This window comes from Nomascus leucogenys, unplaced genomic scaffold (genome assembly GCF_006542625.1).
Source record: "Nomascus leucogenys isolate Asia unplaced genomic scaffold, Asia_NLE_v1 Super-Scaffold_349, whole genome shotgun sequence".
NCBI classification, from domain to species: Eukaryota; Metazoa; Chordata; class Mammalia; order Primates; family Hylobatidae; genus Nomascus; species Nomascus leucogenys.
In genome coordinates, this window is record NW_022095771.1 from 549,662 (window position 1) to 668,972 (window position 119,311).

Here is a 119,311-nt window from a genome sequence, read left to right on the forward strand (position 1 = left end):
GAGAAGAACAGGAAATAAACCTCTTTGGCTGGAGTAGGGTCCAGGTGAGCAGATTTCCTTATCCGGAAATCACAGGCGGGGCGGCCATTGGCTCAGAGGATCATGTGGGCGCCTAACTTTCAGTTCACAGTAAGTAGGAGGGCTTTTGGAAACAGGAAAATGAGTCAGGGGACGGAACAAATTTCAGTATATTTTGTGGGCAATTCAAAACTCAAAAATTTGATTAAGTGTCATAATTTATCTACATATAATTCATTACTCTTAGGCCTTCAATTCTATGCCATAATATTTACATTATGTTAAGTGAACAAACTGGTTATATAATGACAGGTGCAATAAGAGTTCAGGCAAAAGTTCAGGAAAAATATTCTGAGGATAAAGGAGTAAAGAATATTTCTTCTTTAGATCCAAGAATAAATACATGTTGTCTTAAAACTATCAAAGAAAAAACTAATAAAAAACACAGCATGCAGTATTAGGCTTTAATTTAAAAAGAGCTTATTGATATAAATGTTCTTACATATTTTCCAATGAGAGTACAAATAATAACTGCTTAAATAATACAGATAAATAAATACATATTATATATTATAAAATATGCAAATGATAATAGCATTTAACCTTATAGAAACTTTATAATATAGCAAATTTTCTCATTTTTTTCCTGAGGCTATAATATACATTTCCATTAAAAGTGAAAATTCTTTCAAAAAAGGGTCACATCACTGAATTTCATGGTTTGATACAACAAAATTTTTATAGCATTCATTTGGATTTTCTTCCTAGTTAATATAATAATCCTTCCAAATGTATACAAATTATAATTAAACCAAGCATACAAATTTAATCAATAATAGCACCTGGAAATGAACTCAAAATCCACTAATAAAAGTTATTAATTATTTAAGTTTTTTATTGTGGATAACTTTAAATTCATTATATACTGAGTCAGAAAAACACTGGACTAAGGTTTATCTTTGCACTATTTATGTTAAAAGATTTGGCAAGTAAATTAATAATGTAAACAAGATATGAGGAAAAAAGTGTTCTACTTAGGGAAACAATCTCATTTCAATGAAATTAGAAGCAACAATTTGCATACCAATTATAATGAAAAATGAGTCTTATTTGTGCAATAAATACGATTTGGCAAGATTTCTACTTGGCAGTGTTTGTACATTAACTTTAATTGCTGGATGCCCTGGGAATGAATGAAACTCTTTCTTTAAAAATAATCGACATTTCAGATTATGATGATGCTTCCTCTAGTTGGGCTGAATTAATAGAATTTCATCTTGTCTTTATTAGTGATTCCTAAGTACTTTAATTTTCTTTACAGGGGAAAATCTCTGTCAACAACAGATTCTAAAATGGGTGCTTTTCATTGTGAAGCAGTAAGTTCACAGTCAATGTAAAAGTGAAATCAAATGCTAAGTGACTTTACAGGAAGATAATAGGCTGTGGGACATAACCTTTAGACACTAGAGTTCTATTATCTCATATTTTATTAGTAAATAAGATTTAGTTTACATTATTACTGAATTCAATAATATTGTTTGAAAGTTTACTTTTTAACCAATTATTTTGCTGTAGTGAGATGCCATTCTCCTGAATCTGAATAATATACCCATGTCACACCTGTCCAAAAAGTCACATAACAAATTCAGTGAATTCAGGAAAGCATTCCTACAGTTTATTGCCTTCCATAAATAAATGCAATAACTCATAATCCCCTTAGAGATACGCCCCCAAATGAAGAGGTTTGTATCATTCTGAAATGGTCCAGTGGGACAGTAATTGTATTCAAGAAGATGTACTCTTCCCCTTTCAACAATGCATAACATTGTTGCTTCTGGGTCAAGAATAAAAACTTGTGATTGAAAGAAAAAATAACTTGGGAAATAGTCCTGTCAGTCATGGCATTTCTGAATAATAATAATGGTGATAATGATAAATATATTTTAGAGCACTTTACTTTCTAAAAGTTCAAAGCATCTATGAAGGTCAAGAACAGAGAGTTACACCCTTATTCATTTTATCTAATACAAGACTACAGTGGTATAAAGTGGCAAATGTATTTATATAAAAGGGCAATTTTCTCAATGATTGACAATGGCTCCGTAAGTGTCTGTCATCACCAGAATAGCTACTTAGCTGAAGACTACAATTACTAAAGGCCATCTGGAATCCATTTGCATGCATGCATTTTGTGTGTGTGTCTATGCATGTACACAACAGTTTCTAAATAAATGGGACAAGAGTAATACATTTTAATCAACCATGGCAGTTTATTGCAAATATTTTAAAGAAATACATTTTTCTCTGGGATAAGTCACAATATGTTTGATTCACCATATGTTGGATTCCAGGTGAAGCAAAAGGCTGTCTTAAATATAAAAATGCTTATTTGGGGATAGGTAAGATATTGCCGAATATTTACAGTATAATGCTATTTAATTTCAGTTAAACATATACTTATTCTATATATTTTTCATGAAATTGAGCTCTTTATTAGTCATTTAAGAAATGAAATACCTTTTTTAGTATTGAAAGATAAATATATTCCAATGACTCTTAACTTCTAATATTGAATGAGGATATGAATGCTAGTTACAAAATATTGTATTTGTTTTATTTGCTGTAAAGTGTTCAATTACAAATGTAAACCATTTTGTCTTCATTTTAGCTTTGTCACCCACTTTTGTGATAATTAATTTGTGAATGGTGACCTCACTAATCTATGTCTCTTTATCTTAATTGATTTTTTATTTCAAGTATAGATCCCCCAAAGTAAGCATATGGCTAATTTATTAAAAAATTTAAAAAGGTAACTAATATGTATTATGTATTTTAAGATACACAGTATTACTTGAACTGATATAGAAATAGTTATGGTAAATATTCAAATGCTCTTATATATTAAGAAAATTTATGCACGTTTTCCTGTGTCTTAGGCCAAGTTCTCTAGAAAACAGAAACTGAGAAAGCCTTAAGTGGCAATATTTAATTGTGTGTAATCTTTGGGCTGTGAGAGCGAGGGGACAGTGATATGTGGCAGGGAAGAATGAGAAGCAAACATATGGTGATATGTTACTGAGCTGGCTGCCACTTTTTGAAGAGCAATGACTGTCACTGAGCCATGTGAGACAGTCCTGGGAAGTCTCTACTGAAACTCTACACTTTGGTGTAGTTTACTAGAGGAGAGCTTGGAGAAGAAATGTTTATGCTGACACCCTGTTGCTACCTGACCACCACTGATCAAAATTTGCGCTATGCAGAGATAACTTCACACTTTTGACAAGTGCTGTTATTTATTTTTTTTTTTGCAACTGCTGGGGTTCCTTTGCCCTCTACGTTGAAAAAGTGATATTATATGAGTCCAGAATTAATTTACAAAGCCAAGATTCTAGGCATTGGCCTTAGGAAGCATTAAAAATGCATAAATAACTTCCATATAGAATTGGTTCCTATGGGCATTGGGATTGAGCCAGTGAACAAGCGCCCAGAAAACAGGTAAGTTTTAGCAAATATTATGGAACACAGATGTGCCTCATATAGTCTGTTTTATTTGTAGTTTTCAAATGTGATTGTGCCCCACTAGTATATCTGAATTCTATACCAGCAAATGGGACACCACTTATGTAAAACATTTCTTTACTAATTGTAAAAGTACAAGCTAAATCAGGCAGAATCTAAGTGGACACCAATCTCAATCTTCTAGGATCTTTAAGAAAGAACATTAATTTTAAAAATAAAATGAAATAAAAGTTATAGCCTCCAGTGTGCAACTCCATTCATCACATCACCACCCATTCTAGACTTTCTTCACCCTCGGCCAACACTTCGACTGGCAGGGGCAGATAGACATGTGTTAGGTGAAGCTTTTAGTTCAACATCATCATTAGTATCCCCTAGAACAAAATGTTTTCCCTCTGGGAACTAGGATACCATCCCTGGCAAAACTTAAAGCTACAGGAAAGATAAACAATAATTGCACAAGTGATTCAGTGGGTACTGTTGCGGGAAGTCAGGGACCCCGAACAGCGGGACCGGCTGGAGCCATGGCAGAGGAACATAAATTGTGAAGGTTTCAATATATCAGTTGCCAAAACTAATACTTTTATAATTTCTTATGCCTGTCTTTACTTCAGTCTCTGAACATAAATTGTGAAGATTTCACGGACATTTATCAGTTCCCAAATAATACTCATAATTTCTTACGCCTGTCTTTAATTTCTTAATCCTGTTATCTTCATAAGCTGAGGATGTACGTCAGCTCAGGACCCTGTGATGATTGCATTAAATGTACAAATCAATTGTAAAACATGTGTGTTTGAACAATATGAAATCTGCTTGTAAAACATGTGTTTGAACAACATGAAATTGGTGCACCTTGAATAAGAACAGAATAACAGTGATTTTAGGGAACAAGGGAAGAAAACTATAAGGTCTGACTGCCTGTGGGGTCAGGCAGAATAGAGCCATATTTTTCTTCTTGCAGACAGCCTGTAAAAAGACAAGCAAGTAGGAGAGATATCGCTGAATTCTTTTCGTAGCAAGGAATATTAAATATTAAGACCCTAGAAAAGGAATTGAATTCGTGGGGGGAGGCCTATAAACGGCCGCTCTGTGAGTGTCTGTCTTATGTGGTTGAGATAAGGACTGAAATACACCCTGGTCTCCTGCAGTACCCTCAGGCTTATTAGGGTGGGAAAAAAAACCCCCCTGGTGAATTTGAGGTCAGACCGATTCTCTGTTCTTGAACCCTGTTTTCTGTTGTTTAAGATGTTTATCAAGACAATACGTGCACAGCCAAACGTAGACCCCATCAGTAATTCTAATTTTGCCCTTTGCCTTGTGATCTTTGCTTTGCCCTTTGCCTTGTGATCTTTATTGGTCTCAGAAGTATGTGATCTTGTTCTCCTTTTTTGTCCCTTGAAGCATGTGATCTTTGTGACCTACTCCCTGTTCTTACACCCCTGCCCCTTTTGAAATCCTTAATAAAACTTGCTGGTTTTGTGGCTCAGGGGGCAATCATGGACCTGCCGATATGTGATGTCACCCCCGGTGGCCCAGCTGTAAAATTCCTCTCTTTGTACTCTTTATTTCTCAGATCAGCTGACACTTAGGGAAAACAGAAAGAACCTACATTGAAATAGCGGGGACAGGTTCCCCCAATAGGGTACAATGGCCAGATATGTTTTACTGTTTTAATCCCTCATCTCCTTGGCTCATTTAATCTACTCATTGGAACATGCCACCATATATTGGCAAATGGTTCAATGTATATTCTCTTTCCTAGTATAACTCCACAAGGTGTTTCCCCAAAAACTTACGTATGCCTTCAACACTTCTATCAGTCTGTTTGTTTCTCAGTGATAAAGCATAATATAAAGCCAGTGAGGTCCATGATCCTAAGCTTATTGTTCCCATTCTTTGCATAATATGTGCCTCTTGATCTGAATCAACATTGCTTTTGATACCATGTTCATGAGTCAGGCATTCTATAAGCCTTCAGACTGCATGTAGAGACAGCACGATTAAGAAAATCATCCATCTCTCCAGAATGTGTATTAAATCTGGTAAAATGAATAGCAACACCTCTGAAAGTGCAAGAAATATAATGTAATTGACCAGCTCCTAGGTGACAGTCAGAGTTTCTGTGCAATATTAAGGGCTCAGTATCTTTCTTTTCTGCTAGCAGGTTGGGCATTCATGAGTGTCAAAAGCTACATGCCTTGTTGAGAAGAATTCCATTTTGTCAGAACAATGCATAGTCCCCATATTTGTCACTATGTCCATCCTTCCCATGGGCCCACTTTAAATAACTTAGGTGGCACAGGAAAGAAGCTATGTAATTTCCACAGCATATACTCTTCTCCACCTACTGGTTAAAACAAACAAACAAACTAATTAAAAAACTCATCTGTGCCATTGCTATCCTTTGACCTTTAAATGAAACACAAAGATTCACATATTTTTACTCACAAACAGAAATTCATGTATGTATGTATATATATATTTGTGTCAGAACTACCTCGCACCTATCTTCTAAGTTGTTCATGCCAGGCCACTGACCAGGTGTTTACAGTTACCTTGCACTCTAGATAGGACATACATGTATATATGTCACAGAACAATTTTCTTCCATAGGAAGTAGATAGCCAAGTTTACTGATTGCAACTTTATGTACCAGAAGAGTTTTTCTCTACCTTTATCTTTTGGAAATATGCTGATGTACCAGTAATATAGTAACAGTTCATTTCCAGTTAATGGTATCATAAAGCATTAACTCTTCATTAAACTAGTTTTGAACATAATTCCTTTAACATCTCCTTTATTTGGTCATGTTATTGTATTAGTCACAGTTTCCTAGAAAAACGGAACCAATAATCTATCTATATATCTATCCATCTATCTACCTATCTATCTACCTACCAATCAATATATTTATCTATCTACTTAGCTCCACCTTCTGCAGGCTGGAGAAACAGAAAAGCCATTGGTATATTTCATTCTGAGTCAGAAAATCTGAGAACAAGGAGTGCTGATGTCCAAGGGCAGAAGAAGATAGAAGTCTCAGCTCATACAAAGAGAGTGAATTTGCACTTCCTTCTCTTTTGCTCTATTGCAGCCCTCAGTGGATTGGATGATGCCCACCCATATTGTTGAGAGCAGACCTTCTTTGCTTGGTCTACTGATTCAGATGATAATTTCTTCTGGAAACACCTTATAGACACATCCAGAAATAGTGTTTACCAGCCATCTGGGCATCCCTTAGCCCAGTCAAGTTGACACATAAACTAACCATCACAAGCATCATGAAGTCTTTGTTGTGTATTCAGGAAGAATGTAAACAAAGGTAAGTCACATTGAGTTTTACCCACCTGTTCAGGTAGTTTGCGCATTCCTTCTCTATCTACTAAACGCTGTTCCCAAATGTGCCATTAATAGAGAAGAACAGAATGATGTCTTCCAAAAAGGGATTATGACCAAGTTATTCCCAGATAATGTTTTAATTAGAGCTAGGCACTGCCTATAGAGCTGACTACAGTCCCAGCAAGTTGGGAGGCTGAGATGGGAGGATAACTTGAGGCCAGGAGTTTGAGATCAGTCCAGGCAACATACTGAGGCCTCATCTCTAAAAAGGTTTAAAAATTAACCCAGTTTGTGGTGGTACATGCCTGAAGTTCCAGTTACTCAAGGGGCTGAGGTGAGAGGAGCGTTTGAGCTCAGGAGTGGGAAATGCAGTGAGCTGTGATTGTGCCGTGGCACTTCAGCCTGGGCAAAAAGGCAAGATTCTGTCTCTTAAAATATGTGTGTGTGTATACACACATGTACATATGTGTTTGTGTGTATATATATTTTAATTAATAGCAAGAGAATAATTACAGCTAATATAGTAGCAATGTAGACAATATGGAAAAAATTTACCTTTGTCCTTACCATACAAACACTTTAATGTAAGTTGCAAAAAAAGAATGGGCACAAACTAAATCCTAGGCACAGTGTTACCATACCAGTAAATATAAAATATCCAGCAGAATAGTTGAAATAAAGAATATATTCTTGTTATGTTTACAGTACTCCACTGATTTCTACCATTACCTAGTTGTTCTATCAAGAGGCCTGACAGATAAATTGAATGGCGAATACCACCTTGTATCTTTCAATATTTGATGGTGACTCTAACTTTTGAATTTATTCAGAAGCACAGTATCTCTTCTTATTTTCTATCGTAAAGATAATGTGTCAGGGTGGTAGGCAGTTCCTGGCCCTTCATTTGGCCTTTTCTATTGTTATAATTATCTTAATCCTTGAGTCAAAAGTGTATGTAATGATATGTTAGCTGTTAAGTTGACAGATACATTGATAAACAGACAAATATGTGTGTATCAATAAATTAAACACAATATGGATTGTGAAAAAACTGAGCCATCAGTTGATTCCAAACTCAATTTATCACCTTACCTCCTTATGCCACAGCTGGCACAAAAAAAAAGAATTTTTGGTACCCTGGCATCAAAGTTTACTTTCCTAAACTTATCATTTTATTGTTGCAAGATCTAAATAACATTGAAGCAGGTGAATCCTGTCCACAGTCTTCATAATTGTCACTGCTACTCACATTAAGTGTTATGGCTGCTTGCCCTCTCAGTACCTTAAAGTCTATGTGTTTCTATCTTAATTAATCACAAAAAAATCTTTTAAAAATGCTATGTCACTTCCTGCCAAGAATAATTACTTTCTCAGTTACCAAGAGGAATGATACTCATATTGCTTTCAAACAAGTTTGTAATTAAAATCCAAAATAATATCTTGAGCATCTATCAGTTAAAATTATGCTGTATAGTGATACTCTTTGATCAAGTAAGTTCAAAAACAGAGAAACAAAAATATAAAGGAAAGCTTTGCTATTTATATATTGATTCTTAGCAGGCCCAGGCAAGAAGAGTGATACTAAAATAAAATGTGGTAAAGAGTTGAACGAAAATATTAGTTCATCTGTTACCAAGTTCTATTTCTTTTACAAAGACTGCCAATATCCTTGGAAAAATCCATCAGATGAAGACATTAAAAAGGAGTTTACTTTATAACCGCCTCCCCTCTGCACTCTTTCACTGCTCAGAATTTGTCTGACCAATAAGTAACCCCACTGCACTTCTGTGTAACTGAATTTGGTCTACAGGCAGCTTCTGGGCAAATGAACAGGCATACTCAGTGTCAGTCAAAATCAGGGTGGCTCAGCTGGAATGGGGGATGACACTCCAGGAACAAGTTGTGCCTCAAAGAATCTGAAGCATTAATGCACAAAAGGGGTGCATTAATAATTCAGCAACACTCAACATGGAGCAGTCTTAAAAGTATAAAGCGGTATTTATAACCTAAATTCAGGTTGAAGAGAAATAGCTACACATGTTATTACCACTAGTAGGCACTGTAACAGTTATCAATGTATTGCCCCTCATTTCCAGTCTATCCTTATTTGCCCTTCTTTGTGATACTGGGGCTGCACTCTGAATGCCTCCTTTGCTAGATAGGGCAAAAGAGGCCATGTCAACAAAGGATACTGGAGTGATGATGCAAGGCTGTCACAAGAGGAAGGAGCTCCCCTTTTCTTGGGGTTCTGTTTCTCCTTCAGCATGGCTGCCCATTGGTGATGTGCTGGAGGGCATGCCACTGACCTCAGTAGTCCTAGCAGACCACTTCTACCTTATTCATATGTACCAGTGATTTTTTTTTGTTTACTCAGGGGCCATTCCTTTGACCAGATTTAGCCCACCTTCACTATCCAGTAAGTTTTTCAGCACTTAATGAATCATTCCCATGGACTAACTCCAGCCCCCTTCCAGTGAATTTCTCAGCTGCCTCATCATCAATATATTTTGGTAAGTTTACATGTCTATTAAGGAATTGGGGCTTGTGGTATTATGCCATCTTATTGTGCTTAGTATAATTTTATATTTTGTATTTGTAAAATATAATCACCTGAGTCTAATAAGTGGTATAATTTATTTTTTTTAGCTGTTTCCTCTCATTTTACTCCAGACCTTTTGCCTAAGCAAAGCATAAAACATTTATTCCCAAAAGTGATACTGAGAAGATATGAAAGCCATGGCACTGAAAATTTAAACTTAAGAAAAGACTGGAAAAGTGTGGGTGAGTGTAAGGGATAGAAAAAAAATTAAAATGGACTTAACCAATGTTTATCAACTATGCTTAGCAAAATCTTTCAATGTGATGAATGTGGCAAAGCTTCTAACCAGAGCTTAATCCTTACTCAACATAAGAGAATTCATGCAGGAGAGAAACCATACAAATTTAATGAATGTGGCAAAACCGTTAACCGGTTCTCAAAACTTATTCAAAAATAAGAGAATTCATATTGTAGAGAAACCCTACAAATGTGAAGAATATGGCAAAGCCTTTAACCAGTGCTCACACCTTATTGGACATAAGAGAATTCATACTGCAGAGAAACCCTACAAATGTGAAGAATGTGACAAAACCTTCAACCTGGGCTCACATCTCACTTTATACAAGATAACTCATACTGAAGGAATCCCTACACGTGAAGAATGTGGCAAAACTTTTAACTGGGTCTCATACTTTTCTCAACATAAGATAATTCATACTGGAGAGAAACCCTACAATTGTGAAAAATGTGGAAAAGCTTTTATGCATGGGTGAATCCTTACTAAAAATAAGAGAATTCATTCTGGAGAGAAATGCTACAAATGTGAAGAATGTGGAAAAACCTTTCACCAGAGCTCACATCTAATTAGACACAAGATAATTCATACTGGAAGGAAACCCTACACATGTGAAGAATGTGACAAATCTTTTAACTGGTTCTCATACTTTTCTCAACATAAGAGAATTCATACTGGAGAGAAACCCTACAAATGTGAAGAGTGGAAAAAAAGCTTTTATGCATGGCTCAATCCTTACTAAACATAAGAGAATTCATGCTAGAGATAAATGCTACAAATGTGAAGAATGTGGAAAAACCTTTAACCAGAGCTTACATCTTATTCGACACAAGAGAATTCATACTGGGGAGCAACCCTATAAGTGTGAAAAATGTGGCAAAGCCTTTAAGTGTTTCTCAAACCTTACTAAACATAAGAGAATTCACACTGGAGAGAAACCCTGGAAATGTTAAGAATGTAGTACGTCTTTGATCAATGCTCAATCCTTACTGAATATAAGATAATTCACATGATAGAGAGCCCTACCATTGTAGGGAATGTAGCAAAGGTTTTAATTTGTGCTAAACTTTTACTGTAAGTGAATTCACTCTGGAGAGAAATCCTACCAAGGTAAAGAATGTGGCAAAACCATTAATGAATGTTGACATCACAGTCTACATCAGTGATTTCATACTAAATAAAATTGGTAAAAATGTAATGACTGTTGAAGGGTCTTTCACAAAATGTAACCCTTAAAGTGCACAAGATTATTTTACTAAAGAAAAACATTACACATATAAAGAAAGGCTCAATACCTTACTTATATCACAGATTTTATTGTACACTGGAAAATTTATACTGCAGGGCAACTCTCCAGGAGTTCCTCAAACTTCATATTGGGGAGAAACCTTATGGATGTAATTAATGCAGAAAAACTTTTGTTCCATACTTATACCTTAGAAAGCACTGGAGAGTTTCTACCAGAATATATTACACAGACTTAGATAATGTGAAAAAGTAAAGTAGAAATCAAGCCGAAGTAAACGTCATAGATTGACAGTAGAAAGGACTAAGGCAGTAACAGTTTGAGACATTACTCTAAATCTATGTTGATTATAGAGAATAATTTGAAATAGGTTGCCTACTTGTATGTAAGTTTAAGTGGAGAAGGAGATAGATTTTCTCTTCTTTGGATGGTTACAATTACATTCAAATGATACTTTTTGGAATTCAAATAATTTTAGTTATTTTGAAAAGCAAATATTTAGGTAAGTTAAACACAAATTTCCTGAAGTTATATCTTCATTTCTAGTGCTTATGTGAAAGCATGTGGTTAATGGTTTCTGCATCAGAGCTCTGAGACATCTTTCTCTATTAGGTAGGCACCATTAATACACTTTTCCATGGAACACTAAGGACATTTAAATGTAAGACACATGTAGAAAATCTAAGTGGAGAGGCCCTTTGCAACAATGTTGTAAGTAATTCATAAGGTAGGTGTTTAGGGTAATATTATTCCACATTGTAGTAGAAGAGAAGCATTTTGAATCTTGGAAGTAAATTGTTTTAACAGTTACATGTTAAAATAATGAAATGCAGTGGAGTTTAAAGTACTTTTTGAGATAATGTTTGAACTTAATTTATTTTAATGGAATAAAATTGTTTTTAATGTGTTAAGACTGTTTTCCATTGAATGAAATGCATCCTGCCACCAATGTTAACCTTCATGAACCTTGGGATGAGAAAATTATATCCCACCTTATCCCATGTTGTAGGTAACTGATGGTCACAATATACTATTGGATAGCATAGTGGAGTATAATTCAGTACAATGACATCTTTTGTAATCCCTTTTCCCAGTGGGATCTTGTTACCAGAGGTAATATTTTTATTTTTTTCTTCTTTTTGTAACTACAGGATAATAATGATGGTTATAATACAGATTACATAAGAGTATGATAAAGCATATTCACATATTTCTGAATTCTGAATGACTATTTTAAAATTTTTATTCTACATTTTTCTGAATGTGCTCACTCTAGTCTGCAAAACACAGATTTTTAGTTTTGATTTACATGGGTTTACATATACAAACATATCACTTTATAGATAAACTTCAGGTGTAAGAGATTTGTGGTGAGTGTACTTATGTTAGTGTGTGAGTGTGTACCTATTTTGACAAAATAAGACAAACATTAGTTCAACGAAGATAATTTTTTAAAGTGTTGAAAATTTACTAGGCAGATCAAAACCTCAAAGATTCTGAAAACAAATATATTTTCTCTGCTTTGTATTGAATTCATTTATCTAAAATCTATGGCCCCTTGGCTCCGAAACTCCATGGAAATCCTCTGTTTTTTTCTTTTCTGTTTCTTATGCTGGACCTACTCTATAATTTTCTCATCCCAAGGTTCATGAAGTATTCTTTATATGATGTCCTCTGGGATTATAAGAATGACTTTTATGAAATTTAATCGTGCTCAGAAAATAACTTTTAGATGTTGGTGTTTCTACAGTGAGTGTTTTAAGTTACATTCCATCCTTTCTCTTTTAATTGGAGAACTCCATTTAAGCCACTTTTTCTTTCATGATTGTTCTTTTTGTAATGGACATAGTCAAGTTTATTGAGCCAGTTTGTTTATGTAAACAATAGAAGGCTTCATACATTATGAGGTTGTTTTGGCACAAAAATGAACACACACAGGGCAATGCTAGCTGTGTAATAGAAGCTCCATAATTAGCAGTAAACACACAGAGGCCCAGGGACTGTCATCTTTGTTCACTGAATTATGCCAAACATCTAGAAAACTGACTTCACACATTGTGCTGAAAATATATGTACTGAATAAACAAACCTCAACAAGAACCTCCTCAGATATTTGCATTGGGTAGTTGTACAGAGCCAGGCACTCAGCATCTGCTTGCTGGGTCTTATGCCATTTAGTCCCTACAAGAACTCTATGAGGTTCATCTTCCCACTTTTCAGAGGCATAGACAGGCTCAGAGAGCTGCAGTGATATCCTTAGTACCCACCTGGTAGCTTGCAGAATCACCACTGTATCTTGGAGGAGACAGACACCTACTAAATAGCTGGCCCAGGAACTGTGGATTGGTGGTGAAGTCCTGGTAGAAGCCCAGGAAGGTGGTAAAGGAGAAGGTGGCTCTACTTGGAGTACAATGTTGAGTAGTACCAGAGGCTCCTTCAGCTTTTTCCTTGTACCTGTCCAGGAGTATCTGCATAATTCTTATCTCAAGGTTTAGGGTAGACTTATTTTTATATGGAAGGGAACAAGAAAAGACATATGGTCAATGACAGCACAGTGACCCACTTGGCAGATTGGAGGCTGGGCCTTGTACCAGGAAGCTCCTATTCTTCAGAGACTTGTGCATGTGGAAAACACAGGTGTCCATAGTGAAGAAGGTTCTAGGCTTCCAAAATTTTATGTGGGCCAGGCATGGTGGCTCATGCCTATAATCCCAGCAATTTGGGAGGCTGAGGTGGGTGGATCACCTGAGGTCAGGAGATCAAGATCAGTCTGGACAACTTGGTGAAACCCCATCTCTACTAATAATACAAAACATTAGCCAGGCATGGTGGTGGGCTCCTGTAATCCCAGCTACTCAGGAGGCTGAGGCAGGAGAATCGCTTGAACCTAGGAGGCAGAGTTTGCACTGAGCCAAGATCGCACCATTGCACTCCAGCCTGGGCGACAAGAGTGAAACTCCCATCTGAAAAACAAACAACCAACAATGACAACAAAGCTCCAGGAGGCTAGAGGAGGCAGATGGGGGGTTTGAAGTTGCCAAGGAGCCCGGAGCTCAGTGGGCAGAGAGGGGTTAGGCTGGCCTCTACCATGGCCAGTTCACCTGGGAAAAAGGCTCTGCTGGGGGCCGAGAGCAAGGTCCCCGAGTTGGAGGAGGAGGAATTGCACCTAGAGAAAGGCCTGTCTGCTGCTGCCCACTCTGTTAGTTGCCCCTGTGGAGGTTAAATGGAAGAAAGGTTCTGTGGGGAAGTGTCAGGGGATCCTGAAGCCTCAGGCCTGCTTCTGAGGGTGGATTTGGATGGTAGTGGCAGCAGGGGCTCTGGGTCCCATTTTCTGTGGCTGGCAGAGAAAAAAGAAAGAGAAGGTGCATCACCTGCCCCACACTCACCTCAAACTCGGTGGGGCTCTAGGTGGTCTGTGGCAGTAGCTGGACCAGGCCCGGACTTGAGGGGCAGGGCTGAGGGCTGTGGCAGTGGCTGTTTTGGTGTAGACAGCAGGCCTGGCTGATACTGGGACCCATACAGGCCAGGAGTGGAATTTTTGGGGTCGGGGATGGATTGTGGGTGCCAGTGTGAGGAGCAGGCTGGTCCCACCACTTCTTTTCTTTCCCAGGAGGGGAGCAAGCACCACAGCCCCTACCATGACAGGAAGGCCAATGTTCCCCTCAATATCGGGCCATTGAAGGGGATGGGAGGCCCCATGTTGCTAGAACGAGTCACTGGTCCCTTCAGTGCAAGCAACGAGTTCTGGCTCTGAGGAGTCTACATCTTCCCTATCCCCCAGCACATGTTGGGGACAAACACTCTCCTGGGAACTATCCTTTGAGGCAACCTTAGACAAGTTCTGTCTCTCGGTGAGGGTGGCAAAAGCCATGCTCTGAGGGGAAGCCACATGGACACTGGTGACATTATCCCGCACAAGAAGACTGACTGGTGTGCATCAAACAATATCACCTCCCAGGAGGGCACAAGAGATCATAGGTTGTTGTTGTTGTTGTTGTTGACACAGTCTTGCTCTGTCACCCAGGCTGGGGTGTAGTGGAGTGGATCTTGGCTCACTGCAACCTCCACCTCTCAGGTTCAAGAGATTCTCTTGCCTCAGATTCCCGAGTAGCTGGGATTACAGGCACGTGCTATGATGTCAGCTAATTTTTGTATTGTTAGTAGAGATGGGGTTTCACCATATTGATCAAGCTGGTCTCGATCTCCTGACCTCAAGTGATCTACCCACCTCAGCCTCCCAATGTGCTGGTATTACAGACATGAGCCACCGTGCTTGGCCTGAGATCATAGCTTCTCTCCAGGACTTGGAGAGGATGGGGATTGCATGTCTGTACAGAGCCTATAAACAGCTTTGTGTGGTTGGTGCCAAAGCCTGATGGCACCTGGAGTATGACAGTTGATTATTGGGATATTAAGACAGTTGATCATTGATTATTGGGAACTGAATAAGATGACTCTGGCCATGCGTGCTGCTGTCCCACAAATGGCTAAATCCTGGAAAAGCTAAATACTTGCTCAGGTCCATGGCATACTGAATGTGGCGAATGCTTTCTGCAGCATACCCTTCCAAAGTCCCAGGACCTTTTGCCTTCAGCTGAGAGGACCAATAATGTACCTTCTGGTTGCTCTCAGAGAAACTTACACAGCCCGACTATCCAACATGGTTTAGAGTGATGTGAGACATTTTGGAGTGATGTGCCTGGCATTCTCTGGGAACACTATACGGATAATATTCTTCTAATCTCTACAGATTGAAGTCTTTTGCAGAAACCTACCTAGAAACTCCTAAAGCATTTACAATCCAGATGATGGGCCAGTCATGCCCAGAAAGTCCAGGGACCAGGGGACACCATAACATTCCTGGGCATGGTCAGGTTAAGTAAGACCCAAGTTTTGCCAACAACTGTGATTATCAAAATCCAGACATATCCACAGGCCTCTGTATAGTTCGGATCTGTGTCCCCACCTGAATCTCAACTCTAATTGTAATCTGCAGTGTTGGAGGTGAGGCCTGGTGGGAGGTGATTGGCTCATAGGTGTGGTCCCTCATGAATGGTTTAGCGCCATCCCTCCTGGGCTGTTCTTGTGATAGTGAAAGCTCTCACAAGATCTAGCTGTTTAAAAGTGTGTAGGCTGGGCACAGTGGCTCACACCTGTAATCCCAGCGCTTTGGGAGGCCAAGGCAGGTGGATCACAAGGTCAGGAGATCGAGACCATCTTGGCTAACAGGGTGAAACTCCATCTTTACTAAAAGTACAAAAATTAGCTGGCATGGTGGCATGCGCCTCTAGTCCCAGCTACTCGGGAGGCTGAGGCAGGAGAATTGCTTGAACCCAGGAGGCGAAGGTTGCAGTGAGCCGAAATCGCACCATTGCACACCAGCCTGGGTGACAGAGGGAGACTCCATCTCGAAAAAAAAAGAGTGTGTAGCACCTCTCCCCTCTCTCTCGTTCCTGCTCCAGTCATGTAAGATGTGCCTGCCTGCTTCCTCTTCCCCTTCCACCATGTTTTTAAGCTCCCTGAGGCCTCTCCGGAAGCTGAGCAGAAGCCACTTAGCTTCCTGTGCAGCCTGTGGAACTGTGAGCCAATTAAACCCAGTTCCAGGTATTTCTTTATATAGCAGCATGAGCATTGACTAATATACCTTGTTTTATGAAAGGGCTGTATCTGCAAAGGGATCCCCAACACAGAAGGAGTCAAGAAACCAAAGAATGAAACAGACAAATCCAGTTTGTCAGTAAAAGGTAATTTATTGGGGGGAATTTGTGGACAGAAGCATGGTCTTGAGTGGTAGCAAGACAGGTAGTTCCCCAGGCTGTTACCCCCAAGATTTAGGGCTTACTTAGTATAGGAAAAGGGTAAATATGCTCGATAAGGAATGTGCAGGACAATTAAGGTCAGCCTTCCAGAAAGAGAATGAGGTGCACATCGTAGCCTGTAGTTTGTATGATGACATATAGGTTGCTTTGACCTAAGGAGAAGATTTACAGTAGGTATGTGCTCTTACACAAGAAACAGTAGATCAAGTAGAAATCTTACAGGCATTCCCAGAAATGGGGTTAATCCAAAGTCAACATGGTGGATTTGCAACCAAGATGGAGTTGCTTTAGCCACCACAGAGCTCCTTCCCTAGACCCATGGAACCCTTAGGGTTTAGAGGACCAGCATAGAAATTCTCATCCAGGCAGTTTGATCCTTTTGGTTCTCAAAAGGGAATTGAATGTACACATCTGCTTATTTTTCTCAAATAATTTCTTCTTTCACATTATTATTTCTCAAATCTTTCCTTCTTTTCCCTCTCCACAGAAAAAAGCTACAGAAAATTTAAAAATCTTTTCAGAAAAGACAGTACACTCTGTAGGATTTGCACATCAAGCAAAAGTAGAGATGGGAGATGGGAGTCAAGTGTTTTGGTGAGGGTAGAGAAAAAGATTAGGCTGGAAGGGGTACTGGGCCAGTTGCAGGGGTGTGTACACCTGTGTGTGTGTGTGTGTGTGTGTGTATGTGGTGTGTGTGTGTAACTTTCTCACTGAATGTTTACTTGAAAAACTCCAGCACTGTCTAGCCTGGATTAACAGAAAGATGTGTGTTTGCCCATGGCCAGGTGGGGGGTTTGGGGACAGGCGACCCTGGTAATGGGATGCAATGATGACAGCTGGGCTGCTGAGCAGGCGTGATGAGCTGCAGAAGGAGCAGGGCTCTGGTTCCCATGCTGGTTCATCATGCTAGCGTGGAGCTTCCTCCAGGCTGTGGAGTGTGTGTGGTAGGTGGGGCTTCTTTCCTTCCCCAAACTAGGCCAGCAATTCTCCAGGAAGTCAGGCCACTGCTACTGCTTCTGACTGCATTGCACCTCTAAAGGGAGGGTCACCCTGTCTGTACCAAGGATGGGGACAGCAGAGGAATCTCACAGGCCAGGTGGGTCTCAATTGGTAAATGCATGGTGGACATATGTGTGCTTGCTGTGGCTCCCCACTCTGTCCTTTGCAGACACTGCTAATTAGTCAGTCACAGGATTCTCCCCCCAGGGCCCAGTGAGCACTACCAAAAGCTCCAGATGGCTTATAAGCATCTGGAGACTCTTGCATTCCCTGTGGATCCTTCCTGACCAGATCTCAGAACCTTCCCTGGAAATGAGGAAGTGGCATGTCACCACCCAGTACCTGTACTGTCAGAGATGGCATCTTGGGTGACCATTCCCTGAGTGGAGGAAGAGAGGGTTCTGTGCAGGGGACTTCCTTGGTGGATGATGGGGTAAGTGAGGCCTTTGGTCCGGCATAAAGCCCATGTGGAGCAGAGATTCCAGTGGGGCTGTGACAAGCAGGTGCTGCTCAACCAGGCCTCCCAAGACACCTTGTCCCCCTCCCACCATAGCTGAGCCTGGATGAGAATGTGGACACCCATAGATGCCAGAGGGTGGGACCGTGAGCTGTGGTGGTGCTGGGGTATGGGGTGAAGGCAGCTGGGACAGGGCCTCCAGGTGTGGGAGGATCCAGCCTCTCTTGTGAGGCCCTGGGCACATCACTGCCCTCTGTGGGCCTTTGTTTCCTCATTTGGCAGATGAACAAATGATGACTCTGTTGAGCAGGCCTCACAGGGTCATGATGGGGTTCAGGGAGGAAGGAAATTTATGGGTGCTTGTACCTTGCTCTTCCCACGAAGGATGATGGTGACAGCACTGCTGAGAGCCACATGAAACTGAGTCATCAGGAGGCCCTGTGAGGAAGGCGTGGTTCCCATCACACTTTCTTGATGAAAAAACAGTCTCAGGGAGGTCCAGCCGCCTGCCCAAGGCGACACAAGCAGTGAGTGTTGGAGCTGGGAGTGAATCTAGAATCAGGGCAGAGTGGAGTTGGTGGGAGCATTGCAACAGCTCACTCAGGCTGGTTATCCAGGATCTGAGATCAAGGGAGCTTAGGTATAACTGAGGGAAGAAAGAATAGTCTCCCTGACCTTGTTCCTGACCCTGGCAGGTGGAGACCTCCAAATTGGCTGTGCAGGAGATGAATCCCCAGACAGCACAGATGAGGCTGTGGGGCAGCAGGTGAGTGGTTCTGTGGTGGGAGGGGCTCCAGGGAGTCGAAGGCAGGCTTCTTCCCCTCCAGCTGGAGGCCTCCACATCAAGAGAGCAGGGGGTCTTCCTCCCCCAGCCCTGCCATCCTGTGGCCACAGGGCCTGAAATGCCTCCATTAGAGAGACCAGAGAAACCGCCTGGGTGAGCTGGGCTCAGTGTAGATTTGGGGAACAGTGAGACAGGTGACCCCATGTCTTCATGACTTGTTAAAATCTCAGCATAGAAGTAACTGGAGGTGTCTAGTGGCCTTGGGGGCCAGCTGGGGAGATGGGGGAGAGGAGGGGAGGGCTGGGGGAGGCAGCTGAGGGTCCTGGGCTGTTCCAGGTGGGAGACCTTGGGAACTGGTGTCCAGGCAGGAGTGGTTGGTGAGATTTCAGGGGACAGGTCTTGGGTGGGCACCTGACAATGGGAGCTCACCACCACTACCACCCCAATGGCCAGGGTGATGTGCCTTCTCTGGGTCGGTGGGGGGAGGGGGTTCCTCATTAACCTGGTGAAGCTAGGCACTGCCATGAAGGACTGTGTGGGTGGGAGTGAGCCTGGGGCAGGCAGGTCGGGGACCAGGATCCTCAGGCTTGGGAGGAGAGAGCTCTGGACCCAGCCCTTCGATCACAGCAAGCCCCCTCCTATGTGAGCCCCACAGTCCTCCCCATGCCCCCTGAGCTGGGACGTCAGGCCCATCTTACCTGCAAGTGGTGGAAGCTCCAGAGCAGCTTCCAGTCCCTGTTCCCTGAGTGGTGAAGCTGCAGAGCTGCCTGGCTGCAAAGCTGCAGGAGCTGCAGGAGCTGCAGGAGCTGGACTCAGCCTGTCCCTCAGCGGTGGCCATGGAAGGAGAGGGAAATTGGGCCCTTCCCAGGTCAGGCAGCTCCTAAATGTCCGAGCATTTTCTTTCTATACAGGGCCTCCGTTTTGTTTGTCTGTTGTCAGAGAGTGCTGGGGCAACAGGTCCCTGAGCCACAGCTCCCACACCTCCTCATCTAGAGCCCAGAGCCTGATGCAGGTCCCAGTGCTGTTCTATGAACATTTCTCACCCCTGGTGGCCTGGCAGAAGTGCAGCGTGGGAGGGTGTGGGGATGGGGGCAAGTCATGGGCTAGGGGCCTCTCTGAGGGTCTTTGGCTGGCTGTCTTCCATGGAAATGTGATCAACACCCAGAAAGGAAAAAGGGGAGCAGCTGGGGCCCTCACTTTGGGAGAGGGTGGGGATGTGGAAATCAGAGACCATCCCACCCACTTACCCTGGGTAGAACACTCCCTGGCTCCATCCTCTGCATCCTGGATTTATTGGGAGGGTTTGATACACAGAGGAGACCCATCCCAATGGAGGGTGTGGGTAGGGGACAGGAATCATGGACAAATTCCTGGGGGGGCTGTTTATCTGTTTATATCCATCTTTGAGAAAAGGGTGGGGCTGCATGGGATTGGAGAAGAGGGAGTCCATTAAGAGAAAAGCCCTAGAGATCAGCCTCAGTTTACCCCCTCCCCAAGGGCCCTTCAGCATCTTCCACCCAGGCCCTGTCAGCCTCCTGTTCTTCCTTCTGGCTCCAAGAGATCAAAGTCCTCCAAGAAAAGCAGCTGCTTCTGTGACAAGAGGGAATTATCATCTTCAGACTCAGGAGGAATATGGGGTTGGTTTCAAGTCCATGGAGCGGCACAATCGATTGAGAGGTGAGAGCCTAGCAGATTGACAGAGGGTGTGGGGAGACTGTCTTGTGGTCAGTTTCAGACAGCCTGTGGCCATGGCTCCCTGGTCAGCAGCAGGCCCTGTTGAATGGGAGCCCTGGGAGCAGGCACTGGGAGGGAGGCCTGAGGTGTGGCTCTTGGAGCCTCACAGCTGCTGCTGTGTCCTACAGCTACAACCTGTCCTGCCACCGAACCCCATCCCAGTAGGCCAGCCATGCTCTCAAGGCCAAGAAGACCAGGCCATGAAGAATCTCAGGCCCACGGAGTGCCCAGGTGTCAAGGGCAGAGTGCTCAGGACTCGGTGAAGTTTGGGCTAAGCATGGGCTCTGGAAGTCAGACAGCTACACTGGGCTATCAGCTCCACCGTGACCAGCCCTGTGACTGGGGCAGGGGACTCACTGTTGTGGTACTTGAGCATCATTGTCATAAATTTAATGTGTCCATCCAATCCTTTTCTCTTTATCTTTCTTCCTCTATAATCACCATGTACTACTGATCTCTGTTAGTGTTTTTGTTCAAATGAATAAACATATGTTATATAGTGTGTATTATACTTCCTCATGATTTCTTCACTATACTGTATAATTCCACTCATATGAACTTAACTACTAGAGTAGCTAAGTTTACAGAGACACAAAGTAGAAGAGTGGTTCCCGGGGCTAGAGGAAGGTAGGTGAGGTGTTTAGTGAGTACAGAGTTTCAGTTTTGCAAGATGAAAAACACTCCCTATGAACGTGGAGGATGCTCGTAAAACAGCGTGAATGTGCTTAATTCCTCTGACCTGCACACTTAAAAATTGTTAAAATGAAAAAAAATTGTTGGCTGGGCACAGTGTCTCACGCCTGTAATCCCAGCACTTTGGGAGGCAGAAGTGGGTGGATCTCCTGAGGTCAGGAGTTCGAGACCAGCCTAGCCAAAATGGTGAAGCCCCATCTCCACTAAAAATACAAAAAATAGGCCGGGTGCAGTGGCTCACGCCTGTAATCCCCGCACTTTGGGAGGCCAAGGCAGGCGGATCATGAGGTGAAGAGATCGAGACCATCCTATCTAACATGGTGAAACCCCATCTCTACTAAAAATAGCCGGGCATGGTGGCGGGTGCCTGTAGTCCCAGCTACTCGGGAGGCTGAGGCAGGAGAATGGTGTGAACCCAGGAGGCAGAGCTTGCAGTGAGCAGAGATCACACCACTGCACTCCAGCCTGGGCGACAGAGCAAGACTCCATCTCAAAAAAAAAAAAAAAAAAAAAAAAAAAAAAAAGCCAGGTGTGGTGGTGCATGCCTCTAATCCCAGCTATTTGGGAGGCTGAGGCAAGAGAATTGCTTGAACCCAGGAGCTGGAGGTTGCAGTGAACCAAGATTGTACCACTGCACTCTAGCCTGAGCAACAGAGTGAGACTCCATCTCAAAGGAAAAAAAAAGACTATAGCTATTCGCAACAGCATGAATGAATATCACAAATACAATGTTCCTTAAAAGTAAGTAGATGTGAAAGTATACATACTGTATAATGTGATTTATACAAAATCCAATAAGCAGACAAAACTGAGGTCCTGGCTTTCAGTAATACTGGAGTAGCTTGTTGAATTAACACAGATTATAATGATGACATCCGAATAATACATACTGTTATAGAAACACGTCTATATAATACAAATATGACCTATGTGTAAGAACTCAATGAGGATTTCAGCTATGCCCACTGTAGGGGAGATAGGTATTGATGATTGAATCCAGTCCAATTAACATCTTTTATAAAACATAACACCGCTCTTCAAAGTTACACAACAGAATTGAGCGTCTCTGTAATTCCTTCCAGTTTTAGTACACAGCTTTAAAATTCATGAGACGTGGCCGGGCGCGGTGGCTCACGCTTGTAATCCCAGCACTTTGGGAGGCCGAGGCGGGCAGATCACGAGGTCAGGAGATCCAGACCACAGTGAAACCCCGTCTCTACTAAAAATACAAAAAATTAGCCGGGTGTGGTGGTGGGCGCCTGTAGTCCCAGCTACTCGGAGAGGCTGAGGCAGGAGAATGGCGTGAACCCGGGAGGTGGAGCTTGCAGTGAGCCGAGATTGCGCCACTGCACTCCAGCCTGGGCAACAGAGCGAGACTCCGTCTCAAAAAAAAAAAAAAAATTCATGAGACGTATGAGGAAACACGAAAATGGGATCCATACACAATTTAAAAAGGTAGTAGAAGTGATCCTAAGATATTCAAGGTGTTGTAATTCAGGATGTTTAAAGGCAGCTATTATAAATCTGTTCATGGGGGTAAAGGAAAATATTCTACCAATGAATGAAGAGATGTGGAACCTCAGCAAAGAAATGGAAATTATGAAACAATAGGAAGATAAGGAAATTTAAAAAATACTTTTGAGCTTATTCAAAGATTGGAAACAGAAGACAGAGCAATAGAAATTACCCATTCTGAATATAAGAGTGAAAAACCTTAAAGAAACTGAAGAGTCTTAGAGACCTATGGAGTGACTGAGTCCAAGTTGGAGAGGGGACAGAAAAATTAAATGAGGTACAAAGTAAATCACCAACTTAATAGCTGAAAACTTCCAAAAACTGGTCAAAACTCCCCAATTTTTATACCAACATGTCAACACACCCCTCCAAAAAATACAAATAAAACCACACCAAGGCCAAATTGTGATTTAGGAGACTGGCAAGGCAGAGCTTTCTATTGATTTGCTGTAATTTCTAATTTTAACTACTTAGAAGAATGAAAAATAGGTTCTCCTTAGAGTTTCTTTTTTTTTTCTTGGAGAAAGTCTGACTTAGGCACAGATGAATGACAGTTATTAAAGGCAGATGACTTTCCAGCCTTCTTTTAAATTTCCAGTGTCTTATGTTGGAAATTATTTAAATTTGTTTCTTCCAAATCCTGCAGTAATACTAATGCTCCAGAAAGACGTCCCATGGAGATTCTGCTCTTGTGCATCCATCCTGCATGGAGCTGAGGCTGTGCCTCCTCTAGTTTCATTAGCGTGTAGTCGTGGGGTACTTCGAGTTAACCTAGAAAACTAAATGTTAAAATGGATTCAGGCCAGGCGCGGTGGCTCACGTCTGTAATCCCGGCACTTTGAGAGTCCGAGATGGGCAGATCACTTGAGGTCAAGAGTTCAAGACCAGACTGGCCAACATGGCGAAACCCCATCTGTACTAAAAATACAAAAATTAGCCATGCATGGCGGCGGGTGTCTGTAATTTCAGCTACTGGGGAGGCTGAGGCAGAACAATTGCTTGAACCCAGGAGGTGGAGGTTGCAGTGAGCCCAGATCGAGTCACTGCACTCCAGCCTGGGCTACAGAGTGAGACTCCGTCTCAAAAAAAGAAAAAAGAAAAATGGATTCAAAGAATTATCACTGTTAAGTTCCACCAGCAAATTATTAAACCTGGTTCCAAAGGGATATTTAAAAAGGGAAATTAAAAGTGTTTCCAAGAAAGCCCTATTCACAGCAGAAACGCAGACACTGTTCATGACCTCATCACACAAACTTCCCTCACGTGTTGGGAGGGACCAGGGGCCTCTCTGGTCCTGCACCTGTGTCAATTACGGCCAGGAGGTCCACACTAGGACCCCAAGGCCTGGGAACTAGCCTGGGTCGGGGGCAGAGAAGTGGTCGATGTGGCTCCCAAAGTGGCTTGGGGAGCTCCCTTCCCTGTGGCTGTTTCCTGACTGGATGCAGCAAGGTCAGGCCTTTCGCTGTGACGTTTTCTACTCTTTATTAGAGTGGCAGGAGCGTCCCTGTGAGAGGCCTGACCCAGGTGTGGGCCATGCAGCCAGCCCGGGGTCCAAGTTGCACTCCTGGGGTGCAGAGGAGGATTTGTGACAGCCTAGAAGACAGAGGAAATGGTGGCTTTGAAAAGGCAAGTGCCAGGTTATCAGGGACCGCGTATATCCATTTCTGGCAGTGAACTGACGGTTTCAGACACTCACGAGGGAGTTTCCCGGGTGGGATGCCAAGAAGTCAGAGAACTGTCAAAAATACCTGGACATTAGCCCCAGTCCTACTCAGGGACTACACTGCGCATGTCCGAAGGGGCGTGTCAGGGGTGGGGCAAGGCGGAGGGGCGGTGCCGAGGGGGAGAGGCAGCGCAGAGGGAAGGAGCGGGGCGAGGAGAAGGGGCGGGGGCGAGGAGAAGGGGCGGGGGCGAGGGAAGGGAAGGGGCGAGTACCGCTCCAGGAAGAGGAGCGTTACTATGGCAACCATGACAGGTTTGTGAGCAGATCCAGGTCGCCTGCAGCTCCGTGAGAAATCAAACTTCTGGCAATGACGAAGCATGAAGCCGGCATCTCACGGAGCGGTAGTGACATAATTACACGATAAGACCAGCCGCCCTGGTCCCGCTGTCACTTGGCAGATAGGAGAGGTTTGGGAACAGCCAGGCACCCGTTGGCATGGCAGAACTGCTCTGGACTCGGGGAAGTGTGGATTGGAGGGCGGGAGCTAAGCCTGGCATACTAGGACTTGTCATCTTTGATTAGCTTCCAGTTTTTTAATTGCAGGGCGACAGGATTACAATCCCAGCCAGCATGAACACGGGACGGCGCGCAGTCCTGACGGGCGAAGCCGGGCTGCGCCGGCCTGGCTGTGCATGCTGGGAGCTGTAGTCTCTTCACTGCTCCCGCCCGTTGTTTCAAGCGCTTCGGGACTACAATCCCAGCATGCCCCGCCGGAACTTAACACCCGTCTGCTTGTCACCAACGGGCGGGGAACCGTTAAGAGCTACCGTTTCCAGCCTGCCTGGCCAGGAGCGCGCCGCCTGGCATGGGGAGCGGGGCGGCGCGCGCCTGGCCAGGAAGGCTGGAAACGGTAGCTCTTAACGGTTCCCAGCCCGTTGTTGACAAGGCGGCTGGACTAGAATCCCAGCAGGCGACATTTGCCCTTCCTTGGGCCAAATTCTAGTTTTGGCCAGTGCCCCAGGAAGTTCAATCCCCTGTTTTGTTATCTTGGCTATTTCTGGGGCACCCCTGGTTCTCCTGGGTCCCCTTTCTCCTTGGGCTTGGGCTGGGCTGGGCATCTGTAGGTCTGGGATGTTTGCCCTGTGAGGGAGGCTCTGTCACACAAGCGGGCTGGCATGGGGACCTGTGACAGGCTGCTGGCTAGGGCTCTGCAGATGCCACAATCCCCCTCCCTTCCAGCAGCCTCTGAGTCCAGCTTCCCCATTGACACTGATTTCCACCAGCCGGAACTTAACACCTGCCGCCATGCCTGGCAGTTCTCGTGGGAGGAGCGGGGCGGCGCGCGCCTGGCCAGGCAGGCTGGAAACGGTAGCTCTTAACGGTTCCCCGCCCGTTGGTGACAAGGCGGCTGGACTAGAATCCCAGCAGGCGACATGCGAGGAGGCGGGCAGCCCAAGAGGATTGGGCAGGGCAGTGTGGACCTCGACGCTTCCACAGCGATTCTGGCTACTGATCGCGGGCACCTCCTTGCCAGGGGATGTGAGTCCGGAGAGGGACAGGAGGGGCAGGTCCAGGCTGGGCAGTGAGGATGGCGTGACGCCGCGAAGTGCTCCTCGCCCTTGTCCAACTGCGACGAGTGTGGTCCTCACCCCACTTCCCGCTGCTAGGCTGGGATCCCTCTCCCAACTGCACCCGGGGTCTTTCCTGGACATCACGCCTCCTCCAGCTCAGGGAGCCACCTGGTTTCCTAAGCTGCTGTGGGAACTGGCCTGAGGTCCAGGCGCTGTCCATTGTGCCGCAGCCCTCTTTTCTCTCCAGCCAGAGCGCAGTGCAGCCACTATGGGGAGAAATCCGCCGCCTGGCCCGCCAGTGCACAAGTTCAGAGCTTTGCAGGGGGTAACATGGACTGTGGTTTCGTGAAACTGTCACCCTCACCAGCGCCTTTTTCGTGGATGTGGATGTTGAGGCGGCAGAGAGGGTCATTACTGGTTTACCCAGGAGATGCTAAGAGCAGAGGAGAAAATCTCACATCCCAGGCATGTGTCTCTGGTACGCCATTTTCCACCAACCCATTTGGTGGAAAGTCCCCTAAATAGCTACATAAAGATGAAGATAGTTTAGGCATTTTACACGTGACATCATTGGCCTCACCTCAACTGAGGCCTGACTGGCCAGTGTCTCAAAGGCACAGATGGCAACCTGATCCTCAGAACAGGTGGTGCTCCAGCTTTGTGGGAGCGACTTTCAAGGTATGGAGCACTTGGGGAGTCTTTGAAACTCCTCAGGCTTCACAACTTTGCTTTGAATGGAATGTTCATCGCCCCCGGCACTCACGGAGGTACCTTTACTCTCTCGGGCTGATCTGTTTAATTTTTCTGTCTAGACAATGGAAACTTCTGGGAGCATTTCTGGTTTCGTGTAGCCTCCTAATCATTGATGTCCCTTAATTCCATGTGTCCTCAGAGACAGACAGTTCTTTTGATTCTGGAATGGCACCAGCTTTTATGTTTAATCCGTAAAAACCAAGGTGTTAATCTACATAAAAGTAAGACCTTGTTCATATCACACATTCCAACAGGCTTCATTTCTGATTCCTGAATGTGGATTACTATTTAAAAAAAAAAGCCTAAAAACTCTGCTCATGGATATTACACACTGTTATTGTACTTTGTGAAGAATTTACTCCTTCAGGATCAATTACACACGTGCTCATCAGCACCTCTGTAAATAAAGGAACAAGAACCATGTGGCATCTATGGATGTGGTGAGGTGAAGTATAGGGAGACCACGACACAGCAGCTCTTCCCTTGTTTTCAGTAGTCTGTGGGGTCAAGTACCTGCCTTCCTCCCCCATCCCTCAATATTCTCATTCTATTCCTGACTGTTCCTTCTTTAGGTGGGAGTTTCTAAATACACTTGTCTGCAAGTGTTGGTGGGGATGTTGTAACGTGAGGGCCTCCATCATTCATCACCTTAAAGATGAATGGGGAAGATTTTGTGATCTGTGTTCAAGAGGCACTGCTGTTGGGTGTGTGGCTGCAAAAACACGTGATCTCAGCTGTCCCCAGCAGCTGTCTCACAAGATTTGTCCTGATGCAGCCACAGCTGCTGTTCACAGAGCCAGGAGCTCCTCGCAGTTTGGTGTATTCTGCTGAGCTCACTGCAGAGGAGGCTCCGACCCTCCTCTGCTCACCCTATTCCTGGTAGAATCTGCTCAGCTGCCTGGTTTGTTCCAGTGTTTCCTGGGAGCCTGTTGCGTGACTGCATTTCAGAGGGTCTTTAGGGATTCCACCCTCACTACACCAGTCACTCTACACGGGCCATGCACTTAGCTTCTTGGGACCCCGTGTGTGTCATCTTCAGTGGAGCTGTGAAGAGCTCTAGTTAGGGGTAGATCTCATTCTCATGTGCCTCAGGCTGCTTCAAAAGCTGATCATCTCGTCTTTGGACACATGGACATTATTCCTTTTGTGTATTTTGAAGTCCATTGCTGTTTTTTTTTCCTTTTTTTTTTAATAATGTGGACCCTTGCAGTAACAGTGACAGTCACTTTTAAATATCTTTGTGAATTTAACTCTGGCAACAATTTGATGAAGTTGACATGTGTTTCTCATTTTATAGGTGAGGAAACTGACACTTGGAGAGGTAGAGTAGCTTTATTTACTTCACACAAGCTTTTGATGAATTTCAAGTCTCAACCTAGAAGTCTTCCTCTAAGGTATGACTGTGGCATATTCTTTGTATTTCTCTGCCAGCGTTCTGAAGGGGTCCATATCCCATTTGGACTCCATTTTCTTCTTAATGACAGGAAACTTGCAGAAACAGGCCTTCAGTTGGGGAGAGCACTTGCTGGCACTTGGCCTTCCCTGTCCTCCACCTTCCCCTTGGCAGGGCTTAGGTGATTTGAGGGAGCCGGAGCAGCAGTAGGTCCTGACCAGCACTCACCTGGAACACTTGTTGTTATGTGAAGATAACACCCACTCACTTTTTGCGGTTCTAATTATTTGGGTTTTTTGTTCTAATTTTTTGTTCTAATTATTCCCTGGGATTTCTCTTCCAGGTTCGTGCTTGCACGAACCTGTAATTCAAATATTGATGAAAACAAAACTACTGCCCTCCTACCAAATGGTAACAATGCATGTATTTTTTTCTTTTTCTAATTATAAAAGAAATGCATGCTGTTTTAATAATGGTAGATCATAGAGATCTTTATGTAACAAAATTCTCCCATGTCTTCTTCTTCATTCCAAACTCACTCCCTTCTTAGAAGGAATTATTATAGCTTGGTGTTTATTCTTTTGGATGTTTTCTATAAATTTATAAATACACATAAAGTTGGCCAGGTGCAGTAGCTCATGTCTGTAATCCCAATACTTTGGGAGGCCGAGTGGGGAGGATCCCTTGAGCTCAGGAGGTTGAGGCTGCAGTGAGCTGTGATCATGCCATTGCACTCCCATCTGGGCAACAGAGTTAGACCCTGCCTCCAAAAAGAAAAAAAAAAAAAGAAGATAAATACATGTACAGTTTTTGAACACAAATTGTATCATACTATATTTTTTTATTTTGCTATTTCACAAGCAATATATCATTTACATTATTCCATATCAATGCATGAGATTCTAACTCTATTTTTAATGTCTTAAAAGTATTCCAAAGAATGGGTATACAAGATTTATTTCACTGTTTATTCTTTGATAGAAACTTAGATTATTTCTGATTCCATCATTATTAAAAAGTGCAGTGATAAGATTCTTGTACATAATTTACTACACTGACAACTAACCGTTCAGTTTATCTTGCCTTCTTTTAGTCAGAGAATATGTCATGAGTTTAATATTTATTTTATGATTTGATTCATAGAGAAATTAATATTATGATTGGATAAGACAATTGTGAAGAAACTGCACTTCGAGGTTGTCTATCTCCGTATTCTGATGGAAAAGCGTGGAATTTAGAAGCATTGCTCGCTCCTTCAGTTTCTAACAAGTCAGTATTCTCATAACAATTTAAATTTAAATGTTTGAATTGTTTCTCCTTCCCTCCTTCAGGATAAGTATGTTGTTTTTCTGTTTGTGAAACTTCTGACTCTGGGGTTTTTCAGCTGGGCTTTAGAAAGGGTAACTCCCATATTGCTGTTGCATCTATTTCTCTTCAGCATGTGGCATGTGATAAAGATCATAGAATTAGACCAGATTCTGTATATATTTTGGGACCAAAAATTCAAAGTAATCAACTCAAGACAGGAGTCTACAACTTTGATTCTTAACAAAAGATTTCTTTTGATTTCCCCAAATATTTATGATTCCTAGAAGAAATTCACTCATGGGTGAAGCATGTGGTTCTGTTGAATGTTTTGTTGGGGATTTCCACATTGAGTTTCATGAGGCATATACTGTCTTAAAGGGGTTTTTTTTTGGTACTGCCTTTCTCTGATTCTATTGGAGAGTAATACTAGCTTCCTAAAATATATTGGGAAATGTTCCCTCCTCTGCTACTTTTAGACAATATTATTCTCATAATGACAAGTTTTCTTGTGAAAATGCTCTGAAAAAAAATGTAGGGTGGGCTGGGCATGTGGCTTACACCAGCACTTTGGGAGGCCGAGGCAGGTGGATCATGAGGTCAGGAGTTCGAGACCACCCTGACTGACATGGTGAATGTCGTCTCTACTAAAAATACAAAAATTAGCCAGGCATGCTGACATGTGCCTGTAATACCAGCTACTCAGGAGGCTGAGGCGGAAGAATCACTTGAACCCAGGAGGCAGAGGTTGCAGTGAGCCGAGATTGCACCACTGCACTATAGCCTAGGCGACAGAGCAAGACTCTGTCTCAAAAAAAAAAAAAAGTGTAGGGTGCCTTTTCTCTTTTGTACTGGGTAATATTATTTATCTTGATTGGTATTTACCCATATACCTGCCAATGGTTTAATGAGCCCCCATCTTCTACTCTCCAATCTTACCCCTACTTCAGCCACTCCTCCCTACTTTCTGGTACTCAGCCCCGTGTTTTTCTCTCCTCACATTCTCAACCCTGTCTCTTTAACGCGGGGACTTCCATGTGCTGCCTATATCCTCCCACCATGAACTGACAGGAGGCTCTGCAGGCTCTAAGCTGGGGCAGTAATGTGGTCCCCTTAGTTTCAGCCTCCAGACCACTGTCCTGTGCTCCTGGCATATGCTCCTAGTGTCTGGAAACATCTGGTTCATGTAGTTGGTCTGGCTTCCTATGTGTTTGGTGCCAGAGGGAGTCTGTTTCTTGCTCTTCCTCCACACAGAGAAGGCAAACCTCTGAATTGATTTTGAAATCAGTTCTTAGTTATTTCTTTTGGACTGAAATACATTGTCTATTACTTTATGATGACATAAATATTGTAGCTTAGTTTGTGGCAGTTAGAATTTCATTTTTATTTATTGTTTTACAAGCCATGCCACCATGCCCAGCTAATGTTTTATCATTTGGCAGAGACGTGGTCTCACTCTGTGGCCCAGGCTAGTTCCATTTCCTAGGTTTGCACAATTATCCCACCTTGGCCTCCCAAAGCACTGGGATTACAGGCATGAGCCACTGTGCTTTGCCAATAGTTAAAATTTTAGATTATTATGTACAATACTGTGATATGCCATATTTAACTTATTCAGAGACAAGGCTTTAATAAAACATTACTTCATGTTAGAATATTTTTCTTTAATTTTTTCAAATTAGTTTTCTTTTTTTTCCCCTAATCTTTTTGTTCTAGCTTCACCTTTACCCTGAGTTTCCATGTTTCCATCCTGGGCAGGAGAGGCAGCTCCATGGATGATGGCCTGTGGCTCTGTGTACTTGGAGCTCTTACCCAGTAAGACTTTGTGACCAGGAGGCCTCTTTTCAGGACAGATCACCTGCATGTAAAACAAAGAGCCCTTCCAGGCCAGGAGTACTTAGCCAAGATCTTTTTGCTTTCACATTTTATTTTTGTTTGTTAGGGTTTTTTTTTTTCTTTGAGACAGGGTCTCTGTTGCCCAGGCCGGAGTACAGTGAGGCAATCTTAGCTCACTGCAACCTCTGCCTCCCGGGTTCAAATGACTCTCTTGCCTCAGCCTCTCAAGTAGCTGGGTTTACAGGCTCACACCATGGTGTCCTTCTAAGTTTTGTATTTTTAGTAGAGACAGGGTTTCACCATGTTGGCCAGGCTGGTCTCAAACTCCTGACCTCAGGTGATCCACCTGCCTCAGCCTCCCAAATTGCTGGGATTAACGGTGTGAGCCACCACAGCCAGTGAGTTTTTGAGTCATTACCATCATTGGACACAATAAATATCCAGACACACAGATGTTCTCTAACATGTCTATGAGTTTAGAGATTGGACGTTTCTTTTTCCAGTGATCCTGGTTCTTGACCTTCTCATTTAAGGTTTTGTCATCTCCCAGCAGCAGACACAAGGTTTCCTTAAGCCCTGTCAGTGTAGAGGGGAGGGTCTTTGAAAAGCACCAAGTATACACTGTGAGTATTTCAAGATTTCTCCACATTTCTCTGTCTCTTCCAGGCCAGTTCTTGGAGATACTAGGATGCCAAGAGTTTCCTCCAAGAATGGAGATTCCTTGGAAGTGAGGTTCACCTTGAGTCAAGAAAGACGAATCACACATGATATTTGCCCAGGGTCTCAAGAACAGAGCCAGAAAGAAGAGCTGGGGCCGGCGGGACTGTGGGGGTCCTCTCTCCCACCTGAAAAGCTACTGCTGCCTGCCGATCCTCTCAAGAGGAGACCTCTCTGGGCTCCAGCACCTAAAACAGACAAACCTGGGAGGATGCTTCTCTCTTCTATGTCACACGTGTCCTGGAGAAAACCCGTGTATCTGAATGACCAAAGAAAACTATAAGAAAAAGTGCAAAATCTGTGCCAGGCCATTCAGTGTCTGGCTGGGGCTCTGGGGTGCACATGCATTCCAAGAAGACTGAAGGGTGCCAAGCCTGCAGGAAATGTCCATCAGACCTGCCTCTCACACCTGGAGTAGGACTGCCCATCCAACTTCATGATGCAGAACTGTCTTTAAAAGGTGACTGCAGATATGGAGAGAGGGATTTCTAACCCTGATAGAACACGACCAGCTGTCCTGCTGGGGAAAGCTGCATCCACCAGTGACATGCTGCTCAAACTGGCCCAGGACACACTCTACTACCTAAGGAATAAGCCCCGCATTTGCTATTTGTGGGTGAAAGGAGAGGGTGAGAGAGGAGGGGAGTGTCCGCACAGACATGAGAAGCCTGCAGATCCAGATGACCCCTTGCTGATCAGAATAAGAAAGATCGACTTGTGAAAACAGTGACCCCGTAGCAGATGAGCTTCTAAAGCAGGCTTCAACCATGCGTCATCTGGACCCACTGGTGGAGAATTCTGCCCCCACTCTATGTTGATGGTCTGGGGGATACCATTACTGAGACAGATCTAAGAAATAATCTCTACCTGTTGGCGAAATCTGGATGGTCACTTGTATGAGACAGCAGTGTGCTCTCATCAGCTTTCCACAGGGCAGGCTGCGGAAATGGTGCTGAGAAGTACTATTGTAAATTGATTGTCCATGGCTGCAGACTTACCATCAAATGGAAGAAGATTCCAAGCTCTCAAAAGGAAAAAGAGAAGGATGGAACCACAGACTCTGGGACCCTGCCAGAGCCTATTTCAGTGCTGCCAGGAGCTCCTCCTCCCCCTGCAGCTCTGGTCCCCACCTTGGAGCCTCCTTCCAAGGAGTGAGACTCCCTTTCTGACTTTTTCTGACCATAGACACCTTTTCTGACTTTTTCTGTCCTTGGCACCTGCTGAGGACAGCAGACCCAGGGACCCGGGCTCCTGGGCCCATTCTTGCCCAGCTTCTTCTTGATCATGTGACTTGAAGGCATTCTTGTGCAGTGGAAGCAGGGCCCCAGGACCATCTGATAGATCGATGGTCTCTGGCCTCTGCTCCACTGATGGTCGGATGGTGGCCACTCAGGGTGTGAGAGCCCAGCCATCGCTGTTTCCTTGAGTTGAAGAGGTTGGAGGCTGGTCCACCTGCTCCTATCCCACCCTCGGCGATGTGGATGGTTGCTCTTTGAGCCTGGTAATGTCACTGCCTTGGCCCTGCCAGGCATGCCCTGCCTTGGGGGGGCCCTGTGTACCCACACACTACTTTAAGGGGCTTGCTCTTCCTTGGGCCAAATTCTAGTTTTGGCCAGTGCCCCAGGAAGTTCAGTGCCCTGTTTTGCTATCTTGGCTATTTCTGGGGCACCTGTGGTTCTCCTGGGTCCCTTTTCTCCCAGGGCTTGGGCTGGGCTGGGCATCTGTAGGTCTGGGATGTTTGCCCTGTGAGGGAGGCTCTGTCACACAAGTGGGCAGGCATGGGGACCTGTGACAGGCTGCTGGCTGGCTAGGGCTCTGCAGATGCCACAATCCTTCTCCCCTCCAGCAGCCTCTGAGTCCAGCTTCCCCATTGACACTGATTTCACCCAGCTCAGGAGCTGAAGGCTGTGCTGCTCAGTGGCCCCTGAGAAAGGTCAGGTCCAGGTGCCACCATGCAAGGGGAGTGTCTATGGCCCTACTGTTGGGTTTTCATTGGGCTGGGCAAGGCCTGGTTGTGGGGGCCCTGATGGGGTTCAGGGCCAAGGCCTGTCCTATGGTCCTGGGGGTGTCCAGGGAAGATGAAAGAACAGGGGTTCGGTATCCCTGCTCAAAGCTGCACTGTGGACACCATGAATCCCGGATGTCCAGGTCCATGGGGAGTTTGGGAGAGAATTTCAACACAGAACTCACCAAAAATCCCATGATCTATCCTGAGATAGGAACAGACTTGCCACATCTTGGGCTGCTGGGCCCCCAGAGAGTGACCTGCTGTCCTGGGCTCTACGGAATTCTCATGCTGCTGGGCCTTGGCCTCAGGTCAGCTTCTGGGCTTCTGGAGCTGGGCTGGTGGGCCAGGGAGAGCCAGCCCATCCCCCTTGGGAAGGGTCTCCATGCTGAGGGATGCTGGCAGAGGCCTGGGTGCCAGAGACACTCGCTCCAGGACCACGGCCTTCCTAGGGATCCTTGTATGTTTTGCTGAATGGAAAGCAAACTTGGTCCACTTCTCCCCCAAGCCCATTTGACCCTTGTACGGTTTGAGTTTTTGGAGTCTTGGGGTCTCTAGTAACCCACCTGGTCTGACACTGAGGAAACACCTACAGGCTGCTGATCCCACAGTGAGGGGTGTGTGCCGCCTGGGCATGGGCACTTGTGAGTGAGGGTAACTGCTGATCCCACAGTGAGGGGTGTGTGCCACCTGGGTGTGGGAACTTGTGAGTGAGAGTAACTGCTGATCCCACAGTGAGGGGTGTGTGCCGCCTGGGGTGTGGGAACTTGTGAGTGGGGACCCCTGTTGCTCTCTGGCCCCGTTGGTGCCCGCAGCTATAGGTGTGGGCTGGCACAGATGGGACTGAACCCTCCAGGGCCCTCCAGGGTTCTTCTAGGGCAGGAGTGGAAGGGTGTGGTGGGGGGCTTGGAGGGGTCTTGCTCTCATCCCCTGCCCTATTACTGAGGTGAGTCCAACACCTGACCTGGGGCCCAGCTGGCCTGTTTTTAGAAGCTTCTTAGAGAAGGAAAAGGAAGAGGAAGAGGAGGAGGAGGAGGAGGAAGGCCTCGGGAGCAGGGATGGAGGGTCCTGGGAACTCCCCACTATTTGCTGTCTTAGATGGTGACTCAGGAAGGGACCTGGTGCTGGAGACCACCTTGGGGGCAGGTCACAGTGCATCCTTCTGAGCTCAGCCATGGAGGCCTAAAAGTGCCTGAGAACCACATCATCGTCCAGAGCCCAGGTATGAGACACTCCAGTCTCGGGAGAGCTCCCACAGAACAAATAGGAGAGCCTCAGGAGAGGGTCTAGGTTTGGGGCTGGGCGTCAGGCCAGGAGGGGTCTCCTGGGAGCGGTCTGTGCCTTCACCCTGTTTCTGCCCTGGGCACCTCGCACTGGGCAGTGCTGGGTCCTTTCTGGACACCCTGGGGTCCAGCTCTGCACAGGAGGCAATGGATACGGGAAGGCCCAGGCAGGGAAGTGCTCGCCACCCTCCTGCCTTTCATCTGAGTTGTGTCAGGGGTGGATTCAGTTTCCAGGAGGACTCATGGTGCCCTGTCCAGCCCACTAGGGCTGGATTGGTTTGGCCCTCCCTCTGGGCTAAAGCAGAGGGTTCTGTGGGCAGTGTGGGCACTGGCCTCGGGCCAGGTTTGATGTACTTGTTGCTCCCCCAGCGCCCTCGGGCACATGGGGACAGGGTTCTGTGCACTTTCAATGCCACATGTGCCCTGGCTGTGAGCATGTGCTTGCCCTGCAGAAGGCAGATGTACCAGAGCTTCAGGATGAGCTTGTGATGAGCTTGAGGTAGGAGTTTGTGGGGACAGCAGGCATGGGAGGACCTGGTCCTTCAAGGTAGAGGGCTGGTGGCCTGAGCAGGGCCTATTGGGGCCTCAGTCTGTGGTGCTGAGGGTCCCCTATGTATGGGGTGAGACCTCCCACAGGAGGCTGGATCAGATAAGGTCTTGCAGCTTCTTATAGGGGTGGTCTCATCTCCATCAAATGTGGCCCCTGAAAGAAGGGGCTCCCCAAGTACTCTCCCAAGATGAGTCCTGGCCCAGTCTGCCCAGGATGCTGGCCCTGAGTCCCAGCCCCAGCCGTGTGATGCCCCCTCTCAGGCAGGGCATGGTTTGTGTGCCCTGCAGGGACTGCCTCTACCTCCTGTGCAGAGGAAGGGAGCTGGGTCCTTCTGGAGGAGCCAAACCCCTCAGCTGGGGAAGCCAAGCCCTGTAGGGCAGCAGGGTCCCTGGCCTGGGGTTTCCTGTGCATACTTGTCCCATCAATCAAGCACTGTAGGAGCCATTTTAAGGTGGCAATCTGGGAACACAACATTTGCTTATCTTCACAGAAGGAGCAGAGGTGTTCAGAGCCCCCTGGACTGCCCTGAAAACCTCACTATTCCAGGCCCCTCTGCAGACCCTTCCCAAGGCCAGAACTCCAGGCAGTAGGCTGGGCTGTCACCCTCTTCTCTGAGACCCTACCCCTGTCCTAAGACCTCCCCATTGTCCCTCAGATGCCCCATCCCTCCGGATTGCCCACCTCCGCTGGGATCCTCCATGCCCCACATGTCTTACTTGATGCTGCAGTGCTCTCAACATGGCGTGGCTTATGAAGGTGTGGCTCACATCTAGGTCATTCTGGTGCACGTTCGCTGAGGACATCTTGGCCTGCTTCATTTTCTGTAGAGCAGGGCCAAGCCTCAGAACAGACACAAGACTCATTGTCAAAATTGCTGTCATGAAATAGCGGTTCTGGAAGGAAAGGAGGCTTTTTCTGTAGAAACTTCATTTCCAAAGCCAGGGAAAGTCAGCAGCGTGCAGCTCACCTGTGTTGCCCATACCACTGTCTGCCCAGGATTTGTGACTGACCCCTTCCGCCCCCTTAGGGTTGACTTTCCCTCCACTGGGTAACTGGGCTTCTGACATGGTCCGGCCTTTGCATCCTGCTCTGGCTGGGACTGGAAGGACCAGACCTGGTGTTTCCCTGGGTTCTTGGCCTTTGCCTTCTCGACATTCAGTAGGGGTGACCATGCTGGGCCCCAGACATCTGTGAGGTTTCCTTTGTAGATCCAATGAGACATCTATGGGCAGAAGAATGCTCTGGTCAGACAGGCCTCAGGGTGACCCCAAGGGGGATCCGAACCTAAGGATTCTGGAAGTTTCCAGCCTTTGGCTCCACGGTTCCTCAGGAGAGGTTCAGTCTGCCTAGGACTGGGCTTCCCTTCCCATGAATAAAGAGTGAGCAAGAGCTCAGGTTGTGAACTCTGATCAGGATTTACTCCTTCCTTTGGGGTGACCAGAAGGTGTTCCTGTTCCTGGCTTAGAAGTGGCCCAGGCCCTGGCATCAGATTCCTCCCAGCAAGGTGATCCTTGCAGGGATGGGCAGGAGGGCTGGGGACCAGGCCTGTTGTCCTTTTGGTGAGGAAAGTGTACCCTTCTCTGAGAGGCAGGCAGCACCAGGCAGCAACAATGGGCACCTGTCCTCAACCCTGAAGAGTGGTCACGGGGGACACTCATCCACCTCTGTGCCTTCTTGCTGTTCCTAGATTTATTCCAGTTGTCAAGCATTCATAGCCATTTATCTGTCCATCTGATGCCCTGATGTTTTTGCTGTAGATAAGAAGTGATTGAGCTGAGCTGCCAGGCTTCCTGGAGTTATTCTTGGATGCTGGGTCATGTGCTTAGGGGCCCCGATGTGACTGAACTGGAAGGACCAGATAGGACAGAACCCAGTCCCTGATGAGTGGGCACTGGTGGCCTGGCCTCATGACCACAGGACACACTGTTCCCAGGACACAGACACCCTGGGCTTTGGTTGGATCTTGGCCTCTAGGTAGGGCTCTGGTGGGCAGTGGGCAGTGACTCCTGAGACACTACTGTGATTCTCGGTGGTGGCTGTGGTAAAACACCTGCAGGGCTGGAGTTTAGTGTGAGATTCAGCAGGAACTGTGGCCTCTCCCAGTGACAATGTGTCACTCCCACTCACCAGCACCCATGCCCACAGGCCATGGCCTCTGCCTCACCAAACCCCTGCCAAGTTGCCCATCTATGGAGCAGCTTCCATGCAGCAGGGTCGGGCTCTTACCTCCACCTCCAAGGCACAGACAGGGGCAGCTCTGTGTCACTGTAAGGCCATGAGGAGAGCTGAGGACCTGGACCAGGCTGGGGGCCATCCCCTTTCCTGATCAGGCCTCAGGGAAGGACCAGCCCCATCCTCATCGGACCCAGGTCTCAGCCCAGGAGCCTGCATAGGGAAGAAAGGACAGACAGGGCCTCCATGCTGGCTGACACTCAGGAGGGGCCGGGGCAATGGAGCAGAGGGAGCACAGGGCCAGGCACAGGCTGCTCAGGATCCACGGGGGCTCAGGCTGCACAATGGGGCTGCCCCTCCTGGGCTGCAGGCAGCATCCCCTATGGGAGCTGAGAAAGTCCAGTCCTGAGATGGGGCAGTTCTGCCCAGGGGTGTGTGGCTGGGCCCTGACAGCAGTCTCCTAAAATGTGACTCTATCGCCAGGGATTAGTCAATCGGTTCCAATTAGTCATTCAGTTCCAAGAATGCTGAGAAGTACCCAGTAGAGCAAGGATGCACCTGGAGCCCATCCTGTCTAATGGACTCTGACCATCCCGCGTCCACCTGCCTCTCCTGCATATCGGTCACCACCCTTTCCCTTTTCCTCATTTCTCCATTGTGTCTGACCCAGAGGCTGCAATCCTCTCTCCAGTCACAGTGGCCCTTCTTTTACTCTTGTCCTGTCAGAGTGCCTGAGCAAGACTCCCCAGATCCATCCACATGCCTGGCTTGTCCACTTACTAACTGTGCTGCTGTGCACGGCTGGGGTGGCACCAGAGGCAATGAGGGTGACTGAGGGCCCCACAGGTGGCCAGCTTGGCCCTTTACCCCATCCCTAGCCTCAGGGGGTTCTCAGGGCTGTCAGCCAGCAGCCCTGGCTTGGGGCACCTGGCTGTCCTCCTCCCACTGTTCTGACTCAGCCTCACCCACCTGTCTTCTGTCTGTGGTGCTGACCAAGCCAGCAGGTAGCAGGTCCCCAGAGGGTGCTGCTGAGCTTTGGGAACCCACCGAGGCTCCTCTGCTGAAGGTCCCAGGTGAGTCGTTGCCCCTGGTTCTACATCATCCACTGTCCTCTTCAGCACCATCCACCCCACCCCAGGCCAGCTCCATGCAGATGCATCCACGAGTCACCAGTCTCAGGGTCCTCTGTTGTAGGATGGAGATTACTGTACCTGCTGTACAAATTCATATTTATTGTGTGAAATAAAGTATAGAAGCTAAAGTAAATGGGGACTTTGGTTTGCATTTTCCTGATGATCACTGATGCTGAGCACTTGTTAGCCATTTTTATATCTTTTTTTAAAAGATAAATATCTATTCAGGTTCTTTGCTTGTTTTTAAATCAGGTTATTAGATTTTGGTGAGTTTTCTCTCTTCTATTCAGTTGTGTGGCTTCTTATGTATTTTGATTTTAACCCCTTATGAGATATATTGTTAGCAAATATTTTCTCTGAGGTCATAAGCTGCTTTTTAATTTCATTGATTGATTTCTCCTGTGCAGAAGCTTTAGGGTTAAATATACTCCTACTTGTATTTTTGGTTTTTGTTGCTTGTGTTTTTAATGTCGTATTTAATAAATTATTATCTGAACCAATGTCAAGGAGCATTTGCCCTGTGTTTTCTTCTAGGATTTTTACAGTTTCTGATTAAATACCAATGGGATATCACCTCCTATCTCTTAGGATGGCTGTTATAAAAAGGACAAGAGATAACCAGTGTTGGTGATGTTGTGGAGAGAAGGGAACCTTTGTACACTGCTGCTTAGAATGTAAGTTAGTACAGCCATTATAGAAAACAGTATGAAAGTTCCTGAGAATCTAAAAATAGAACTACCATATGGCTCAGCAATCCCTCCTATGAATTATATATCAACAGGAAATGAAATCAGCATCTTATAGAGATATCTTCACTCTCCTCTTCTCTGTGCCCCACCACAGCATTGTTCCCAACAGCCAAGCCATGGGATGAAGTTACTGTGCATTGATGGACGAGTGGAGAAAAAAAATGTGGGGGAGGTGTTTGTGCGTGTATGTGTGTGTGTGTGTGTATAATATATGATAATATAATATTTTTTCAGCTTTTAAAAAGTTGAAGATACTGCCATTTGTGATAACATAAATGAACCTGGAGGATATTAGGCTAAGTGAAATAGCTTAGGGAGAGAGAAAAATACTGCATAATTTCTGTTACATATGAAATCTTTAAAAAGGTTAAATACATAGAGACATGATAGAATGATGACTTGGGGGAGAAGAGACACAAGTCAACGTTTCAGTTATATAAAATAAATGCATCTGGAGGACTAAAGTACAATTTAAAAGATATAGTTACTATTTTTATATTATATACTAGTGATTTTTGAACAGGGTAAACTTTAGGTGCTTTGACACCAAAAGGAAACTACATGAGTTCATGTATATGTTAAATTGTTTGACCACAGTCATCATTGATATGTATATGTATATATATGATTATGGGCTCATTAAATTTAAATGCTATAAATAGGTAACAAAGAATAAAGTTAATTGAAAAACTGTCATTAGACTTGATTTTGCCTAAATGACAAACTGAAACTACCTCCTAAATATTAATATTTGTACATCACATAAAGTTCATATGTTGGAAATATGCTTAAAGAAAAGGAATTATAAATTTTAATAAACACAGAATGACACAGTAAATGCAAAACAGTAGAAAGAGATGAAAATCTGATTAATCAGAGTGGTTAATGCTTAGATATAATTAATGATGTGTTAGGAGCAATTTCGAGCCACTTACACATAAATTTAATACCAAAGAGTTTATGTGTACACAGAGATTAAATTTAAAAAACATTTACAATGATACTAATATTAAAATGATTACGGGAACCAACTGTCTGCTATAGAAAAAATAGAGTGTTAAGTAACTAGTAGAAAGTTTGAAACTTTGTTAGAAAGTTAAGTGAAAAAGTGATCAGCATTTTTGAGCACTAAAGAGAGGATGGACAAAATTTTCTTTTCTTTCTTTCTTTCTTTTTTTTTTTTTTTTTGAGATCGAGTCTGTCTCTGTCCCCCAGGCTGGAGTACAGTGGCGCAATCTCAATCTCAGCTCACTGCAAGCTCTGCCTCCCGGGTTCACGCCATTCTCCTGCATTAGCCTCCCGAGTACCTGGGACTGCAGGCGACCACCACCATCCCTGGCTAGTTTTTTGTATTTTTAGTAGAGACGGGGTTTCATCGTGTTAGCCAGGATGGTCACGATCTCCTGACCTCGTGATCCACCCTCCTGGGCCTCTTAAAGTGCTGGGATTACAGACGTGAGCCACCGCAACCGGCCCATAATTTTCCAATACCAAGAAAATCATTTGATATTGCAAGGTTTTAAACCTAAATTAGTGTATTTAACTTCACAAAGGCCGAAATCCTATAAGCAATGTTTCTTGAACACTTTAAAATGACAATAAAAATTAAAGTGTAACCAACAAGTAATGTGAAGCCACATGCAAATTTCCTTTTAGATCGTTTTAGTATTTTTTAATTTTATGTGAATTTTTATTTTAATAGGTTTTTGGGGAACAGGTGGTGTTTGGTTACAGGGAGAAGTTTTTAGTGGTGATTTCTGAGATGTTGGTGCACCCATCACCCAAGCAGTGTACACTGTACCCAGTGGGTATTCTTTTATCCCTAAGATTGTTTTAAATGACATCTAGATTAAATAGAACATTCAGACAGAGATTACTTTTACAGCACCAGAGAAACGCTAAGGAGGAAGCTTTGCGACTGAAACCAAAAGACCTGAATTTATATATTTAATTCCACTAATTAACATTCTTAATTTTATAGAAAAACAGCAATTCTGCCCACGTGCAGGAGTTATGCATTAAAGTGGAGCATGATCATTTCAGATATTTGTCCAAAACATAAAAATTCTTCCAAGTATTAAGAAAATATTTATACTTCACAGATAATGTTAGTGTATAATACATGGGCATTGAGATGTTTCAAATGAGAAAAATTTCTCATAGGACACCGTTCTACACAAAATATTTATGTAAAATTTTTTACTCATATATGCATGCGGACATTTGATGTTTTAGCACGGAATAACATTCTCAAAGGTCATTTAATGTAGTAAATTAAAAATCTTTAAAGTTTACAAGAATTTTAAAACTGCCCAGCAGAACAGATAGAAAAATATGGGAACTTCCCAGGACCAGAACTGAATCAAGAGGCAAATTCACAGGAGTCATGAAAGCAAGAAGTTAGAGCTGCCTTCAGGCACAGCTCTGATTGCAGGGCTGAGTACACAGACCTCAAGCCTGTGAAAATCGTCCACTCTGCCCTTTGGAATATACAGAGAAAATTACTAACCGGGGCCATCCCAAATGCGAGATCTCTAAAATATAAGAACCAAATTGTAAATTATGAAGCACACAAAATAAGCTACCCAAAAAAGGGAAAGAAGAAATTATATAACCCATAAATTTCACAGATTGGAAACATATTTAAAATAATTAAGTAACACAAATGGGGAAGGAGAATATCAAAATAATTTTGAAAACACATAAAGTTCTAAAGCGGGCACTGGGGGCAGTGGCTCATGCCTGTACTCCCAGAACTTTGTGGGGGCCGACGCAGGAGGCTCACTTGAGACCAGGAGTTTGAGATCAGCTTGGGCAACAAAGCAAAAATTGTCTCTACAACAAATAGATATAAAAAAAAAGCCAGGCACAGTGGTGTGTGCTTGTACTGTCAGCTACTGGGGAGGTGGAGGTGAGAGGGTCTTTTGAGACCAGGAATTTGAGGTTGCAGTGAGCTATGACCACCACTGAACTCAAGCCTGGGTGACAGAGAGATTCTTTCACACACACACACACACACTAAACAGGCATGTTTTGCGAAGACTCAAACAGAAATTGAACAACTGAAACTTAAATAAATTTAATATACAATGTATGGTTTAATTATTAAACCAAGTTAATAACAACAGGATTAGTGAACTAGGATACTGAGATGAATAAATAAAAGAACTGCAGAAAAACAAAATGATCACAATACAAACATGATTATACATGTACAAAGAATAAAATGAAATGAAATCAAATACATTGGTTTCACTAGCTTACATACAAATAACAAATTACATTAATAACAAATATTTATAAATTTCTGAAACTCAATATCAGATGGGAACCCTTGAATGCAGAAGTGTATTGTGATTAATAGTGACCACCAACAAAAAATACTCGACAGAAATAAAAGTCAAACTGCATAACAGCAAAGAAAAGAAAAAATTTTAAAGCCATGAGAGAGAAAAGAAGAGAGAACCAATGAAGGTGAGAGCAAAGTCTCCACAGCCTGTGCTCAGTCAGAAAACAGAGAAATAAGTAAGAGTGCTGAGAGAAGTTACGGTTCAACCAATAATTAGATACTTCACTAACATATTTTGAATAAGTAAGGATGCACTAAATGATTTCCAAAAGTAAAAAAGTGGGAAATCTTATTACCAATATGAGCTTATTAAGAATACACTTCAAAAAGAAAAAAAAATTTTTAAATGGAGTTCAAGGCATCAAAATGAAATGCAAGAAACTGCAAACATATTGGGCTATGAAATCATGGTGGACAATGAACTAAAGGATCCATCAAGTCTTTGGCAGCATCAGTTTCCAAATGATTTATATAAAATAACAGTGTTAAATGAACTCTATATAATGTAATGAAATAAATTATCAAATCCTCTGATACTTGAATAATTTAACTGATGTTAGCATCTCCTTTTCGGATAATTATTTTCATAGAAAAAATATACAATACTTCTGTCTCATCATTTGCAGAATATCAATTATCCTTTTTTCAGAACTTATTAGCACCAAAGGGCTCACAGTGGCATAGGCCCTGGTCACAAGCCTCTGGACAGCCAAGATGACTGAATCATATGTTTATATCAGAATCAAGTAGGATGAGAGGCTCAAATCCAACCAGTACATGACCACGAAGAAACTCACCAACAGCAAGATGGTCTCGGCGGCCCTTTTTTCTGGAGAGACTCTTGGAGAGAGTCTGGTGCTGTGAAGGTGCTGGGATCACCTCTGATGCCTGCACAAGAAAGTCACCATGTATGCACTTGAGAGCAGCGTCTAATTCCCACAAAGGAGACATCTCAGAAAAATAAGGCTCCAGGCCGGGCGCGGTGGCTCACGCTTGTAATCCCAGCACTTTGGGAGGCCGAGGCGGGCAGATCATGAGGTCAGGAGATCGAGACCACGGTGAAACCCCGTCTCTACTAAAAATACAAAAAAAATTAGCCGGGCGTGGTGGCGGGCGCCTGTAGTCCCAGCTACTCGGAGAGGCTGAGGCAGGAGAATGGCGTGAACCTGGGAGGCGGAGCTTGCAGTGAGCCGAGATTGCGCCACTGCACTCCAGCCTGGGCGACAGAGCGAGACTTCGTCTCAAAAAAAAAAAAAATAAGGCTCCAGATGATGGACTTCCTTGGAGAAATGAGGCAGTTTTATTGAGCCTCTAAAAACTGGTCTGAGTCATATTAGAAGAAACCACAGTGTCGAAGATTATGTAACTACTGCAGGACAACTGAGGGACCATAAGAAGACAAGAACATATGAAATATGATTTGTGAATTTATGTTTAAACCTCACCAACTAGGAGGTGCTGGGGCTGATGGTGATGGCCTGGAGCATGCTCAGGAGGCAGGTGGTGCAGACAGAGAGGTCCCTCATCACCGTGCTCAGCTAGAAAAGCATCTTACACTTGAAGTCATCTTGAAAATGAAGGGACTCAAAAAGGTCTGGAGACACCAAGAACACAATGGTGAGCAGCATCATGATGTGGACGAGGGCCAAGTGACTGGTGGTCAGGCCAGTGGGCTTAGGATCCAGCAGGAGCGTCATGGTACCAGAGAAAAGGAGGAAGATGTTGGCCGAGACTCCAGTAACAGCTTGGGCAAAGAAGGCACTTTTGAATGATAACATAAGAGGAAACTGCATTCATTTTAATGGCAAAGAGGAAATATTTTATGTACCTGAAAAAATCAACCAATAAAACTTCCATCATCAATGTTACTTACTTCAGATTTAAAATTATCACCGTCATTATCATTTTAAATCCATCCATTTATTTTGATTAATGTTGATTGTCACTTATAAATTCTTAAACCTACAGCCTGATCATTATATGATAAACAAAATTATTAAGTTGATCGAACACTCACACATGCACAGTCACACCTGTAGAGGAGGCACATTATCTGTGCTCCTATAGTATCAAGGACACACTTTTTTATTAAGCATTTAGTTTTCACTTTTTGCATTCCTTCATTTAGTTTTCATCACCCAGAACTGTGACATGTATATAAAAATGAATCATGGGTGTTTGTAGAACAGAACTGAAGTAGATTTTGTGCTAATGGAAAAAGCAATCACCTGATATATTTTGGAAAAAAAATAATAATGCATTGAGTGGCTGTGATATCACAACAGTCTGACATGATGCTGAACATCACATTCATGCATGCAAAGTTTAATGTATCCTATAAAAATTATATAGCAGATACATAGCAGAAGGTGTTCTTTTCAGATAGTTTGTGGTAGTAAAAAAAAACTCCCTATTAGCAATTAGTATAATAGGATTAAACATAGTTTTATTATGGTCATCTACCAAAATCTTCTTAATGTGAAGTATATAAAAAACCTTGGGAGCGCGTCTGGCCGGCCCCGCCACGGGGCCGCGCGGGGACGCACGCAGGCGGAGGCGTGGATCGATCCCGCGTGCCCATGGCCCGGGCCCCGACGGCCCAGCGGAGCCTCATGCCTCCTGCCGCGCCCGCGCGCAGCACAGAGGGGCTGCTGCGCGCCTTCCTGCAGAGCCTGCGCACGCTATTCCACATCCTGTACGATCCGCGGCGCGGCTGCGAGCACCTGCGAGAGATCCAGTCCCGCTGGCAGGGCGCCGACGCGCGGGAGCTGCCCCTCGGGGTCCTGGAGGGCCTGCGCGAGGTGGCCCCTGCCAGCGGCTACCTGACCTTCCAGCGCTTCGTGGCCGGCCTGCGCACCGCACTGCTGAGCGCCGACGGCGGCCCCCGGGACCCCACGCACGCCCCGGCCCGGCCCAGGAACCAGCCGCCGCAGCGCCTGCTGTTCGCGCCGGCCGACGAGCCGCGGATGGTTCTGGAGAGGAAGCACCTGCCCCTGGGCGAGCGCGCTTCTCTGGCTGGTCCCAGCCGCGCGGCCCGCAGCCCAGAGCAGCTGTGCGCCCCCGCCGAGGCGGCGCTCTGCCCGGTGGAACCAGAGCGGTCCCAGAGCGCGGCGCTGGAACACAGCCCCAGCGCGGACGCAGGTGCAGCGGCCTGCAGGGCCTTGGAGGCAGACTCAGGGGATGCCCCGCGGGCCCCCAGTGCCCGAGGAGAACGTCAGAGGCACACCATCACCAGCGGCGTTGACTGCGGCCTGCTGAAGCAGATGAAGGAGCTGGAGCAGGAGAAGGAGGTCCTGCTGCAGGGTTTGGAGATGATGGCGCGGGGCCGCGATTGGTACCAGCAGCAGCTGCAAGGAGTGCAGGAGCTCCAGTGCCGCCTGGGCCAGAGCAGAGCCAGCGCCGACTTTGGGGCCACGGGGAGCCCCTGCCCACTGGGGCGGCTACTGTCCAAGGTACAGGAGGTGGCCGGGTGCCTGGGGGAGCTGCTGGCTGCGGCCTGTGCCAGCTGGGCCCTGCCCACGTCCTCCTCCGGGCCCCCTGCTCTGCCCTGAGGTCAACCTCGTCCCCGGGCTGTCAGCAGCAGACCATCCTCATGCTGAAGGAGCAGAACTGACTCCTTATCCAGGAGGTGACCAAGAAGAGTGAGCGCATCACGCAGCTGGAGCAGAAGTCAGCGCTCATTAAGCAACTGTTTGAGGCCCGCTCCCTGAGCCAGCAGGACAGGGGGGCCTCTGGACCCCACCTTCATCTTGCCGGTGTGAGCTGAGCGGGCCCACAGGGCCAGCCTGGCACTCAGCCCTTCGGAGCGGGCACTCTGTCGCACCCAACCTCTCTGGCTGGAGATCCCCGTCAGGCCCAGGCGGTCCCGGAATGGGCGCCTTCCTGCACCCCTAGTCATCCAGGCTTCCCGGGCCTGTCCCCGGCTGGCCCCCACACCCAGCCCTTGACTCGGTTTTGGCTTCCGGTGCTGACATGGGCTGAGGCTCTCTTGAGTCCGCATAGTCCGCAGCTACTACTGCCGCTGTCAGTGGACAGTGAAGGACCCCTCCACCAGTTACCAGATCTTTGGTCGCCCGGTTTCCAGCGGTGCTGCCCTGGGTTCCATCTCCCGGGAAAGGCACTGCTCACGCCAGGCTGCACTTCCGACAACGGCCAGCAGAGGGCGCTGGACGGCACGGATGCGGCGCTGAGGCTGCGCCCCAGACCTGGGGGGTCCAAGGGCAGCTTACCCCCACCTCAACCAGGGCACCAGGACAAGGTGGCTGTCGCTCGGACGGGAGCAGATGGAGGGGATGGGGAAGGCCTCTAAGCGGGGTTTGCTCGCCTGGCAGGGAAGCCCAGGGATGGCGGTCGGACTTCAGGTCCCGGCCAAGGCTGAGAGACTCTGGCTGCAGCGGATCGGGGAGCCGGGTGGACGAGAGCTTGGCCTGCTTGTGCCTCCCGCAGACCCCGGGGTGATGGTCTTCCTCATCCTGGCCAGGACGCTGCCCCACGTTGCATCCCACAGAACAACCTGTGAGCCTGGCTCCCCAGGAGGGCCCTGTCCCCAGGTGCCTGGGCCCCCACTTTCCAGGCACGTCATAGGGAAAGTCTGTCACCCCCTCACTCAGGATTCTCAAGGCCTGGGGTCCTGCTCACCCCCCTTTCCTCTCACGCCCAGCCTGATCCAGGTTTCATCGAGGAGGAACCACTTCCCTTAGCCAAGGAAAAGGAGAACCCCCAGGGTACAGGAGGAGGCTGGGGCAGGTCCCCTTGGGTGTCACTCCTTGCCCGTGTGCCCAGGCCCACTCCCGCTGGTGCTGGGGTACGCACTGGTGGGGGCCTCATGCTCAGCCCAGCCTGGAGGGCCCCAGTGCCACCAGAGCCAGGGGCACGGCAACATCACGGATGGGTTCTGCAGTCCGGGGCCTCCGATGCAGGGTCAGTGTGTGTGTCGGGGGGTGCGCAGGGTCCCTGATGCGGGGTCAGTGTGTGTGGGACGCAGGGCCCCCGGTGCAGGGTCAGTGTGTGTGGGGCGCAGGGCCCCTGATGGGGGGTCAGTGTGTGTGGGAAGCAGGATCCCCTCGTGCCCAGGGCACTTTGGTGCACTATCCCACAAGGCAACCCTGTCTCAGAGGAGGGGTCCTGGCAGCCAGCGCGGCAACTCCCTTCTGGAACCCAGCTCCACGATAACCTGCCCGCAGCGACCCCACAGAGCCACATCCCCTGCTGCACCCGGGCTGCAGAGGTGTCCCAGGACAGGCCCAAGCCAGCCCAGCGTGCAGCTGCCTTCCGACCCTGAGGGGCCATAAGCACCCCAGGCCTGGACCTCCTGGGTGGGAAAGGGAGCGGGTCCTGAAGGCCTGTGTCCCACAGCGCCAGCACCAGGTGGACTGCAGTGCAGTGGATGGGCCAGCGGCAGCCGGGGAGAAGCCCCCCCACCACATCAGGAGGCTGAGGTCTGCCCACCAGGGCCTCCCCACATCTGCCTTTGAGGGTGCCTACCATGCCCTGGGGGATCCGGGCATCTTTACAGGACTGGAAGCAGAAGACAGAACAATGTCTGTCCCAGGGTGACTTCATCAGGAGACCGCCCACGTAGAGCTGGACCCCGCAGCTAAAGCGGAAATGTGAGACAGGCTGGCACCTCCGGAAAACTGCCTCTCAGCCTTGGTGTTCCATGCAAGGTGAAAAAAATATGGGTCATCCAAGTTTACAGCTTGCAATCAGGCTAGTGTGTGGCCCTAGAGACCACGAGGGGAGAATTTAAAGTGGCCCCGGCTGGCACAGTCTAAGTGGCTGGCAGAGGGACATGCAGACCCTGCCTGGAGCCCGCCCTAGTGACGCTGGGCAGGTCAGTCTCCTTGCAAGATGTGACAGCATCCCTGGCCTCTATCCACGAGGTGCCAGTAGCATGCGCAGGTACATACACGTGCATGCACACAGTCATGATACCTAGAACTGTCTCAGGATGTCAAAATGTGTCCCTAGAGGCAGAAGTGTCCCTGGTTGAGAATGTGCCCCAGAGGAAACAACCACACCAGGCCTCAGGATTTTGTGTTGATCAAGTTCCAGGGAAAATGAATATCTGTCGGCTGCGGTGGCTCACGCCTGGAATCCCAGCACCTGAGGCCAGGAGTTCGAGGCCAGCCTGGCAAATGCAGTGAGAGACCCCATATCAAAAGGAAGAAAAGAAGAAAGAAAGAGGGAAGGAAGGAAGAAAGGAAGGAAGGAAGGAAGGAAGGAAGGAAGGAAGGAGAAAAGAAAAGAAAATGTGATCTCCAGTTTTAAAATTCATAAACACCACAAGAAAACAATACACTATGAGACCCAGCAGAAACAACAGGTAGACTCTGTAGACACAGATACTGGAATTATCAGAGAGAATATAAAGTAACAGTGTTTTATATATCTAAAGAAATAAAAAAGATTTCTGGAAATATGAAAAAAAATCTTGTTTTATCACATGATCGTTCAAATCATCCTTAAGTATTAGAAATACACTACAGTATCTCCAAACTTAAATAAACCCGAAGTAGTATAATTACATCACTCTGAATCAGTGCAGATTTGTAGTGTCTTAAAATGTAAAGATTTGCATAAATGCATAAAATAATTTGTACTACTTTATTAAAATGGAAAATAGTCAAACAAAATTCAAATTCAAATATAATTACATAATGTCAAATTTTCTTCCACAAATATATATATTTATATATTCATAATATTAATGTTTCATCTAGAAACACGTACTGACTAGTTATAATTCAGTGAGATGTAAGAACAAATCTTCAGATAATTACAGACATCGTCCCACCTGAGTCTTGATCCTCACTGGTAATGAAGCTGGGAAACAGACGCTCACCTGGCTGAGTCTTGGAGTGAGTCTGTGTGTGAATTGTGGTCCCTGAGCCGTGGTTATAAGGAAGGGATGCTGTCAGTTTATCTCCCTCAGGCCCATAATTGTCATGTTACCTGTAGAAGCAGGATGGCCCTGACCCTGCGACTGTTAGAAAGGAGAGCCACTGGGAGAAAATAAATGTACCTAATTCCTGAAAACAGCAGAGTAGCCGCAGCTGGGTTCTGAAGTTTAGAATGAGTGAGCTCATTTTCTTAGGTAACTTTTGCTCGGCTGGATTGCCTCCTCTCAGTCCTTGTCAACAAAAGGGATGTTAAAGAATAACTAACTTCAAACCGTCTTTACAGTTTCATGTCAGATTACCAAACGTTTCCTTGCTGGAAAAAAAAAAACTATACATACATACAATGGGATGAATGAATATCATAATGCTGCATCAAAGAAACCAAATTAAAAAGCATGCATAGTATCTAATTCCATTCATTAAAAAAATCAAAAAGCAAACAAAATTGAATTTCTGGCTTCAGGTAAGAGTGAAGTATCTTGTTTAACAAGACTCTCACAGGAAAAGTAATACATTTTTGATAAAATATGATATGTAATCATATAGAAATATATTTATGTGTAATACATATGGTATAATACATGTATGGGTAAGAAGTGAATGAGAAGTTCAGCTTCATCCACTGTAGGGGAGTTAGGGATTGTAGTTAAGTTCAGTCAAATTAAGTTTCTTCTAGAAAAATAACAATACTCCTCAAAAAACATAACAGAATCTAGAGTGTCTATCTGTCATTTATAGTTTCTAGCATATAATTTTAAAATTCATGAGATGTGTGAAAAAAGCAGGATAATGTAATTCATATACAAGATTAAAACTAAAACAGGCATTAGAAGCTAGCTCCAAGACGTCCAAGGTGTTGTAATAAGATGACAAGAATTGGAAAGCAGCTATTATAAATATGGTCATGGAGGTAAAGAAAAATATTCTCATAATGACTGGGCAAATGGGGGATCTCAGCAGAGAAATGGAAATTATAAAAGAACCAAATAGAAATATGATAATGAAAAAAAGTACTGTTGAGAGGATCAGCTGATTAGAAACAGAAAAACTTAAAGACAGAGCCCTAGAAATTAACTAATCTGAAGACAATGTTTCAGACAAATGATTGAAGAAAAATAAACAGAGCCTTAGAGATCTGTGAGATGACTGGGTCCTGCTAGACAAGGCCTGCCTTCCCCAGTGTGGAGTCCACAGTGCAGCTGACCTGCCCCTGCCTGAGCATTTCAGCTGTGGTCCAGCATTCTTCTGAGAGCCTGGCCCCAAAGGCCGATGGTCCACCCTGGGGCTCCTGCCACAGTCACTACTGCCACTGCTATTGCTGCCACGAGGCCAAGGAGGAAGTGTGGAGACCAGGCACTTTCATGCACCCCAACAGTGGAATCCACCCTGTTTTTTTTTTTTTTTTTTTTTTTTGAGATGGAGTCTCCCTCTTGTTGCCCAGGCTGCAGTGCAATGGCGAGATCTCGGCTCACAGCAACCTCTGCCTCCCGGGTTCAAGCCATTCTCCTACCTGAGCCTCCAGAGTAGTTGGGATTACAGGCATGTGCCACCATGCCCAGCTAATTTTGTATTTTTAGTAGAGATGGGGTTTCTCCATGTTGGTCAGGCTGGACTCAAACTCCGGACCTCAAGTGATCCGCCCACCTCGGCCTCCCAAAGAATCCACCCTGTTTTTGAGGAAGGTAGGTGGCAAGTGGGTCACAATGTTTCACAGCTGCCAGCCTCCACTGCACCCATTGAGGGGGGGCCTTTGCTCCCCAGTAACAGGCCCATGGCATAGCCACACTGCCCTTGCCTAGGCATTTTGGTTCCAGCTGCACACTCTTCTGAGGCATTGCAATCCCCAGCTGCCGGCAGAGCAGCTGACTCTGATGGAAGGGGGGAGCAGCTCTGCTCTTCAGGGCAGGGCAGGGTCAAGCCATGCCTCTGGCACCTGCTGTCTCACTCCAGCCATTCCCTGACTAGAGTCCAGTGATATGGGTCTTATCCTAGCTCCATATTTCACCAACTGTGTGACCTGGATGAGTTTCTTCACCCCCCAGCCTTCCGTGTCCACGTGCAGACAGTGGATATGGGACACAAACAGTGCCAACTGCACAGAGTGACTGGGCACGTCAAATGAGATGGGACCAATAGAAAGGAAAGTGGAGGCTTGGCCCATTTGTTGGTGGAGGTGCTCACTGAGGTGCAAGAAGGTCTATAGGTCACCCACCCATCTGCCCAGGAGCCTCACCTGCCTCAGCACTTATTAGGCACCTGATGTACAGGGATTCTATGGCAGACACCCAACAGTATGGCAGACACCCTTAGTTGTGCTGCCACATGATTCTCCCACCTTGGCCTCCCAAAGTACTGGGATTATAGGCATGAGCCACCACCCAAGTTTAAATTTTTGTTTCATTTTTGTTGTTTTTATATGCTTTAATTACTTTCTCCTTTTCTTCTGTGTATCTACTACAGTTTTTTTTTTCCTGGTGGTTATCGTGAGACTCATGTAAAACATCTTGTGTCTTAACAACCTTGTTTAAGATGATGACTATTTAACTTCTATGCATAGAAAAACTTTACAAATTTTCTCCCTTTCACACATTTTATATTATGTATGTCACACTTTACAACTTTTTATGTTGTGTGTCCATTAACAAATTATTGTGGCTATTTTATTTTTAATATTTTTATAGATCTTACACTAAAGGTCAAAGTGACTTATGCAAAACCACTACAGTATTAGAGTATTCTAAATTTCACTAGGTATTTACCATTTTCAGTGACATTTATACTTCAATATTTTTCATATTATTAGCATTCGATCATATCAATGTGAAGACTTCCTTTCAGCATTTATTGCAGAACAGGTTGAGGTGTGATAAATACCCTCACCCTCTTTTTTGTCTTGGAATGTTAGAATGTCTTGATCTATATTATTACTAAAGAGCCTTGGATATACTCTTCTTAACTGTCAGTTTTTTTTAATTATTTCAGCATTTTGAATATATGGTCTCCTAGTTTGCTTGCAAGGTTTCTGCTGAAAAATCCACTGATACCATTATAAAGGTTTCCTTCTATGTGAAGAATCTATCTCTTGCTGTTTTCAAGGTTTGTGCTTTATCTTTGTATTTTGACAATCATAATGTGTCCAAGGGCAATCTTTATTAGGTTCTTCTTGCTGAAGGTATTTTGAGCTTCATAAAACTGAATGTTCATATTATTTCCTAGATTTGGAAAGGTTTAAGACATTACATATTTAAAGCTCTTTTCCTCTTTCTCCCTTTTTCTGAAATTTCTGAAATGTGTATATTTGTTCACTTGGTTATATATTGGTTACTTTTAAATAGCCTGTTTTGGAGTTTGCTGAATTTTTCTTCGTTGGGATTGAGTCTCCTGTTAAACATTTCTATTACATATTTCCAGTTCTGCCATTGTTTATTTCAGTTCCAGGATTTCTGTTTGGTTGTTTTTTATGGTTTCTATTTATCTATTAAAATAGTTTTTAATATAGTTGGGGTCTTGCTATGTTGGCCAGGTTAATCTTAAATTCTTGGTCCCAAGCAATCCTCCAGCCTTAGCCTCCCAAATTGCAATTATCACAAGTATAAGCCACCATGATAAGCCTATTTCTTTATTATAATTCTTATTTTGTTTCTGTGTTGTTTCATAACATTTTTAGTAATCTATCGGTGTTCTTTTGCATCTTATTGAAATTTCTTGATGATTATTTTCAATTCTTTGTCAGTCAATTCTGAGACTTCCATTTCTTTGCAGATTTTTACTAGAGCTTTATTAGTTTCTTTGGGTGATGGTCATGTTTTTCAGATTCTTTAAGATCTGTGCAGCCTTATGTTTGTGTCCCTGAATACGAAGGAGTAAACACATCTGCCACTCATCATAGGATAGTTTTGAAACATAAATACTTTCTCCTATTGGGTCCCTGGGCTGATGGGATTTTAATTGAGATTGTAGTTGAGTTTGTTGGAGCCAGGTCACATGACTGCTACGTGGTCTTTAGAGGGCTTCGTGAACAGCTAGAAATCTATGTCTAAATAATCTGTATTGCAAAGAACAGTGCATATCTTAATCCTGGTGTTGCTTGAATAGATGGAATCCTTCTGCCCTCCATAAACAAAATTGATGAAATAGGTGGGAGAAATAAGTGTTAAAATGCACACTGTGTCATCTGGAGAACAGAGCACTATATCTGGGAACGCGAGTCAGAAGAGACATTTTTTTTCTTACCCAAAGGACTATAAATCATGCTGCTATAAAGACACATGCACACGTATGTTTATTGCGGCACTATTCACAATAGCAAAGAGTTGGAACCAACCCAAATGTCCAACAACGATAGACTGGATTAAGAAAATGTGGCACATATACACCATGGAATACTATGCAGCCATAAAAAATGATGAGTTCGTGTCCTTCGTAGGGACATGGATGAAACTGGAAACCATCATTCTCAGTAAACTATCGCAAGGACAAAAAACCAAACACCACATGTTCTCTCTCATAGGTGGGAATTGAACAATGAGAACTCATGGACACAGGAAGGGGAACATCACACTCCGGGGACTGTTGTGGGGTGGGGGGAGGGGGGAGGGACAGCATTAGGAGATACACCTAATGCTAAATGACGAGTTAATGGGTGCAGGAAATCAACATGGCACATGGATACATATGTAACAAACCTGCACATTGTGCACATGTACCCTAAAACCCTAAAGTATAATAAAAAAAAAAAAAAAAAAAGAAGAATGAACATAGAGAAAACAACATTCATCCAGTATGCCAGGTTCCTTTGTATGTGATCTTGTATATAATAAAAAAGCATGTTGCTGTGGAATTTAGCAAAAGGAGGGCATTTGAGAGAGCTTGCATACTTTCCCAATAAATTCTGAAAACATAAATAAAAAAAAAAAAAAAGGTGGTTGTAGTCTAGCTGGGACCCTGAGGTGCATCTGGATCACTTGTAGCATTTGAAATATCACAGATTACTGGGCCTCTCCTTCATGTTACTCACTCCGTAGTTCTTGTCTATGGCTCAAGAATATTCTTTTTTTTTTTTTTACAAGTTCTCAGGTGTTTCCAATGCTGCTTGCTCAGGGAAATCACTTGGAGAACCAGTATCTGGGTGCGTATTTTGTGTCTTCTCCAGCAAGGATATTGGCCCACAGAAGATGCAGAGACACAGGTGTCTGAATGGTTTTAAGTGGACTTTGGTATTGGTTATTCAAATATGAAAGTGATCTGATCCTCTGGACTATTGCATTACTTTTCTGTTACCTCAATTAAGTGATCAGAATGTGCTATTTAAAACCTGTAAGTGGCCTCAAACTCTTCAGTAAAAAACCATTTATCATTGCATTGCAAAAATTCCAAACTATTCCTCAGAACTGAAAACGTCTTGTGTGAGATTCCATGGGATAAGGAGAGCAGTGACAAAGCTGTAACCATAAGACAGACAAGGAAATGGCTTTGGTGCATATGTAACTGGGGATAAAAATAAAGAAGGAGTGAGGAACTGGAGATAATTATAAAATAAAACAAGCAGAATTTTCTTTTCTAAATTCAGTCAGTTCAGTTGAAGAGCAGGTGTCCTCTCTCCACATGAACAATCAATGCTATTTCTTCACTCTAAATGTTTCAGTCTCTTACCTGAAAGATGTAATACTACTCTAATAGAAACAGTTTTCTCTGCCAGGCGCAGTGGCTCATGCCTGTAATCCCAGCACATTGGGAAGCCGAAATGGGCAGATCACGAGGTCAGGAGATCGAGCCCATCCTGGCTAACACGGTGAAACCCCATATCTACTAAAAATACAAAAAATTAGCCCAGCATGGTGGTGGGCACCTATAGTCCCAGCTGCTTGGGAGACTGAGGCAGGAGAATCCCTTGAACCCAGGAGGCGGAGGTTGCAGTGAGCCGAGATTGCACCATTGCACTCCAGCCCGGGGGACAGAATCAGAGTCCATCTCAAAAAACAAAAAGAAAAAAAAAAGAAACAGTTTTCTCTTAAATGTCGAGTATCTGCTATACACCCAGCACTGTCCTCTATATTTGTTTACTTTATATAAACATTAAAACAACTCCATAACTTGTAAAACCTCCTAAATTTCCACTGGAAAAAAAATCAGCCTGGTAACATTTTAAAAATTGTATACTGTCACTTAACATAAATAGAAGGAAAAATTAACTAAAGAAAATTTTGACTTAAATAGTTTTTTCTCCAATTGTAAGGGAGAAAATGGAATGCAATAGTGAAATAAAATGTAATACGCTCACTCACTGTAGAATTAGATCTTCAAATAAACTTCTGAGCAACATTCAGTTTTATGAAAACATTTTTAAAATCACTGAGCAGATAATATAAAAATATTTCATAAACTTTGGAACAAAAAATTGTGTATTTGTTCTCATGTGAATAATAGGCCACTAAACAAAAAATATACATATAAGGAAGATTCTGAACCCAGGAGACTTGAGATTTGGGAAAAATAAGCTCAGTGTACAATAGAGAAATTCATTTTGCTTTAAGCATTTGTGAGCTTCCTAATTTGCTAGCAAATTGTCAACTCTTCCAACACTCTTTTTGGTCCACAATTTCCTTTTCAATTTAAAGAAGCGTAAACACACACACACACACACACACACACACACACAATTTCCTCCTCCATATTTCTCTTACACTTGTAGTTTATTTTTAGCTTATTATATTTGTATATTGCATTCATTGTAAACCAAAGCACAAAAATCTTTGTGTGTTCAGTTAGCCCATGTACAGGAAATGTGCAAAGAAAAATATTCAGTAAATTTTTTTTTTTTTTGAAACAGAATCTCACTCTGTCACCCAGGCTGGAGTGCAGTGATGCGATCTCGGCTCCCTGCAACCTCTGCCTCCTGGGTTCAAGTGATTCTCCTGCCTCAGCCTCCCGAGCAGCTGGGATTACAGGCACATGCCACCACACCCAGCTAATTTTTGTATTTTTACGATCTTTACCATAACTGACATAATCTTCCTGTAGTTACCAAAAACTTAAAAAAATATGAAATAGAACTTTTGACAATAGTCTCCAAATTATTTGAGTTCTCTGAACAAATGATTACTAAATATGTCATTTGACTGTATTATCCAATAGTATATTGTTACCGTCTGTTGCCCCTAATCTTGATTAAAGTAAAATAGTTTAACCTTGGTGGCAGGATAACATTTAATTTATTGCACATCAGTGTTAAAACATTGAAAACCATTTAGTTTATTAATTAAAACTAAGTTCACACGTAGTCTAAGTAAGGCATTCCAAAATCCACTGTATTCTTCTTGGTCAAAATACAGTCACAAACATTGAATAAGCATTATTTTTTCTCTGATGAAATTATCTTTATACTTCCTTTATCTGTTTTTAAAGACTAAGGTTAATGATTTAGGAAACATTGATTTAAAATACGTTTAAAACCTTTCACGGAGGCGTTATCTGTATCTGTAATTTAAAAAAAAATTTATCACACTGAATAATATTTAAGACTTTAACCTTTTACTATAATACACTGATATTTTAATAGATTGGCCAGCTTTTTTATCCCTTAAGGAGAGATGATTGGTAAAATTATTTATTTCAAAAATTCAGAATTTTTCACTCTTGCTTTAATAGAGATGAATAATTCCCAGAACACCTACCTCATGCAGAGTAAGTAAACCACAAACAGCATCTCTCTTTAAATTTTTTTTTTTTGAGATGGAGTTTCATTCTTGTTGCCCAGGCTGGAGTGCAATGGTGCAATCTCTGCTCACTGCAACCTCTGTCTCCCGGGTTCAAGCAATTTTCCTGCCTCAGCCTCCCTAGTGGCTGGGACTACAGGCACCCATCACCACACCTGGCTTTTTTTTTTTGTATTTTTAGTAGAGATGGGGCTTCACCATAATGGCCAGGCTGCTCTCAAACTCCTGACCTCAGATGATCCACCCTGCTTGGCCTCCCAAAGTGCTGGGATTATGGGTGTGAGCTACTGTGCCCAGCAGTTTTTTTTTTTAATTTTTATTTTTTAATTTTACGTTTGCCATTAAGGTTCCATGGAGAAATTCATATAGAATGGCCTCTCCCAGCTCTGATGCAGCAACAATAGGTCACATTGTTTATAATGTTTTCATATAAACGCTAGGAATGTAGGCATAGCATCAACCGATTTGAGAGCTGAATTACATCAATAATAGTTGTTTCTTAAACTCAAATAATGACAATACAAAGCAAGTATCCATTGAAATATAATTATAACTGTCCAAATATCATAGTCCTTGCTTTTTTCAAAAATAGAAACAAGTAAATTATCTAATTGTTTTGACTTTAGATTATTCTCTATATTAAATATTCTTGTCTAATGTAAAGTCTGAAAATTATAGTGCCTTTGTACTTTCTCGTGGGAATTCTCTGATGTTTATTTAGACTTGATTTTTGAATACTCCCTCACATTTATTGCATTTGAAAAGTTTCCCTATGGAAGAATTCTTTATGAATTCTAGTTATTTCTAAGGTTTATATTTAAGATAAAACTCTTTCTACATCCATTACATATATAGTGATCCTCTAGCATGAATTATCTGATGTTAGGTAAACTGTGAACAGTAGTTAAAGGCTTTGCCACGTTTTTCACAATGTATTCAAAACAGCACATACAAAGCAAATCTGTTTTATTCATTAAGACAAATTAATAATCTGTTTTCCATTTTAAAGAAAGTGTGAGGGATTTTTTTTCTAGCTAATTGTCATTCTTTATAAAGCCAGATTAGGGGTCCCTGGGTGCTGGAGAAGGGGGTCCCATGCACACTCAGATATCTAAGAAGGTTCTGGTTGGGATTCATTCATTTAACACAGAAATATTAAGCGCTTAACTTTGCGTAGTTACTTTTCTAGAACCTTGGCATAATTCAATGACTACAACATACAGATCTCTGGGCCTCAATTCTATTCAATGAGTTAGACACTCCTTCAAAGTAGATGGACATCATGTCCACGGAATGTGAGATGAGATGCCCAATGGCCTCTTCTAGGTAGGGAGGCACCCTCTTAGATTCTGACCAAGATGACAAATCCCAGGACCAACTATAAGGTGGGTGGAATTTGAGTTCATAATAAGGGCCTCCTGTCCTCCAGATATATGAGGGAAATACAAAGACCATGGTTGGGAAGAGGCTGAAAGAACCCTGGGGCTCATGCATCTTATGATTCCCATGAGAAGGCTGGAGTCTGGGTGTTCTGCAGAATAAAAGGAGTCAAAGAGGCTGCGGATGGGCCTCAGGCCCCCTACTAAGAAGAGAGGAGGCTGGAGCTCCCAGCCAGCCCTTGACAGACCCATCCCCATCACAGTCACATCCCAGCTCTGCCTGTCCCCCTCTATCCCACATCCAGGGGGCCCAGAACTGAAGTTATGATGAGCAGCCTGCTTCTCATAACCCTCCTTCTGAGGGTGCCATAGATGGGCCTGGGGGGAGCATGCCTGCCGGTAGTCGAGGGCACTAGTTGAAGACGCTAAGGTACCCTCCCCACCTTGGGCGCCTCGGCCTGCGCGCAGGCCATTGCACTCCGCCTGGCTGTGGCCGCTGTGGCCAGCACCTCCTCGGAGCTCCTGGAGAGCGGCAGGTGAAGAAAGACTCAGCGACTCAGCCCGCACAAGGCAAAGGCCCAGGTTCAGCGGGTTGAGGCTTCGAGGACGCAGAATGGGCGCCTGGGTGGAAAGTGGTCGCCAGGTGTGAGTGGCACCGTGGGCCTAGTGCTCGGTTTTGCTGCCCCCGCTTCCTGAAGATTGCAGCTGGAGCCACCTGGGCGCAGCGTTTGATGTGGCACCTGCAGCGGCAGAAGCGACACCCAACCGCGAGGACGCTGCAGGGAGCCGGCACGGAGACATCTGTCCCCTCTGCCCCCAGGCCCCAGTTCCCGGCCAGCTTTGGCAAAAGTGAGAGGCTGGACTTTGGAGGGTGGATGTGAGTGCGTGAGCGCATGTCCAGCCCCCAGTGTCCGGTATGACAAGGTGACACCTTCTAGCATCACCACTGCCCCTATCCTGCTTTCATACCTGGCGGGCTAATAGATCTCTCCCCAGGGATGCAGATCGCAAAGAGGAGGGGAGCGGGCGGATGTCCCAGGGCTGTGGGGTCGCTGGCTGTCAAGGTCAGGCGGGACGTGGTGGGTCTTCTAGAAGGGTTTGTGGGGCCAGTGGGGGTAAGGGTGTGCCAACCTCAACCTGCAGGGGTACCACGGTCCCCAAGATGCAGCGCCTACAGTCCCCAGCCGAGCCGGGCTAAGCGCTCCATGTGCCACCTGCTCCTTACATGTGCCCCGGGCTCCATGCAGTAAGCAGAGAGCAGTGGCCTGGTGTGCAGCTGCCGGGCACCTGCCCCCTGGGGACAGCCAATTCCTAGGGGGACCGAGGCATCCTCATCCCTAGCCTGGCAGCTTCTCAGGAAGGCTGTCGTCTGATAAGTGGAAGGGGAGGGTTTGGGGAGGGCCAGTGGCCCAGCCAACCTGAGTGATTTCCAAGTGAATGAACTGGGGGGTCCCACTGCCTCTGGCTCAGGGTTGTGGCGGAATCTGCCCGGACCTTAGGGGCTCCAGGCTGCCAGCTGCCTATCCAGACTCTGGGCGCCTCCTCCAGACCTCAGATTCCTCAGCTGTCTGAGAGGACTGATAGGGCATGATATGGCAGGGGTGTTTCAGGATTGGGCCAGATGATCCCCTGTAATCTCTTATTACCCCCTCCCTCCCCTCCACTTTCCTGCACCCCACCTCCTTTTTTTTTTTTTTTTTTTTTTTTGCCTATTCTGAGTTTGTCATGAGACTTTGTGGAATGTCTTAGGTGGGGAGGTAGGAAAGGTGAAACCCTTACCCCTGGCTTCAGGGTTCCTCCTAGGCACCCCCTCCTCTTAGGCTTTTTTTTGTTGTTTGTTTTTTTCGTTTGTTTGTTTGTTTGTTTGTTTGTTTGTTTTTTGAGACAGAGTCTTGCTGTGGCACAGGCTGGAGTGCAGTGGCGCGATCTCGGCTCACTGCAGGCTCCGCCCCCTGGGGTTCACGCCGTTCTCCTGCCTCAGCCTCCCGAGTAGCTGGGACTACAGGCGCCCGCTGCCTCGCCCAGCTAATTTTTTGTACTTTTAGTTGAGACGGGGTTTCACCGTGTTAGCCAGGATGGTCTCGATCTCCTGACCTCATGATCCGCCCGCCTCGGCCTCCCAAAGTGCTGGGATTACAGGCGTGAGCCACTGCGCCTGGCCCTCTTAGGCTTTTTTAAAGCACAGACCTGGCACCACGTTCTGTACCTCAGAGAGCTGCAGAGAACTTCTTGCGTTTCCAAAACCAGAACACTTGATTGCTGACTCCAGGCCCTTATCTCATGCCAAAACCCAGATGCCTTGGGGCAGCCAGCTTCAGACAGGAGTGAATTTGATGCTTGTTCTCTGGGATTGACCCAAGGCTTATATAAGGGAGCATGCCTGCCCCTGTGTTTTGGGGGAGTCAACAGTAGTAACCCAGAACTGTGAGCACCATTCCCCACATAGAGCACAGGGAACACAACCCTCTCCAGCAGGCCAGGCTGGCCGTGGCCTGATGGACATCAGTCCTAAGGCAAGAGACCCAAGGCAGGGAATGTCTCTTGCCCCTACCCTTTCACAATGCAGCCATTTCACTGGTGGTGGTGGCCTCTGTGGGTTCTCCCGCCTTCAGAGTGGGATTGTTACCCTGTGCCACCAAGGGAAGCAGAAGCACAGGGCCAGTGGGTGGCAAAGTTAGAGACTCTGTGATTGGGAAATACCACCTTAGACCCAGCGTGGCCCGTTCAGAACATAGTGCCTCTTGGGCTCCATCCATGGGCTGTTCTTTCCATGGGGCACTTTGGTTGCAGTCAGCACCCTGTGGGGTGAGGGTGGAGCACCAGGAGGAGCAAGTGTTATGGGATCCACAGGGGGAAGGAGGGGATATTCCCCCTTTGCCCCATCCTGGGCACAAAAGGTTTGTTCTCTGATGTGTGTGGGCATCAGTGCCTGTGTGGGTATGGGTGGGGTTGCCTCTTTTCTTGACCAAGAAAGAACCACTCCTAGGTCTCCTGGGAGGCTTATGGGCACTACATGTACCTGGAAGCTGAGTGGAGTGTGTGAGGGCTCTGCAGAACTCTCCCCTGCTGCCTCCTCTCCAGTGGGAGCCAGGCCATGTGCTCTTAGTGCCCACTCATGCTCAGGCCCACGCTGCCCATCACTCAGCAGGCCCCTGCCTGACTCCCCCAGCTCAGCTCCTTTTGAGTTTCCTCAGGCCCTTGTGGGCCCTGGGATAGAATCACAGAAGTTGACAACTCTGCTGCCTGCCTCTGCCTCAAGTCAGAGTCCCTTGTGGGCAGAGTGGGTGGGCAGGTCAGGGCTCAGCTTTTGGCTGAGTACAGGGTCCTTTTTTCATGCCACACTGATGGAGACACTGGGCAGGGCTGGCCTGGGGGCTGCTCTGTGGCCCCCCTAGTCTGTCACTGGACCAGATTGAAGGCAGTATTTGTGCAGATGGCTTCACCTGTTGTCACTATCCAGACACTAGAAGCAACTGGCTGTTGCTCTTGGGCCAAGGTCTTGGGCTGAGGCTGTCATGACCAGCATGTTCTTTGCCATGTGGGGGCCTCAGGCAGCTCCCAATGCTGAGTGGTCCCCAAAAGATATGACAGCCAGAACTGGAAGGCTGGAAGTCAGGACAGGAGTACATCTGACTCTGGGGCTTCCAGAAAGCTGGCCCTGAGCTGTGGCCCCTGCAAAAGACTGGCTCCTCCGAGATCATGCCACTGCACTCCAGCCTGGACGAGAGAGTGAGACTCCATCTTGATAAATAAATAAGACAGGCTCTTGTGGATATTTCAGGAGACAAATGTGGGTCCTTCTGGCTGGCAGGATTCTGGTGATCACTGGGCAGGTGGGGCTGGCTTAGGTAGGTCAGGCACAATTGGACCTGGCAGAGGAGCCAGGGAATGGTGTGGCCAGAATGGACATCTGGACCTTTGAATCTAGGCCATACAGGGCAGAAGAACAAGAGACAGTGCAACCCCTCAGGCAGGTCTAGGTCAGGGCACCTGCCAGGTAGGAACATGCACCCCTGCCCGAGACCCCAATCCCAGACCACCTGCCTGCACTGGGCATTGTCTGGTCTTGCCAAAAAGGCCTGGGGGTGAGGATCAGGTGGTGTGGCCCTGGGTCTCAGGCCTCAGTGGCTCCTTAGGAACTGGGCAGTCACTGGGCACAGGGAGGGGCCCAGGAACATGTGCATCTGCCCATGCGTTGTGTTCTCACCCCAGCTTCTCAGCCCTCACTGGGAAAGGCCAGGGCTTCCTGCCTGCTCTGTGTTTCCAGCTCTGACCCACTCACCTGGTGACTCTGATGGTTTCCTCACCCCAGCCTGGGTCTTCCTCTGTTAGATGGGGGTCCCAGGCTTCCTGCAGACAGAAGCCAACCACAAGCCACACCTTGTGGGCCCACCTGGACCTCTTTATCCCAGTGACCATTGAGACCCAACTGGCCAGTACTGGTGTCCTATTTGTATATTGCCCTTTTTTCCCAGTGTGTTTTCTGTAATGACTGCTGTGTGGAGCTTCCATATAAGCTACAGAATACAGAATGTCCTCTACCACACAGAGCCCCCACTACTATCCCCCTAGGGCTGGTCATGCCTTGCTCAACTTGGTGTAAATGGCTGCTGTTGGCCAGATGCAGTGGCTCACAGCTGTAATCCTAGCACTTTGGGAGGCCAAGGCAAGTGGATCACCTGAGGTCGGGAGTTCAAGACCAGCCTGGCCAACATGGCAAAACCCTGTCTCTATTAAAATTACAAAAATTAGCTAGGTGTGGTGGAGCACCCCTGTAATCCCAGCTACTGGGGAGGCTGAGGCAGGAAAATCACTTGAACCTGGCAGGTGGAGTTTGCAGTGAGCCGAGATTGTGCCACTTTACTCCAGCCTGGGCGACAGAGCAAGACTCTGTGTCAAAAAATAAAATAAAATGAAATAAATAATTTTTTTTTAATGGCTGCTGCAGCATGCACTGTTGAGTGCCACCCATCCACATGGCTGCCCGACCCTGCATCTCCTTCCTTTTTGTTGCTGAGGTCTTTTCTGTTCCCTGCTCTTCATCTGAACTGCTCTTGAAGCCAAGATGAAGGATGAGTAGGGTGGTGCTGACAGCGACCCCTCCTGGGGTAAATCTCAGCTGAGAGGGGGCAGGACTTGCCCCATCCTATCATTTCCTCCTCTTAGCTTCATTTCTGCCAGAGGTCATCAAAGTGCAGCCTGTCCCTACCTGCTCTTCTGCCTCCCATGAGCCAAGGATGAATTTTACATTTCCAAATGGTCAAACAAACCAAAAGAAGAATCATACTTTGTGGCGTTTTGAAATTGGAGTTTTCAGCACCCATAAGGAAAGTTCTGTGAGATTGCAACCATGCCCCTTCACTTACAGGTTGTCTCGGGAGGCTGCCGTCATGCTACAGCTGCAGATTTGAGTCATTGCGATCGAGATAGGTTGGCAAACCTGCAAATATTGACCCCTAACCATTTTGAGGAAGATTTTTTAGACCTTGGTTTGAGAATTGTCTGGTGGGACCCTGGGCTCTGGGTCAGAGTCTTCCCCACTCAGGGCTGCTTTGACCTTCACTGGGGTGTCTGTAAAGTGGGGGTGCCATGTGCCTATTGTGGGGGTGTTAAGCCCCAGAGCGTCAAATATTGGGGTGCTTGCCTCATGGTCACCCACCTCACCTGCAGAGGTCCTGGGATCTAATCCCAACCAGCAGGAGCTATTGGTCTTTGGTAACAGACACCATGAAGCTAAGTTGCCACCTGCATCGAGGTTGTCCCCTGGGGCTCACTCTCTAGGTCAAGGATGGTACAGGGCTGATGTCCTGAATCACATTCTGGTGGAGTCTCAGACACTACAGGTGCTGAATGAGCTGTTGGCGTACTGGAATGGGGGCAGCCGCTGGCAGAAATGGTTATAGATGCAGGACATTAAGGCAGCTGTGAGACTACTGGGAGTCACACCTCAGGTCTCACTCCCGGTACCTGCCCAGCTGGAATATTTGTGCCCCGATGGTCATTATGCAACAGGACCTGACACTGACCAGGGAGCTATGGCCACAGGCTCTCTGCAGCTGGCCACAAAAAAGAGTCTTCTCCTCCCCTCTGCTAATTTGCTGGGTTTTCTTGTCTCATTCTCACTTAGCCACTTCATTGCCTGAAAACAGACCCAAAATTGCTCCTTGGGCTGATAGTCATTTTTTTTTCAGCCATCTGGAGTGGCTACATCTCCTGGAGAACTTTGATTTTCTAGTCACAGAGGAAAGGACAGGATACTGACAGCGCCTGGATAGAAGATGCTGAAGGGGCCTTGTGGGGAAGGGAGGGAGCAGGGGCCCAGCCTCTTGGGGCCTTCCTCTTAAGAGGCTCCCTCCTCTCCTCCAATCCCATGCCACCCCAGTCTGTTCTCAGAGTTAGATACAAGCAGCCTTCCTCCAAAGATTGGTCCTTGGTTTCAGTCCCCTATTCACACCCTTTATTGAGATGGGTCTCCTCTTTCTCTGTGTATCAAACCCTCCCAATATATTTAATATGAAGAGAATGGAGCCAGGCAGTATGCTGCCCAGGGAATCCTCTAACCCCTGGCCCGTGGATAAACCCCATCCCCACCCCCTCTCATGCTGCACTACCACCAGTGCCACCAGGGACAGGTTTTGGTATCAGGATGATACCAAATGAGTTAGGGAGGAGTCCCTCTTTGTCAATTGTTTGGAATAGTTTCAGAAGAAATGGTACCAGCTCTTCTTTGTACCTCTGGTAGAATTCGGCTGTGAAAACATCTGGCCCTGGGATTTTTTTTGGTTAGTAGGCTATTTATTACTGCCTCAATTTTAGAACTTGTTATTGGTTTATTCAAAGATTCAACTTCTTTCAAAAAATATTTCAAAAACAACAGATAAAACTAGCATTTAATAACAGAACAAAGGATCAGTAATATTTTAAGCAAAATCAGAAAGGTTACTTCAGTCTTATATTAGTTCACTCCATGCAGTTATCTCCTGTTCTGCTTGATATTCAGGAACATTTCACCTCTCTTTGAGAGTCCTGAAAGTTTTTTCTTTATTCTAATGCCAAAATTTGCAAAGTTATCAGAAACCTGCATTTAATAGCACCTGTCAACGTCCTACAGCTGATTATCAATCACCTTTCAAAGAGGATTAAAACAAGACAACAATTGTCCGTGGATGACAAAGAAGTCTTAGGACAGCCATTATTAAAGCCACAATTGACAGGGAGATTTTTGTTACTTCTGTTGCATACAACAATTTTACATAACAATTATTACTATTAATAACATACACTAAGTCATATCGGAATTACAGGATTTTCTACTATTTTGAAACACATACCAATAATGTATTTCTACAAACACAGCCCAAGGAAAACCAAACAACATTTCATATTTAACAGTGCTTTCTTTTTCGTTTTTGAGATAGAGTTTCACTCTTGTTGCCCAGACTGGAGTGCAACACTGCAATCTCAGCTTGCTCACTGCAATCTCCGCCTCCTGGGTTCAAGCGATTCTCCTGCCTCAGCCTCCTGAGTAGCTTGGATTACACATACCACAGCTGGTATACAGATGCCACCACATCTGGCTAATGTTTTTGTATTTTTAGTAGAGACGGGGTTTCACCATGTTGGCCAGGCTGGTCTCTAACTCCTGATCTCAGGTGATCCACCCTCCTCGGCCCCAAAAAGTGCTGGGATTACAGGTGTGAGCCACTGTGCCCGGCCTGACAATGCTTTCTGACAATTCTTCCTGTATGATTTTTATACCAAATAAGCCAAATGTCATTTTTGTCCTTTAAGGGATCTAATGTCTAAAAGATATTTAGGTAAGAAAAATACATAATTTATAATTTGATTTTTAAAAGTTTGTCAAATATCAAATCCCAGGTTATCATAAGTCACTCATTAACCAAAATGATAAATAAAAAATTTTAAGGCCGGGCATGGTAGCTCATGCCTGTAATCCCAGCACTTTTGGAGGCCGAGGCTGGTGGATCACAAGGTCAGGAGTTCAAGACCACCCTGGCCAAGATGGTGAAACCCTGTCTCTACTAAAAATACAAAATTAGCTGGGCATGGTGGCACATGCCTGTAATCCCAGCTACTCAGGAGGCTGAGGCAGAGAACTGTTTAAACCCAGGACACAGAGTTTGCAGTGAGCCAAGATTGCACCACTGCACTCCAGCCTGGGTGACAGAGTAGGACTCAATCTCAAAAAAAAAAAAAAAAAAAAAAATTTAAAGAGGCAAAAACCTTTACTCATTAGTAGAGGGAAGACTTCACTTTCCAAATAATCTTTTTTTCCCTTTCCTTTTGCTGCAGTTTATTCAAAAGGGTAGACAAAAATCTTTCATTTTTAAAATATTACATGAAAATCTTGTTCACAGGAAAAAGCTAAATCTCATCCTTGCATTAGTGCACTATTGATGTCAAACCTAATTCTTAATAAAATCTTATAGACAAATCTATCTAGTCTTAATTAGTTTGACCATAAGAGTCCTATAATCCTTTGATAACACTTTACAATTTTTGTGAAGGAGCAGATTAGTGCTCTAACAAAAACCAGCTGTGCTTTTATTCCAGTGTCCAATTTATAAAAAAAACTGAATACCCCTTTAACTTTAGCCAATATGTTAACACACAGAATTTCTTTTACAAGATTTAATTTTTTGGCCAAGCGCGATGGCTCATGCCTGTAATCCCAGCACTTTGGGAGGCCGAGGTGGGCAGATCACAAGGTCAGGAGATCGAGACCATCCTGGCTAACATGGTGAAACCCTGTTTCTACTAAAAACATACAAAAAATTAGCCAGGTGTGGTGGCGGGCACCTGTAGTCCAAGCTAACCAGGAGGCTGAGGTAGGAGAATGGTGTGAACCCGTGAGGCAGAGCTTGCAGTGAGCTGAGATCGCGCCACTGCACTCCAGCCTGGGTGACAGAGCAAGACTCCGTCTCAAAAAAAAAGAAAAAAAGATTTAATTTTTTACAAACCTTTCACAACTTGGATAGATCTTCAGCTCTATAATTTAGGCCAAAAGTAATCCACATTCCCATGACTTCTTGTAATCTTTTACCAAAAACACATTCTACTTTTTTTTAACATACGTAGCATGTAAAACTGTTTTTATTTCCTAAAGATTACTAAAGTCATGTAAACCAAAACATGACTTTAGTAAAACACACCACGGTTTCTATTTTTCTAAGAAAATATTTGATTTGAGCTCTTATTATTTTTAAACCAATTATTCAAAGCTCTTTCATATTGCACACACAATAAAATACACAGATGGCAGAAGAAGATCAAGTACCTTTAAGATTTTTCATTTGTCAGTTTTTTAATTGGATTCCCACACTGGCTTCAGGGTGGATGCCTCAGAGAAGCAGGGCCAGGAAAGCAAAAACTAAGCGGTTTCTACAGCCTAATAAGTAGGCACAACTGGAAGGCAAAACAGATCCCTCCAAACTGACTCCTATTTTTATACTAGAACCTGGATCCCCAAAAGAGAAAATTAGCCCATCTCCCATTAGTGTATTACTTCTCAGTGGGGGGAGGGGTAATTTTCATACCTTCTAGGTGGCCAAGAGCACACTTCTCTGATTCAAATTTGCAAAAAGCCGAGTATCCCCCCATAGCTGCCATTAGCCATCACTCAATGTATATTTCCTACCTAGTTATTACATATCTAAGTTCTCTCATAATGTAAAGTAATTTCTGATACTCCAGAAAGTAAAAACCATCAGACAATGTAATGCAAAATGGAGCAGAGCCTTAGACTTTGAGAGGGATCTATCCACTTCCAATTCTTGGGGTTTCATGAGGAAAACAGATATTTTTCCCAAAATGCCAATTGTGGCACCTCCTCTGTTTTTTCCAAGGACTTCCAGCTGTTGGAGGTTGAATATCTGCATTTAATTAAGCCAATTTTTGGGCCAGGCATGGTGGTTCACGCCTGTAATTCCAGCACTTTGGGAGGCCGAGGCAGGCAGATCACTTGAGGTCAGGAGTTCAAGACCAGCCTGGCCAACATGGTGAAACCCCATCTTTACTAAAAATACAAAATTTAGCAGGATGTGGTCATGAGCACCTGTAATCCTAGCTGCTTCAGAGGCTGAGGCAGGATAATTGCTTGATCTCAGGAGGTGGAGGTTGCAGTAAGCCAAGATTGCTCCACTGCATTCCAGCCTGAGTGACAGAGCAAGACTGTATCTCAGAAATAAATAAATAAATAAATAAATAAATAAATAAATAAATAAATAAAAATAAGCCAAATTTTAACCATGATGCTCTTTTTAAAAATATTTATTTATTTATTTATTTATTTTGAGATGGAATTTTGCTCTTATCGCCCAGGCTGGAGTGCAATGGCGGGATCTCGGCTCATGGCAACCTCCGCCTCTGAGGTTCAAGAGATTCTCCTGCCTCAGGCAACCGAGCAGCTGGGATTAAAGGCATGCACCACCATGCCTAGCTAATTTTGTATTTTGAGTAGAAATGGGGTTTTTCCGTGTTGGTCAGGCTGATATCAAACTTTCAACCTCAGGTGATCCACTCACGTTGGCCTCCCAAAGTGCTGGCATTACAGGTGTGAGCTACCACGACCAGCAAAAAATTTATTTCATTCTCTTATTACTTGACTTAAGCCAGGCCAAAGTGCCAATATTTCTGACTTTTGAACTTTACTAACATAACCTCCCAGGTGAAACCAATAAGCTTTTTTTTTTTTTTTTTTTGAGACAGAGTCTCCCTGTGCCACCCAGGCTGGAGTGCAGTGGCCAAACTCGGCTCACTGCAACCTCTGCCTCCTGAAACCAGTAAGCTCTAACTAAGGTTATGAACCTAATCACAAGTGTACGAGGTATTTTCAAAAAGGTGGCAAAGCATTTTTTACAAAATCTAGAATCTTTAAAAGTAGCCCACAGAAAGGAAAATCTAAGATGGTTCATGGAGGGGAAGAGAATCAACAAATGTTCATGCAGATATCAAATCACAAAAGACTCATTTCCTAAGCCAGAAATTGAACCCAGCTACTGAGCTACAGCACTGAGCAGTCTCCACTGGAGTCTTCCAAAAGAAGCCTCCGGCAACCAATTTTGAGCTTGCAAATTTTTTTTTTTTTTTTTTTTTTTTTTTTTTTTTTTTTTTTTTTTGAGACGGCTCAATCTCTGTTCATTGCAAGCTCTACCTCCTGGATTCACGCCACTCTCTTGCCTCAGCCTCCCAAGTAGCTGGGACTACAGGTGCCCGCCACCACACCTGGCTAATTTTTTTTATTTTTAGTAGAGACAGGGATTCACCGTGTTAGCCAGGATAGTCTCGACCTGATATTGTGATCCGCCCGCCTCAGCCTCCCAAAGTGCTGGGATTACAGGCGTGAGCCACCGCACCTGGCTGCTTGCAAAGGTTTTTAACTGCTCAAGATCATTTTTAGGGTTAACTATAATATAAATTAAAAAATTTCTGTATGCTGGATGGTAGAAACCAAGAGAAAATACTACCACATGGCTACAAGGTCAAGCTCCCAAGAACATAAAACAAAAGGGAAACGTCATCCATTTTGTTGTTGTTTGTTTCAAGGACTTCTTTTTTGTTTCTTTGTATCTTTGAGACTGAGTCTTGCTCTGTCTCCCAGGCTGGAGTGCAGTGGGGTAATCTTGGCTCACTGCAACCTCTGCCTCCCAGGTTCAAGCAATTCTCCCTGCCTAAGCCTCCTGAGTAGCTGGGATTACAGGTGCCTACCACCACCCTGGCTAATTTTTGTATTTTTAGTAGAAATGAGGTTTCACTATGTTGGCCAGGCTAGTCTTGAACTCCTGACCTCAGGTGATCTGCCTGCCTCTGCCTCCCAAAGTGCTGGGATTACAGGCATGAGCCACCTTGCCAGGACTGTTTCAGGGACTTCTGACCAGAAGTTTCAACATGTGGTCACTGGGAAAGATGGTGACGCAGAGTAACAGAAAAGGTAGGAAAGGGAAATACATATACATACATACATATATATGTGTATATATGTGTGTGTGTGTGTGTGTAACCTATATATATGTGTGTGTGTATACATATATAGCATATATACATATATACAGCATATATACATATATAGCATATATACATATATATATATATAAAATAGGCAAAACTGATCCCTCTCCAAATTAAGACTACTATTTTTATTCTAGAACCTGGATCCCAAAAAGAGAAAATTAGCCCATCTCCCATTGGAGTATTACCTTCTCTCTCTCTCTCTCTCTCTCTCTCTCTCTATATATATATATATATATATATATATATACACACATATATACACACACATAGATATGGACAGATATATATATATACATATATGTATTTCCCTTTCCTACCTTTTCTGTTACTCTGGGTCACCATCTTTCCCAGTGACCACATGTTGAAACTTCTGGTCAGAAGTCCCTGAAACAGTCCTGGCAAGGTGGCTCATGCCTGTAATCCCAGCACACATATGTATATATACACATATATGTGTATATATACGTATATATAAGTGTATATATACATATATATGTATGTATATAAGTGTATATATACATATATATGTATGTATATATGTGTATATACGTATATATAAGTGTATATATACATATAAATAAGTGTATATATACGTATATATAAATGTATATATACATATATATGTATGTATGTATGTGTATATATACGTATATATACACGTATATATGTGTGTATGTGTATATATATATATATATATATATATATATATATACACACAGAGAGAGAGAGACAGAGATACAAGCATTGTCTGTGGCATGGTGGGAAAGGTGAGGAGCTCAGATAAGCCAGAGAAAGACCCATGCATTGCATTGAATAAAAAGTTTTCGGTGGCCGCTTTTTGGTTGTGAAAGAATCTTTCTCTGCAGTGCCGTCAGCTCTCAAGTTTCCCACTTTAGGGAGGAAAAAGCTCCCCATGTTCCACGATCCTGTACTAGCCTAATTCTGTCAGCCACAGCCATCAGGGAAAAGTGCAAGGCAGATTAATCCAAAGACAGGGATGGGCACGGTGGCCCATGCCTGTAATCCCAGCACTTTGGGAGGCTGAGGTGGGCGGATCACGAGGTCAGGAGTTTGAGACCAGCCTGACCAACATGGTGAAACCCGGTCTCAGCAAAAAATACAAAACTTAGCTGCGCATGGTGGCGTGTGCCTGTAATCCCAGCTACTTGGGAGGCTGAGGCAGGAGAATTGCTTGAACTTGGGAGGCGGAAGTTGCAGTGAGCCAAGATCTTGCCATCAGACTCCAGCCTGGGTGACAAGAGCGAGACACCATCTCAAAACAAACAAACAAACAAACAAACAAACACAAAGACTATAGTGGTTAACATTCCATAATGCCAAATCTAATCTTAGCTGAAAGGGGCTTTATTGAGAGGGCCTCTAATCCCCTACATCTCAGGAAAGACTCTAACCTTTCTAAGTTGCACCTCAAACACAAGTTTTGTCAAGTGTTCTTGCCTTTTATCAAAGGGGACCTTTTGTCTTATCTGTCTTAGGAGACACTCTAACTTCTCTAAGTTGGGCTACTAACCCAATCCCATTCCATATCTGGGTAAGCCACCACTTACAAAAACTTAGCCAGTTGGTGATTCCATCTATTTCCTTTGGGTTGGGGGTTTCCTTAGTATCATCCTTTTGTGATTCACTGAAAAGAAGCTTCCAGAAATGGTCCCAATCCAGAACCAAAGTATGGGTTCTTGGATCTCATACAAAAAAAGAATTTAGGGCCGGGGGTTGTGGCTCATGCCTGTAACTCCAGCAGTTTGGGAGGCAGAGGCAGGCAGATCACCTGAGGTCAGGAGTTCGAGACCAGCCTGGCTCCCATCTCTACTAAAAATACAAAAATTGGCTGGACATGGTGGTGCACACCTGTAATCCTGGCTACTCCAGAGGCTGAGACAGGAGAATCTCTTGAACCCAGGAGGTGGAGGTTGCAGTGAGCCGAGATGGTGCCACTGCACTCCAGCTTGGGTGACAGAGCCAGACTCTGTCTCAAAGAAAAAAGGAAAGAAAGAAAGAAAGAGAGAGACAGAGAAAGAAGAAAGGAAGAAAAAGAAGAAGAAAGAAGAAAGAAAGAAATAAAGAAAGAAAGAAAGAAAGAAAGAAGAGAGAGAGAAAGAAAGAATGAATTTTGGGTGACTCTGCAGTGCAAAGCAAAAGCAAATTTATTAGGAAAGTGAAGGAATAAAAGAATAGCTACTCCATAAGCAGAGCAACAGTGTGGGCTGCTCAACTAAAAATACTTAGTTATTTCTTGATTATATGCTAAACAAGGGGTAGATTATTCATGAGTTTTACAAGAAAGGGGTGGGCAATTCCCAGAACTGTGTTTCTCTTCTTTTTAGAGCGTGTAAGGTAACTTTCTGATGTGCCATGGCGTTCGTTAACTGTCATGGCGCTGGTGGGAATGTCGTTAGTGTGCTAATGCATTATAATTAGTGTGTAATGATTCGTGAGGACAATCAGAGGTCACTTTTATTCACATCTTGGTTTTGGTGGATTTCTGTGGCTTCTTTACTGCAAACTGTTTTATCAGCAAGGTCTTTGTGAACCGTATCTTGCGCGAATCTCCTATTTATCCTGTGACTTAGAACGCCTGACTTCATGGAAAAGCAGTCCTGTAGGTCTCAGCCCCATCTTACCCAGCACCTATTCTAGATGTAGTTGCTCTGGTTCAAACGCCTCTGACATGGCCACAGGGTGCTGGAATGTGGCTGGTCTGAACTGCAATGTGCTGGAAAGGTAAAATACAAGGTTACATTGAAAGATTTAGCTTCAAAAATATATACGCTTTATTAACCATTACATACTAATCACATATTAAAATAGTAATATTTTGGATATATTGGGCTGATTAAATTGTTACAATCAATTCTACCGTTATTCCATCTGTTTCTTTCTTTTTCATTTGGAGACAGAGTCACTCTGTCACCAGGCTGGAGTGCAGTGGTTCAATCTCGGCTCACTGCAACCTCTGCCTCCCAGGTTCAAACGATTCTCCTGCATCAGCCTCCAGAGTAGCTGGGATTGCAAGTGCCTGTCATCATGCCTGGATAATTTTTGTACTTTTAGTAGAGACAGGATTTCGCCATGTTAGACAGGCTGGTCTCGAACTCCTGACCTCAGGTTGTCTGTTGCCTCGGCCTCTCAAAATGCTGGAATTACATGTGTGAGCCACTGTGCCCGGCCCCACCTTTTTCTTTTTACTTTTTAATATTTGGCTAATAGAAAATTCAAAATTTACATGTGGTTCACATTTTACTGCAGAGGACTGCCTCCTTTGAGAAATCTCAGGCTGCCTTCATGTATTTGGCCATTTTCACACTGCTATAAACAAATACCTCGGACCACGTAATGTTTTAAAAAAGTGGTTTAATTAAGTCATAGTTCCACATGGCTGAGGAATCCTCAGGAAAATTACAATCATGACCATGACGGAAGGTGAAGGGAAAGCAAGGCACATCTTACTTGGTAGAAAAAGAGAGAGAACTGGGGATGGGGAGGGTCGGGGGATATGCCACATTTTTAATCCTTCGGATATCTTGAGAGCTCCCTTACTATCACAAGAACAGCGTGAGGATAATCCCTCTCTAAGATCCAGTCACCTCCCACCCGGTCCCTGCCCTGACATGTGGGAATTACATTTTTTTTTTTTTTTTTTGAGACAGAGTCTCCCTGCTGTCGCCCAAGCTGGAGTGCAATGGCGCGATCTCAGCTCACTGCAACCTCCGCCTCCTGGGCTCAAGTGATTTTTCTGCCTTAGCCTCCCGAGTAGCTGGCCCTATAGGTGCCTGCGACCACCCTGACTAATTTTTGTATTTTTAGTAGAGACAGGGGTTTCACCATGTTGGCCAGGCTGGTCTCGAACTCCTGACTTCAAGTGATCCTTCCCCGCCCCCCGCCCTCCCCTTCCCCCTCTTCGCCCTCCCTGCTTGGCCTCCCAAAGTGCTGGGATACAGGCCTGAGCCACCGCGCCCTGCCAGGAATTACAATTGGAGATGAGATTTGGGTGGAGCTACAGAGCCAAACCATTTCACTGCAAAGGGTTCGCAGCAAGGAAGGTCATAAAATCTGAAATTTTAAAATAATTGTCTTTATATTTTTTCAATTTATGAATAACTATATTATATATCATTTATAAATGCATATGAAGTTATAAACAAGGCTAAATGCAAGTATCCTCTGGGGTTGGCCTGGCTCAGATCAGGGAAGAAGGCTTGGCTGTAAAGGCTGCAGCCTAACCTGTTACTTTTGCTTTATTCAGCTCAGTGTCTGATCACATTTTCCGTCACACAGGGCATGAAGGGTGGGGCCTCAAACCTTATCCAATGAGAGGCCGTGGAACAGAAACTGTCCAGTCAGGCGTGCAGCGGGAGAGAACAAGACGCTTCCGTAATGTTGCGGATCCTTTTAGCTTCTCTGCGCCCAGAGCTCCAGTCCTTCTCTTCACTGCTCTGCGTCCTCTGCTCCTAGAGGCCAAGCCTCTGTGGCCTTGTGTCCTGCAAGTATTCGCAGATATATGGCTAAAAGACCGGGACCCCCTGGAAGCCGAGAAATGGTGAGTGCTGGGTCTGTCACGGTGAGAGAGGGGTGGGGGCTGGTTGGAACTGACTGAAAGTGGCTGTAGCAGGACCCAGACTTCCTCGCAGTCAGCTCCGGAGTCTGAGGACCCACATCCTCTTTTTCCCAGCTCGGCTCTTAGTCCCCTCGAGCCTTAAGATGCTGCCTGGGCCAGCGGCTGGGACCCTGGGAGTTCTGTCTTTTTCCTCTGCAGTGGCTTTGCCCTGGACTGGAGCCCTCTCTGGGCAGCTCTACATTACCAGTGCCTCATCTCACCCAGACTGTGCAGGGATGGGAAAGTCATCAAGGGAGAATCCAGACTCAGGGTGCAGGATTCGTGAGTGGAAAGAGCTGTGTTCCCTGGGGTCCCTAGTTCCTCATTTTTTCTTTAGGAGATGTATGGAGAGTCTCTGTAAAAAGAGAATTGAATCAAAGTGTGATTCAAGAATCATAGAGCGCCCAGCTATGGTTTGTGGGTTGTGATCCATGGGAGAGACTTGAAGGAAAGTTCGTTATAAGTTTCATGATGAAGCAAACCAGATTAAATAATTGGTTTGGTACAGTTATGTAGTTTCTTTGTTTGTAAGATCCAGGTGAAAATGGCTTGGTTATGTCATCAGAGATCAATTGGCAGTCTGTGGTTGACTAGGCCTGAATATTTTTCTTCAAGAAATGCAATTTTTTTTTTTTTGAGAGGGAGTCTTGCTCTGTTGCCCAGGCTGGAGTGCAATGGCACGATCTTGGCTCAATGCAACTGCCCTCCCGGGTTCGAGCGATTCTCCTGCCTCAGGCTGTGGAGTAGCTGGGATTACAGGCGGCTGCCACCACGCCCGGCTTTTGTATTTTTAGTAGAGACGTGGTTTCACCATGTTGGCCAGGGTGCTCTCGAACTCCTGACCTGAAGTGATCCGCCTGCCTTGGCCTCCCAAAGTGCTGGGATTACAGGCGTGAGCCCCCCTCGCCCAGCCATAAGAGATACATTTGAGATAGATTTTTTTTTTAAGTGAGAGCCAAGAAGAATCAATCCACCTCAGTCTAACTGGCTGCTGTTTAAATATTTGTACAGGAAATTGGTTTTCTCTTGGAATTTTTTTTTTTTTTTTTTTTTTTTTGAGATAGAGCCTCACAATGTTGCCCAAGCTGGAGTTCAGTGGTGCGATCTCAGCTCACTGCAACTTCCGCCTCCTGGGTTCAAGTGATTTGCCTGCCTCAGTCTCCTGAGTGGCTGGGATTACATGCACCCGCCATCATGCCTGGCTAATTTTTGTATTTTTAGTAGAGATAGAGTGTTGCCATGCTGGCCAGGCTGGTCTCAAACTCCTGGCCTCAAGTGATCTGCCCTCCTTTGTCTCTCAAAGTGCTGGGATTACAGGAATAAGCTATCATACCCAGCCTGCATTTTTCAACTGTTTCTTTTCTTTCTTTCTTTCTTTCTTTCTTTCTTTCTTTCTTTCTTTCTTTCTTTCTTTCTTTCTTTCTTCCTTCCTTCCTTCCTTCCTTCCTTCCTTCCTTCCTTCCTTTCTTTCTCTTTCTTTCTTTTCTTTTTTTTTTGAGATGGAGTCTCACGGCTGGAGTGCAGTGGCGTGATCTTGCCTCACTACAACCTCCGCCTCCTGGGTTCAAGTGATTTTCCTGCCTCAGCCTCCCAAGTAGCTGGGATTACAGGCCTACACCAGCACACATGGCTAATTTTTGTATTTTTAATAGAGATGGGGTTTCACCATGTTGGCCAGGCTTGTCTCAAATTCCTGACCTCAGGTGATCTGGTGAGCCACCATGCCCAGCCTCAGCTGTGTCTTAAGCATGGTCTTAAGTCAACCATTCTGTTCTCACAGACTAACTCTCACTTGCAATAAAATATTAAATTTTCAGTTTTTCTGACATTCCCAAATGTCAACTTTTCTTTCTAACTGACGTTATTATCTATTTGTCCTTTCTTGTATGTATCAGACACAGTACTTTTACATTAATTATTTTTTTTAAAAGCATTGGATGACACTTTAAAAGTGTCATTCAATGTCAAACGGGAAAAAAAAGTTCCCATTTGTAAATATTTCACATAAGAAGAAAGCAGGGGCTGAGCGCAGTGGCCCATGCCTGTAATCCTAGCACTTTGGGAGACCGAGGCGAGCAAATCACTTGAGGTCAGGAGTTGGAAACCAACCTGGCCAACGTGATGAAACCCCATCTCTACTAAAAATACAAAAAAAATTAACCGGGTGTGGTGGTGAGTGCCTGTAATCCCAGCTACTCAGGAGGCTGAGGCAGGAGAATCACTTGCACCCAGGAGACGGAGGTTGCAGTGAGCCAAGATGGTGCTACTGCACTCCAACCTGGACAACAGAGTGAGACTCTGTCTCAGAAAGAAAAAAAAAAAAAGAAAGCAGAGATTAAGCCTCTGACACTGTATTGTAAAAAAATCTCTGTGCTTCTTTTTTTATATTCTCCAAGCACAGACATCATAATGTGTGGGTTGAGTTTTTTGGGGGGAAACCCTACAGGGTAATGTTTCTTCAGCCACACTTCAGGTTTTTCCTGGTTCTGGGTCTTAGTACTGCTTGGGGATAAACCAAGATACCTACTGTGGCCGTGTCTGCTGGAGTGTCTAGTGAATATCATCCCCTGAGTTATTTTCTTTTTGAGAATAGCATGCGGTATGAAGTGTAGCCTTCCAAGAGAGCAAATGGATGCCTGGGGCTGAGAGCAATTTCCTGGTGTACTCTTCCCGTAAAATGCTAATCCCTTGGGACATTAGAATTGTCTTTACCCAACTCAGCTTCAGTTTCATGGAGACATATTCCTGTCAGCCAATCATATGCAGGTATTGAGAGAAAAACACAGAAGTAATTTCTGCCGTCTGGATTCTGTCAGATTTGTGAAGGGAAAAAAACTATCCCTAAAGGCAAAAAAAAACTGACCCCAATAAGATGGTGCAAGAATCTCAAAGTAATTGCACCTGGAGAACTCATGAAGGCACAGTGCAGTGTCTCCTGGAATGCTTGTCCTTGAGCATTTCAGTGAGCAGGATGCGCGTGGGAGACTCTCAAGTGATCGGATGGCTTGACTTGACACGTGAGTCAGACATGTCTGTGTTCCAATCAGCACTGCAACTCTCTGGGTTTGTCACCTTGAAAAGATATTTTCACTTCTTTCGACTTAAGTTAGTTAACTGTAAATTGCATTTTATCAGTAGAGCTCAATATGTAAGAAAATATTTACAAAGGGCATAAAAGAGGGAAGTTTCAGAAAAAAAATGTAGTCATGTATTCTATTGGTTAAAAATTCACATTTGCGCTTTTCTTTTTCAGGGTAAGTGTAGAAATTTTCTCAGGTGTGTTATTTTTTGGCTGTGTGATTTCAAACAGTGTTCTAAGGCTTAGCTTTGGGAATATTATGAAGGGAAATAATATGAAAAATGTCTCTTCCATTATGGCTGTAGGAAATGAATATATTTGTACAAGAAAATGTGTTAGATAACTGGGGAATTAGATAGATTCATCAAAACATCAGTCTTTCTTTTTGCAAAATTAATATGTGACAGTAAAACCTCTGTTCTACATCTGTTATCTTATTTTTATTTTGGAGACCGAGTCTGTCGCCCAGGCTAGAGTGCAGTGGTGTGATCTTGGCTCACTGCAACCTCCAACTCCCGGGTTCAAGTGATTCTCCTGACTCAGCCTCCCGGGTAGCTGGGATTACAGACACCCGCCACCACGCCTGGCTAATTTTTGTATTTTTAGTAAAGACGGGGTTTTGCCATGTTGGCCAGGCTGGTCTCGAACTCCTGACCTCAGGTGGTCTGCCCACCTGTGCCTCTCAAATTGTTGGGATTACAGGCGTGAGCCACTGCTCCTGGCCCTGTTATCTTGATTTCTGAATTTTATGCTAAACTTTATGAGATGGGACTGGGCACCTTCTAGAAGTTTGTTCATATTACTAATGTTTACTGAATGTCCTCTTATGGAAATAAGTAAATGATATGTGTATATTGTCTGAAAGAGATAGATACTTTTGCTTTTCTTATTGAGCTATAAAATGTAAGCACCTTGAAAATTTTTCCCTTGTATAAACACTGCATTTCAGTAATTTTTCTGGATTTATCACCACTTAGTTTCTAAAACTAAGTGAACATCTCTGACTTGAAAATTAAAGCCTGAGCCCTGTGACTCCAAGCTAAGAGCAATATGGAGCCTGCAAAAGGAGATTATTGAAGGCCTAGTCAGTTCTTTCTAGGGAGCCTTCCCTGCAGATGTCCCAGCCTGCTCACTCCAGCCACAGAAGAAGCCTTTATACTGAGATAAGCAACAGAGCCAGGGAAACCTGGGGACCCACAGGCCGATGTAGTTAGGGTTAGAATGGATGGGAATTGGGAGGATCTTACTGAAAATAAAGGTGTTTTGGGGCAGTTTCTGGACTTTGTAAAATAAAACAAATTCAGATATTCAGATTTAGGTAAGAATTCTGAATCCCGGCCAGGAGCGGTGGCTCATGCCTATAATGCCAGCACTTTGGGAGGCCAAGGCGGGCGGATCACAAGATCAGGAGATCGAGACCATCCTAGCTAACACGGTGAAACCCCATCTCTACTAAAAATACAAAAGCATTAGCCAGGCGTGGTGGCAGGCACCTATAGTCCCAGCTACTTGGGAGGCTGAGGCAGGAGAATGGCATGAACCCAGAAGGCGGGGCTTGCAGTGAGCAGAGATCCTGCCACTGCACTACAGCCTGGGTGACAGAGCAAGACTCCCTCTCAAAAAAAAAAAAAAAAAAATTCTGAATCCCAACAACAGAAAAAAGTGTCAACTGTGAGATTTTTTAAGGATATCAACGTATAGGCAGACAAGGACTTTCTTTCATAGAGAATAGCAAACAAGTTTAGAAAGAAGATGGAGTAAGAGTGGTATGATAGAAGGGGGCAAAATTAGATTCTAGATCAGAGAATGTTTTACCCTGAAATCGGCATGTTCTTAAGGAGAGACAGAAAATGGGGTTGTATGTTGGCTCAGACTGAAGGTACTCAAAGGTCAGGAGCCCTGGGAGAAGAGAAAAATTTAAGCAAAGTTGATTAAAAAATATTTTGGCCACTGAAGAAAAGTATTTAGCTGATTCTTTTATAAGAAAGAGGTGGAAATTTCCAGTCTATATCTGGCTATGTGATAAGTAAGAAAATACAAAACCATCTAAGTCATAATAGGAAAAAGTGTTTCTCTTAAGCTGTTGGTGAAGACCACAAAGGATGGAGAATTTTATTTATTTATTTATTTATTTAGAGACAGAGTCTCACTCTGCCACCCTGGCTGGAGTGCAGTGGCACAATCTCAGCTCATTGCAACCTCCACCTCCTGGATTCAAGCAATTCTCCTGCCTCAGCCTCCCAAATAGCTGGGATTACAGGTGCCCACCACTGCAGCTGGCTTATTTTTTGTATTTTTAGTAAAGATGGAATTTCACCATGTTGGCCAGATTGGTCTCAAACTCCTGATTTCAGGTGATCCACCTGCCTCAGCCTCCCAAACTGTTGGTACAGACATGAGCCATCGCACCTGGCTGGGGAATTTTATTAATCAAGCTATTTACCAGGATTATCTATATGCCCCATCTTTCCCAAACTTTTTTTTGTATGTCTTTTCTATTTGACTGTTTCTGGTTTGCATGGTTTTTTTTTTTTTGTTTTTTGTTTGTTTGTTTTTTGTTTTTTGAGATGGAGTCTCACTCTGTCACCCAGGCTGGAATGCAGTGGCACAATATGGGCTCACCACAACCTCCACCTCCTGGATTCAAGAGATTCTCCTGCCTCAGCCTCCCGAGTAGCTAGGATTACAGGCACCCACCACCATGCCCGGCTAATTTTTGTATTTTTAGTAGAGATGGGGTTTCACCATCTTGACCAGGCTGGTCTTGAACTCCTGACCTCATGATCCACCGCCTTGGCCTCCCGATGTGCTGGGATTACAGGCGTGAGCCACCACGCCCGGCTTCTGGGTTGCATGTTTTATAGTAAACTGGTTAACATAAATACAGGGTTTAGCTCAGTTCTGTGAGTATTTCTGTCAAATTATTGAACTTAAGGGAGATTATGGGAGTCTCCAGTTTACAGACAGTAGCTGAGAAGCATAGATGGATCCCTGGGATTTGTGACAGGTATGTGCAGTAAGGGCAATATGGTGAGACTGAGCTCTGAATTATGGTCTGTGCTGACTCCGGGTGGTATCAGGATGGAAATGTTCGACAACAAGTTGGTGTTAAAAATTTGCATGGTGCCAGCCTGGCCAACATAGTGAAACCCCATCTCTACTAAAAATACAGAAATTAGCCAAGCATGGTGACGGGTGCCTGTAATCCCAGCTACTCAGGAAGCTCAAGCAGGAGAATTACTTGAACCCGCGAGGTGGAGGTTGCAGTGAGCCGAGATTGTGCCACTGCACCCCAGCCTGGGCGACAGAGTGAGACTGCATTTCAAAAAAAAAACGAATTGCTTGGTGTTTAGCAAACTCCACAGATTTGGTGTCAGAAAAGAGATATTACAGAGGCCTGGCCTGGAGGGGGACTCTGGGTGTCTGGTAAGGGGAGTCTCTGTTCTCCTGCACACAGGCTGTCACACTGCACATTGTCCTGTGATTCCAGGTCCCCTCTCAGGGTGAAAGGGGACAAAAACTTAGAGAAAAGGGATTGCCATAACAGACCTCCTCCTTTCAGAGCTGCCACCACATGATTCTCATGCATTCACAGACAGACCCACTAGACATTGATGCATCCACACCCCTCCCGGGACTAGGCACCACCCTCAAGAATTCCACCACAACACTTTTGCTTTTAGTGTTTCTTGCCAAAATCCCACCAAAGTGCCTACAAGTTTCCTGGCATATCCCCAACCCCAGACACTGAATCTGCAGTAGCAACCTGTTTCCTCCACCAATGTAGGGGTCTGTACCACTTGATCATAGTCTAATCTGCCTGCATGGACACAGGACTAAATCAGAGTATAGCCCCACATGGACCACTGTCTGTAGCACGTCTGTGGCACAAACCAGTCCTACCACTTACCTTGCACCCTTTCCCACCGGTGACTTTTTTTTTTTATTTTGAGATGGAGTCTTGCTCTGTCGCCCAGGCTGGAGTGCAGTGGTGTTGATCTCGGCTCACTGCAACTTCTGCCTCCGGGGTTCAAGTGATTCTCCTGCCTCAGCCTGTTGAGTAGCTGGGATTACAGGTGTGTGCCACCACGCCCAGCTAATTTTTGTATTTTTAATAGAGACAGGGTTTCACAGTGTTAGCCAGGCTGGTCTCGAACTCCTGGCCTCAGGTGATCTGCCTGCCTTGGCCTCCCAAAGTGCTGGGATTGCAGGCATGAGCCACTGCGCCTAGCCACATTTTTTTCTTTTACCTTTTATTTTAGGTTCAGGAGTACATGTGCAGGTTTGTTATATAAGTAGAATCATATCATGAAGTTTTTGTGTACAGATTATTTTATCACTCAGATAGTAGGCATAGTACCCAACAGATTTGTTTTCTGATTTTCTTCATCCTCCAACCCTCCACCCTGAATAAGGACTCAATGTTTGTTGTTCTCTTATCTTTGTCCATGTGTTCTCATTATTTCGCTCCCATCTCTAAGTGATAACATACAGTATTTGATTTTCTGTTCCTGCACTGGTTTTCTAAAAATAACAGTCTTCAGCTCCACCCATGTTGCTGCAAATGACATGATGTTGTTCTTTCTTATAACTGCATCATATTTCATGGTGTTTACATACCACAATTTCTTTATTCAGTCTACCATTGAAGACATACAGGTTTATTTCTGGTTTTTGCTATTGTGAATAGTGCTGTAATGAAAATATGTGTGCATGTGTCTTCATGGTAGAATAATTTAGATTCACTGGGTATATTCCCAATTGTGGGGTTGCTGGGTCAAATGGTAATTCTGTTATTAGGTTTTTGAAAAATTGTCAAACTGCTTTTCTCAATGTTTAAACAAATTTGTACTCTCACCAGCAGCATATAAGCATTCCCTTTCTTTACAACCTCACAAACCTCTGATTTCTGACTGTGTTTATTTGAATTATTTCTTTTTTCTTCATTAGTGTAGTGTTTTATCTTTCACTAGAATCAACTTCTGGTTTTGTTGAACTTTTTTTTTTTCTTTTTTTTTTCTCTGACATGGAGTTTCACTCTTTTCGTCCAGACTGGAGTGCAGTGGCATGATCTCGGCTCACTGCAACCTCCGCCTTCCAGATTCAAGCGATTCTTTTGCCTCAGCCTCCTGAGTAGCTGAGATTATAGGAGCCCGCCACTAGACCCAGTTAATTTTTGTATTTTTAGTAGAGGTGGGGTTTCACCATGTTGGCCAGGCTGGCCTGGAACTCCTGGCCTTGTGATCCGCCCACCTCGGCCCCCCAAAGTGCTGGGATTAAAGGTATGAGCCACTGTGCCCGGCCTATTGAACTTTTTATAGTTATTTATAAATAGTTATTTAACTATAATTAAAATTATTTAACTATTTATAATTAAATAGTTATTTATAAATATTTATGTTTCAACCTTCTTCATTTCAGCTCCGATTTTGGTTATTTCTGGTCTTTTGTGATCTTTGAAGTTGGTTTGCTCTTACTTTTGTAATTCTTTTAATTCTAACAATAGATTTTTACATTGAGATCTTTCTAACTTTTTGATGTGGATGTTTAGTGATAAACATTTTGTTCTTAACACTGCCTTTGCTGTGACCCAGAGATTCTGGTATGTTGTATTTCAGGTCTAATTAGTTTCAAAAATTTTTAAATTTCTGGCTTAATTTCATTATTTACAAAATAGCCATTTGGAAGCTTATTATTCAATTTTTACATAATTGTATCATTTCATATGTTTTTTTGTATTGAATTATTATTCTATACATTTTCTTTTTAAAATTAATGATAACATAAGAAGAAATGAAAATGCTGTGCTCTTAATCTAAATGCTAAAAATTATTCAACACTTTGTACCAACTCCCAGGGTGCTATGAAAATTAAATCACAAAATGTGTTATTCCCAGCACAGTGTTCTGTGACATGCTCCTGAGCACACAGTACCTGCTTAATAAACATTTTATTAGTACATGTGTACAGGTTTCCCAAGTGCAGGTTTACTCAGACATTGCTGTCTTCTGTTGTCCCTGTAAACTTAAAAAAGCCAACAAAAATATAGTATTTCAGGGTGGAAATTGGTTGTTTTTATTTGTAGCAGAAGTATTAGTATTGTGACAAATGTGGTGTGTGTAAGGGACTCTGCTGTGCCTGCTTTCTCTTGCTAATGCTAATAATGTGTCTGGGAAAGCACAGTCAGCATTTACAGGGGACTTGTTGGAAAAGCCCATTCCTGGACCCTTTTGGATCCTGCAGAAGCACATTGCATAGAGCAGGGCCAAGATTACCAAATGATTTATAAACTTGAGGGGTTCAAGATACATTCAGGAGAGTTTAGTTCAACCTTTGCATCAAAGGAAGGCTGCACTGCCTGCCCTGTTTCAGTTTGGTAGGAAGAAGTCAGTGCGGTTCATGCTCCCATTATTGTAAAGAAAATTGCTGATGTCTGATAGGGGAGGGCAGGGAAAAAGAAACTTACATTTTAATAGTTATGGAGAAGCTCGTTTTTCTGTCATTGCTCTGAAATCTTTTCAGTTATAAACAACAAAAATGGGTGAATGTTTTCTGCAAGTCTCGGTCTTTCTGCCTGTGGGTGTGTGTGGTGGTGGCAGGTGAATAGGTTGTGCTTTAAAGGCATATTCTCAAGATGCAGGTTTTATATGTCCAGAGCATCTTATCTGATAATACATTTCAGGGAAAGAGGAGGAAGAGAAAAAAATCACTTTTTCTCCGGTGAGCATGTCTCAGATCAAGAGCAGTGTTCAGGCCGGGTGCAGTGGTTCACGCCTGTAATCCAAGCACTTAGGGAGGCCAAGGCAGGCAGATCATGAGGTCTGGAGTTCAAGACCAGCCTGATCAGCCTGACCAACGTGGTGAAAGTCCGTCTCTATTAAAAATAGAAAAATTAGCTGAGAGTGGTAGCATGCACCTGTAGTCTCAGCTACTCAGGAGGCTGAGGCAGTAGAATCACTTGAACCCAAGAGGTGGAGGTTGCAGTGAGCTGAGATTGCACCACTGCACTCCAGCCTGGGTGATAGAGTGTCTCAAAAAAAAAAAAAAAAAAAAAAAAAAAAAACAGGCAGTGTCCACTCTGCCTTTTGGAATGCCATGTGTTTGGAACTTGCAAATTTTTACTTCTCTACTTGTGTTGTTATCCCTAATGAGTTTGTTTCAATTATTTTTTATTTTTATGATAGTCAAGGGGTTCTGAAAAAAATATTTTTTTTCTGTATACCATAGCTTTCTATACATTCTCTTCATCTTGGGTTCTTGTATGCCATGCAGAACTCTCACTGCAAATTTATGACCTGCAATATTTAAAATGTTCCTATTGTAGCTGTTGAACATGAGAAGGTGTGGATACTCAAGATTTCTTTGGGGGAAACACAGTTGTCTTTGGTATTAGTGAAAAGTGAAACATGTCATGTTGAGGTTTCATCTGTGTGCTCTATTAGTTCCATGCAGAACAGGGTAACGCTCATTTAAACAGGATGGGATTTATTACCCAGAAAGTTCTGAAAACTATTAGGAGATACTTGCTCTCCAGGGTGCTAAGGAAAAACTACTTAAAATTACTATTAAAAATTACAGCCAGGGAAGTTATCTGTATCTTCAACTTTGCAGAAACTGATTTTTTTTTTATATAATTAAGTTTAGGCCAGGTGCGATGGCTCATGCTTGTAATCCCAGCACTTTGGGAGGCCGGGGCAGCTGGATCACATGAGGTCAGGAGTTCGAGACCAGCCTGGCTAACACGGTGAAACCTTGTCTCTGCTAAAGAAAAATACAAAAATTAGCCTGGCATGGTAGCGCGTACCTGTAATCCCAGCTACTCAGGGGCTGAGGCAGGAGAATTGCTTGAACCCAGGAGGCAGAGGTTGCAGTGAGCCAAGATCGCACCATTGCACTCCAGCCTGGGTGACAAAGAGAGAATTTTGTCTCATAAAATATGTATAGTTACAATTTACTTTACTGGAAGGAAAGAAATACCCCAGCAGTGATGTTGTGTCCTGTGTGCATCAGCACATAATAAAAATGTGTCCCAGTACAGTTGGTAACAATTTTATTCACTTGGCTCAAGATCTCTATGGCATTTTTCCACAATAGAGTTAATTATTATTCCCTTAGTTATTAAGTACACTTAGGGCATTTACTAGCTGAAGTGCATAAACCACATTTAATCTGGAAGCTGTCCTTTCTTTTTAGATGATTTTTGCATATATATTTGTCTTTTAAAAATGAGGGCTTTTAGCTTTATTTACAGGTGAGAGAAACTGGAAAGAACCCAGACTCTGCCATTTACTAGATGTTTGACAAACTATTCTTACTAGGCTAGAAACATTGGTGAGCTTGCTAGAAATTCAGAAACTCAGACTCTGTCCCGAATCTCCTGAAACAAAATCTGTATAAGATCTTTAGTTTATTGCACATATTAAGACTTAAGAGGAACCTTCCAACTCATCATGAATGTTCTACCTGGGAAATATACATAACTTATTCTGTATGATGTAAATATAGCACTCAAAAATAGACATGTCCGACTGGGTGCAGTGGCTCATGCCTGCAATCCCAGTATTTTGGGAGGCCGCGGTGGGTGGATCACCTGAGATCAGGAGTTCAAGACCAGCCTGGCTAACATTGTGAAACCCTGTCTCTACTAAAAATACAAAAATTAGCCAGGCATGGTGGCTCATGCCTGTAGTCCCAGCTACTCGGGAGGCTGAGACAGGAAAATCACTTGAAACCAGGAGGCAGAGACAGGAAAATCACTTGAACCCAGGAGGTGGAGGTTGCAGTGAGGCAATATTACGCCACTGCACTCCAGCCTGGTCAACAGAGTGAGCCTCGGTTTAAAAAAAAAAAAAAATAGACATGTCCATATTGACGCCCTTCATTTTATCATTTATAGTCCGGAAAAATATCAAATCTACTGTGGTATTGTGGATCTTATGCTATCCTCTTTTCTCAGTTAGAGAATACTTCCATGTTAAACATTATCTTAATGAATAATTTTAGTCACTCTTATAAGTCAGAACCACTTCTTTTTACTCTCTTATTTAACATGAGTCAAATAAAAATCTCTGCCTATGGCCACATGGTAACTGTTTGTGTGTTGATGAGTATTTTTTTGTTTGTTTGTTTTTTGTTTTCAGGGACTGTTGACATTCAGAGATGTGGCTATAGAGTTCTCTCTGGTGGAATGGCAATGCCTGGATCGTGCTCAGCAGAATTTATATAGAGATGTGATGTTAGAGAACTACAGAAACCTGGTCTCCCTGGGTGAGGATAACTTCAATACACAATTCCTAACATATTGCCTTTCTCTCTTTTCTAAGATGATTTTGGTAATTTCTGCTTTGCATGAATGAATTGTAGCTCTCCAAATTTAAGAAAATCTTGGGGATTCATTGGTGTAGAACAAATTCTTCAGGATGTTTTATCCTGACCTGAACTTTTCCCTTTCCTGAGCTTATGTGTCTTTTGCTCTTGGTTAGTGGCAATTCCAAAACTGTCGTGGCATAAAATATCATTGCCCACAATTTAGAATTCAGTTCCTACCACCAATTTTTGATTCAGTAACACTGAATAGTGAAAGTAAGGACCTACAAATTTAAAGTATTTTCTAACTAGCTAGAAAGTTCTGTTATGAATCAATCTTAATTTTCTAGACTTTTCTATTATATCCTCTTTACTAAGCATAAGACTAGTTTGGTAATTAAAGAATTCAGCCAGATTTATGTTACTTTTTTTTCTTAATAAAACAGGTATTGCTGTCTCTAAGCCAGACTTGATCACCCGTCTGGAGCAAAATAAAGAGCCCCAGAATATAAAGAGAAATGAGATGTTAGCCAAACACCCAGGTAAGTGAGAGCAAATGAAGCAGATGACACAGATGAGAGTTACAAAAGTCAAGGAGGAAGCTAGTCCTTAAAATGTGGTCTGGGGAGCTGTGCTTCGATGGAAGAGTTTCTGAGAAGCCAGAGTCATTTTTTTCTATTATGCTTACATAGGGACACCTTCTACTGCTTTTAAATTCTCTAAGGATTCTACTTTCGGTTCAGTATTCTTCCTTCAAGTTCATAGTGTGAGCTAAAGTTTTCTTTATGGCTTATAAGGGACTGCAAAAACTGACTGCTTGGCCATTGCTTTTGGGGACACACAAATATCTGCATATTTTTGAGAAACTCTATGTTAAATCATTTTTAAAGTTCTTTTTTTGCATCATGACTAAAAGGTGTGAGAATAGTAGTTTCTGTTTCATTGGTGATTTTCCATTTTTCTGCACATGCCATTCTGTTTTTATTACTATAGCCTTGAAATATAAAGTTTTTTACAATTTTTTTATTTTTAAATTTTTATCCATGTATTTTTTTATTTATTTAGAGGCTAGGTTATGAGACTTGCTGTGGGGGAATATGAAAGCAGGGTACCTCTTATGTTTTTATTTTACTATGTTGCATATTTTAGATACAGATTCATAAATGGAATTGTTTATTGTATGATAATTTCATTTTTAATTATTTGAAAATCATTCATATTTTTTATGATGGCGGCATCTTTTTTTCTCATCAACAACTTACATAGGTTTCAATTTCTTTACATCATCAACATAGTTTATGTTTTTAAAAAATTTATAGTGGCCATCCTAATTGATGTAAGGTAATTTTGTTTTTCTGTTTTGTATTGTGATTTTGTTTTGCATTTTTCTACAAATTATTAATTTTGTGCAACCTTTCAAATAGTTCTTCCCATTCGTATATCTTTAATTAAAATTTAGTTTAATCATTTGTCCATTTCTTTTTTTTTTTTTTTTTTTGAGACAGAGTTTCATTCTTGTTGCCCAGGCTGGAGTGCAATGGCACAATTTTGGCTCATGGCAACCCCTGCCTCCCAGATTCAAATGATTCTCCTGCCTCAGCCTCCTGAGTAACTGGGATTACAGGGATGTGCCACCATGCCCAGCTAATTTTGTATTTTTTGTAGAGATGGAGTTTCGCCATGTTGTTCAGGCTGGTCTTGAATTCCTGACCTCAGGTGATCTGCCCAGCTCGGCATCCCAAAGTTCTGGGATTAAAAGCGTGAGCCTCTGCACCCAGCTCACTTGTCCATTTCTAAATCAAGTAATTCAAATATTGTTGTCTAGTTCTAGGAGTTGTTTATGTGTTCTCAATATTAAGTGTTATCACATGTGATTTTCAAATATTGTCACCCATTTCTTGGGTGGCTCTGTCACTCTATTAAATGTTTTATTTGATTGCAGAAATTTTGAAATTTAGTTAAATTTTTCTGTTCTTCTCTTTGTTGCTCAAGCATTTGATGGCATATCTAAGAAAATGGTGCCAAGACCAATGTCCTGTCTTTCCACTATATTATTTTTCTAAGAGTTTCATTCCTTTTTTTTTCAGTCTAAGTATTTTGTTGTAAATTTTTTTATATGATGTAATTAAAACATCCAACTTCATTGTTTCAATGTAGATGTCCAGTTTTCAACATTGTCTGTTGAAGGGATTTTATTTTCTCCATTGTCTGCTCATGGCAACCCTGTGGCAGATTATTTGGTCATACACAGAAGGGTTCATTGCTGGCCTCCCTATTTTGTTCTATCATGTCTTTATCTGTCCTTGTGTGAATACCCCATAGTTATTGTTATTGCAGCTTTTTATTATGATTTGAAATTATGAAGTATAGTGCCTCTGTGTTTTTCATGTGTGTTTCTCTAGATAAAGTTCATAATAAAATTTAAAAATGTTAAACTATTTTAGTAATAAATATACTTTTGGAATTTTGATACAGACTATATTAAATTTGTTCACCACTGTGGGTTATATTAACACCTTAACAAATTAAGATATCACTTAAATATTTTGACCCTTGAGCAAAAATGTTAAATTGACATATTTAACCCTGTGCAAGAATCCACTGAAGAGTGTGTTTATTTCCATATATTTTTCATTTGCCAGTTTTACTTTTTTTCTTTTTCGTTTTATTCAGTTTTGGTTAGAAAACATACACTATGATTTTGCTCTTCTTAATTTTTTTTTTTGACACAAGGTTTCTCACTCTGTTGCCCAGACTGTAGTGCAGTAGCACAATCTTGGCTCACTGCAGCCTCAACCTCTTGGACTCAAGTAGTCGTTCCACCTTGGCCTCCTGAGTGGCTGACACTACAGACATACCCACCATGCCCAGCTAATTTTTAACTATTTGTAGAGACAGGGTCGCACTGTGTTTCCAAGGCTGGTATCAAACTTCTTGCCCTGAGTGATCCTTACACCTTGGCCTCCCAAAGTGCTGGGATTTCACCTGTGAGCCACTGCACCTGACTGATCTTTTGAAATTTACTAAGACTTACAAGTTCTAACAGAATGCACCAGAGGCAAATAAGAATATTGCGTGCCCAGCTGCTTTTGACTGGGGAGTTCTGCACATGTTTGTTTAGCCTAGTTGGTTTATAATATGGTGTAGATTGTTGTAGCCTCCAAATCTCATGTTGAAATGTAATCTCCAATGTTGGATGTGGGGCCTAATGAGAGGTGTTTGCATCATGGGGACACATCCCTCATGAATGACTTGGCACAATCCCCTTGGTAGTCATAGAGTTCTCACTCTATTAATTCACATGAGAGCTTGTTGCTTAAAGGAACCTGGCTCCTCCACCTCACACTCACATCATCTTTCATTATGTGACATGTTTGGTTCTTTTTTGCCTTCCACTAAAATTGTAAGCTTCCTCATATCCTCACCAGAAGCAGATGCTAACATATACTTCTCATATACTCTGCTGAACAGTGAACCAAAGAAATATTCTTCTTTATAAATTACCAGTCTCAGGCAATTTTTATAGAAATGCAAAATGAATTCATACACTATATTATGTTCTTCTGGTTTTCTGTTTTTTTAATTGATTTTTTATTTGAATTTTTTATTATTGAAAGTGAGATCTTAATGTTTATAATTTTATGCTGCTATTTTAATTCTTGCTTCATTTCCGTCAATATTTGCTTTTTATAAATATATATTTTGAAGCCCTGATGTTATATATGCATATACATATAGATAGACATAATAGTTACAGATTCCTAGTAAATGGACTCATTTTACCATTATATAATATCAATATCAATTATATCAATAATATAATATCAATAATATCAATCTTTGTCTCATGCTAGTAATTGATTCATTTTCTTGTGTGTCTATAAAGATTTTTTCTTTGTGCTACATAGGAGATTTTAGAAAACCTTAATGTTACAACAGTATATTTTAAACTGGTAAAAAAATGACTTCAGTTGCATAGAAAAATTTGTTCTCATTATATCTATCCCGTATGTCTTATTAATGTTGCTAATTATATCTTTTTATGTTTTTTGATTATTTTTATGTTTATATCTTTCAAATTTTAAAGAACAACTAAAAATGTTTTCTGCATGATCACAATGCCACAGACTTTTATTTTTTGTATATGCATATGTTTTTCAGAAAGTTATGTATTTTTTTCATCATGTTATTTTAAGTGGAAGGACCTCTTTTCAGCATTTTATTTAGGGCACATGCAGTGCTTATATGCTTTTCCAGCGTTGGTTTATTCTGGAAGATCTTTATTTTTTGTTTATTTTGTAGTACATGTTTGCTGGTTATATTATTCTCACCATGAAGATTTTTTTCAGCACTTTGACCATTTTACACAGTTCTTTTCTGACCTGCAAGATGTCTGTTGACAAATTCACTGGTTGTCTCAGGGGACTATGCTTATAAATAATACCTCACATTTATCTTGCAGCTCCAAAGACTATCTTCTGGTTTGTGACTTTTGAAACTTTGCTTAAATATGTGTTATGGACCTTTCTGTGTATATCCTAGTTTGTTTGTTTCGCTTCTTCATTAAATGTTTTCAGCTGTTTTCTTTTACCTACACGTTTATTTTTATTATTCCAAGCTTTTGTTGATGTTCTTATTTTTCTGATATTATTTAGGTATCTAGTTTTGCATTTCTCTCACTGAGCATAATATGGATTATCTTATATTTTTAAAATTAATATATAAATCTTTAGCTTAATAGTTTCTTTTTCAAAATTTTTGATTTTTTTGATTGGACTGTGTTGCCCTAATATTTTATAAACATTGTAATCTTTGGTTGAGATTTAGACATTAATGTAAAACTATTTTTCATGATCTTTATAATGCAACTCTTTCCTGGCATAGCCTGAAACCAATTGTCTTGGCTAGAGATTCTCAGAGTCTTTCAAACATGTTCTCAGGATGTGTCTTGTCTGCAATTTTGTATTTATTTTTCAGTTAAAAGACTTCTCCATGTTTCCTCTTAGCAGTCAGTGACTACTTTCTACACCCATTTTCTGTCTGTGGTACAGCAGTCTTTCTGCTGTTGTTAACATTCACTTTTGATTTCAAAAGACTTAAAGATGTCATTTCAAAGTATACCACCATTTCATTCAGCACTTTCTGTCATGGAGGACAGAAAGGCTCCTATAAGCCAAAAGTAAAGATATAGGTGCCAGTATTTTTCTTTTGAGATAAAAGCCAGTTTGCTCCTAAAGACACCATGTTCTATTGGGGATGAGGAAGGGCTGTGTTGGGTAAACGTAGCAGACTTTTCTTTTGTCTCTCTATGGCTCTTGGCATTGTGCCCACCTGGTGCCCACAGTTACTTTACTTATAAATTTCCCACAAAGGTATTTTGATCACTATGATTTTGTTACATTTATACATCTATGAAGGAATTACAGCTTGTGGTATTTTGATATGCCATTTTGCTAATGTACTTTGTATAATTTTATATATTTGATTTGCAAAATATATTTATCTGAGTGTAGTACATGGAGAAACTTGTGATTCTTATGTCTTTCAGTTACATGTTCTCATTTCACCCAAGACCTTCAGCCAGAGCAGGGCATAAAAGATTCACTCCAAAAAGTGATACTGAGAAGATATGGAAAATGTGGACATGAGAATTTACAAGTAAAAAAATGCTGTAAAAGTGTGGGTGAGTGTGAGGTGCACAAAGGAGGTTATAATGATGTTAACCAATGTTTGTCAACTACCCAAAACAAAATATTTCAGACTCATAAATGTGTCAAAGTCTTTGGTAAATTTTCAAATTCCAATAGACACAAGACAAGACATACTGGAAAGAAACATTTCAAATGTAAAAACAATGGCAAATCATTTTGCATGCTTTCACACCTAAATCAACATCAGATAATTCATATTAGGGAGAAGTCTTACAAATGTGAAGAATGTGGCAAATCCTTTAACTGCTCTTCAACCCTTACTAGACATAAAAGAATTCATACTGGAGAGAAACCCTACAGATGTGAGGAATGCGGCAAAGCTTTTAGCTGGTCTGCATCCCTTACTAAACATAAGAGAATTCATACTGGAGAGAAACCTTACACATGTGAAGAACGTGGCAAAGCCTTTAGCCGCTCAACACTTACTAACCACAAGAGAATTCATACTGGAGAGAAACCGTACACATGTGAAGAATGTGGCAAAGCCTTTAGCCGCTCCTCAACACTTACTAACCACAAGAGAATTCATACTGGAGAGAAACCCTACACATGTGAAGAATGTGGCAAAGCCTTTAGCTTATCCTCAACCCTTAAGAAACATAAGATAATTCATACTGGGGAGAAACTCTACACATGTGAAGAATGTGGGAAAGCCTTTACCTTCTCCTCAACTCTAAATACTCATAAGAGGATTCATACTGGAGAGAAACCCTACAAATGTGAAGAATGTGACCAAGCTTTTAAGTGGCATTCAAGTCTTGCTAATCATAAGAATATGCATACTGGAGAGAAACCCTACAAATGTGAATAATGTGGTAAAGTCCAGCCCTCAGGCCTTATAATACATAAAATAATTTATACTGGAAAAAATCACTACAAGTGTGGAGAATGTGGCCAATCCTTTAATCAGTTCCAAACCACTGTTGTACATAAGATAATTCATATCGGACAAAAATCTTATAAATGTAAAAAAAATGTAACAAAGCCTTTAACCACCCCTCAAACCTTAATGAACATAAGAGAATTTATTTAAAAATATTTTTTTGAGATGGAGTCTCACTTTGTCACCCAGGCTGGAGTGCAGTGGCACCATGTCAGCTCACTGCAACCTCTACCTCTCCTGGGTTCAAGCGATTCTCCTGCCTCAGCCTCCTGAGTAGCTGGAATTACAGGCACATGCCACCACACTGGCTGAGTTTTGTATTTTTAGTAGAGATGGAGTTTCACCATTTTGACCAGGCTGGCCTCAAACTCCTGACTTCAGGTGAACCACCTGCTTCAGCCTCTCAAAGCCTAAGAGAATTTATATTAGAGAGACTCTACAAAGGTCAAAAATGTGACAAAACATTTAAGCACATCTCAGGCCTTACACAGTGTCAGATAATTCATTCTAGAAACAAACCCTACAAAAACAAAGAATGTGGTAAAGCTTTTACCTACTCTTGAACCCTTATTATACACTAAAAGAATTGATACTGAAGAGAAACCCTACAATAAGGAATATGGAAATGTCTTTTAAAAGTCCTCAAACTTTTTGTTTGAATAAATGTAAAATAATTGATCGTGGAGAGAACCCCTGCAATTGTAAAAAAAAAAAAAAAAAATATGGCAAAGCTTTTAACTGGTTCTCCATCTTTATTAATTAAAATATTTTATACTGGAGAGAAACTCTACATACATAAAGAATGTGACAGCATTTAACCACACCTGAAATTTTTCTAAAACAGAGAAATCATACTGGTGAGAAACTCTAGAAATGTGTTAAATGAAGTAAGGCCTTTAAATGGTAGTTACATGTTATGGTAGGTAAGATAATTTATACTGAAGAAAACTCATACAAATATGAAGAATGTGGCAAAACTTTTAACAAATTTTCACATCTTATTGCACAGGAAAGCATTTATCCCAGAGAAAAATTGTACAAATATAAAGAATGTGAAAAGCCATTAATATCTGTTCACATCTTACTCAATATCAGAAAGTTTATCCTTAACAAAAGCATTATAGGCCAGATGTGGTGGCTCATGCCTGTAATCCCAGTACTTTGGGAGCTCATGGCGGGTGGATCATGAGGTCAGGAGTTCAAGACCAGCCTGGCTAACATGGCGAATCCCCATCTCTACTAAAAACACAAAAATTAGACAGGCATGGTGGTATGCACCTGTAATCCCAGCTACTCAGGAGGCTGAAGCAGGAGAATTGCTTAAACTCAGGTGGTGGAGGTTGCAGTGAGTCAAGATTGCACCACCGTACTCCAGCCTGGATGACAGAGTAAGAATCCGTCTAAAAAAAAAAAAGCATAAATGTGATTACTGTAAAAAGACCTTTCAGAAAATATAGGCCTTTGGAGTAAAGACTATTTATTCTAAAGACAGACATTAAAACATAAAGAGGATTGTGTAGTACCTTTATTTATATTACAGATTTTATTGTACACATTTTATATCAAAGGAAAACCCTGAAGCAGATGCTCAAACTTCGTTGAACATCAGAGAATTTATATTGGAGAGAAAGTATAAATGAATGTCAAAAAATATTTGTTCAAAAACTACAGTTTAGAAAACACTAGTTTATACTAAAAAAATATTTTTGCAGATGCAGTAAATGGGGAAAATATATTTAATCAAAAATTAAGTCTATATAAACATTTGAGGATTCACAATAGAAAGAATGAAGGCGCTGAAACTTCAGGCATTACACTAAATCAGAGTGTTGAGTGTAAAAAAGATATAAATCTAACAATATAAATTTAAAGAAGTAGATTTATTTGGAGACTTATAATTACATTCGAGGTATGCTTCTTTCTCTGTAAAAAAAATTATAGATTTTCTGAAAAGCAAATAGTAACGTAACTCAAGTTTCAAATTACTTCATGTTGATCCTTTCTTCCCATTGTTTATGTGAAAGTATTGGACCAATTGTTGCATCAGAGATATGAGAGATTGTTTTTTATAGGTGTCCATTATTCATGAACTTTTCTATGGACGAGTAAGGACATTAAGTTGTAAAATGCATAACAAAAATCTAAATGAAGAGGTTCTTTGTGGTTGACTTATAACATTGTTTTAGTGATGTATAAGGCCGGTGTTCAGAGTAATATTCTAAATTCTAGTGAGGAAAACCTTTGAATGTCAGTAGTAAATTATTTTATCAATTGTACCTCTATGTAAACAGTTGTTTTTAATGAGCTAAAACTATTGTGCTTTGAAAGAAGTATTAAGTTGCCATTGACTCTAATGTGTCTCATCTTACTTAAGGTTCTGGGTAAAAGATGGTGACAATATACTATTTGTTAATGTAGGGGAATGACATCACTAGTAATCTTTTTTTGCCAGTGTTTTTGTTTGTTTGTTTTGAGACGAAGTCTTGCTCTGTCACCCAGACTGCAGTGCAGTGGTGTGATCTCAGCTCACTGCAACCTCCACCTCCTGGGTCCAAGTGATTCTCCTGCTTCAGCCTCACAAGTAGCTGGAACTAGAGGCACACACCACCACTCCCGGCTAATTTTTGTATTTTTAGTAGAGACGGGGTTTCACCATGTTGGCCAGGCTGGTCTCAAACTCCTGACCTCAGGTGATACACCCACCTCGGTGTACCAAAGTGCTGGGATTACAGGCGTGAGCCACCATGCCTGGCCTGCTAGTGGTTTTAAACAGCAAGCAAGTTGAAGAATTTTGTTCCCATAGGACAAATTTGTACTTTTTTACCTCATTTAATTTTTTAAAAAATTTTTGTGGGTAGTGTACATACACACTTATGGCATATATGAGATATTTTATCACACGCACATAATATTTAATTATCACAACAGAGTAAATGAGGCATTCATCACCTCGAGCATGTATTTATCCTTTGTATTACAAACAATCCCATTATACAGTTTTAGTTACTTCAATATGTGCAACTGAATTACTATTAACCACAGGGTCATTTTATGATCATAAAAATTACATGAGTATAATTAATATCCATACATTTCTGAGTCTTGATTAAATATTTTTAAAATTTTGTTTTATATCTTTTTTGCACATGTGGCATCTCTGCTGACAAACAAAAACAGACTTTTAGTTTTAATTTACATAGAGTTACATATACAAATATATTTCTCTAAAGATACACCAGCCGAGCACAGGGGCTCCCAGCAGTTTGGGAGCCTGAGGTGGGAGGATCATTTGAGGTTAGGAGTTCAAGACAAGCCTGGCCAACATGGTGAAACCCCATCTCTACTAAAAATACAAAAAATTAGCTGGGCATGGTGGTGCATGCCCATGGTCCCAGTTACTCGGCAGGCTGAGGCAGGAGAATTGCTTGAACCTTGGATGTGGAGGTAGCAGTGAGCTGAGATGGTGCTACTGCACTCCAGCCTGGGTGAAAGAGCAAGAAACCATCTCAAAAAAAAAAAAAAAAGATATACCTTAAGCGTAAGAAAGTTATGTAGCAAGCTATTGTGTTTGTGTGAGTTTTTATGCATTTTCAGAAAAGAACAATGTTGAAACAAGATCATTTTAATAAGGTAGATAATTAACTAGAAACCTGGAAACCTCAGATTCTGAAAATAAAATCTATATTATGTGCCTTGTATTGAATTCATTACTGTAAAATCTTATCCCACCCAAATCTTCTCTCAAATTGTAATCCCCACATGTCAAGGGAGGGACTTGGTGGAAGGTGATTGGAACATGGGGGTAATTTTCCCCCATGCTGTTCGCATTATAATGAGTTCTGAAAAGATCTGATGGTTTTATAAGTGGCTTTTTTTTCTGTTCTCCCTCTCCCTTGCTGCCTAGTGAAGAAGGTGCTTGTTTTCCTTTGCCTTCCACCATAATTGTAGGTTTCCTGAGACCTCCCCAGCCATTCAGAATTGTGAGTAAATTAAACCTCCTTTTTATATAAATTACCCATTCTCTGGTAGTATCTTCATAGTAGTGTGAAAACAGACTAATACAGAGCTCAGAAAAAGATAGAAAGATGTGGGAAAGTTTAGAACTTCCTAAAGATTGTTGAATGCTTTTGACCAAAATGCTAATAGTGATATGGATGATAAAGTCCTAGCTGAGGTGGTCTCAGATGGAGATGAGAAACTTCTGTTTAAAATGGAAGCAAAACATAACAGTTTGGAAAATTTGCAGCCTGACCATGAGGTAGAAAGTAAAAACCCATTTTTTGGAAGGAAATTAAAGCCACTGCAGAAATTTGCAAAAGCAAAAAGGAGCTCAATGTTAATAGCCAAGACAATGGGAAAAATGTCTTCAGGTCATGTCAAAGATGTGAGACAGGTTCTTCCATCACAGGCCAGGAGCCATAGGAGGAAACAATGGTTTCATGGTTGAGGCCCAGGGCCCCACTGTTCTATGAAGCCTCGGGACTTGGTGCCCTAATCCCAGCTGCTCCACATCCAGCTGTGGCTAAAAGGGGCCAAGGCACAGCTTGGGTTATTTCTTCAGAAAGTGCCATCCTCAAGCCTTGGTGTCTTCCATGCAGTGTTGGGCATGGGAGTGCACATAAGACAAGAGTTGAGCTCTAGGAACCTCAGCCTAGATTTCAGAGGATATATAAAAATGCCTGGATGTTCAGGCAGAAGTCTTCTACAGGGGCAGAGCCCTCATAAAATACCTGTGATAGGACAATGCTAAAGGGAAATGTGGGGTTGGAGCCCTCACACAGAGCCCCCACTGAAGTTGCCTGCTGGAGTTGTGAGAAGGCCACTATGCTCCAGACCCCAGAATGACAGATCCACCATGATCTTGCACTGTGCATCTGGAAAAGCCACAGGCACTCTATTCCAGTCCATGAAGGAGCTTCCAAAGGCCATGAGGGCCCACCCTTTGCATCAGCATGCCCCACATGTGAGACATGGAGTCAAATGAGAACATCTTAGAACTTTAAGAGTTACTGACTGCCCTGTTGGAATTCAAACTCTCATGGGCCTGTAGCTCTTTGGTTTTGGCCAATTTCTCCCATTTGAAATGGAAGAATTTATCTACAGCCTGTACCCCCATTGTATCTTGGAAGTTACTAACTTGCTTTTGCTTTACAGGCTCATCAGTAGCAGGGACTTGCCTTGTCTCAGATGAGACTTTGGACTTAGACTTTCAGGTTAATGCTAAAATGAGTTAAGACTTTGAGGAACTGTTGGGAAAGCATGTTTGGTTTTGAAATATAAAAGGGCATGAGATTTGGAAAGGGCCAGGAGCAGAATGATACCACGGTGTTCTCATAGTGAGTGAGTTCTCACGAGATCAGATGGTTTTATAAGTGGTCATTTTTCCTGCTCTCCCTCTCTCTTGCCACCTAGTGAAGAAGATACTTGCTTCTCCCTCACCTTCTCCCATTATTGTAAGGCTCTTGAGGCTTCCCCAGCCATGTGGAACCATGAGTCAATTAAACTTCCTTTCAATATAAATTTTCCATTCTTGGGTAGTATCTTTATAGCAGTATAAAGAGACCAATGCACAAATATATGATAGGACTATCTGTATACTAGATGCTTCATAATTAGCCATAACTATTCTGCTTGAGTGTCTTTGTAACTGTCAGTCACAGATGGGAAATATTAATGGTGATAAAATAACATTGATTATGCATGTGCAGAGGACATCTGTTCCCAGGCTGCAGAATGGCCTTTCTGAATTTACATAAAAATTCTGCCTTTTAAATTTTCTGATTATCTTTTGTTTTGTGACTTTTTATGTTTATCCTAATGATGTATTCATCACAGCCTTTCCCCTTTTTTCTGTGTTATGGCTACAGTTTTCTCACTGTTCTCTCTGTGCCATGTCATTTCACACAGTACTTTGTAGGTTCTGATGAGAAGTTTGGAATTTTTTTAAATTTTTTTTTATTGAGACAGAGTCTTGCTCTGTCGCCCAAGCTGGGGTGCAGTGGCACATTCTCAGCTCACTGCAGCCTCTGCCTCCTGGGTTCAAGTGATTCTCCTGCCTCAGCCCAAGTAGCTGGGATTACAGGTGCGTGCCACCATGCCCGGCTAATTTTTTTGTATTTTTAGTAGAGATGGGGTTTCACCTCATTAGCTAGGATGGTCTCGATTTTCTGACCTCATGATCTGCCCACCTTGGCCCCCCAAAGTGCTGGGATTATAGGTGTGAGATGCCACGCCCAGCCTGGAATTTTTTAATATGGTGAAAAACTGTGTTAAACTTGGGAATTTGAGCTTATAGCTTCTCGATGTAACTTCCAGATCAGTTAATTGAGATAAGAGGTATACACTGTCCACAAGTGAGACAATTAAATCAGGTAGCTCTATTTGTCTTTGTAAAAAAAAATTTTTTTTTAGATTCTAACACAAACTGTAGCATATACAAAATTATTTAGAAAATATATCTTAGAAATTAAATTTATAGGAGAGTTAATATTAAGGGATAATTATTACATATTATTTTTATGATATATTTATAACACAACTTATGTTTTTTTTTTTTTTTTTTTTTTTTTTTTTTTTTTTATTATACTTTAGGGTTTTAGGGTACATGTGCACAATGTGCAGGTTTGTTACATATGTATCCATGTGCCATGTTGATTTCCTGCACCCATTAACTCGTCATTTAGCATTAGGTGTATCTCCTAATGCTGTCCCTCCCCCCTCCCCCCACCCCACAACAGTCCCCGGAGTGTGATGTTCCCCTTCCTGTGTCCATGAGTTCTCATTGTTCAATTCCCACCTATGAGTGAGAACATGCGGTGTTTGGTTTTTTGTCCTTGCGATAGTTTACTGAGAATGATGTTTTCCAGTTTCATCCATGTCCCTACAAAGGACACGAACTCATCATTTTTTATGGCTGCATAGTATTCCATGGTGTATATGTGCCACATTTTCTTAATCCAGTCTATCGTTGTTGGACATTTGGGTTGGTTCCAACTCTTTGCTATTGTGAATAGTGCCGCAATAAACATACGTGTGCATGTGTCTTTATAGCAGCATGATTTATAGTCCTTTGGGTATATACCCAGTAATGGGATGGCTGGGTCAAATGGTATTTCTAGTTCGAGATCCCTGAGGAATCGCCACACTGACTTCCACAATGGTTGAACTAGTTTACAATCCCACCAACAGTGTAAAAGTGTTCCTATTTCTCCACATCCTCTCCAGCACCTGTTGTTTCCTGATTTTTTAATGATGGCCATTCTAACTGGTGTGAGATGGTATCTCACTGTGGTTTTGATTTGCATTTCTCTGATGGCCAGTGATGATGAGCATTTCTTCATGTGTTTTCTGGCTGCATAAATGTCTTCTTTTGAGAAGTGTCTGTTCATGTCCTCTGCCCACTTTTTGATGGGGTTGTTTGTTTTTTTCTTGAAAATTTGTTTGAGTTCGTTATAGATTCTGGATATTAGCCCTTTGTCAGATGAGTAGGTTGCAAAAATTTTCTCCCATTCTGTAGGTTGCCTGTTCATTCTGATGATAGTTTCTTTTGCTGTGCAGAAGCTCTTTAGTTTAATGAGATCCCATTTGTCGATTTTGGCTTTTGTTGCCATTGCTTTTGGTGTTTTAGACATGAAGTCCTTGCCCACGCCTATGTCCTGAATGGTATTGCCTAGGTTTTCTTGTAGGATTTTAATGGTTTTAGGTCTAACATATAAGTCTTTAATCCATCTTGAATTAATTTTTGTATAAGGTGCAAGGAAGGGATCCAGTTGCAGCTTTCTACATATGGCTAGCCAGTTTTCCCAGCACCATTTATTAAATAGGGAATCCTTTCCCCATTTCTTATTTTTGTCAGGTTTGTCAAAGATCAGATAGTTGTAGCTATGCGGCATCATTTCTGAGGGCTCTGTTCTGTTCCATTGATCTATGTCTCTGTTGTGGTACCAGTACCATGCTGTTTTAGTTACTGTAGCCTTGTAGTATAGTTTAAAGTCAGGTAGCGTGATGCCTCCAGCTTTGTTCTTTTGGCTTAGGATTGACTTGGCGATGCGGGCTCTTTTTTGGTTCCATATGAACTTTAAAGTAGTTTTTTCCAATTCTGTGAAGAAAGTCATTGGTAGCTTGATGGGGATGGCATTGAATCTATAAATTACCTTGGGCAGTATGGCCATTTTCACGATATTGATTCTTCCAACCCATGAGCATGGAATGTTCTTCCATTTGTTTGTATCCTCTTTTATTTCATTGAGCAGTGGTTTGTAGTTCTCCTTGAAGAGGTCCTTCACATCCCTTGTAAGTTGGATTCCTAGGTATTTTATTCTCTTTGAAGCAATTGTGAATGGGAGTTCACTCATGATTTGGCTCTCTGTTTGTCTGTTATTGGTGTACAAGAATGCTTGTGATTTTTGTACATTAATTTTGTATCCTGAGACTTCGCTGAAGTTGCTAATCAGCTTAAGGAGATTTTGGGCTGAGACAATGGGGTTTTCTAGATATACAATCATGTCATCTGCAAACAGGGACAATTTGACTTCCTCTTTTCCTAGTTGAATACCTTTTATTTCCTTCTCCTGCCTGATTGCTCTGGCCAGAACTTCCAGCACTATGTTGAACAGGAGCGGTGAGAGAGGGCATCCCTGTCTTGTGCCAGTTTTCAGAGGGAATGCTTCCAGTTTTTGCCCATTCAGTATGATATTGGCTGTGGGTTTGTCGTAGATAGCTCTTATTATTTTGAGATACGTCCCATCAATACCTAATTTATTGAGAGTTTTTAGCATGAAGGGTTGTTGAATTTTGTCAAAGGCCTTTTCTGCATCTATTGAGATAATCATGTGGTTTTTGTCTTTGGTTCTGTTTATATGTTGGATTACATTTATTGATTTGCGTATGTTGAACCAGCCTTGCATCCCAGGGATGAAGCCCACTTGATCATGGTGGATAAGCTTTTTGATGTGCTGCTGGATTCGGTTTGCCAGTATTTTATTGAGGATTTTTGCATCAATGTTCATCAAGGATATTGGTCTGAAATTCTCTTTTTTGGTTATGTCTCTGCCAGGTTTTGGTATCAGGACGATGCTGGCTTCATAAAATGTGTTAGGGAGGATTCCCTCTTTTTCTATCGATTGGAATAGTTTCAGAAGGAATGGTACCAGTTCCTCCTTGTACCTCTGGTAGAATTCGGCTGTGAATCCATCAGGTCCTGGACTCTTTTTGGTTGGTAAGCTATTGATTATTGCCACAATTTCAGAGCCTGTTATTGGTCTATTCAGAGATTCAACTTCTTCCTGGTTTAGTCTTGGGAGGGTGTATTTGTTGAGGAATTTATCCATTTCTTCTAGATTTTCTCGTTTATTTGCATAGAGGTGTTTGTAGTATTCTCTGATGGTAGATTGTATTTCTGTGGGATCGGTGGTGATATCCCCTTTTTCGTTTTTTATTGCATCTATTTGATTCTTCTCTCTTTTCTTCTTTATTAGTCTTGCTAGCGGTCCATCAATTTTGTTGATCTTTTCAAAAAACCAGCTCCTGGATTCATTAATTTTTTGAAGGGTTTTTTGTGTCTCTATTTCCTTCAGTTCTGCTCTGATTTTAGTTATTTCTAGCCTTCTGCTAGCTTTTGAATGTGTTTGCTCTTGCTTTTCTAGTTCTTTTAATTGTGATGTTAGGGAGTCAATTTTGGATCTTTCCTGCTTTCTCTTGTGGGCATTTAGTGCTATAAATTTCCCTCTACACACTGCTTTGAATGTGTCCCAGAGATTCTGGTATGTTGTGTCTTTGTTCTCGTTGGTTTCAAAGAACATCTTTATTTCTGCCTTCATTTCATTATGTACCCAATAGTCATTCAGGAGCAGGTTGTTCAGTTTCCATGTAGTTGAGCGGTTTTGAGTGAGTTTCTTAATCCTGAGTTCTAGTTTGATTGCACTGTGGTCTGAGAGACAGTTTGTTATAATTTCTGTTCTTTTACATTTGCTGAGGAGAGCTTTACTTCCAACTATGTGGTCAATTTTGGAGTAGGTGTGGTGTGGTGCTGAAAAAAATGTATATTCTCTTGACTTGGGGTGGAGAGTTCTGTAGATGTCTATTAGGTCCACTTTATGTAGAGCTGAGTTCAATTCCTGGATATCCTTGTTAACTTTCTGTCTCGTTGATCTGTCTAATGCTGACAGTGGGGTGTTAAAATCTCCCATTATTATTGTGTGGGAGTTTAAGTCCCTTTGTAGGTCACTCAGGACTTGCTTTATGAATCTGGGTGCTCCTGTGTTGGGTGCATATATATTTAGGATAGTTAGCTCTTCTTGATGAATTGATCCCTTTACCATTATGTAATGGCCTTCTTTGTCTCTTTTGATCTTTGTTGGTTTAAAGTCTATTTTATCAGAGACTAGGATTGCAACCCCTGCCTTTTTTTGTTTTCCAGTTGCTTGATAGATCTTCCTCCATCCCTTTATTTTGAGTCTATGTGTGTCTCTGCACGTGAGATGGGTTTCCTGAATACAGCACACTGATGGGTCCTGACTCCTTATCCAGTTTGCCAGTCTGTGTCTTTTGATTGGAGCATTTAGCCCATTTACATTTAACGTTAATATTGTTATGTGTGAATCTGATCCTGTCATTATGATGTTAGTTGGTTATTTTGCTCGTTAGTTGCTATAGTTTCTTCCTAGTCTCGATGGTCTTTACAATTTGGCATGTTTTTGCAGTGGCTGGTACCGGTTGTTCCTTTCCATGTTTAGTGCTTCCTTCAGGAGCTCTTTTAGGGCAGGCCTGGTGGTGACAAAATCACTCAGCATTTGCTTGTCTGTAAAGTGTTTTATTTCTCCTTCACTTATGAAGCTTAGTTTGGCGGGATAGGAGATTCTGGGTTGAAAATTCTTTTCTTTAAGAATGTTGAATATCGGCCCCCACTCTCTTCTGGCTTGTAGAGTTTCTGCTGAGAGATCAGCTGTTAGTCTGATGGGCTTCCCTTTGTGGGTAACCCGACCTTTCTCTCTGGCTGCCCTTAACATTTTTTCTTTCATTTCAACTTTGGTGAATCTGACAATAATGTGTCTTGGAGTTGCCCTTCTCGAGGAGTATCTTTGTGGCGTTCTCTGTATTTCCTGAATCTGAATGCTGGCCTGCCTTGTTAGATTGGGGAAGTTCTCCTGGATAATATCTTGCAGAGTGTTTTCCAACTTGGTTCCATTCTCCCCATCATTTTCAGGTACACCAATCAGACGTAGGTTTGGTCTTTTCACATAGTCCCAAATTTCTTGGAGGCTTTGTTCATTTCTTTTTATCCTTTTTTCTCTAAACTTCCCTTCTCTTTTCATTTCATTCATTTCATCTTCCATCAGCGATACCCTTTCTTCCAGTTGGTCGCATCTGCTACTGAGGCTTCTGCAATCTTCGCGTAGTTCTCGAAACTTGGCTTTCACCTCCATCGGCTCCTTGAAGCCCTTCTCTCCATTGGTTATTCTAGTTATCCATTCTTCTAATTTTTTTTCAAAGTTTTTAACTTCTTTGCTGTTGTTTTGAATTTCCTCTCGTAGCTCAGAGTAGTTTGATCGTCTGAAGCCTTCTTCTCTCAACTCATCAAAGTCATCCTCCATCCGGCTTTGTTCCGTTGCTGGTGAGGAACTGCGTTCCTTTGGAGGAGGAGAGGTGCTCTGTTTTTTAGAGTTTCCAGTTTTTTTGGTCTGTTTTTTCCCCATCTTTGTGGTTTTATCTACTTTTTGTCTTTGATGATGGTGATGTACAGATGGGTTTTTGGTGTGGATGTCCTTTCTGTTTGTTAGTTTTCCTTCTACCAGACAGGACCCTCAGCTGCAGGTCTGTTGGAGTTTACTAGAGGTGCACTCCAGACCCTGTTTGGCTGGGTGTCAGCAGCGGTGGCTGCAGAACAGCGGATTTTCGTGAGACCACAAATTCAGCTGTCTGATAGTTCCTCTGAAAGTTTTGTCTCAGAGAAGTACCGGGTTGAATGAGGTGTCAGTCTGTCCCTACTGGGGGGGTGCCTCCCAGTTAGGCTGCTCAGGGTTGAGGGACCCGCTTTAGGAGGCAGTCTGACTGTTCTCAGATCTCCAGCTGCGTGCTGGGAGAACCACTACTCTCTTCAAAGCTGTCAGTCAGACAGGGACATTTAAGTCTGTGGAAGTTCTTGCAGAGTTTTTGTTTGTCTGTGCCCTGCCCCCAGAGGTGGAGCCTACAGAGACAGGCAGGCCTGCTTGAGCTGTGGTGGGCTCCACCCAGTTCGAGCTTCCTGGCTGCTTTGTTTACCTAAGCAAGCCTGGGCAATGGCGGGCGCCCCTCCCCCAGCCTCGCTGCCGCCTCGCAGCTTGATCTCAGACTGCTGTGCTAGCAATTAGCGAGACTCCGTGGGCATAGGACCCTCCGAGCCAGGTGCGGGACACAATCTCCTAGTGTGCCGTTTTCCAGGCCCGTTGGAAAAGCGCAGTTAGGGTGGGACTGACCCGATATTCCAGGTGCCGTCTGCTTCCCCTTTCTTTGACTAGGAAAGGGAACTCCCTGACCCCTTGCGCTTCCCGAGTGAGGCAATGCCTCGCCCTGCTTCGGCTCGCGCACAGTGCGCTTCACCGACTGTCCTGCACCCACTGTTAGGCACTCCCTAGTGAGATGAAACCAGTACCTCAAGCAGAAATGCAGAAATCACCCGTCTTCTGTGTCGCTGGGGCTGGGAGCTGGAGACCGGAGCTGTTCCTATTCGGCCATCTTGGCTCCACCCCGCACAACTTATGTTTTCATGCAGGATCTTGTATTTTTGAGTGTGAATGTTAAATGTTGCAAATAAAATGAGCTCTGTGATTTAAAATAAGGAATAATATTTCTTTTTCATATTAATGTTACAATCTTGAGAGATTTTTCTGTTATTTTATGATTATTTTTTAGTGGGTGAGGTTCACAGTCTACAGTTTTCACTCTTAGTCACCTAACTGTAGCCAACATTTTGGTCATTTTCTCTGGGCAAGTTTTGGAGATTATGGCAGCTTTTGGGTTAAAACATTTACTCAGTTGTTTTTCATGCAAAGGTATTTATTGTGTTCACACAGTGACCAATCATGTGACAGAGGGCAACACCTGATTTTTAGTGTCTTCTGTTACGTTGCCATCGGTACCAGAAACTAACGGTGCCCAAGCTGAAAGTAAAAGCCCTAAAGCACATTGGCTCGTCCCATGTGCTGCTGGACCCAGAATAGTAAATGTCAGATTTTCTATTGTTATTGCTGACAAGTTAAATAACAAATAGCACAGAAAAACTGAGGAAAATGCATTGATACATTTTTTAGTTCTTTATAGTTTATAAAACTTAATAGTTTCTAAATTATTATATGTTAAAACAATTTGAACATGCAGATATCTATAAGTTCTATCTAGATGATGGTATTAATATTGTAATTGCTTATAACATAGCAAGAATTAACCCATTTGGTTTACTGCAAAGTAGTTATTTCTCTTCTAAATGTAAGTAGTGAATAGGGTTTCTGTAATCATAAACATACAAGGTTTTTAAGATGATCACTAAGATTAGAATAAAATTCATAGGCTTAGGGCCGGGCGCGGTGGCTCACGTCTGTAATCCCAGCACTCTGGGAGGCTGAGGCTGGCGGATAACAATGCCAAGAGATCAAGACCATCCTGGCCAACATGATGAAACCCCATCTGTACTAAAAATACAAAAAGAAAAATTAGCGGGGTGGGGTGGTGGGTGCCTGTAGTCCCAGCTGCTCGGTAGGCTGAGGCAGGAGAATCACTTGAACCCAGGAGGTGGAGGTTGTAGTGAGCCGAGACTGCACCACTGCACTCCAGCCTGGTGACAGAGAGAGACTCTGTCTCAAAAATAAAATAAAATAAAATAAATAATAAAAAAACATAGGCTTTCAGTAACATAAATTTTAATTATTTTCTAACAAGTGAAGAAGCAATAGAAATAAGTTGTTAAAATGAGTTCAAAGAAACTACACATGTGGTCATTAAATCACATTTAAAACCACTTTGTAAGTGACTGGTTAGTAATTCTAATTTGTTTCATTTTAGTCACTGAGAAAACAATATTCTTTACTCATTCTATATGAAAAAGTATGTTTTTTTTTTTTTTTTTTTTTTGAGACGGAGTCTCGCTTAGTCACCCAGGCTGGAGTGCAGTGGTGTGACCTTGGCTCACTGCAACCTCCACCTCCTGGGTTCAAGCAGTTCTCCTGTCTCAGCCTGAAGAGTAGCTGGGATTACAGGTGTGCGCCGCCATGCTCGGCTAATTTTTCCATTTTTAGTAGAGACAGGGTTTCACCATGTTGGTCAGGCTGGTCTCAAAGTCCTGAACTCGTGACCTGCCCACTTTGGCCTCCCACAGTGCTAGGATTATAGGTTTGAGCCACTGCACCTGGTTTCGTTCTAGCTTTAAATATAAAAGATATTTTTCAAAAGTACCATTAGTGACTCTTTTAAGCAATGAGAGGAGCAGGGTTGTTAGAAACCATTTACCAACCAAAGTATTTGTGTTAGGCTTGTTATGAGTACTTTGAACCCAAAATGAAGTTCTCCATACTATTTAGGGGTCAAAAAAGTTGTTTTAAAATTCTGCTTCATTTCTACTAAATTAGAAAATTCAAAGCAAAAATGTTTAATAAAAAATGGAAAAAAAAAAACGAGTGCGATGGGGCTGGCCATAATGGTTAATATTAAAGCTCAGTGTCTGGTGGTCCCTGATTGCATCCTGGTTCTGTCACTTACGGTCTGTGTGACCTGGAGACAGTTTCTTGACATCTCTGTGCTTGACTCTTCAGCTGTACAGTAAGGATAATACTGCCTAAATCCTATGGTTTTGGTAAAATTAAAGCAATTAATGCAAATAAAGGTGTCAGAAGAGTGCCCAGCATATAGCAAGTGCACAGAAAATTTATTAGCTCTGGTGATTTGTATAGTTTTTTAGATCAGAACCAATGTTAAGCCTGGGAACAACAAGGTGGCCACACCAGGGGGTTGTAATCCATGTTCATTTTAATTGGTCAGTTTGGGAATATAATAGTCGATGGATATTTTTAATACTATCCTTGGCAAATTCGCGTATATTCTCATACAGCATGAATATAGATACTAAAGAAAGATCCCTCACCTTGTACTGCTCTTTACTACTCTGGTAACACTAGATAATAAGCACTTAAATGCTAAGTGTTTGTCAGCTTTAAAATTAGAGAAAGAGGCAAATTGTTTTCTGATCTACTTGTTTAATAAATTATTTTTTGCCAACTAATTTTTAGGTTTACTTAGCAAATTTAAAGGTAGTTTAAAATGTATATTTAAATAACTTTTCTCTTAAGTGAAGAAAATCATTTATCTTGAGAGAATTTTACTTTAAACAGTTGCTTTAGATTCTATCTTATAAACTATTCTATTATCAAATAAAGCCGGGTACAGTGGCTCATGCCTGTAATCCGAGCACTTTGGGAGGCCGAGGCAGGCAGATTACCTGAGGTCGGGAGTTTGAGACCAGCCTGACCAACACGGAGAAACCCCATCTCTACTAAAAATACAAAATTAGCTGGGCGTGGTGGCTCATGCCACCAGCTACTCGGGAGAGAAGGAGAATTGCTTGAACCCAGGAGGTGGAGGTTGTGGTGAGCCGAGATGGCACCATTGTACTCCAACCTGGGACACAAAAGCAAAACTCTGTCTCAAAAAATAAAAAATAAAAAAAGAAAGAAAGAATTATAGTATTCTGAACAATGATAATTAACATATTTTATTATTGAGTGATAGGTGCATACTATTCGTGATATCAAAAGTTTACTTACCAACATCACTAAGTAACCAAGCGGTGTGTAATTAAAAATAAATGCATATCTTTCCTGAAATTATAAGATATGAAGAATCATTTATTTCTCTGGCCCAATTTTTTAAAGTTAAGTTTTACAAAACAAAAATACATGTATTACTATTATATTTGGTTGACAAATCAAAATTGTATACATTTGTGGGATACAGTGTAATGTTTTGATATGTATAAAATATGAAATAAAGTTAACATATATGTATCACCTCACTTACCATTTTTTGTGATGAGACATTAAAACTTACTGTTAGTTATTTTGAAACATAGATACATTTTCATTGACTATAATCACCCTACTGTGCAATAGATCTCAAAACCTCTTTGTAAAACTTTGCATTCTTTTATCAACATCTGCCTCTGGTAACCAATTATTCCACATTCTACTTTGTTATTAAAACTTTATTAGATTCTACATATAAGTGAAATCATGCAGTACTTTTCTTTGTGTGTCTGGCTCATTGTATTTAGCAAAGTATCCTCTAAATGTATCCATATTTTTTCAGTTGACAATATTTTCCCCCTTTTTAAGGCTACATAGTATTCCATTGTGTATACTATTATTCTAAATGTACATATCACATTTAGAATAAGATTGTAATTTAAATATATATTCATCTATTGGTTGGAAAACACATGTGTAATGGAAAAATATTTGTGTGAAAGCATGTATTAACGTAATTCAGCATATAAATATCTAGTTAATAATAGCTAATTTGTATTGAGCACTAACCATAACAGTATACATGTGTTAATAAATTTTGTTCTCACAGTGATGTGGTCTGGCTGTGTCCACACCCAAATCTCATTTTGAATTGTAATTCCCATAATCCCTATGTGTCATGGGAGACAGCTGGTGGGAGGTAATTGAATCATGTGGTCAGTTACCCTCATTCTGTTCTCATGACAGTGAGTGAGTTCGCATAAGATCTGATGGTTTTCTAAGGGGCTTTTCTCCCTTTTGCTCAGCATGTTTTCTCTTCTTGTCACCATATGAAAAAGGACGTATTTGTTTCCCCTTTCATTATGATTGTAAGTCTCCTGAGGCCTTTCCAGCCATGCTGAACTGTGAGTCAAATTAACCTCTTTCCTTTGTAATTTACCTAGCGTTGGGTACATCCCTACAAAAGTGTGAGAATGGACTAATAGACATAGTAACTTAATAACAAAGGTATTATTGTTATCCTCAATTTACAAAGAAAAAAACGGAGCCAGAGAAAGAAATAACATGCTCACAATAGCAGAGCCAGTATTAAAACACAAGCACCTTTGACTCCAGAGATAATACTCTTGAATACAACAATAAAAACTATTTCAAACAGAAAAGAAGTTACCTTTAACATCCGTTCTTAAAAATTTAACAAAAATTTAAAATGGATATGTTTGTATTGTTATACATATATGTATGCGAATGTATAATATAAATGAGAAATACTTCATGTAAACCAGGAAAAGTTAATAATTATTTTAATGAATAAAATTGAAAAGCAGTTCAATTAATTATGGTTTGTAGATGATCTCTTTGTTTACTTAGATAGACAACAAAAGCAACTGAAAGGTGATTTTAGAAATCTATTCAGTTGGGTAGGCAAAATTCTCAGATGACCCTCAGGTTCCCCCTTCCGTGCACACCTGCTGTGTAATCCTTTTCTCTTGAATGAGAAAATGTGTGACTGTGGTGGGACATTATTCATGTAATTAGGTTACTAATGTATTGGCTTATTGTTTATCATAAGAGATATTATCTTGATTAGACTTAACTTAATCAGATGTGCTTTAAAGAGAAAGAGCATATCATAGAATAATACTCCTGCTTCCCTGAAATTAATCAGACTTCTTGATAAGAGATGTCATAAGCTGTTTATGGTGGCCACATGGCAAGGGATATATTTATATATTGTCTCTATTTCTGCCTTCAACATGTTGCTTTCAGTAGAGAGAATAGGAGGATCTCATGGCAGAGAAAAAAGAAGGAATCTCATTTATGCAGGAAATAATCACCCCTCATCTGGGACAGCTTATGAAAAACAGAGACCAGAACATGACCACATCAATGTGAAACAAAAGGCAACTTGGTTGAAAGGGCTCACTAGCATTATGAAGCAATATCTACACAGCCAAAGTAAATGATCAGCCTCTGGGATACCAATTGTCTACCAACAAGGCAGTATTTATTCTCATTCTGATTAAATTAGCATTTCTGCACCATTCAGGTAACTCAGTTTTACATAATTTATGACAAAAATACCATGCAGACCAGTGAGTACCCTCCTAGAATTGAACTTACGAAAAAGCACACCCAATTCTTTAATTTCAAGACTGGAAAATGTTGAAAAAATAATGAATTTATTAATAATAATCTGACTTTCTAATTTTAGAGAATTCTACTATTCTGTAATACAATATTGAGTTTTGAACACCTTAACATGAATATTTCTTGAATAAATAAATTTTTATGTAGATAGTTTCTCTTTTAGATTAATGCAATAAGACTAACAATTAGAGAAAACATTTGAAATAAAATAAAAGTCATCAGAACCATATCTTTCAATGGCTTGGCATAATTGCCATGCTCTTTGATATGGTCAAGAAGCAAAAGCAAGATTTTGGCTTTGCCCAATTATTAAATCCTTGACCTTTTGAAATCTAATATCCTGGCTAAAAAAAATTAGGATGGAATATATTTTAGGTGGCTGCCTGGAGTGTCAAAGGCAATATGAGAAGAATTTTGATAGTTGGGCAAGAAAATGCATACTCCATACACACGTTACTCTTCTCTGATTTGCTTTAACTTTGAAATATTGGAAATTGCAAATCTGGTTCCTCAATTTAGAGTAAATTAACAACAAATTCATGTTTCAGCTGAGCAAGCTATTGTATGAAACTTATAGGTAACAGATGTCATTAGCTGCAAAAAGCAAAATAGTATGACTAGATTCAGTTAACTGTCTAGCCATGCAAATAATAGACCAAGTAGATTAAGATCCTAAAAGGTGCATGTAGAAAATATTTATGTGCAATGTTGTGACCCTCCCCCAAACATCTTTTTCTGTCTCCTTAAAGAGATATCAATTTTTCCTGAATGACTCAGGGTGAACACTGGGAACTGAGAATGCTCAGTGTTCAGAGTTAATTCCTGGGAACATATGGTTAACACATTTCTTCTATATTATAAAGAAACTTTATGAATTTTACTCTGCCTTAGAAAGGCTTTTAGTAAAAGATTGTTCATGTATAACACTCTATTTGGATTCATGAAAATTTCCAATATTCCATTTAAGTCAGACACACTGAAATGTCAACCAAATATCATAAACATCTTTGAATGAGATCAAGCCTTTCTTAGCTAAGAATTTTATTTCATTGGTAAATTTAGAGGAAAATAAGAAATGTGTGTACTTTGGGCCAAATAACAGTGTTGGTCACATGGGAACAATTCAGACAAGTGCTCTTCATCATTACTCTTCAAGTAGCAATAGCACCACATCCATTTCCTGGCACCAGCCAGCCTGTTTTTCACTAATATGAAGTGCAGAAGCCATTGAAACAGTGAAGAAGGGTGGTATAAGTGGAATACTTATATGAAGTACCATTGTTAATAAAAAGCAGCATTTGAGGTTGTACAACTATAGGTAAGATGACTAGTGTGAGATAAAAGTATTTTTACTTTGACAGAATAACTTTATTCACAATATTTCTATTTCAAATAATTTTTTTGCTCTATATTTGCTGGCTTTTCATCCAAAATTACCTGAGCTCAATAGGAATCAACAAAATGAATCTTTATTTTTACCACAAGAATTTTATTAATGCATATGCTTAATTTGCTGAAAATAGGTGAGGCTTCCATGAAAGATTTATACTTTTATTGTGTCATTTTTTGCTGAGAAGTGGCTGTCCTGCCAGAAAATTGCTATTCTCAACTCTGCTCACATTGACTCTGGTCAGCATAGTGACGGGAAGTGATGTGTGAATAAAAAGCAAATGTGTCTTCCTTGAATCTTTTTTCATCTATTGGCTGAAGAAAGAGTCCAGATAGAAAATTTAACAAAAAAACTAATCTCTGAATAATCATGAAGAAGTTTTCTTAACCAGAAATAAACCAAAGGGGATGGTGATGTGTGCAGAAAATATATTATTTTGCCAAGCCTTTGAAATGTTAGGGTTTATTAGTATGACAACCTGCATTGCTTTAACAAACATATTAGTCTTTCAGTTTTAATTCTTCTGGATATGATTCAATTTCCTGATGAATCTGAACTGACAGCAGACCAACTTATTTGTTAAAATTAAAGATGTGGGAAAAAATATATTGACTAAAATAAGATAGTCAAAAAGAGACAGACAAAACAGAAAGTAAAATGATGTTCTTCAGAAACAGAAAAGAGAAGGAGAAGACAGTTTATTGTATGTTAAATTGTACTTTTTTTTTGAGACTGAGTAACGCTCTTGTTGCCCAGGCTGGAGTGCAATGGCGCCATCTTGGCTCACTGCAACCTCAGCCTCCCAAGTTCAAGTGATTCTCGTGCCTTAGCCTCCCGAGTGGCTGGGATTACAGGCGCCTGCCACTATGCCCAGCTAATTTTTTGTATTTTTAGTAGAGACAGGGTTTCACTATGTTGGCCAGGCTGGTCTTGAACTCTTGAACTCTTCAGGTGATCCACTTGCCTCGGCCTGCCAAAGGGCTGGGATTACAGGTGTAAGCCACCACGCCCGGCCAAATTGTACTTTTTAAAGATAAAATTGATCTAGAGATCTGTTTCAAAATAATGTAAATATACTTAAAAGCACTCAACATACAGTTTAAGTATACAACTTTAAAATACTTAAGATGGTAATTTTATGTTTTTAATCACAAATATTTACATCTCTCAAAAAAAGTTACGTTTTTCAAAAATTAAACAAGTGTTTTTCTCACATAATAACATATTCAAACAATAAATAGACGGTAATTTTAGACTGCCTTTCTGACTACTCATCCAGACAATAAAACACTGACAACCACCCAAGAAAAGAAATAAACAAGATAATTAATAAATAAAATGGGGCAATATTTATACAGGCAAATATCACATACGTAACTTTTATAGGCAATAGAAATGTCTGACTTATGGGGCCGGGCGTGGTGGCTCGTGCCTGTAATCCCAGCCCTTTGGGAGGCCAAGGCAGGTGGATCACCTGAGATCGGGAGTTCGAGACCAGCCTGGCCAACATGGAGAAACCTCGTCTCTACTAAAAATACAAAATTAGCCTGGAGTGGTTGGCGCGTGCCTGTAATCCCAGCTACTCGGGAGGTTGAGGCAGGAGAATCGCTTGAACCTGGGAGGCAGAGGTTGTGGTGATCCGAGATTGTGCCATTACACAAGAGTGAAACTTCATCAAAGAAAGAAAGAGAGAGAGAAAAGAGAAAGAAAAGAGGAATCAAAGCATATAATAACAAAAGCAAAAAAAAAAAATTCAACAAAACACAAGTGAAAACAGCGTGAAAAGAAAAAGATATTAGGTTGGTGGAAAAGTAATTGCAGTTTTTGCCATTAAAAGTAATGGCAAAAATACTAAAGTGTAATATTAAATTGTCAGACAAAAATTAACAAAATGGGAGTAGGAAGTACTTACCTATCAATTTTTTAAGTATCAAATAATTTAATTATCTAAGAAAAACATATTGCTATGGTTTGAATGTCCCCTTCAAAATTGATGTTGAAATTTAATTGCTATTGTTATAAAATTATAAAGTTAGACCTTTAAGGAAATTTTAGGTCCTGAGGGATCTACTCTCATGAATGAATTAATGTCATTATTTCCAGAATGAGTTAGTTGGCATGAAAGTGAGTCTATTATAAAAGTAAGCTCTCTAGTGTCCACCTTCTGTCATCCTCATGCCTTTGGCCATTTTGTGATGTGGAAATACGATTCTCATCAGATGTCAATAAGATGCTCTTGGACATCCATAATCTAAAATTGTGAGCTAAGTAAACTCCTATTCTTTAGAAAATACCAACTCTAAGGCCAGGCATGGTGGCTCACACCTGTAATCCCAGCACTTTGGGAGGCTGAGACAGGTGGATCACCTGAGGTCAGGAGTTTAAGACCTGCCTGGCCAATGCGGTGAAACTCCGTCTCTACTAAAAATACAAAAATTAGCCAGGTGTGGTGATGGGCGCCTGTAATCCCAGCTATTTGGGAGCCTGAGGAAGGAGAATTGCTTAAACCCAGGAGGCAGAGGTTGCAGTGAGCCGAGATCGTGCCATTGCACTCCAGCCTGGGCAACAGGAGCAAAACTCTGTTTCAAATAAACAAATAAAAAATTAAAGAAAAAAACCAACTCTAGGATATTCTGTTATTAAAGCAGAAAATGAAATAAAAGATTCACAGAATGTCTAAATAGATTTTTTAAATTAACAGTACGCTTCACACAAGTGACTTATTTTAGATTTAAGGGCACACATAGGTTAATGGTTAAAGAATTTTTAAAACCCATACCAATAATAATTGAAGGAGTGTAAGAGTGGCTATATTTATATCAGAAAAAATAGACTTCCAGAAAAAAAAATCTGTCCCAACAGACAAAGAAGATCACTATAATAATAAGAGGATAATTTGTCAAAAGGACATAACAATTAAATTTATGCACCCAACATTGAAGCACAAAATATATAAACTTATATAAACAGAACTTTAGAAAAAAGCAGACAAATATGACAGTAATAGAGGACTTTGTTACTCTACTGAAAACAATAGATTATTCAGACAGAAAGCTAGAAAGAAAGCAATGTGCTTGGATAGTGCTGTAGAACAACTGCACCTCCCAGACATGTATAGACTATTTCATGTAACAGTATGAGAATACACATTCTTATCAAGCACAAATGGAACATTATCCAAGACAGATCATACATTGGGCCAACAAAAACAACAATCTCTTTTCAAATTTAAAAAGTTTAAAATTATATCAATTGTTTTTTGTTTTTGTTTTTGAGATGGAGTTGCACTCTGTCACCCAGGCTGGAGTGCAATGGCCTGATCTCAGGTCACTGCAACCTCCGTCTCCTGGGTTCAAGCGATTCTTCTGCCTCAGCTTCCCAAGTAGTTGAGATTACAGGCATGCACCACCATGCCCAGCTAATTTTGTATTTTTAGTAAACACAGGATTTCACCATGTTGGTCAGGCTGGTCTCAAACTCCTGACCTCAGGTAATTTACCCTCCTCGGCCCTCCCAAACTGCTGGAATTATAGGCATGAGCCACTGTGCCAGGCTGTATCAACTTTTTAAATTATAATTTAATAAAACTAGAAATCAATAGCCAAGTAAGAATTTTAAAACTCACAAATATGTGGACAGTAAACAACATGTTCCTGGACAACCAATGGGTCAAAGAGAAAAAGTAAAGGGAAATCAGAAAGTATATTGAGAAAAAAGAAAATAGAAACACAACATACAATAACTCCTGGGATACAAAAAAAAAAAAGAAGACGAAAATCTACAAAACAGTCCTAAAACAGAAGTCTATAGTGCTGTTTTTCTGTGTTAAGAAAAAGGAAGATGTCAAATAAAAAACGTAATTTTAATCCACAAAATACTTGAAAAAGAGCAACTAAATAATCACAAAGTTAGCATAATAAAGTAAATGATAGGTCGGGTGTAATGGCTCACACCTGTAATCTCAGCACTTTGGGGAGCTGATGTGGGTGGATCACCTGAGGCCTAGACTAGGCTGGCCAATAAGGGGAAACCCCATCTCTACCAAAAATACAAAAATTAGTCGGGTGTGGTGGCAGGCACCTGTAATTCCAGCTACTCTGGAAGCAGAGGCAGAAGCATCGTTTGAACCTGGAAAGCAGAGGTGGCTGTGAGCCGAGATTGCAACACTGTACTCCAGCCTGGGCAACAAGAGCTAAACTCTGTTCCAAAACAAACAAAAAAATAAACAAAACAAAACAAAAATGAAAGAAAGAAAAAGAAAAAATAATAAAAATTAGAAAAGAAATAGATTTCATACATACTGAAAGGACAACAAAAATGATTAAAAGCAGAGAAAGAATTTACATATAAAAGGTATCTAAAATAAACATTTTTTTCTAAAAAAAAGGAGTTAATTCCTTTTGTTATTTTGAAGTTGAATGATTGTCTTATTTTTATTTTGTATTTATGCTTACAATAAGCAGGTCAAAGAAATTTATCCTGAACTCATGGACATTTGACTTCCAGTAGGGTTTTTATTTAGGCACCAGAGGTGTGGACTTGGGTTTGTGAAAGAGCATTTGTGGAGAAGAAAAAGGCAGAATAAGAGAACGTGCTATAAAAAGCCTATGAGGGCTGGGAGCAGTGGCTCATGCCTGTAATCCCAGCACATTGTGGAGACCGAGGCTTGTGGATCACCTGAGGTCAAGAGTTGGAGACCAGCTAGCCAACATGGTGAAACCCAGT

General features: G+C 42.5%; 1 protein-coding gene, 1 long non-coding RNA gene and 1 pseudogene across 2 annotated transcripts; all 3 read left to right on the plus strand.

Annotated features, from left to right (window-relative positions):
* The first annotated feature begins 25,935 nt into the window (after positions 1-25,935).
* On the plus strand, positions 25,936-33,349 carry LOC105737701. Its single transcript, XR_001113378.1, has 3 exons — positions 25,936-26,162; positions 29,484-29,609; positions 32,148-33,349. It is a non-coding gene; the product is annotated as an uncharacterized LOC105737701 (long non-coding RNA).
* A 12,669-nt stretch (positions 33,350-46,018) lies between these two features.
* Positions 46,019-47,748, plus strand: LOC100607668 (annotated as a pseudogene).
* Positions 47,749-75,793: 28,045 nt separating this feature from the next.
* Positions 75,794-94,987, plus strand: LOC100579226 (zinc finger protein 679). The gene is made up of 5 exons (XM_012496295.2): positions 75,794-76,023; positions 76,240-76,351; positions 88,300-88,426; positions 88,912-89,007; positions 94,014-94,987. The coding sequence occupies exons 1-5, from the start codon at positions 75,794-75,796 to the stop codon at positions 94,985-94,987; spliced, it is 1,539 nt and encodes a 512-aa protein (XP_012351749.2).
* Positions 94,988-119,311: the final 24,324 nt, after the last annotated feature.

Coding starts and splice junctions, on each gene's coding strand:
- LOC100579226 (XM_012496295.2), top strand. CDS start 75,794: ATGAGAGGCCGTGGAACAGAAACTGTCCAGTCAGGCGTGCAGCGGGAG. Junction 76,024..76,239: donor CCCCTGGAAGCCGAGAAATG/GTGAGTGCTGGG, acceptor TTTCCTCTGCAG/TGGCTTTGCCCTGGACTGGA. Junction 76,352..88,299: donor AGGGAGAATCCAGACTCAGG/GTGCAGGATTCG, acceptor TTTTGTTTTCAG/GGACTGTTGACATTCAGAGA.